Source organism: Hyperolius riggenbachi, chromosome 3, assembly GCF_040937935.1.
Source record: "Hyperolius riggenbachi isolate aHypRig1 chromosome 3, aHypRig1.pri, whole genome shotgun sequence".
NCBI lineage: Eukaryota > Metazoa > Chordata > Amphibia > Anura > Hyperoliidae > Hyperolius > Hyperolius riggenbachi.
Window position 1 is genome coordinate 97,938,453 of NC_090648.1, and position 115,914 is coordinate 98,054,366.

The 115,914-nt window shown below is 44.0% G+C and overlaps 1 protein-coding gene and 1 long non-coding RNA gene across 8 annotated transcripts; one reads left to right on the top strand and one right to left on the bottom strand.

The window, feature by feature from the left end:
• Window positions 1-2,720: 2,720 nt before the first annotated feature.
• LOC137561064 (inositol polyphosphate-5-phosphatase A-like) lies at window positions 2,721-107,670 on the bottom strand. Of its 7 annotated transcripts, XM_068272292.1 has the most exons (19): window positions 107,560-107,668; window positions 92,239-92,318; window positions 91,366-91,409; window positions 79,339-79,410; window positions 58,724-58,765; window positions 55,950-56,050; window positions 53,877-53,964; window positions 30,164-30,227; window positions 26,245-26,348; window positions 22,973-23,025; window positions 19,722-19,841; window positions 16,952-17,030; window positions 16,787-16,858; window positions 11,132-11,206; window positions 9,802-9,875; window positions 9,602-9,713; window positions 9,460-9,528; window positions 8,335-8,391; window positions 2,721-2,891 (listed from the first exon to the last, which is right to left on the bottom strand). In XM_068272292.1, the coding sequence occupies exons 4-18, from the start codon at window positions 79,393-79,395 to the stop codon at window positions 8,338-8,340; spliced, it is 1,164 nt and encodes a 387-aa protein (XP_068128393.1). In that variant the 5' UTR covers window positions 79,396-79,410; window positions 91,366-91,409; window positions 92,239-92,318; window positions 107,560-107,668; the 3' UTR covers window positions 2,721-2,891; window positions 8,335-8,337. The 7 variants fall into 7 exon arrangements, with proteins under 7 accessions (XP_068128393.1, XP_068128392.1, XP_068128394.1 ...); XM_068272291.1 differs by lacking the exon at window positions 79,339-79,410 and having other exon boundaries at window positions 107,570-107,670; XM_068272293.1 differs by lacking the exon at window positions 91,366-91,409 and having other exon boundaries at window positions 107,560-107,669.
• LOC137561063 (uncharacterized) lies at window positions 89,557-90,626 on the top strand. The gene is made up of 2 exons (XR_011029863.1): window positions 89,557-89,738; window positions 89,820-90,626. It is a non-coding gene; the product is annotated as an uncharacterized lncRNA (long non-coding RNA).
• Window positions 107,671-115,914: the final 8,244 nt, after the last annotated feature.

Below are 115,914 nucleotides of genomic sequence, written 5' to 3' on the forward strand. Positions count from 1 at the left end.
CAGTGGCCTAGTGGATAGCACTCACAATAGTGTCTATATCTAGGTGGCACCGTGGCCTAGTGGATAGCACTCACAATAGTGTCTATATCTAGGTGGCACAGTGACCTAGTGGATAGCACTCTTGCTTTGCAGTGCTGGGGTCCCGAGTTAAAGGAAACCTGTATTTTAAAAAAAAGGTGCCTTAAACGGGTACTTACCTATTCCAGCCCTTCATTTCAGCGCTGACACCCCTGCAAGCCTCTACAGAAGAGCTTGCTGACACAGCTCGCCTACGCAGTAACACAGAGCTGATTGGGCTCGGCTTCTTCCACCTATCCCAAGCAGCGGCTTTGAGCTACTGCGAAGACGTGAGCGGTCCTGCACCTGAGTAGTGGCTTCTTTCTACCAAGGTAAGTATCTAAATGTTTTGTTTTTTTCCTCTTAGGTTTATAGTCTCCCTCTGTATCTTGTGTTTCCTTTGGGCACTTTGTTTTTCTTCCAGATCCCCAAAACATACATGTTCAGCAGAGGGAGGGGGGCAGACTAAAGACACATTCCTCAGAAAGTTTCAGCTGGCTGTTATTACATGATGGCGTAGTGGGTAGTGCTCTCGCCTTGCAGCGCTAGGTCTTCGATTCAACTCCCAGCCAGGTCAACATCTGCAAGGAGTTTGTATGGTCTCTACATGTCTTTGTGGGTTTCCTCCGGGCAGTCCGGTTTCCTCCCACATCCCAAAAACAGATAAATTAATTGGCTTCCCCTAAATTGGCCCTAGACTACGATGATACATACACTACGATACATACAGTACATAGACATATGACTATGGTAGGGACTAGATTGTGGGCCCCTCTGAGGGACTGTTAAGGGACAAGACAATATACTCTGTACAGTGCTCTGTAATATGTCGGCGCTATATAAATACTAAATAGATAGATAAAACAAAACATTTGCCTTTGCCAATCACAAGAGTTACGCAAACTTCTCCTGCTCTCTACAGTGAAAATTGAGGTTGTATGGCTGTAACTGAATTGACATTACATATAAGTAAACATACACGTTCAGTGAAAACATTTTTTTTTTAATAACCTGGGGCACCTTCAGTAAATCAGGGCCTATAAGTAGTGATGGATCTTATTTTCTGTTATGACAGGTTCACTTTAGGCAGATGGAACATGTGAGAGCACCACGCTGTAACGGTTACCGTCCTTATTCTCTGGAATTGGCAAGCGGACAAGAGGTTCCCAGAGACACTTAATGATAAGCCTGTGCAGTACACAAGGTCTGTGGTGAGGCCTGTGCAGCACAGCTATATACACCTGGTGTTGACATATGTGCGCAACATGTTCTTGTGTTCTCTTTATCGGGACTCTGTGGAAAGAGGCAAACACTGGTTCTGACAGCTCAGGTTTAAGAAGCATTCAGTCATCCCGAGCTGCCCATCTGTCACCTGTTATAAAAGCTGTCACCGAGCCTGTTCCTTCTCCCAGTGCTGACACAATGGCGATAGCCCAGACTCTGCTTGTCCGTCTACCATGTCCGAGTGTATTTTACACACACTGGGCCAGATTTATCAAAGCATTACCGACAGTTTTTTCTTCTAAAACTGACTGTTCTGCATGATAGTAAGAAACTTCTCAAATCCTACGTAATAGCGGCAGTTAAACATGGATTTCTAGAGCTGCACAACAGTTAAGAAAAAGGCAAAACCATTCCTAAACTGCTGCAGTTTAAAGAAGTGCTTTCATAGCAGTTCTCCAGATAGTGCAGCAGTGCTGGCTAGATGTGATTTGTGAAGGGCTCCTCCCCCCTTACTCAGAGCCTGCTGACAGCAGATGAGTTGGTTACCTCAGCAACAGTAAATTCCCTCACACACTGCACTTTGAGAGACCTTCCTCCTAACTCCTCCTATTCCTAACAGTTTAACCACTTGCCGACCGCACGCTTATACCGTGCGTCGGCAAAGTGGCAGCTGCAGGACCAGCGACGCAGTACTGCGTCGCCAGCTGCAGGCTGATTAATCAGGAAGCAGCCGCTCGTGCGAGCGGCTGCTTCCTGTCAAATCACGGCGGGGGGCTCCGTGAATAGCCTGCGGGCCGCCGATGGCGGCTCGCAAGCTAAATGTAAACACAAGCGGAAATAATCCGCTTTGTTTACATTTGTACGGCGCTGCTGCGCAGCAGCGCCGTAAGGCAGATCGGCGATCCCCGGCCAATCAGCGGCCGGGGATCGCCGCCATGTGACAGGGGACGTCCTGTCACTGGCTGCACAGGACGGATAGCGTCCTGTGCAGCCCAGATCTCCCGGGGGAGAAGGTAGGAGAGGGAGGGGGGAGAATGTCGCCGCGGAGGGGGGCTTTGAGGTGCCCCCCCCCCGCAAAATGCCTGCAAGTAGGAGCGATCAGACCCCCCCTGCACATCATCCCCATAGGGGGGAAAAAAGGGGGGCGATCTGATCGCTCTGTGTGGCCGCGGATCTGTGCTGGGGGCTGCAGAGCCCACCCAGCACAGATCCAAACAAACAGCGCTGGTCCTTAAGGGGGGGTAAAGGGTGGGTCCTCAAGTGGTTAAGAAGGAATCTGCCCTATTTAGTGATTTCTTAGGATGTCTGAGACAGTTCTGCATGGATTTCTAAAAATCTACTAATATTTTGTCTCAGACACTCTTGATAAATGTCCCCCACTGTGTTTTCCTGCATAAGTAACATAGAAAAGGCTAAATAAAATACAAACACACATCATGTACAGTAAGAACACTTTATACAAACTGCATCTTAAATAAAACATGATAATATTAAATAGCTGTAATCGTGAAAGCACCCCTAAACTAACTTATCTGCCAGTAATACAAAAAGACGTCCTCTTATGCAGCAGTCGTCGTGTCATCTGTCAGTAGTGTGATCCAGCGCGATATCTGTTAAACCGATGAAAAGCAAGGTCATTTGTGTGTTTCTTAGCTGAATGGATAACAATAACATAACTACTCTGGCAAATGAAAGACTGGATATGATTGGCTGCTGGGTGTCAGGGCCGGTTTAAGCAACAATGGGGCCCCAGGGCAAAATAAACCTGGGGCCCCCCCCCCCCCAACATATACAGCATTAGGAGACCTTTTTTGCAGCTGGTATAGTCAGGGTGTGAAGTCCCAATCGGTCGGAGCTCCACATTCTGGCTATCCCAGCCTGCATGGGGGACAAGGGGTTAAAAAGTTTCAGGAGGGGGGACCTCACATAATTTTTTTTTTTTTTTTAATTCCAACACTCTAAACATAAAAAAATTGGGAAAATAGGAAAAAATGCCTGGGATCTTCATACAGCCATATTGCGGCTGTATAGCGATCCCTGGCAAAAGTGCTGCGGCTGCGTATAGACCCCCTGGAAACCCCGTCAGGAAATTTATTGCGCTTTCGTTTGATGCATGTAAAATTACACTACCGTTAGGTTTGCTACTAAAAGTGACATTTACCGCATTTAAAAGTATACTTTTTTCCTTCGAAACTTTAAAATCGATTTTCTCAAAAACTAAAAGGTCTTTTTGAAAAATTGTTTTTTCCTCTTATTCCTAATGATCTCCTTAACATATCCTGCAAATTTAGGGTTTCTAGCATTTAAGGTGGATTTGCTATTAACCATTAAAGTCGGCAGGTTTTTAAATGTGTATTTTTTTTCCTTTGAAACTTTGAAGAGAGAGAGAGAGAGAGAGAGAGAGAGAGAGAGAGAGAGAGAGAGAGAGAGAGAGAGAGAGAGAGAGAGAGAGAGTGAGTGTGGTGTGTGTGGTGTGTGTGTGGTGTGTGGGGTGGGGGGGGGTGTAGGGGGAGGAGAGAGAGAGAGTGTGTGTGGTGTGTGTGTGTGTGTGTGGTGTGGTGTGTGTGTGTGTGGGGGAGGGGGTGGGTGGTGTGTGTGTGTGTAGGGGGAGGGAGCGTATGTGTGTGTGGTGTGTGTGTGTGTGTGGGGGGGATTGTATGTGTGTGTGTGGGGGGAGAGTGTATGTGTGTGTGTGTGGGGGGGGGGGGGGGAGTGTATGTGTGTGTGTGGGGGGGAGTGTATGTGTGTGTGTGGGGGGGAGTGTATGTGTGTGTGTGTGTGGGGGGGGGGGGGGGTGTGTGGCAGGGCCGGTGCTACCGTAAAGGCAGTGGAGGCAGCTGCCCCAGGGCCCCAGAGCTTGTAGGGGCCCCCAATGGCTACAAGAGGAAAAAATAATTTCAAATCGGCCTTATAGTTTGAGAAAATCGATTTTAAAGTTTCAAAGGAAAAAAAATACACATTTAAAAACCTGCCGACTTTAATGGTTGATAGCAAATCCACCTTAAATGCTAGAAACCCTAAATTTGCAGGATATGTTAAGGGGATCATTAGGAATAAGAGGAACAAACAATTTTTCAAAAAGACCTTATAGTTTTTGAGAAAATCGATTTAAAAGTTTCGAAGGAAAAAAGTATACTTTTAAATGCGGTAAATGTCACTTTTAGTAGCAAACCTAACAGTAGTGTAGCCTGTAGATGTTGAGCCCAAACATCCAAAGTCATAACAAGCAAAGAAAGTCCAGGTTAGCACACCATTGGAAGATTCAGGTTTCTTCAATTTATTGCTTCATAAGCACATAGATATGACAATTGTTTCGGGGCCAACAACGGGTCCCCTTCTTCAGATAGTGCAAACAAACAATACACCCATTGTGCACATCAAATATATACTCCAGGAGGTGGAGATCCACCTATGACAATCAAAGCAATAGCCCCTCCCATCATTTCTGCTTCAGCATAAGGGGAGGGAAGGGGAAAGAAGAGAAATGGAGAGGGAAGGAGAAGGGGGAAAAAAAGGGGGAAAAAAAGGGGGAAACAAAAGAAAAAAGAAAGAAGAAAAAGATTGCCAATAACAAGTGACAACAATCCCAAAAATAATGTGACATGATTATTGCAGCAAGGGAGATCCCCTTTAGATACTCTGTGAGGTAAGACAGTCCCAGCATCGCTCCCACCATAGGTCAGCTATGTAGGCAATGTCCCATTGACCAAATGGGTCGCATCGAATTAAATTAGAATGTCCCCCAGGTTATCTCTCACTCAAGAAACAGTTCAATGAATTATATTGGTTAAGCCCTCTCGGAGAGACCGTATCCAAAGTGTGTATCCAATACGCCTCCCTCTGCAGTAGTAGTTTGTCCCGGTCACCACCCCTTCGAGGTTTCTTAACACAGTCAATGACCAGCCCTTTCAGATCACTGGCAGCAAACCTAACGGTAGTGTAATTTTACATGCATCAAACAAAAGCGCAATAAATTTCCTGACGGGGTTTCCAGGGGGTCTATACGCAGCCGCAGCACTTTGGCCAGGGATCGCTATACAGCCGCAATATGGCTGTATGAAGATCCCTGGCATTTTTTTCTATTTTCCCAATTTTTTTTTTTATGTTTAGAGTGTGGGAATTTTTTTTTAAATTATGTGGGGTCCTCCCTCCTGAAACTTTTTAACCCCTTGTCCCCCATGCAGGCTGGGATAGTCAGAATGTGGAGCTCCGACCGATTGGGACTTCACACCCTGACTATACCAGCTGCAAAAAAGGTCCCCTAATGCCAATTTTTGTTTCGTGGTATATGTTGGGGGGGCCCTCAGGTTTATTTTGCCCGGGGGCCCCATTGTTGCTTAAACCGGCCCTGGTGTGTGGGGGAGTGTATGTGTGTATGTGTATGTGTGTGGGGAGAGTGTATGTGTGGGTGGGGGGGGAGTGTGTGTGGGGTGTGTGTGTGTGTAGGGGGGGGAGTGTGTGTGTGTGTGTGTGTGTGTGTGTACGTGTGTGTACGTGTGTGTACGTGTAAAGAAAGGATGAAAAGAGTATGTTATGGAGTGTGAAAATAATATATAAGGAATTAGGGCGGAGCCTGGAAGGGAAGCGACCAGCAGCAGGAGGAGACGTCCTCTGAGTGTTTTAATTATACATGCGCTTTTTACTTTGATGTTTGTGAGTATAACTCTTAACTTTTATACAATAAATCGTGGATTTTACACTATTGGAAGCCTTTCAGTTCGTAGATATATGCCCCTACCCTGCTATCAAGTTGTGGAGGTGGACCATAACCCGGAGTATTGAGGCTGAGACTGCACACCCATTGAAACGAATACAGCTGTCTGTGAGTGTGGGCAGCGTGCTAAAAGGGTGAGCAGGACATTGATAGGTGTTGGTGCTCTATGTATCCAGCCGTTGTATAAGCAGGATTGCACTATGATAGTTTCTCACTGTTTTGTTTGAGATTGGATGCATCATAAACCATTGAAAAGAAGTTGGTCAACTCTCTAAAGTGCGGTTGCTGTCTGTAGGGCTGGGCAGCCTTGCAGCATTGTGAGCGTGCCATTTGTTGGTCATTTATCACGGAAGTAGAGGTGACCCCATAGTAGAAGCTGCACAATTGGACCCCATAGGGTGCTGGCCCCCATACGGTTGAACTAACGGATCGTACTATGATCGTGTGTCTTTCTTTCCTTTTTTGCATGTGAACTGTGCCATTAACTGGAGGATTCGCTTGGAGCTTCTGGATTTAAATGGTGGACATTGGAGGATGCACTCAAAGAGAACTGTTTGCAGAAATTGAATTGTTGGGAAAGGGTAGCGCACTCCATAAGCAATAATATATAAGGAATTGTGGGGTTTTTTCTTGTAGAATTATTATAGTTTGTAAATGTATTGTACTGTACTTGGTTCATTTATCTAATTATTAAACAGAAGTCATTGAGTGTTTGTAGCACAATAAAGTGTGGTAAATGTAGGTGTGAGGGCTGGTTCACACTCGGTGCTTCCCCGCGATCGCGTTTGGGGCCGCATTCGCAACTCGGTGGGTAAAATCTCGTGATTTGCGCTTGTGATTCCCGTTCAATAAAACGAAAATCACAGCGCGATCGCCCCCAAAATGCTGCATGTAACGCATTTGCAATTGATCAAAATCGCAAACGCTACAGTGTGAGTGTATCCAAACATTAGCAGCAGTAATTGCCGGCGATCAGAAAAGTGCTGAAAAACCACCTAGTGTGAACTAGTAGTCATGTGGTGTTCAGTGGTAATTGTGACGCTAAACAGCAAATGCTGATCACATGAGAAAGTGATAGATTACGTACTGAATTCGGTAAAGCAGAAAACAGCTGATTTTACAAAACAGTTTATGAAATGTCAATCCACTAAGGCTGTTACCCAGGGCCGCTTTTAGGCATAGGCATTCCAGGCCATTGGTCCTGGGGGGGGCACCATGCCCCTGGATTAAGCCCTGCCCCTGTATGGAACCCTGCCCGGACTAAGCCCCGCCCCATAGGTGTTCTATCACCTGCTTCTGCTGCGTCTGGATAGTGTAAGTAGCAGGCAGCTTCCACTGCGTCCCTCAGTGCCCCATTACCCCACAGTGCATCCATATGTCCCCCTGTGACTCCTCCTGGCCCCTGTGCCTCCCTACAGAGAGGGAAAATGGTGATCAATGTCACAGTGGAAAATGTAGTTGTAGTGAAAATCCAAAATGATGAAAAATAGATTATTGAGTGAAAGGTCGCCATGCAGGAGGGTTTCTAACCTACCAACTTTTTTCGACATTTACAATTTTTTTTTGAGTTGCAGTCAGTTTTGACGTACTGCACATAGGGCTTGATTCACTAACTGGCGCTTAGCGCCGGTGTGAAAAGTCCTTTTCAGCTGCTAGTGTGCGCAAACCTACTGCGCGCGCAGCGAGGGTGCGCCGATATTAGTGCGCAGTGCGACCATAACGTTGCACCCGCTGGCCCTTACAAGTCGCACCCGGTGCGACGGAAATGGCGCATCGGGTGCCCCCGAAGTGGCGCATCATAGCCGGGTGCGACTTTTAAGGGCCAGCAGCGCGCACTGTTACCCTGTGCATGAGCGGGATTGTTTAAAATGTGTGGGCGCAAACCACCTAACGCCGTGATTTGCGCACACTAACGCTTAGCGCCGGTTAGTCCATAGACTTTCATTTTAACATTCACAATACAGCAGTGAGTACAGCCCACATGCGGGAGTGCTTTGTGCATGTGTACTACATATTTGTGACATTGTGCGCAGAACGCTCCCGGCCGCAGGCTGCACGATCAGGGCACGGGTTCACCGGGCAGCGCCTGCGCACTGCTCACCCACCCTTCTGTCCAGGAAGTAGCTTCGGGGCTAAGAAAACATAAGGGAGGGGAGTGGAGGAGAACGCATGGAGCAGTGGGCATGAGGAGGAGAACATCCCACACATGCCTGCTTCCCCCATCAGAGCGCTAAGTTATCCTTGAAGGGCGGGTCTCCCATGACTTAGTGAATTACCCACTGTCACATCTGAGAGCCAGTATTAAACGCTGTACCTTTTTAAACGCTGTAACTTATTACCTGTCAATTTTCAGGCTGGTCTAAAGCAGATTCCATGTCAAAGTAGAGGAACACTGGCTAGAAACAAAAAAAACCCAAACCCATTAGTCAAAATAAAAATACATTTTTATTAAAGTAGAGAATTGAAATACACCTTACTAACGGCACCAAATAGAGGTTAAAATTGATTACGTTGTTCATGAGTTCTGGAAATTGGCACTTTTTGGGAGAGGAAGTACAAATTTTGGTTACAGTGATGCTCTATCACTGCAACTCAAAGGCTCTTTTAAAAATAAAAAACAGACTGGATTTCAGTATGTACCACTTCTGGTAGTGAGCCCTTAGGGCCCTTTTACAATGAAAATCGCACTGTAAATTTACACCAAGCCTGTTTGCTACCATGATTCTCAACAAGCTAAAAAATAAATAAATAATAATAATTATCAAACGGAGAAAAAAATGCAGCATTTTGGCGAACATCAAAAAATTGAGGAGCACCAGTAGAAAAAGGCTACCGCGATTACCATGTTATTGCTGTACCATTGCGATTGGCAAAACACGGCGATCCAAAAACGCAATTGGAAATGCAGCTGGTGTAAAAAGTCCCTTATAGTGCCATTATTATTTATATAGCGCCAACATCTTCTGTAGCGCTATACATAGTGCAAAACAAATATTGGGGAACATATATACATGAGAAGTTCAACACACTGTACAGTCATGACGTCCAGTAATACAAATACATACATAGTTAATGTGTGGTTTGAGATATCACTAAAATTGGTACACAGTGATATGATAAATTACAGCAAAATAATAAACAATAGGAGATGGTCCTTGCCCTTGGATGCTTACAATCTACTAAATTCTCAAATTTGCTGCAACTGGAATGATCACCGTAGTCTCTCTCTTATATCTGCCACCAGGCGGCCTTGACTGAATAATCAGTTTTTATTGATACCCAGAGGTGGCCATTCAGAGGTTCAGAATTCTCCAGACTGAGAGCTACTAGCCAATCAGAGCCTTCCGACCACAGCTGCTCCTTCCTATAAGTTGGGAAGAGGCCAGTCACAGCATAACTCTTGATGTACATTATGATTTTGTTATTGAATTCCTAGTGATTAAAAATGGTTTATCTCTTCTCACCTTGTGGTCACCCATGCAAGAATCTCCTCCAATCCGTCCATACTTAACGTAGCGTTCTCCATCTTGTCCCTGCGGAGGAGAGGAGAGTGAGGTAAGGCAAGAGAGTGATGAGGAGACAGAAGCGTATAGACAAATCCCTGACCTTCTGCAGCAGAGCCCGGGCGGGGTGAGACATGAAGACCCGGTCACACCACGCGGGACATCGTGTACCCATAAACTCCAAGGGTTCCGTCACATTTTCACTAAAAGGATAACTGGGGCAAACACAGGAGAAGGTCAAAGTTCTAATTACATAATTAATTACATATAATATATTAACGGTAATCTGTAAAGACTTCTTACGTGGGTGGGAAGGATATCTGGACCTCGCTGAGCTCATTCAGGAATAGAATTGGCTCGTGGTCAAATCTGAGCAGCTATACATAAAATCATATCAATAGTTCAAGTACAGTACATCTAAAAGTGTACAACACATGCGTAAAGGACACCTGACTCAAGGCAAACTACCTAAGGCAAGCACAGAGGATTGGTCAAGCTGGATCCACATCTGTGCATTCACTGTTTATCTCCTCACATTTTCAGACAGGAAGAGGCTGGCTTGGGGCAATGTTCCCTCTTATCATCCTCCCATTCCCTCCTCTCCCCCACCCCATTTACTCCCAAGCAGGGGGGGGGGGGGTGATAGCAGGAGACATCATTGCAAGCCTACCTCTTCCTATCTGAAAAATAGATTTTAGCCAAAAGTCAGATTTTTTAAGGAGTGATTACAGGGACTGGGGAGACAAAGCAGGAAATCTGGGCGCCTGTTAGCACCAGAAGTTTGGGTGCCGCCATAAGCGCCTACGGACATATCGACATTGAGGGGTAATTTGGGCACCTGATAAATAGCAGGAGCTGGTACAGCATGGGTTTAGGGTTATCATACGTGTGTATCATACTTGATTGTATACTCTACCCAGAGTAATGTGAACTTGTATTATTGACAATCACTCCAGTGTATGATCTGGCATTGTATTACTACCTGTATTGTGTTGTTGCATCTTATTGCTTATTATCTGTACTGTGTTCTTGTATCTTATTGCTTATTACCTGTATTGTTGTATCTATTGTCTATTACCTGTATTGTGCTGTCGGTCACCCTTGTCATCATTGTCTGTAACCTTATTTAGTGTCCAGTGCTGCATAATATGTTGGAGCTATATAAATCCACTAAGTAATAATAATGTCAGGTAGGAAGTTTGTGCGGGGGGGTTCTAGGGTCAGGCTTCAGGTAGGAAGTTTGTGCGGGGATGGAGGATTTAACGTTAGGCGTCAGGTTAGAAGCTGGGAGGGGGTGATTAGGGTTAGGCATCGGGGGGAGAGTTCTTTGAGAAAGTAGGCTTAGGTATAGCCATAGTAAAATATTGGTATTTAATACCGATATGTCACGCTTTAATAGTAAAATATTGCTATTCAATACCAAAATTTTACTATCGGGATTGCTGGGCGCCCAAATTTCCATGCGCCTTTTTTCGATATATGCCTGGGGACAAAGAGGAGAAGAATGAACAGTGCGCACAGAGGTATGTGGATCCAGCATAAACATACCTCAGTGCTTACCTCAGGTAGCCTTGCTCAGGTCAGGTGTCTATGAACAACACACTTTTCTGTAATTGTGTACAATGACTCTCACCATATGTTCACTGTCATCCTGGAAGATCTTCACATTCTGATGTTCAAATCTTTTACACTTCATGGTAAGCTGAACCTGACAGGAGGGCAAGACAGTGACGGGAGCGGTGAATGATGGGAGTGAGAAGGGTGACAACAGTGAGGACAAAGGGGCTTAGTGATCACTAAAGACCTCTGAGAGGAAATAATAGATGGCAACGTGAATAAGGAAATGGTGGATTAGGAAACCTACGGAGTCCAGACATAGTATGATAATCCGTAGTAATGTGACTAGCTCCACCTAAAAACATCTCCCGCATTTCTAACACAGGACACTACCAAACTTCTGGTGCATGCCCTGATCATTTCCCGACTAGACTATTGCAACTCTCTGCTCTGCGGTCTCCCTGACAACCGTTTAGCCCCGCTACACTCTATTATGAACTCTGCTGCACGACTCATCTACCTCTCCTGACGCTTCTCCATCCCAAGCCCCCTCTGTCAGTCCCTTCACTGGCTGCCAGTTACACAAAGGATACAATTTAAAATCCTTACTCTCGCCTACAAAGCTCTCCACAACATAGCTCCTTCCTATCTTAATCAACTTATTTCCAGAGACCATCCTACACGCAATCTCCGCTCTGCTAACGATATCCTTCTGTCTTCTTCACTGATCACGTCTTCCCACTCCCGCTTACAAGACTTCTCTCGGTCCTCTCCCCTCCTCTGGAACACTCTCCCTCAACACATCCGCCACTCACCCACACTTACTATTTTTAGGCGCAATCTGAAAACTCACCTCTTCAGGCAAGCATACTGTCCTACCTAGGACACCGCCCACTGACCACCATCTCTACCTTCTCATACACAGCTTCCCTTTACCTACTGTCCTATACCTTAAATGTTTAGACTGTAAGGCCTTTTGGCCAGGGCCCTCTTCCCTTTCGTCCCACAATGCTGTGTAATGGGTGTACATACCTCCCACCTCTGTGTAAAATATCTTGTTAATTTGTTTACTGTTTTAGCTGTAATACCTTCTTGTCTTGTATCAACTGTTTGCATTGTATGCTTGTATCCTGTAAGCTATTGTACGGCGCTGCGGAAGATGCTGGCGCTATTTAAATCAATAACAATAATAATAATAAGAATAAGAGTTGTGAAAATCAGGCAATGTAAAGTTTAGCATTATACTAACATCAAGTGTTAGTGGTTTCGCTTTTATGGATTGTGCAACTTTTCTAGAAACTCTGTGTGACTGATTAAGGAAGTGATGATTAAACTGTAGTAAGGTCAGATGTAAAACACTTCTCAGTCTAGCTGCAGTTGGTATGACGCAGAGATCAGGATACCAATGAACTTCTGCTGGGGGAGTGGTGGTTGTTAAAGACAGGTATACATTCTGCAGATACTCATATCAATGATAAAGAGGCAGATAACAATTTGTGTCATCAGTTGAGACAAGGCTGGAAAGGCTCAGCAAAGGGAAGATAAGTATAGCATCACTGAAGGAAAAGCTCTCAGTAAAGGGAAGGCAAGTATAGTATCACTGAAGGCATGTACCTCTGAAGACAAAACAAACAAAGCCAGTTACAGTAATAAAAGGAAAATCATAAAGAGGTATTCACAGTGGGCAGTGAATCAATGAAGAGGAGGCGGCCAGTGTATCAATGAAGAGAAGGCAGGCAGTGTATGAGTGAAGAGGAGGCGGGCAAAGTACCAGTGAAGAGGAGGCAGGCAGTGTATCAGTGAAGAAAGGCAGGCAGTGTATCAGTGAAGAAAGGCAGGCAGTATATCAGTGAAGAGCAGGCGGGCAGTGTATAAATAAAGTGTAGGTGGGTAGATTATCAGTAAAGAGCAGGCGGTCAGTGTATCAGTGAAGAGCAGGCGGGCAGTGTATAAATAAAGTGTAGGTGGGTAGATTATCAGTAAAGAGCAGGCGGGCAGTGTATCAGTGAAGAGCAGGCGGGCAGTGTATAAATAAAGTGTAGGTGGGTAGATTATCAGTAAAGAGCAGGCGGACAGTGTATCAGTGAAGAGCAGGCGGGCAGTGTATCAGTGAAGAGCAGGCGGGCAATGTATCAGTGAAGAGCAGGCGGGCAGTGTATCTGTGTAGAGAGGCAGGCAGTGTATCAGTGTAGAGAGGCAGGCAGTGTATAAATAAAGTGTAGGTGGGTAGATTATCAGTAAAGAGGAGGCGGGCAGAGTATCAGTGAAGAGGAAATAGGAAGTGTGTCAGTGAAGGGGAGGCCAGCAGTGTATCAGTGGGGGGAAAATGTTAGCAGTGGTCCCACAAGGGTCAGTACTAAGCCCAATCCTGTTTAATGCATGTATTAATGATCTAACAGATGGAGTACAAAGTAATGTTGCCATATTTGCAGATTTTGTTTTTTTTTTCATTATGCAGAATTATAAACATTAAGCAGGAGGATAGTGATATTTTACAGGCTCATGAGCACAGTTATATGGGCGAACAGATGGCACATCAAATTTAATATACATAAATGTTAAAGAGAGTCTGAAGCCATTTAAATTGCCTCCTTTTATTGCTCAGTTTTCGTAAGCATTGAGATGAAAGCTGATTCACCACATTCCTGCGGCAGAACAAGGTATTTATCACACACCCCAAAATCCTGACCGCAGAATTTTGGATCCTGGAAGAGGCAGAGCTGTGTGCAGTAGCTCTGCCTCTGCTCCAGTCAAGGGGTGTACTGCACACAGCTCTGCCTCCCCCAGGTAGCAAAATCTACAACTTGGAAAGTCGTGGAATTTTGCCCTGAGATTTCGTGGGAGGCGGGGGGTGGAAAACCTTGTTCTGCCACGGGGATGCAGCGAATCAGTTTTGATCTTAATACTTAAGATAACTTGGCAATAAAAATAATTAAATTAAATGGCTTCAGACTTTCTTCAAGTCATGCACCTTGGATGTGCCATATAAAATAAACTGTATGAAGCTGGGAACATGAGACTTCAGACAAATTAAACAACCGTATTCAATGCCAAGCAGCAGCAGCTAAAGCAAATAAAATTCTGGCATACACCACAATATAGAAAGGATATTAACCTTCTAGAACAAGTACAAAGATGGGCAACTAAATTAATCAGATGAATGGAAGGTCTCACTTATCAAAAAAGTTTGGACTAACTGGGTCTAGTTAGTTTGGCATGTATAAATGCATCAAAGAGCAAGGTAAGCTCTGTACTCATTGGCGTAGTTAAAGAGCTAAGGGCCCCAATGCAAGTTTTACATTGGGCCCCTCCTCAAACAATTGGTGTAGAGCAGTGTTTCTCCGCATTCTATTGGTATGTACCCCTTATAAAACCCTGTACTCACCAAGTACCCCCTAGCATAGTAAACATTATCACAAGTACCCCTTGACAAATATATATTTAATTGCAGTACATAATAATTGGTACTAAATATTTTCCAAGCATTTACTATTGCTTTTAATTAGCTAAATACTAGTTTAGTGTGGTTTATATAGGATTTAGCATTTTCTAAAACTATTACATTTGTGATTCTTGGTTAAGTATATCAAGCCTAAGTACCCCCTGGAACCATCAGAAGTAACCCCCGGGGTACATGTACCACACTTTGAGAACCTAGGATGTAAAGCACCAAAACCTGCCAAAGAAGGAGGTGTAGGCAGGAGAAGGACACAGTTTGTTAATAATTACCTCTATTCACAGCAAATATAGAGGTGATCATTACCAGCACAGGACCAATGACGAGCTAATACAGTGGTTGAAGAAAAGCTCCTGATGTGCACCCCCATCCAGGGGCCCTAGTGCCTTTACTCTCTGCATCTCCTATTGCTACACCACTGTCTGTTCTGCATCCATGGTAGAGAGGGAGGAAGCCTGCCAGTAAAATGTAGCCATGTATCAGTGTAGAGAGGAGGCATATAACAAGATAATGAAATAGGGCAAGTACCGTATATCTATTAAAGCAGGCTAGATAAGGTAATAATAGTTAGTAATGGAGACTGGAAAGCAGGTACATGCAGAGGGGGTGCTCTTGATGCCCAGGACCCCCCCCCCCTTTCAAAATCTTCAAAAAGGCCCCTCTGGCCGCGCAAAGGAAGCCCCACCCCCAACTGGGATAAGCCCCGCCCACCCGCAGGAAGCCCACCTCCACCTGGGCCTCTTTGAAATGATGTGTGGCTGTTCTATCAGCTGCACCCACAATGACCTCTACCTCCCCCAAGACCCACAGGGACCTCCCTTTCCTCCAGCACTTATACTGACCTCTACCTTTTACAGAACCCACAGTTACTTCTCCTCCCCCCCCCCCCCCCCGTACCCACAGTGACCTACCCTTCCCCCAGCACCCACACTGACCTCTACCTCCACCTCCCCCAGCAACCACACTGACCTCTACCTCCACTAACAGCAACTATGCCATTCATAACAGCACCCACAGTGACCTCCCACCCCTGCACCCACAGCAATCCCACCAATATCCAGTTTGGAGTAAAGAGGTGCCATAAAGGAATCCTAGTGTAACCAGCCCCACAGCTGTATGGGAGCAGGTAAGATAGTGTCTCTCTGAGAGCAGTGACCTCTCCCTCCCCCAAAATTCACAGTGACCTTTCCCTCCCCCAGCATCTACAGTGACCTCTCCTTCCACCTAGGACTCATACTGACCTCTCCCTCCCCAGCATTAGCACTGCAGTGATCCTGCCTTCCCCAGCACCCACACTGACCCCTCCCTCCCCCAGCACCCACACTGACCCTTCCCTCCCCCAGCACCTACATTGACTCTTCCCTCACCCCAGCAGCACCCTTCATGTCCCCGGCAGTACCCTGCCTGTCCTAAGCAGCACACATAGTGACCTCCTCCAGCACCTAAACTGACCTCTCCCTCCCTCCCCCAGCACCCCCAATGACTTCCCCTTCCTGCAACACCCACACTGACCTCTACTTCTCCCAACATCCACCCCTCTCCCCCCCTCCCCCCATAGCTGGCACCCAGTACTCACACTCACAGGACCTCAAGTACCTGCACCCAGGCCTGACACCCAGTACTCACACCTGCACACAGCCTCCACATGGCACCCACTATCTGCACCAAGCACCCACTTAACCAGTACCAGCACCCACAGTATCTGCATTCAAAACCCATGTGACGACCAAAGCCCACCCATAGCCAGCACCCGGTATAGGCATGGCGGCAAGTATTCGTACACCCATGTCACATCCAGTACCTGCACTCAGCACCCACATGACATCCAGTACCTGCACCCAGATCTCACATGGCACTAAGTATTTGCAATCATCACCCGCATGCCATTAGATATCCACCCATAGCCAGAACCCACATGATACTCGGTACTCACACCCTGAACCCGCATGGCACCCGGGGGGGGGGCGCATTTGCAAGGACCCTTTTTTAAATTTGAGCACCCCACACTTAAGGACCCTCTGCACGGCCCTGCTGGAAAGGGTGATGATAAAATAGGTGAGCAGCTAAATACAAAAAAGAAACAAATAGAATTAGCTACTGAATTAATAAAAGGCCATACAAAAAGGACAAAGCACTGAAGAAAGGCAGCACAATCAGACAACTAAATCAGAACACTCAGTAATTACAGGACAGTATAAGCAGAAAAATGAAAACAAAACTAGGTATAGCTGTTTGCAGAAAGGCTTGATTCAGTATAATGCTGACAGGAATCACCTCTCCATCTTGCTCAAACACCACAGTCTCTCTGTCGCTCTCTCCAGTGGCACTTGGGGACCAGCCCTGGGCCTGCAATGACCAACATAAGATGTGGGAAGTACATTTTCACAGTATGCAGTGCACTAACATACACAGAACACGCCGTATTCATAATCAACACACCTGGACAAGGCTTTTTAAGTCCAAGCGAAAATTAAAATCTCCAAACAGGAAAAATGGAGCATTATAGTCATCTTGTAACCTGAAAAAGACATGAGTTAGAAGAATGCACATAATGAGGCTATCTCTTCTTACACATAAAGAAGAGATAGTGGAGGTATGGAAGAGAAATGAAGCCCAATGCACGAAAAGGTGGTAAATGTGCCCTGCGTAGGCAGCACACAGCAAGTTTCCCGGTACTAGCGTCAGGGCAGCAGTGCCGTTACACTATTAGCGCCATGCATGTAGTTATGGTATTGTTATAACAGCATCCCATGCGTTAGCCCGGTAGCTGCATGGGGCTAACAGTGTAATGGGCGCTGCTCCCCTGTTGTTTGTACCGGTAAATTTGACATGCACTGCCTGCGTATGGCACATTTGCCAGCATTTCATGCTCATGATCACAGGAAAATGGGTCTGCTTACTTCTAATCGGTAACTACATAATTTCAGGCCCATTTCCACTAAGTCCCAATATGCAGCATCTTCCCGCATGCAAGCCAGACGGGGAAATGCTGCCAATTCAGACAGGCCCACTTTAAGTAATGTCCAGAAGATTGCATTACCACTTCCCACAATTCAATAGTGGTTGATTCAGTATGAAGGAAGGTAGTACATCAAAATGACACACAGGTAAAACAGCCAATACTGTACACATTCAATGTGGTGACAGAAACCTACTGATTTTCTTGTGATGGGCACAGTTGTTAATATATAATAACTGTGTTTGCAAGGAGATCCACTTAAACCCATTAGCAGCTTCAATAGAGTTATCTTGTTTGAGATAAATGCACTGCTTTTGACTTCAGTCGGCAGAACTCATTGGGCTTGATTCACTAAGACAAATAACATGCCTTATCAAAGTTAGCATTCCTTATCAAAGTTAACACGCCTTATCAGAGTAGTATAGCAAATTTATGCCTGCTAATTGGCAATGACGAGACCTCCACTCATCCTGCCCTGAGCCCCTGCGGGTTCGTAGCTCTCGCTATGCTACTCTGATAAGGCATGTTAACTTTGATAAGGTGTGCTAACTTTGATAAGGCATGCTATTTGTCTTAGTGAATCAAGCCCCTTGTGCTGTAAATTGTTGGTATGCTTTGATCTCTCTCTACCAGCAGAACAGAAACGGAAAGCAGAAGTCCTCTGTTACTGTCTCACACTGCCCCCTAGTGACAAGTGGCCATAAATACACATTGCAGCAGTACTAATTAGAAGCAATGAAATGTAAGAAAGAAGAAATAAAAACTGTGCTAAAATAAATTGGCTTGGAGCACTTTCAAGCTTCTAAATAAATTGGCTGATAAAGGGTTAAATAAATCCTGGTAGAAGTGTGCAGTGATCTTGTAGCATTTGAGGACAGCAGCTTTGGACACATCATGCATCTTTAAAAAAAAACAACTATGCAAAACAAAATAATTTGTTCTTCTATTCCTCTCAACGTTTTGCATCCCGAGCTCTCTCTCTATACATGCAAGTTCAACAACTTCAACCGTGGGAGTATGCTTCTCCTAGCTCTACACAGCTACCCATACATTGGGGTCACCTGGCCCAAGGCGGTTTTCTCTTTACATCACTACTGGTGCAGCCATGTTGGCCGGGTCAAAAAAGGGATATTAAAGTGAAGCCCTCCCCTTTAGGGTACCTGAAGACTGTCAGCAAATGATGGAAATGGCCAAGCTTCAAAAAGCAGTTTTTGGGTGGACCTATGTATAATTAGCCTCTTTGGGTATTGATAAGCGTTATATATACCAGCTCCATCCCGCACATGGCATGCTCAGAGCGTATGACATCAGACCCTATCTCCATTTCTGCCCTCTTTAGGATGACCAACACAGCAAGCAGCTATAGTGTAATTTGCAAATATATTAACAGTATAAAAACTGTGGCCCTTATTCATTTCACTTTTTCTCATGGTGATTATGTGCTACTGCCACCTTATCAATAAAATGCCTTTTAACCTTGACAGAACTTTTCCACCTACTTTTTGGTACATATTCAATTCCAGAGTGCTAAAAAGTTAGATGAAAATGTATCTTCTAGGCGGAGCAGGATCATCCACCAGGCAACCTAGGCATGTGCTTGGGGCCTAGTGGGTGTCAAGGGGCCCATCTGTCACCTCCTTTGACTTCTCTTCACTTCAGCTTACCAAGAGAACCAAAAGGAGGCCCCAAATCTATTACCTTGCCTAAAGCCCAAATACATCTCAATCCATCTCTGCTTCTAGGATGAATAATGGCCTTTGTGTCTTCTATACTAGGATCCCAACTTTAAATGTTGTCAACATGGGTGCACTTGTCTATCTGGACAGGGCAGGTTAATTATCATAGCCTACATGAACTTTGGGATCTTGTATACTAGGGTATGTACTTAAAGCTATAGGCTTGCTATACACCAGCGGTTCTGGATGCTTGCTTGGCTTACAGGGGCGAAAAGAGGTAATTTGCATATTCAGTAGTGGTGCATTGTGGGTGACCACAAATGTTCACTTATAGCTGAATTATTGAAAGTTTCTTCTGTTTTAAGAAGGCAAATTTCACCAAACATGGCTTATGAGTAGGAGGGCTTTTCAGTCTCTTTTATCCCCCTATAACATTCCTAGTGTTTTGGTTCACCCCGAGCTGCTTGGTTACTAGGGTAGAAACACAAAGATCAGAATCTGACTATCTACTGTAAATAGACAGGCAGAACAGGGCTTTTTTTCAGTTGCTTTTGTTAACTAGACTTGCTGTTACCTAGTGAGCACATGGGTCAAGGCTCTCCTGCGGTTGGAGCTATATATAGAGGGCGAGCAGTCTGATGACACAAGATTTGAGGCATCATGGAAAAGGTGAAGGTTCACAAGGTCAAATATCCTGAAAAAAATAAGCACAGACAATTACAGAGTTGCCTAGCCACCGGCAGAGAAAAAGAAAACATAAGATTACAATTTTCAGGTACAAGGGGACATGATCTGCGTATGGAGGAAAACAGGGTTTTCCATATATTTAGGAAGGGGTTCTTAACAGTAAGAATGGTTAAAATGTGGAACATTTTTAGTAGTTATGGCAAGTTATAGCAAATTCTATATCTGCATTTAAAGGGGGCTTTGTTGCTTTCCTTGCATCGAAAGACACCCACGGCTAGAATTACTAGGTAATTTCCAGTGGCGTTGATCCAGGGATTTTATCTAACTGCCAGTTGGAAAGGATTTTTTCGCCTTTAAAGTGGTCTGAAAGTCAGTATTTCTACTTTGTTCCAAAATATTCCTCACAGCTTAAAAGCTTACTATCCCATAATTTCTTTTTTAGCAGAACATCACTGAAATTTTTAAACAAAAGCACTTTGTCCTCATATTCAGCTTCAATCCACATCCAAACTGTGGATAACAGTATCTTGTTTTACATTTCAATGTTGTTATAATGTGTGTAAACACGGTGTAACAAGTGGAGAGGAGCTCTCTGTGCTTCAAACACACACACACAGTTCAGAATAGCTCATTAGAAGATGTTGATATACAATAAAAAAGCATTTTTAATAAAATGCAATGCCAGCTTTCAGGGTACGATAAACTACACTTTGGAAACTTGTAATTTGTTAACAGTCAATATTACTTATGCACAAAAGCAAATATGATAACTGTATGAGTATTAAAATGTAGGAAAACACATTTTTATTGAATGTTATGTCGGAGTTTCAGACCACTTTAAAGGTTAATTGGCTAAAGCCTTGTAAGGGTTTTTTGCATTCCCCTGGATCAACTAGAGTATGTGACTGTGCAAGACACAAATCTTTTACTGGTTGAACTTTATGGACTTCTTTTTTAAACCAAACTGTGTAACTGTTGACTGCTGAACTGGTGTAACTAAACCTCTCCTGTACATTCCTATAATAAAGGGTAAAAACTGTAAAAATACAGAATCCATGACAGGCTGTGTTACTGTCTCCCTAATAGATTCTCTACAGAAATAAACAGAGAAGTTGAACTAATACTTGAATCCTGATAGCCAATGGGACGACAATGAGAGAAAATCTCTCCAATGGAGAGTCAGAGAGAAATATTAAAGAGGCACTGTAGTGACATATAGTAGAACGCAGTAAATTATTCCGGATACCCACTTTTACAGTTATTATCCTGATTATAGCATCAGAAACACTTCCTGTATCTATATATTGGTATGTAGCCCTGCACTACCAGTGATGCTTAGCCTAAGCTGTATAGCTATGCAGATTTCTCCTCCCAGAGCATTCAGAAAGAAATGAGGTTATTTTCACTGGCTTCGGAGTACTCTAAAACCTAGGTTCTCAACATGCGGTATGCGTACTCCAGGGGGTACTTCTGATGGGTCCAGGGGGTACTCGGGCTTGTTATACTTAACCAAGAATAACAAATTTAGAGATTTTAAAAATTATAATTCTTATTTAAACAACACCAAATTAGTATTTTAGCTAATTAAAAGCAATAATAAATGCTTGCACATTGTTTAGAACCAATTATCATGTACTACGATTAAATATATATTTGTCAAGGGGTACTTGTGATCATGTTTACTATGCTAGGGGGTACTCGATCAGTACAGGGTTTTAAAAGGGGTACACACTTATAAAATGTTGAGAAACACTGCTCTAAAACTCTCTAGTAAGGCCACATCTGGAATATGGAATTCAGTTCTGGGCACCACATTACAGGAAAGATATTGCAGTTTTAGAGCAGGTGCAGAGACGAGCAACAAAATTGATGCGTGGGATGGAAGGTCTCACTTATCAAGAAAGGTTAGATAAACTGGGTTTATTTAGTCTAGAGAAAAGACGCCTTAGAGGGGATCTAATTAACATGTATAAATACATCGGAGGGCAATATAATAGCTTGGCAGATGATCTTTTTGTCCCTAGGCCTTCTCAAAGGACTAGAGGACATGATCTGCGCATGGAGGAAAAACGTTTTAGCCATTTATTTAGGAAAGGGTTCTTTACAGTAAGAGTGATTAAGATGTGGAATGCATTGCCACAGGAAGTCGTTATGGCAAACTCTATACCTGCATTTAAAGGGGGCTTAGATGCTTTCCTTGCGTTGAAAGACATCCATGGCTACAATTACTAGGTAATGCCTAATGATGTTGATCCAGGGATTTTATCTGATTGCCATCTGGAGTCGGGAAGGAATTTTTCCCTTTAGGGGCTAATTGGACCATGCCTTGTAAGGGTTTTTTCGCCTTCCTCTGGATCAACAGGGATATGTGAGGGAGCAGGCTGGTGTTGTACTTTATACTGGTTGAACTCGATGGACGTATGTCTTTTTTCAACCAAAATAACTATGTAACTATGTAAACATTCCGCAGAGATCACCTGACGCCAGTAAAGATGTCTCCACCTGTGATACATTTCAGAATGTAAAGCAAGGTGAGGAAAGATTTCACAAAGGTCAAACATTGCCTAAATAATTTATAAATGAATATTGTATAAAAATTTGCAATTTTATTCAGTATGTTCCTTTCACTACAGTTCCTCTTTAATTACAAAACAACATTTTGCCTGGAGCTCCACTTTAAGTAAATGTGAGCTAAACATATTTCCCTTCAGTGATAATTACTGTCAGTTCCTACAAGCTAGTCATTGATTCAATATTTCCCTCTTGAACCATATATAAATATAAGGGGGAGGGCATCTGGTGAATTTTGGGTCCATATGTGAGGCAGCTCAGATTTAAGCCCCTTATGCAGTAAGCTCAGTGAGAATTCAGGAAAAGCTGCGGGTCACATTGGCCAGAAGAGTCAGGTGTGTAGTGGATCAGGCTCAGGAAAGTATTGGGATCAAGGGTTGCTCATTACTGGAGATACGAGGCAAATACAAACACATTTATCACACAGATTGCTAACACAGGGCAGAAGCACACAGCTCTAAACCTTCTGACACGGAGCACTTGGCTGATATTAGCAGCACGTGCTAAAACCGCATGAACAGGAGCCAGCAACAAAGACCCGCTGCCAGAGGATTCTGCCATACACACCGGTTGTGGATCAGCCAACGTGTCCTCATGAATCCCTTACGAGTCCAGGCAAACTGAAAACAGAAAACAACACAAGACCTGTTAAAGAAATCCAGATAGTACCTACTTCAGGCCCGGATTTACCTCACAGGAGTCTACAGGCACAGATGCCACCTTAGACCTCGCCCTCCATAAACTTACAAACCACCACGAACTGCAGCGCAAATGTGACTTCTCCATTACTTCCCTTGCCCATCACAGGCAGCTACAGGTGCCCCTTAGTATTAGATAGCCAGAAATATCCTCAGTATTAAATACTGTAGCTAGAGGTACCACCAAGTATTAGGTAGCTAGAGGAACCTCAGTATTAAATAGCTAAAGATGCCCCCAAGTAATAGGTAGCCAGAAGTACCCTCAGTATTAAGTACCGTAGTTAGAGGTACCACCAAGTATTAGGAAGATAGAGGAACCTCAGAACTAAGTAACTAGAGGTACCCCCAGTATTAGCTAGCCAGAGGTACCCTCAGTATTAAGTAGCTAGAGGTGCCCCCAGTATTAGGTAGGCAGAGGTACCCTCAATATTAAGTAGCTAGAGGTGCCCCAGTATTAGGTAGCCAGAGGTGCTCTCATTATTAAGTAGCTAGAGGTGCCCCAGCAGTGTTCTCCCCAGGCTCTTTTAGCCGGGTCATCCACCCGGCTAGTTTTGGTGAGCACCCGGCTGTCATCGGCTCACCTCCTCCTATGTTGTGAGCAGAGTTGCACACAGGAGCACTGGCCCTGCATTTTCTCAACTTGCCCCACCCGGCTACTTTTTCATGCCACCCGGCTGAAAAAAATTTCTGGGGAGAACACTGCCCAGTATTAGGTAGCCAGAGGTACCCTCAATATTAAGTAGCTAGAGGTGCCCCAGTATTAGGTAGCCAGAGGTACCCTCAGTATTAAGTAGCTAGAGGTGCCCCCAGTATTAGGTAGGCAGAGGTACCCTCAGTATTAAGTAGCTAGAGGTGCCCCCAGTATTAGGCAGCTAGAGGAACCTCAGTATTAAAGGACCTCTGTCGCGAAAATCATAAAATGTAAAATATATATAAACATATACATATAAGAAGAACGTTTCTTCCAGAGTAAAATGAGCCATAAATTACTTTCCTCCTATGTTGCTGTGACTTAGGCTTTGTTTACATCCAAAATCGCAATCGCTGAGGGCAACGTTTTGCGATTTTGTTTCCCCCTCCCGGCGCTTACCTGCACGCTACATTTTTTTTGTAAAATGCTTTTGCAGAGTGGTTTGATTTGTCACTTCCTGACGCAAGTCAGGATGTGAACTCTTTGACCCGGAAAATAATAAATACAATATATTTATTCTTAAAAGTGCAAATGCAATCGCTGCACAAAGCAATTTTGTGAGCGTTTTGCGTTTTTTTCCTATACCTTTCATGATAGCAAAATCGCCCTAAAAATGGTACATGCAGCTCTTTGCTGAGCGGAAAGCAGACGAAACACTCTGATATGAATTATCCCATAAGGATTCATTGCACAAGCGTTTTTAGGGAGATTTATAAAATTGCCAGCACTTAAAAAATAGGTGTGATTGAGCCCTTACAGTAAGTAGTAAAAATCTGACAAAACCGACAGGTTTTGGACTAGCCCATCTCCTCATGGGGAGGGGGGGGTCTCAGGGTTTTCTTTATTTTCAAAAGCGCTTAATGAATGGCAGTTGCTCTGTCTAAGTGCCAAAAAATGTACGGCAAGCAGGGAGGCTGGCCAGCATCTTTACATAAATCCTTTTCAAGGAGTGTCTTTATAAAGAATAAAGGTCATGCTGATAATCCCTATGGAGAGATGGACTAACCCAAAACCTGTTGGTAATGTCAGATTTCTTCTTCTTACCGTAAGTGACAGCAACATAAGAGAAAATTAATCTATGGCTCATTTTACTCTGGAAGAAACCTTCTCCTTATTTGTATGTGTTTACATATATTTTACATTTTTCGTGACAGTGGTCCTTTAAGTAGCTAGAGGTGCCCCTGAGTGAAGGGTTAGCATCAGTGGAATGACAAGAGCCAGGTGAGTAACCCCTCATTTGCACTCTCATCAGGACTCTGCATAGTGAAGAAGGGAGGCACTCAGAGAGGGGAGTGAGCCGCCTTTCCACCATCAGGCGCCTGTAGGCACGTGTCTACAGTGCCTTATGGTAAATCAGCCCCTAACCAACTTGTATCTAAAATTGCAACTGATTATTGGGCCCACTGTTGCCAAGCTGAGAGATTGCAATTAGTGATCACACCAAGAATCTGCTTTTGGCACACACCCGACACAGTTGTAATGAATGGGGAAGAGTACCTGGCGCATGCACTTTTCCCTGTTCACCATATGGCTTTTAATGGCGGGTTTCACACAAAACCGGGTGTGGGATGTGGTAAAAAAAAATCACCCCTTGCAAAGTCCTCCTGTCTTCAGTGCTAAGGATATGGGGCTCTTCAACCTTTCCATTTGCCCAATAAGGTGCCGACCAATCGGGGGTTGGTGATCCTTACAGGCTGCCAGCCGGACCTCGGAAAGGACCGGAGCTGCGGCAAGGGACCCAAAAAATTCTGGAATCATGCTGGAATAAGCCCCAGGTAAATAAATCTACATTTCTTTTTTAGCCTTGTCAGTCCTGTAGAAGAGACACTGAAGTGAAAAAAAATATGATATAATGATTTGTATGTGTAGTACAGCTAAGAAATAAAGCATTAGGAGCAGAGACATAAGTCTAATGTTGTTTCCAGTACAGGAAGAGTTAAGAAACTTCAGTTGTTATCTATACAAAAAAGCCATTGAGCTCCACGACTTTCAAAGTCACAGAGAGCTCTGTGTTCTGCAGCTTGTTATCTCAACCGTCTGGCACTGTATTTTCTTTTTCTAGGCAGAGAAGGGTTAAAAAGTTCACTGGCCTGCTCTGTAAAATCATTTAGAATGCTGAGTAGTGTGTAGACTGCAAATATTAGAGAATGATGCAATTATAGAAAAAAATATATATAACTGAAAGTAAAAATATGAGAATATTTTATTTGCTACTAATGTTCTAGTAATTATCTATACTACACAACCAATTCATTATACCATTTTTTTTTTTTTGCTTTAGTGCCAGAAATGACTGTTAAAACAGAGATTTTGAGAATTTCTCAATTTTATACTCCATGCTTTATAAATTAAAAAAAAATTTATTTCTCCATTTTGTATGGAAACATTCTTGCAAGCCAGAATTAACAGTATATTGCATTTAAGCTTCAGCATGTTGGCAGTATACCTACCTCAGGCCAGAAGTCCTGTGGAAACCTCTCCTTGTGCACCATGTGGCAGTTTTCCAGGGAGCCCATCCACATGGCTTGTCCAGGCACAGACACAAACTCCCTTTCTACAGAACCAAGAAATACACATGAAACAAAAGGACACACTGGACCTTGCACTGGAAGCTGTCTGTCTGTCGTAATCAAAGCAGCCAATCAGCTTCCTACCTTTCAGACTTCTACAGCAGCTTGAAACATGAAAATATTTGTATACGTAGAGCTCTTTTCCACTGTGAAATGTGATCACAATCACGCTGCAACGGTATTTCAAACTAATTTCCACTAATGCGAATGCGATTGAGCTACTATACTCAGTATAGCTCAATCGCAGCCAAAATGCAGCAGTACATCAACAGCACTCTGGAAAAAATCGTAACGCAATCGGATCACACCAATAAAAATCAGATTGCAAAATGTAGGGTAGTGGAAAAGGGCCCTGAAAGCGAGAGCTTTTTAAACGACATCTGAAACGAGAAGGATATGGAGGCTGTCATGTTTATTTCCTTTTAAGAAAACCAGCTGCCTGGCATCCCTGCTGATCTTCTGCCTCTTCTAAGCATAAACCCCGAACAAGCATGCAGCAGATCAGGTATTTCTGACATTATTGTCAGATCTCAAAACATTAGCCGCATGCTTGTTTCTGGTGTTATTCAGACACTACTGCAGCCAAATCAACCAGCAGGACTGCCAGGTAACTGGTACTGTTTATAAGGAGATAAATATGGCATCCTCCATATACGGAAATTTCTTGCTTCAGGTTCCCTTTAAAGTAAACCTCCAGACTAAAAATCAGCAGCACTGAAAAGGCCTGGTGTTTCTTTAGCAGTTTCACAGCATTAGAACATTGTTTTTCTTACCCAAGCCTCATTTGTAGCTGCACAAAAGAAAACGGCCTGGGCATTTTTCCCCTGATGCTGTGCAAAGCATGATGGGATTTCTGATGTTGTTCTTCTTCTTCTGCTCTTTTGGCGCAAATGCATTTTTATTTATTTTTTATTTGAGATTTGAAGCCTAACGCACAGCTGGGAGGGGTGATCAGGACACAGGACAGTTGTAACTGTGTCTCATGCTCCCTGTCACCTCTTTTCAACCAAAAAGATGGCTGCCCCCATGAAATCACAAACATCTGCCTGTTCTTTTAAAACGGTGTGAAAGAGATTATACTACCTATCTATTTTAATTAACATAACTAATGTAACTTAATGACAGTATGTTTGTTTAGACTGAATTCCCACACACGCGGCAACAGAGTACACCAGAAGTCTGAAGACCACTGTAAAGCGATGTAATCAGTTATCTTTTGAGCAGTGTGGTGTGTCTGTCAGTACTCTCTGATCACTGCATACGCCAGGAAAGGGCTATCATGATCAGTGCTATTGCATATGAGCCTAGATTAACTCTGTTTATACACAGAAGATGACCAGTCAACTATCTGATGTTAGACTACATAGGATATCAGTCAGAGAATGGTCAAGATGATCAGCATTGTGCTGGAATTGCTGTGCATGTGGCTCAATTAATGGTAGCTAAATGTTATACAATGTTTAGTAGTCACTTGATTTAATAAAAACATCAACACTAACTGAAATCTACCAAGAAATGAATGCCCTTCTATTCAAAGTTGGATTGTTTTATTGATGAAATATTGAACAAGAGTGTTAAATGGAACCTGAGGTGAGAGGGATATGGAGGCTGCCATATTTGTTTCCTTGTAAACAATGCAGTTGCCTGGTAGTCCTGTTGATCTTCTGGTTTATGTAGTGTCTGAGTCAAAACCATGGAACAAGCATATAGCTATTCCAGTAAAACCTGAGTCAGAGTACCTGACCTGCTGCATGCTTGTTCAGGGTCTATGGCTAAAAGTAATAGATGCACAGGATCAGGATGACTGCCAGGCAACTGGTATTGTTGAAAAGTAAATAAATATGGCAGCCTTTATATCCCTCTCACTTTGGGTTCCCTTTAAGCTTCAGTGTGCAGAGTGGCAGCCAGTGGCTTATGAAGGAAGTTCCAGCAGCTAAGCACTGTATTGAGCAGTACAAAGCTAGCAGTATCGGCATTCCCCATGATATTGGATCAGATCTCTGCTGAAATCTTATTGATACAAAGCAGTGCACGGTGGTTGTACTACTGATATTACAGCAAAGAAATATTGACATTTACTTGATTGGACAAATTTCAGCTGGCTATGACCACCTTCTAGAATTCAGAGAACTTTTCTGTTGCCACAATTGGATTTGCGTGGCCAATCACTTCTCCGAAACTATCCGGGGCGAACCACTGCTCCTTGCTCATCCTCCTTTATTAGCAATGAGCGCTGATTATTACTGTACCCGAATTTAAAGGCTCCTGTTTATACAAACAGAATCATTTGGAACTGGGCAACTTGAAGATGGTCAGGAGCCCGAAACAGTGGACTGTCTTGCCCTACAGTTCTGTTTTTTTAACCACTTCAGGACTCAGCCTTTACCCCCCCTTAAGGACCAGCACGGATTTTGAAGATCTGTGCTGGGTGGGCTCTACAGCCCCCAGCACAGATCAAACAACAGGCAGAGCGACCAGATCGCCCCCCTTTTTTCCCCACTAGGGGGATGATGTGCTGGGGGGGTCTGATCGCTCCTGCCTGCGTGTGGGTGGTGGGGGGGGGGGACCTCAAAGCCCCCTCCACCGCAGGATTCCCCCTCTCCCTCTCCTCCCTCCCTGCTCCGGAGATCGGAGGCTGCACATGAACGGATCTGTCCTGTGTAGCCTCTAACAGGCTCCTGCCTGTCATGTGACAGCGATCCCCGGCCGCTGATTGGGCGGGGATCGCTGATCCAGTACAACGCTGCTACTGTTAGCAGCGTTGTAAAAATGTAAACAAAGCGGATTATTTCCGCTTGTGTTTACATTTAGCCTGCGAGCCGTGATCGGCGGCCCGCAGGCTATTCACGGAGCCCCCCGCCTTGAATTGACAGAAAGCAGCCGCTCGCACGAGCGGCTGCTTCCTGATTAATTAGCCTGCAGCCGGCGACGCAGATGTGCGTCACTGGTCCTGCAGCTACCACTTTGCTGACGCACGTTATGAGTGCGCGGTCGGCAAGTGGTTAATATGTATGTATTTTGTACTTAATAAATGAAGATACGTTCTTTAAGGTGGTGCGGATCATTAGGTTTACATTGAAGATTTGATCCTGTGGTGTTCAGGATAGGATTTTCCGCACACCTTACCATTCCTGATTAGACGGATAGCCAGTGAATGCGACTTCACCAATAGATATACAGCAAACAGATGCAACAGTTTGACTGTGAACTGGCTCAAAGGACACCACAGGTGAGAGAGATATGGTGTCTGGCAAATGTATTTAATTTTAAACAATACAAATTACCTGGCTGCCATCCTGATCCTCTGCCTCTAATACTTTTAGTCATAGACCCTGCAGCAGATCAGAGGTTTCTGACAAGATTAGCTGCATGCTTGTTTCAGGTGTGCAATTCAGACACTACTGGTGCCATAAAGATCAGCAGGACTGCCAGGCAACTGGTTGTGTTTAAAGGACAACTGAAGTGAGAAGAATATCGAGGCTGCCATATTTATTTCCTTTTAAACAATACCAGTTGCCTGGCATCCCTGCTAATCTATTTGGCTGCAGCAGTGTCTGAATAACACCAGAAACAAGCATGCCGCTAATCTTGTCAGATCGGACAATGTCAGAAACACTTGATCTGCTTCATGCTTGTTCAGGGTGCATGGCTAAAACTACTAGAGACAGTGGATCAGAATGATAGCCAGGTAACTGGTATTTTTAAAAGGAAATCAATATGACAGCCTCCATATCCCTCTCGCTTTGGCTTCCCTTTAAGTCACAATGTCTCCCCGGTAAGTTGTGTTCATCTTTCTTACCTTGGAAGTCATAGATCTGAACGCTGCGCAGAGAGCTGTGTATGAAATAGACCGAGCCCAGAGCCTGTAAGATAAACAGTAAATGTCAGAGCAATACTTAGTACACTGAGTAAGAAGGGTTAATGTAGTGAAGAAGGGGTGTAAGGTAGGATAGAGGGTTAAAGAATTCAGCATTAATAGGTTCCTCATAGTCTATTCTACAAACAAGCGTATAGGTGATCCCGTCAGCCCCCAGCCAACCCTAGGGGGCACACTGGGCCCTCCCATCCTCACTGCTCCACTCGGCTGATTAATTGGGAGCCGGCGATCAATAGGAGGCAGAAAATTAAAACTATTTTTAAGAGATTAAGTCGTTTAACAGCTGTCTGGAGCGGTGTCAGAGAGGGATACCACAGAGACCGGGAGGGGAGAGGAGGAAACAGGGAGGGAGGAGGGGGGAGCAGGAGAGGTACACAGAATGCATTACAGAAGGTAAGTGCAGAACTACAGCCCACCCAATCTACTACTGAAAACCCCATTACATCCTAGGCTACAATTCTACTGTGTCTAGCAGTATATTAGGTGTGCAGCATTTCATAAAACAAGACACTGATTCAAGATGACAGATATAGCCCTTATATACAGTTATGATATAGAGGTATATATATATATATATATATATATATATATATATATATATATATATCGCACACAGAAACTCAAAAAATTATTAGAATATCGTGAAAAACCCATTTATTTCAGCAATTCAACTTAAAATGTGAAACTAATACTGTCCATGAAATAGACTCATTTTATGCGAAGCGAGATATTTCTAGCCGTTATTTGTTATCATTTTGATGATTATGGCTTACAGATTACGAGGACCCCAAAATTAAAATCTCAGACCATTAGAATGTTGTGAACATGTTCAATATTCTAGGCTGTGTAATGTCAGACTCTAATCAGCTAATTCATCCAAAACACCTGCACAGAGTTCCTATTTCATATATTAGTTTCACCTTTTAAGTTGAATTACTGAAATAAATGGACTTTTGCACAATATTCTAACTTACAGTGATTTGCAGTTACATTAGGAAGCTATTGGTTTTCAGAAGCCAGTGTCACCAAGCCACGGAGACATTATTTACTAGCACCCTCATAAAATGTGGTAAATTTATTTTGGTACGATAGTTCAATAAGAAGTTTTCACTCTTATAAAATCAATGTATTTTGCCCAAAAGTGATATAATAAAAAGTAAAAACCTGAGCCTTGTTGAAGCTCATTATCCTAAACCACAGATCAATTTCTAAACCCTAATCTCAACCTAACTCTGATCCTCAACTTAAGTATTAAATACCAGACTAATACTTTAACCAATCCAGGCCTTTATCTTTAATCTTATTCTGGTAAATCTCAATACTACTAATAAAGCATTAACATCATTACAACAGAAAAACACTATGCAGCTGATAGCAGAATTAAACAAACATATATACAATATTAAACAGTATATAACACTGTGTTATATCTGTGCGGAAATTCAATATACTTTATTAAACCAAATGCTGAACATATGGGGTTGAAGAGTTTGTGAATAAAGACAGCAAACTGCAGATACAAGTCCAACAAGGAGTAGAAAGGAGGAGGCGTGAAACAGAGCTGTTGCCCCCGGCAACTAACACGCTCAGGGTACCAGATAAAAGCTCCTCACACCGGAGCTGATTAGTGCAACACCACTGCACTAGCAATGAAGGATGGCCAGAGACCCTGAAGTCTACATTGTCCTGTATATGACGGGACTTGCAGGCCTCAGACAGCTGCTGAGAGACCCTATGCAGGCTGCTGGCAGAGGAAGGGTTAACAGAGTGATGCTGTAACAGTGAAAGGGGGTGCAGAGACTCACAGACATGTTCATAAATCAGAGTCTCGCACGAGAGAGTCGCAAAAATATAGAGTACCAAATAATTGCCTATCAAAAGAGCGTTAATAACGGGGAGTGAGAAGAGAGAGAGACAGCGCTGCCTGGGGAGAGGAAAGGTAAAGCCAGGCAGGGAGAGACAGCTGACCTGCAAAGCAGACTGAGGGGAACACTAGGAATGAGTATGTGAGAGAGACAGAGAAAGAAGCATATAGCTGAACTGAGAGGGAAGGAGAAGCCAGTAAGTAAGAAAAAGTCTCCTGACTGACGGGAGAACGAGAATGCAGTGGTGAGCGAGAGACAAAAGAGAGGACTTATTTCAGTTGCCAGATAGTGAGCAGGCAAAATACATTATACTAGTTGCAGGTTACTACTAAAGGACTGCACAAATGCCAAAATGAAACCCATGGTGAACATTAACTGATGAGATAAAAAATTGTATCTATCCTCTTACTCCTAAAAATTACTTTTTTTTTTTTTTTTAGGATCCTGCAGTTTTATTTTCTGTGTATCAGCTAATCAGGAATACCCGAGACAAAACCTAAAAAAAATTCATACATAACTGGGACTTCCTCCAGCCCTCTCTGGCCTGATCGTTCCCTTGGCACTGTCCTCCACCTCCTGGATCTTCGGTATGGGTCCAGGTATCTTGGCTTACTGCGCATGCGCTATCCGGCCGCACAAGCCCACCCACTCCCATCGCCTACCTATACCTATATGTAATCAGGAACAAGACGTATTCCCAATTCAGGAGGTGATGTAAACATTTTTCCCCCAAAAACCTATAGCTGTGTTGAGAAGTCATGATAAACCCTTTCATATCTTCTACCACTCCTCTAACCTCAGCTTATTCCTCTCCCCATGGGGTGATGTATGTTGATATACACAGATCAGTCACAACATAAAACTCACTGACAGGTCGAGTGAGTAACATTGATTATCTCATTACAGCGGCAGCTGTCAAAGACTGGGATATATAGGGCAGCAAGTGAACCGTCAAGTCTTGGAGGTGATGGTGTTGCAATCAGGATCTGAATGACAAGGCCCAAATTGTTATGGACAAACAACTGTGTCAGAACATCTCCAACGTCACATGCTTTGTGGTTCCTGAACCTACAAAAAATGGTCCAAGGAAGTAAATCCGGTCTGCCAGTGCCCAAGACTCACTAATACATGTAGGGAGCAAAGGCTAACCTTTTCTGGTCAGTTCTACAGAAATACCGCTGTAGCATAGGGTGCTGAAAAATGTACTGTTGGCCATGAGAGAAAGGTATCAAACGCACAGTATATGACAGGCTGCTTTGTATGGGTCTGCGTGGCCACAGACCAGTCAACGAGTCCATACTGCCTATGCTGGTAACATGAGCGTCAGTATTAGACCATGGTGGAGCAATTGAAGAAGGTGGCCTGGTCTGATGAATCGTGCTTTCCTTGGCCTTCAAATTCCCCAGATCTCAATATGATTACTCAGCTCAGGGATGTGCTGGAAAAACAAAAAACAAGCTCAGCCTCACAACTTAAAGGAGTACTGTAGGGGAAAAAGAGTTGAACTTACCCGGGGCTTCAAACGGTCCCCCGCAGGCGTCCTTTGCCCACGCAGCCACTCACCAATACTCTAGTCCCCGCCTTCGGTTCACTTTCGGAATTTGCAACTTTGAAGTCAGAATACCAATGCTCCTGCATAGCCGCGTATTCGCTCCCGCTGACATCACCGGGATCGTACTGCGCAGTCGCAGACTGTACTGTGCCTGCGCAGTACGCTCCCAGTGACATCAGCAGGAGTGAAGACGTGGCCACGCAGGTGCAGTGGTTTTCCGACTTTAAAGTGAACTGGCAGCGGGGGCTGGAGCATCAGTGAGTGGCTGCACGGGCACAGGAGGTCTGCAGGGAACCGTTAGAAGCCCCAGGCAAGTTCAACTCTTTTTTCCCTCTAAAGTACTCATTTAAAGGTTTTAAAGAGAACCAGAGGCCCAATAAAGTTCACAAAAGCAAATACTTACCTAGGGAGAAGTCCCAAAGCTGTCCTTTGGTCCCCCGCTACTTGCCGAGACCCTTATTACCATCGAGACTGCACGTCTCTTCTGGCCATGCTGCACCCACGTGAGCACAGCCACGCAAGACAAGCCTTTCCTTCTTAGTTATTTTTTTCTGTGCCTGAAGTTGGCCTTTAAAGTGAACCCGAGATGAAAATTGACTGATGAGATAAAGTACCTGTATTTATACTCCTACTTATAAAAAGGGCTTTTTTATAGATATCCCATAGCTTTATTTTATGTTTAAATATTTACAAAGTAAATTTGTAAATATTTATAGTAGTTTTATCGTTTTTGCTCAATGAAAGCCTATTAAGTGTCCCAGAGTTAAATACATGAACATTTGACTTTTTTCTCTCTCCCCTCCCCCCATGAGTTGTATTCTGCCAGGAAGACTTTTATAGCTTTAATTTGCTTATCAGTGAGGTTTACAATATTCCCTGACAAAGTACAGACAAGACAGAAGCTGTCACTTGCATGCCTAAAAATTAAAAAAGAGCAAAATAAAAAAAGTAAAAGCGCCTGGTTATTAATATGCATTGCACTGTACATACACATGTTTATCTTATCACGGTCACATGTGGCCTCGGGTACACTTTAACTGTTTCTGCCGCCTGGATGTGAAGCTCACGTCCGGGCGGCTGCTCTGCTGCGGTGCCGCGCTTCAGCACGCTCCGCGCGATCGTGCCCCCGTGGTGTCCCCTGGTAGCCCTGGGATCAGTGAACGGGAACATGGTTCCCGATCACCGATCCGTGTCCCCCGCAGAAAAACCGAAGCGCTCTTACAAGAGACTTCAGTTTTTCTGTCCGGAAAAAATTCCGCATCCCCCTTAGCAAGAAGCACAAGGAGGGGGAAAAAATGAAGGTGGTCATCTTGTGGCCAAATAGTAAAACTACATCTACATATTTTTTACATTACAATTTACACATATAACAACATTAAAAATATTTATTGTTTATTTCCCACACTAAGATATTACCCAAATAAAATTTTTAATGGAAAAAAAAATTACAATTAACAAAAAAAAAAAAAAAAAAAAAAAAAAAAAAAAGACAAATAGTTACCTAAAGGTCTGAACTTTTTAAATATGCATTTGATGCGGGGTATACTATGAACATTTTTTAAATTATAAGCTTGTAAATAGTGATGGATGCAAAACGGAAACAATGCACCTTTATTTCTAAATAAAATATTGGCGCCATACATTGTGATAGGGACAAAATTTAAATGGTATAATAACCAAGACAAACGGTCAAATAAAATATTATGGTAGCATGGATTATTTTAAAGCTATAATGGCCAAAAACTGAGAAATAACGAATTTTTTCCATTTTTTTCCTTATTAATCCTGTTAAAATGCATTTATGAAAAAATAATTCTTAGCAAAATGTACCACCCAAAAAAAGCCTAATTAGTGGTGTAAAAAACAAGATATAGATCAATAAATTGTGATAAGTAGTGATAAAGTTATTAGCGAATGAATGGGAGGTGAAAATTGCTCTGATGCATAAGGTGAAAAATTCCCGCGGGCTGAAATGGTTAAAGGATCTGCCAAATACCATAGGATCTTGTGCAGAACATGATGGTCAGAGCTGTTTTGGTGGCACAGGAGGGATCTGCTTCATGCAGGTGGTTTTAATGTTTTGACTGATCAGTATGATTGTTTCACAGCCCAGTCACCAATGATTCTTTTAGGAAACGATCATCTGATTGGCTAATACAGATAACCACACTTTGCTACTTGCCTTACTGAAAAACCCTGCAGGATTCATGCTTGTCTAATCATATCTGAGGCTGTCCATAAAAAGGGCATATTCCCTGGTTAAAACACTTATTGAACTCGCTCTTCACTAGGCAACCTTCATATAAATTGTCCCTTGCATTGCCACAAACAGATGTGCCGGGTCCTACGAGCAAATATCTCCATTGTGTTTGCACCATAAAACACCTTCATTTGTAGGCAGGTTTGTCCCCCAACACGATGAAATCACTCACTTCTGTACATGAGTTAATCTATATCTTGCATGCAATATTTACACACACACACCTCATACTCCTCACACCTCTCGCCGCTTCCCTCCCTCTGCGTATTTATCACGCTGCTGACACGATCAATACTTTTAATCTAGAGCTAAATTTATTAACTATGGTAGACAGGAGGGGAGATAAATGTGACCCCCGCCTCGCACACACTGCACACTTCATGACTTCACTAACTTCAGGGGGTCACAAAGTTTCTGTGCAGAGGGATGAGCCATCAATTCTCAGACCCTTCTCATGCTCTGCTAGATAGCTAAGGAGTAACTCCACCTCTGTATCAGGCGTTCCACTGAAATGCCAGCCAGCAGAAGAAGGAACTTTATAACTGGTATTCATCTACACATCCTTGTCATTTAAGGTACTAATTGCTATATACTTTGGTTGAAAAAATACATTAGTCCATCAGGTCCAACCAGAAATAAAATAAATACCATATTTTTTGGGAATATAAGACACATGTAAGGTACATATACTGTATACACATACTGTATATAATATAAGGTTTAGAGTACAAAGACCAGGGGAAAAAAATATACTAAACCTGGTGCGTCTATGGTCCAGGGGCATCTTGTAGATGTTCTCCCCCCCCCCCAATTATTGTACCCCTCCCCCCCTTGTACCTTGTGTCCCCATGTGTCCTCCTCTGCCCCCCATACGTCCTCCTGTGTCCCTCTATGCCCCCATGTGTTGTCCTGAGTCCCCCTTGTATCCTCTGTTACCCTTGTGTCTTCCACTCCCCCGTGTATAGATAAAAGCAGTGGCAGCACATCTCTTACCTCATCCATTGGAGCCCACAGAGATCAGAGACCTCTCCTCTCTCTCTTACTGCTCCCCTAGTGCCGGCTTCTGCTGATTGCATCATTACACGTGACCAGCAGTAGGGCAACAGTGAGGGAGAGTAGAGGTCTCTGATCGCGGCAGCTCTGATGAATTAGGTGGGGGAAGCACTGAAGCTACTTTTATCCATACATGGGGGAGCTGGAGGAGAACACAGGGGAGTGAAGGAGACACAGGGAAAATAGAGGGAGGGTCAGAGGTTTGTATCGGCGGGCGTTCGCAAGTCGGGAACTTCCTGTATTTGGAATATAAAACGCAGTGACTTTTTCTCCCATTTTGGGGGAAAAAGTGCGTTGTATACAGTGCAATGCTGAGGTTTGATCAATCTTCAGTTGATTCCGTGCTGGAAATGATTAAAAATTGATGTGCTGTGTATGGTAGGAATTGATTCCTTTCTGAAAGGAACTGATCGCTTTGGAACATTGAGTGGAAATCTATTCGTGTTTGGTCGACTTTATACATTCTGAGTAGTGATGGTCAAGTAGATGCAAATAACTGAGTTTATGCAAATGTATGCAATTTTTAATGCAAATTTATGCAGCTTGAAAATGAACCAATTGAAATTCTGCTGAGGTAAAATTTGACTGGTTCATTTTCAAGCTGCATAAATTTGCATAAATGTGCATCAACTCGAATTTATTTGCATCTACTTGATCATCACTTATTCTGAGTTAATACCCAAACTATGCAGATCAGGAGTTCTCATCCCACTGGTGACATGCTTGTTTGTGCGTGTCTCATATCCACTGAAGACAGATGGCTTTTTAATAAAGGAAATTAAAATGGCAGCCTCCATATTCCATTCAGTTTAGATATCGTTTGATCCGTTCACATATGCAAAAAATGACAAATTTAGATCCTTAGCAAGCTCTTAGCCAAAGATTTGAGTTGGCAGCAGCTGTGATTTCCATAAAGAATTGTGCAGTGTTATGAGCCGTGAGCAAACAAATCACTGATGCTCTACAGATGCAAATCACACCTCTGACTAGGGAAGCTAGACAGGTTTGCCATGAATAAAACATAAAATCCATCTGCGTAATAATTGTGTAGGTCCCCCTTGTGCCTCTAATGCTGGGCATACATGATGTTTCTGCCGCTTGACTCTCCACTTGATCAATTCTCCACTCTTATCTCTTATCTTCCGCTCGTTTTTCTTATCTTTTTCCATTCACTTCTGTGAGAAATCGAGCAGCAAAACGATCGGACATGTCGGAAATTATCTCTCGAACCATCTATCTGCTGCAAAATCGTGTATTCCCAGCATAACACAGCTGTAACCCAACAAAGCATGGACTCCACAAGATCTCTAATGTCTGGTACACACCATTTCCTCATCAGATTTTGGGTCAAAACAATCATTTCCAACAGGTCCGATCTGATTTCCAATCGTTTATCTGATCAATTTTGTACAGAAGTAATCAGAAAAAAAATCGATCAGGAAAGTGATCAGAAATCAGACCTGTTGGAAATTATTGATTCAACCCGAAATCTGCTGGGAAATTGCATGGTGTATACTAGGCATAAGGCATAGGACCCACTTAGGCTTGCAAATTGCTTGAAAAAAAAACAAAAAAAACCAATAGCCCAATAATCAATACTGATTGCACAACGGAATAAATGACTGGGCCACTTTCCAGTGCAACACCAGGTGTGAGTCAAGCAGCAACACAAGCGCCTGTACCACCTGACACCAGCGCATTACTTCAGCCGCTCCCAGTAACCACTCAAAAAGCCGCTGGGTACTAGAGGAGGATTCGCACCGGCATGACCCGCGAGTCTTCAGCTCTTACCATGGACCCGGGAAGGGGGGGACTGGAGAGAAGACGACACACATACAATTGGGGGGACACCGTGGTAGGGAAATTGAGCCCCACTACCACTGTGCACCCGATTGAGCCCTTGCGTTTGAGATTTTCCAGCATCCATTTCTGTATCTGCTAGCAATAATTCAATCGTTATGTATTGGCTCCCTAATAACCAGCTGATTGCAGCCAGATAATTTCCTTGGGTATAAAGCCTGTATACGAGGCATGCACATGCATTTGTCTGAACAGAGAAGGCAAGTATAAGCATCTATACTGTATAAAGGAGTGCATGGGAAGCCACGTATGCAGCCACGCCGCCAGCTTTGTTTATTGATGAGCTGAACTGTGTCTTTCCACGGCAACACATTGATTTCTCTTATAATTCAAACAATGAACCCATTTATTCTCCCGATTATTCCCTCTGCTCCACAATGCCCAGCTCACACATTACAATGATTTTTTGTTTATTCATGATCCATTACAGGCAGCCCGAGCAACGAAACAAACTATTGATTTGCATTTATAATCAAATAGGTCAATTCATTTATCTATTTCTCATTTATTGCATTATGTGATATCAGTTTCTGCTGGTTTGTGTGGCTGAGGGGCGGACAAAATAACACAAAGCCTACAGAAAGAGTGCAGCTCAAACTAAGCAAAAACATTGCTGCAAATAGAAGGTGGACGACCAGCTAACAGTATTTATCAGCTATAAACGAGAAGAGTGGCTCAGCACTCCAGATATGTGGGCTGTAAAAACAACATGAAGTTACGCACACTGGCCATACACTGAGGCCCCTTTCACACTGGGACATTTTCATTGTGTTGAGATACCCTTTTTTACTGCAGGATAACACTAAAGCAATGAAAGTCTATGGGATATTTCATCCCTGATGTACCGGAAACAGCGCATCTAACGCAAAAGTATCAGCACATTATGGGTCAACATCTGCGGCGATGTGCGTTGTCCGGAAGTCGTGTAATCCAATAGCGCCGTAGATATTTTAAACTGTTTCGCATTCATGCTGTAGTGCGCATGCATATTTTTTCAATACACTTGCTTGCTAGAGATGGCCCAAACGGTTCACCGGCGAACGGTTCCCGGCAAACCGCAAACTTTTCCAGAAGTTTGATTCTCTCCCCATAGTGCATCATTAGGGTCAACTTTGACCCTCTACTTCACAGTCAGCAGGCACATTGTAGCCAATCAGGCTACACTCCCTCCTGGAGCCCCCCCCCCCCCCCCCCCTTACAAAAGGCAGGCAGCTTCAGGCTTTTCACTCACTCGTGTGCCTGCAGAAATTAGAGAAGGGAGAGCTGCTGTGCAGAGACCTATAGGGAAAGCTTAGTTAGGCTCTTGTAGGCTTCTTAGCTTGCTCCCAGTGGCGTAGATAAGGAGCTGTGGGCCCTGATGCAAGTTTTACAATGGGGCCCCCCAAGCACTCTATACATAACAATTGATATGGCGCACCAAAACCTGCCAATGGCAACTACAGTGTCAGAGGTGCAAGAAGGGAATGGGGAACAGTTTGTTAATGATACCACTATTCAAAGTATCTATAGAAGTGATTATTATGAGCTCAGGACCAATAGAGAGCTAATACTGTAGTTGAGGAAGAGCCCTTCGGGGCCCCTCTGGCCCAAGGGCCCCGATGCGGTCGCAACCTCTGCACCCTCTATTGCTATGCCCCTGCTTCCCCCCCACCCCCATGGGCATGGGCCACGCAGAGTGTAGGGGCAGCAGAGCTTATACTCACCTGTCCGCCACCGCGTTTTCTCTTCACTGCCATCGTTGGGGCTTCTCCCTGTCTCTTCATTCTCAGGGTGCTGTGTGTTACTTGACTTAGCCCTAGAGGCCAAACACTAGAGGCACTGTGACACCTTCTTTACTTGACCACTAGAGCACCACTAGAGACTCTAGTGTTTGTTATATGACACACAGCTCCCCGGGAGTAAAGAGATTGAGAAGCCCAAGCGGTGAAGAGAAGGCACAGGACAAGTGAGATTAGCTTCGCTGCTGCTTTGGTAACCCCTGAATCGATCTCCGCCAATAACGCTCTCCCAACCCACCGCTGATCTACAGAAATGTTCAGTCTTGTATGAAAAAATCAATATCTGAAAAAAATAGATTGCTCGGGCATCATATTTGTCATCATTTCTAGCAGATTTAATCAAATGATCGAATCAGCCGGATATGGACAAGAAAAAAAAATGGCTCGTGTGTGGCCACCTTAAGAATTATCTAAAGTTCAGTTTGGATAATCTAGAATAACTTTTCACCCTTCCATCATCTTTATAACCACCCTCTAAAAAACTGCTGTCAATTGTATGGCTTCTGCCTTCAGAAAATCAACAGGTCTTTTACCTGCGCCTCATCTCTGAATTATGCCTTTTCCTGTCTGGGGAGTCCAGCTTGCCCTCATATCCTCTCATCTCCACAATTGCAACATTCTTTTATCTGGTGTTTCAATAACAACAACAATCTAGACCATCATAAATGCTGCAGCTTGATTTATCTTGCTCTATTATTAATGGGTTGTGCCATCTATGTCCCCCCTGTGCCACCTCTTGTGCTCCTGTGCCAGGTGTTGGCCCCGTGTCCTGTGCCACCCATCCCCCTCCATGTGCCACAATTTGCCATCCAACTTCTGTCTTGTCCTGCCTCAAGCGTCCTGTCAGAGAGGACCTTCAGCGCAGCTGGAGGCATTGTCACTGAGAAGAGAAGTCGCCTAATGCTGGGCATACACTGTTAGATAGTTCTTATCAATCGAGCCGCTGATGGCTCGATTGATAAGATCCAACCTTTCCGATCACCGCGGCGGATCGATACTCGATTCACGCGGGCGGACAATAGAAAAAAACAAAGCGCTGATAAGAAGCGCCCGTGGGGACGAGCGAGAATCGATCCGCGTGCACGTGCAGACGAGCGGTGACGCGCCTGCATCGAGCCGCTGGCTCGATACCAGCGCATAAACGAAGCATGTATGCCCAGCATAAGTCAAAAAAGTGTTCAGTACCTCACCTTTATCAAAATGAATGAGTAATGGATCCCGGAGGGCTACTGCCCGCCCCAAGACTAAGTCAGTCCCCACACAGCATCTCTGCCTGTAGGCCGCTTGACTGCCTTCTCCGCCACCACCAACACCCTGTTGACTCCAGGCGGATTCCTACATTTTTAAGGCCGCTGCTAGCAGCGGCCGCCATAATAGTTTTCCTGGTGCGTGTACATGCCTGCCTAATTTTTCTGGCTGCACTGCGGCTGCAACAAAACAAAAGGCATGTACATGTGTCAATTCCCCTTCGTGATTGTTACCTTGCCACGGTGAAGAGGTTTGCGTATCACAATGAAGCAATGACCGACGGCTATATGAGTGTCTCGGGGGTGGCACACCAAAGATAATAAGGTCGTTGCTTCATTGTGGACAGACCAAATTCGATCAGCTGGACAATCACTGTTGTTCTGTCATTGAGCTACCTCAGCCTGGCGACCAGATGGGCTTGATAACTGCTATCGCCTGCACTCTTGCTATGGTGCGCACCAGTCCAGCACGGCCGTCACAACACAAACAGCTGTTTGCGGTGCGTTACACAGTGAGTTTGGTCTGTCAGTGTGAAGCAGTACTCTAATTACACTCCCTGATTGATGTATACACATGCAAGATGTTTTAAAGCACTTTAGGCCTCCAATTTAGCATGCAATGTGGTTTCTGCCCTTAAAACGCTGCTTTGCGTCAAATCCAGATTTTTCCCCGGGACTTTTGGCGTGTATCCTCCATGCAAAAACTCAGATGTTAGAGCCATTGAAACATCTTCATCACTTTTCTGGCCAAAATAAGTTTTTCTAGTTTTCAAAGTTCGCCTCCCCATTAAAGTCTACTGCGGTTCGCGGAAGTTCGCGCGAACCAAACTTTTGCGGAAGTTCGCGGACCGAAAATCGGAGGTTCGGGCCATCTCTATTGCTTGAAATTTGTATTTCGGCAACAGGAAGTGAGCGCTGGAGAGCCTCACTTATAGTTTGGTTTGCTGCCAAAAATTACGCTACCACGCATCAACAAGGCTTCTTTTTAGCATTGTCGTGTGACGTGATCATCTGATCGCACCGGAATTAAAACGCAGGCTGCTAATGTGAAACCGGCCTTATAGATTTCCACCCAATGTTCCAAAACGATTGATTCCTTTCGGAAAGGGATCGATTCCTACCCTACAGCACATTGAACTATTGCACAGGTCACAATGAAAACAGAGAAATGCACCATGTGTGTTTTTAGAGAGAAGAGCATGTCTACTTTCCCCTCATCTGGAAGTAGTCACAAATACAATTTGATCTTTCTGCTGTGTCAGCACAGAAATTTGTCAGTCCTCGGCAGACACAGCTAATATGTAAACACAGGATGTTAACCCTCTGTCTGCTTCCATGAAAGTAGGAAGTAGACACACTGCAGTTTTTTCGCTGGAGTTCTGTAAACTAGAACAAAAAATAGTTTTTCTGTAAAGGTTATTATGCTGTTGCTTATCTTTTAGAGCAGAGAGGAAGTTACAAGTTCAGGTCCGCTTTAATAGATTTCAACAGGGAATCTATTGAAAAATGAATTGAAAAACAGCTTTGCACTGTTCAATGCAACGCTATGACCTATCAATCGTCCAGCACAAAATCTATTACAAGTGTATCCGGAGAATTGCACTGTTGAATGCAGAGCAATGCTATGGGCCGTCGGTCTGCCGGCATAATCGATCCAAGGGCAATGCAAACTATGTAACGTAGTTTGCATAACACCTGGTCAAATTTTTGTGCACGTGTTTATCAGTGATGTTTACTATATTCCCAACAAGGCACTGACAAGACTTCTGTGCCTAAAAAGTAACTCTTTTAGGCAGCAAAATACAACAAGTAAAACAGCCTGGTAATTATAAATATATTTTGTACTAGTCTGTACATACATGTTTATCTCATGTCATAAATCGCCTCGGGTACAAGACTGCTGCATGTACTCTGTACATTGCTGCAAAAGATGTTGGCGCTATATAAATACTGTATATACTCGCATATAAGCCGATCAGTGTAAAAGCCAAGATACCCACTTTTCCCTCAGAAACCAGGAAAAAGTGATTGACTCACATTTAAGCCCCCTCCCTAATATAGCCCCCTCCACAGTAGCCAGATGTGCCCCCAGTACAAGTCAGCCCCCCTCCCCATAGCAAGATGTGCCCCCAGTACAAGTCAGCCCCCTTCCCCATAGCCAGATGTGCTCCATGGATGATACAGCTGTGTCTCAAGGCGTCATAGACAAGTACATCCGAATCCCCCCCCAGATCCCATGTGTGCATTTCCTATGCTGGAGCGCATGGCACTTTCACAGCTGACATTTGTAACAGTGCTGGCTTTATGACTGGTGAGCTGTGTAATCTGCGCTATGTACAATTTGTTCATTACAGTGTAGATAAAGGCCAGGAGGCCAGATTCCCTTATCAAAGCTGAAATAATAAAACACGGAGCAGATAATGGCAATGTGAAGGCATGCTGCATGTTATACGTCGTCAGGGCTGGGGACTGTAATTAATGACTCCATTCCATGTCAGAAGATGAGAGAGATTTTACAAGCGACTAGAATGGAAGGACAGTAAATCTTCCCTTATTAATAAGCTATTATTTCATTACTGCTGTGAACAAGGGTGGTCATGGTGCTGTTCCCATCCATAACAAGTAAGAACAAAGGGGAATAGCATAGCTTATTGATTAGTAGTGCAGTCTTGCTCTCTCGCCTTGCAGCGCTGGGTCCCTGGTTCAGATCCCAGCCAGTGCATGGCATTTGTATGTGCTCCCTGCGTCTGTGTGGGTTTCATCTGGGTATTCCAGTTTCCTCCCACATCCCAAAAACATACAGATAAGTCAATTGGCTTCCCTGTAAATTGGCCCTAGACTACAATACATACACTACACGATAGATACATAGGCACATGACTATGGTAGGGATTAGATTGTGAGCAACTCTGAGGGACAGTTAAAGTGAACCAGAGACGAAGCACCCTCATGTATTTTACCATATAGATCAATGGGAACATTAGAGAAACCACCTACCCTGCTTTCGGTTTCATTCTTCACTGCTCAGCCTGCTTGTTATCAGCCCTGATAAAATTCCCGACTGAGCATTCAGTCTGGCTTTGCTCAGGAATCATTATAGCTCAGTCTGTCTTCTCTGGTGTCTTTTCAAGCCCAAACCTGCCCCCCTCTGGCTCTGCAATAATGATTCAGCTATAATGATTCCTGAGCAAAGCCAGACTGAATGCTCAGTCGGGAATTTTATCAGGGCTGATAACAAGCAAGCTGAGCAGTGAAGAATGAAACCGAAAGCAGGGTAGGTGTTTTCTCTAATGTTCCCACAGATATATATGGTAAAATACATGAGGGTGCTTCGTCTCTGATTCACTTTAAGTGACAAGACAATATACTCTGTACATTGCTGCGGAAGATGTAGGCGCTATATAAATACTAAATAATAAAAATGCCTGGTACACACCCTGCAATTTCCCATCAGATAGACGGTTTGAATCGATTATTTCCGACAGGTCCGATCTGACATCCGATTATTTTTCTGATCGATTTTGTATAGAAGTGAACAAATCAGATCTGACCTGTTGGAAATAATCAATTCAATACATCTATCTGACGGGAAATTACATGGTGTGTACCAGGCATTAGAATGTAAGTTCACAAGGGCAGTGCTCTCTCACCCTTTTGTGTCTTGGAATTTGTTATTCATTTTATTCAGCATGTTACATTTGTCAGTGTAATGACTAATTCTGTAGTTTGTACCAATTCTGTATTTTGCATATTGGTGTACACCCTAGTCTGTATTATTATGTACCCCATGTTTGTTTCTCACTTTGTACAGCGCCATGGGACATGTTGCCGCTTTATAAATCAATACTACTACAAGTGCTGTGTTTAACCACTTGCCGACCGCGCACTCATACCGCGCGTCGGCAAAGTGGCAGCTGCAGGACCAGCGACGCAGTATTGCGTCGCCAGCTGCAGGCTGATTAATCAGGAAGCAGCCGCTCGCGCGAGCGGCTGCTTCCTGTCAATTCACGGTGGGGGGCTCCGTGAATAGCCTGCGGGCCGCCGATCGCGGCTCGCAGGCTAAATGTAAACACAAGCGGAAATAATCCGCTTTGTTTACATTGTACGGCGCTGCTACGCAGCAGCGCCGTAAGGCAGATCGGCGATCCCCGGCCAATCAGCGGCCCGGGATCGCCGCCATGTGACAGGGGACAGCCTGTCACTGGCTGCACAGGACGGCTAGCGTCCTGTGCAGCCCCGATCACCGGGGATGAGCAGATAGGAGAGGGAGGGGGGAATTTCGCCGCGGAAAAGGGCTTTGAGGTGCCCCCCCCGCAACATGCCAGACAGGAGGAGCGATCAGACCCCCCCTGCACATCATCCCCATAGGGGGGAAAAAAGGGGGGCGATCTGATCGCTCTGTGTGCCAGCTGATCTGTGCTGGGGGCTGCAGAGCCCACCCAGCACAGATCACTAAAAATAACGCTGGTCCTTAAGGGGGGGTAAAGGGTGGGTCCTCAAGTGGTTAAATCTGACCCGGACTCTGCCTGTTTTACAAATCGCAGCAGCTGATGATTAGTCAGTTACACAGAATGCTTAATAATGCTTTAGTAATAAACAGTATATGAAGTGTGGGCTCACCCTGTATGAACAATATGCTTTTATATATCAGAGGGGTATCTCAAACACAATACTATTATGATACATGGGGGCAGTGGCATAACAAGAGGCATAACTGCAGGGGGGCCCAGAGGTGTGTGTGTTTTCAGTCAGTCAATATAATTAAATCCACTTGTATGTATGCGACCAGTGAAAAATGGCACCGGCTAAATAATGGTGCCCCCTTCTGCCCGATATATGTTTAAAACGATATTTATCATTTTAAAGGTTAAAATAGTGCCGAACTTTTGAACGAAATTTATCGTTTTAAATTTTTTTTTTTAATCCTGCCTGAACGATATTTATCGTTTTAACCCCTGCTTTGTTGCCGTTTGAAAAATATCTGCCCGCCGTATTTAATGTTTAATAGCAAAGCCCCCTTAAACACTAAAAACACCACATTTGCAAAGAATGTTAAGAAAAAAAATGTGAAGAAGAGAACATTTTTTTTTTTCAAAAAGACCTTATAGTCTTTGAGAAAATCGATTTTGAATATTCTCCTTCTGACCGTGGTAAAAATTAAACGCCCGCCGACTTTGGCGGTTAATAGCAAAGCCCCTTTAAATGCCAGAAACACCAAATGTGTAGGGAATGTTAAGAAGAATAGTGGGAACACGAAGAAAAAAAATTGTTCAAAAAGACCTAATAGTTTTTGAGAAAATCGATTTTAAATCTTCAAAGAGGAAAATGTATCTATTTAAATCGCGTAATGACATTTCCGTGGAAACAATTCCCGCCGACTTTAGCAGTTAATAGCAAAGTCCCCTTAAATCCTAGCAACACCATATTTGCAGGATATGTTAAAAAGATACTGGGAAACATTATTTAAAAAAAATTGAAAAATTTTATTTATTTTTTTTTCAAATTTAAATTTTTGGGATATGTTCTGAGTGTGGGAAATTTAAAAAAAAATGATGTGGGGTCCCCCCTCCCGAGCCTCTGTAACCCCTTGTCCCCCATGCAGGCTGGGATAGCCAGAATGCGGAGCCCCGGCCGACTGGGGCTTCGCACCCTGAGCTATACCAGCCCGCATGGTCCATGGTATGGGGGGGCTCCGAGGGGGGGGGAGGGGCGGCCAAGCCTCCCCCTCCCCCCCGGAGCCCCTTCTCCAATCCATGGACAAGGGGCTCTTCCCTGCCTCCCTTGCCCCAGGTGGAGGCGGGGGCGATGACTCCCTGGGGGGGTTCATAGTGGCATCTGGGAGAATACTTCAGTATTTCTGAAGATCGCAAGATGGAGGATACTGTCGTGGGACCTAATTGGCGTGGTAATTTTTTATTAAAGGTACAGGTAAGTATTTCTGGTTAATTTAGAACATTAAAGGACTTTTCTCGTTGTTGCGTTTTTATTTCATTTAACCCTTTGTGCAAATGGGTAAGGGGTACTTTGCATCTAGGTTCCCCTTCTTAAAGGGGACTCCCAGATGCCACCATGAACCCCCTCCCCCCCAGGGAGTTGTCGCCCCCACCTCCTCCTGGGGCACCGGAGGTGGGGAAGAGCCCCTTGTCCATGGATTGGACAAGGGCTCTGGGGGGGAGGGGAAGGCTTGGCCCCTCCCCATACCATGGACCATGCGGGCTGGTATAGCTCAGGGTGCGAAGCCCCAGTCGGCCGGGGCTCCGCATTCTGGCTATCCCAGCCTGCATGGGAGACAAGGGGTTACAGAGGCTCAGGAGGGGGGACCCCACGTCATTTTTTTCAAAAAATTTCCCACACTCAGAACATATCCCAAAAATTTAAATTTAAAAAAAAAAATTTTCAATTTTTTTTTTTTAAAATAATGTTTCCCAGTATCTTTTTAACATATCCTGCAAATATGGTGTTGCTAGGATTTAAGGGGACTTTGCTATTAACTGCTAAAGTCGGTGGGAATTGTTTCCACGGAAATGTCATTACGCGATTTAAATAGATACATTTTCCTCTTTGAAGATTTAAAATCGATTTTCTCAAAAACTATAAGATCTTTTTGAACAATTTTTTTCTTCGTGTTCCCACTATTCTTCTTAACATTCCCTACACATTTGGTGTTTCTGGCATTTTAAGGGGCTTTGCTATTAACCGCTAAAGTCGGCGGGCGTTTAATTTTCCCACGGTCAGAAGGAGAATATTCAAAATCGATTTTCTCAAAAACTATAACGTCTTTTTGAAAAAAAAATGTCTCTTGTTCACAATCTTTTTCTTAACATTCCCTGCAAATTTGGTGTTTTTAGTGTTTAAGCGGGCTTTGCTATTAAACATTAAATCCGGCGGGCAGATATTTTTCAAACGACAGCAAAGCAGAGGTTAAAACGATAAATATCGTTCAGGCAGGACAAAAAAAAAGTTTTAAAACGATAAATTTCGTTCAAAAGGTCGGCGCCATTTTTTAACCTTTTAAAACGATAAATATCGTTTGATAATGTAAGTGAATGGGGCGTCATTTTTAGCTAACGGTGCTGGGCGCCATTTTTCACTGACCCGGTATGTATATACTTGCGCTCCTCCTACTGCAAAATTGTAGAACGACGCTGATAAGCTTGACACAATAAACAAACAGTCAGACCCAATCCCAGACCAACGAATGGAACAAGTATGCCTCTGAGCAAGACCTCAGACCCAGTTTCCAATCATATCTCGATATCCTGGTTAATACCCCCACACACACGTGCCAGATCCAGACATGCAGTCCTGTGGATAGCCGAACAACTTTCATAGCAGCAAGACTGACAATTGTGCACGTTAATACTCGGGGATGCAAAAACCACGGAGGAGTTTTCACAATATGAATTAGTAACACTGAGTGGAGTGTAGCATCATAGACAGTTCAGCTAAGGGAGATCTTACTCAATTAAGTGTCAATGTTGATCATGCGCACATAGGAGCTCAGCAGCAGCATTAGTTAAAAGTGGCAGACGACATTAGAACTGACTAGTTTCGCCGATATCCACCAGTGTCATCAGGGGTTCAGTAGAAATATCCTAATTATGCTTTGCATTGCATCTAATAACAAACAATGTAAATCTTATTTTCCTTTTACTCTCAGTGGAGCATAGGACATCAGTGAAGACCCTCCATTCAGATCTATCTGTTGCTTTTCTCTTGATGTCATGATTCCCCCATGTTTCTATCTTCCCCGATATCTTCCCACTTTGTAACACCCACTTTCCACTGGTCTTCTCCATGTTTTTCGAGGTTGTCCCCTTCTTGATTACTGTGAATTCTATTCTAGAGCTCTTCGTCCTATCCAATGCCACTTCCTTTTCCTTAAAGGGGACCTTAAAAGTGTTCCTGAGACAACGGGAAATAAAAGTTTCATACATACCTGGGTCTACCTCCAGCCTCCTTTGCGCACATCGCTCCCTTGTCCTCGTCCTGGACTCCTCCGTTAGCAGCCCCCTTCTCCGCGGCCGGCTACCGGAGGATCCAGAAGGCTTTGGACGGGGGGCAAGGGAGCGATCTGCGCGGAAGGGGCTGGAGGAAGCCCCAGGTATGTATAAAACTTTAATTTCCCGTCATCTCAGGTACACTAAGTGAAAAGTTGATTTTTACTTCTTCCAGCCCATCGGTCTGTTTGGTCCCTCGCTGTCCTCCCCATCTGCACTGTTCTGCCATTGTCAGCCGTGGTAAAGCCCCCAACTGAGCCAGTCGGACTTCTCCAGGCCATGAGCCTCCTTGATCCCGTAGCAGGAAGCATTCTGCACCTGCACAGTTGCAAGTTTTACGAACTGCGCACAACGCTCCCAGCTAGCGGAGTGCAATCAAGGGTGTGCACGGCTGGGACATCGGACACATCGGGGCGGCCCAGGACAATTTTAATCTCTGTAAAAGTAAGTCTATACCAGAAGAATTTACCATCTACAGTCCCTGCTGCACTAGAATGCAGGCGTGCAGGATGAGATTGGGTGAAATCCAATGAAGCTATGTGTATTAATGAATAAAATGCACCAATGATACACAGTGTGAACTGAAGAAACAGGTGTACAAACTCCATACAGTGATCATCCTAAATGAGGATCAAAACACCAACTGCTGAGCTGCACATGACAGTGCTGAGCTTTCCATTGTGACTATGTTGAGTGACATTCAATGAATACTGTACACTTTTTTCTTTTTTAGCAAATTATTAATGCTTAAATAAATGTTCTTCTTACTACTAGTTTACAATTACATAACTGGCCTGACTGAATTATATTCTGTATTGCATGTCTGGATGAGGCCTTGTGCCTGTGTAAAATCGAACAATCATATGTTGCCCCCTGGTGGCGAAACAAAGCCATGTCACGCTGCTTCATCCATATATATATATATATATATATATATATATATATATATATATATATATATATATATATATATATATATATATATATATATATATATATATATATATATATTTAGGAAGGGGGGTAATCTCAAGAATATAAAACAAAATTGGGGGGATGGGGTTATTATTTGCATCTCATTGACCATCCCTACTACAGCTTTGTAGGCTGTGAACTGATCTTCCTCCTAAAGGTAGCAATGCATCTGTAGACTTGATGGCTGATTGATCATTAGGGATGGCCCTGATTAGGAGAACTCATGGAGAAGTTTAATCAGCTGACAGATTTGTAAGGTTCTGATTTGCTGAGATGACTTCCTGGTTTAACACATGATCAGGACCAGCAAATCATAACCTTATAAATCTATCAGCTGATCAAACTGATCACATGCTTCTCCATGAGTTCTCCTAAGCAGGACCCTCCCTATTCACCATCAGATTGATAATTATTATCAAATCTGCCAAAAATCGTTGCTGCCAAGAGCATGCCCGATTGAAAATCCTACCAATTTCGGTCCAAAATTGGTTGCATGTGTCAATCAGACATGATAGAAAATCTCGGGCCAACATGCTAGAGTGTCCAGAGTCACATTTGGGCACAGCGTGACTACCAGCACATAACAGATGTGTGACGTCACACATGCACCACACATGCTCTGATACCGGTAACCATGAGTGGGCGCAAATGCGGAAGTACTGGCTATACTATCTCTACTGCCCACCTTTATCAAGCGTGCTGATTGGGTTCACCATCTCACCTGCTGTGAATACTTACGAAAATATTGTACCAGTAATGGGCACCTTAAGGAGCCCACTATTGATACAATCTTGATTGTACAATCTTACCACTTATCCTTAATATGAATGACTACATAAAGAGCTTGATTCACAAAGCGGTGCTAACAGTTAGCACGCTGGTGAAAAGCCCTTTATCACGCCTAAACTCAGTTTAGGTGTGATAAGTTTAGGTGTGATAAGTTTAGGTGTGATAAGTTTAGGCGTGATAACTATAGCACCAACTGGGTTAGCACCGCAGTGCACAGCTAATCAAAAGTTTTGCGCTAGCAAAGTCTGGTGCACTTCGCACGAGTTTAATGGCGCTGCTTTGCGTGCGGGACTTTGCGCGCGATCTAAACTTATCACGCCTAAACTTATCGTGCCTAAACTGGCTTCTCACCAGCGTGGTGCAATGGTTATCACACCTAAAGTCTCTAACTGGGTTAGCACCGCTTTGTGAATCAAGCCCAAAGTATCAAAAGTATATTCACTCAGCTTCCCTTCCCATAGATTTGGTAAGATTGTACAATCAAGGTTGTATCATTAGTGGACACCTTTATGCTAGGAATACACCATGAGATTTTTTGGCAGAAAGATGGTTCGATAGATAATTTCCACCATGTCTGATCTGTTTTGCAATCGTTTTTCTGATCGATTTCTCATAGAAGTGAATGGAAGTCGATGAGAAAATCGGAAAATCAATTGGAAAAAACGATCGGACATTAAATCTGGTGAAAAATCTCATTGTGTATTCCCAGCATTAGAAAGACACCAAGATAGCCTCATTAGTTTCCTATTTGGAGGTGTTATTTAAATTTGTCTCCCGAGGGAAACTTCCACATCTGCAATCTCATTTCTGTAACATCCCTTATTGTGAGCTCAAACGTCTAAAGGTGGCCACACATCATACAATTAAAAGATACCATTTTTCACCAATTCAATAAATACGATCGGTTGAACCAGAAAATCTGAAGTTTTTTTTTTCCATTAACTCGATAAATCTGATCGAATTTACAGTTTTTATTAGATAAAAGAAGATCGGGACAGTTGGATTTTTCTGATCAATTTATATGCAAATTGAATGGTGTGTGGTAGATTTCTTGATGTACAAACCTAAGCATTTTTTCTGCGTTTTCAATCATTTTTATCATAATTTGTAAAAAATTTAACATAGGTGTGTGGTACATTGGACAGATTTTTGGAAATGTCACAATCAATCAGAAAAATTATTGCAATTCTTGAATTGAAAAGATATTTAAAAAAAACTGTATGTTGTGTGGCCACCTTAAGTATGAGAATACTTGTGTGACTGAATCAACCAATGACTTAAAGGATACCCGAAGTGACATGATGAGGTAGACATGTGTATGTACAGTGCCTAGCACACAAATATCTATGCTGTGTTCCTTTTTTCTCCCCTCTGCTTGACAGAGTTAAATATCAGGTATGTAAGCGGCTGACTCAGTCCTGACTCAGACAGGAAGCGACTACAGTGTGACCCTCACTGATAAGAAATTCCCCCTTTTATCTCTTTCTTGCTCTTAGAAGCCATTTTCTGCTAGGAAAGTGTTTTATAGTTGGAATTTCTTATCAGTGAGGGTCACACTGCAGTCACTTCCTGTCTGAGTCAGGAGTGAGTCAGCCACTTACATACCTGATATTTAACTCTTTCAGGCATAGAAAGAAAAAAAGGAACACAGCATAGTTATTTGTGTGCTAGCTACTGTACATACAGGTAGAAGCAGGTAGAAAGGCAGTTGGCACTACAGCAGTGTGTAGTCAGCATAGAAGGGGATTAGGCAGGTAAAACACACGTCACCCACAGTGTTGTAACTTGCGTGCTCTGATCCAAGGGAAGTACATACATGGAAGAAGGAGGAGCAGCAGGAATGATCGGCACTGCAATGTATTGTATGCAATGTATATGTAATTCTTCGAAAAGTGAGCCTCCGTAGAAGCGTGCCATAGCGCGAAACGGCCGTCAGGCGAGCAGTGCCCAGCACCCACCGTCACCATCACACCTCTGAGCACCGGTATGTCCATGTATGCTGCACTACTGTTTTGTATTTATGCATTCGGACTGTGCCTCACTTTTCGAAGAATAAATGTACATTGCAGTTCCGATCATTCCTGCTCCTTCTCCTTCTACTGTACATACACATGTCTATCTCATCATGTCACTTCGGGTATCCTTTAATGACGTGAATGAATGTGAACAACAAACAGCATTATTGTTATGTTAATCATTATCATATGTTTGATACAGTGATATAGTAATTACAGATGCTACTGATACAGCACTCACTGTGAAGTTGTCTGGTTGGGTGAAGTCATTGTCTATGAAGGCTCGAGCCCAGTCATATTGTGACAGTTCCTCGCTGTGCACGAGAGTCCTGCGAAGACAAACAAGTCCCAGATCCCATCAAGCAGTGTAATACGCCACACATGCTGTATGAACTGTCCATGTAAAACACGTGTGATTATTTCTGAAACACAGCAATCACTGCAACGGATGCTGGATCTGTGCCATAATTACAATGCAATAATCAGGAAACTATCCTGGAACATATGAGACAGTGTAAAATATACTAGATCCAGTCAGTCAGTGAAACTAATAAGTTATCAATCAGTGTAACATGTACCATATAATGCATCATAGAACCCTATAAGTGACCAGTGATATAAAGCAGAGCATAATCATCCACCAGGCAACCTAGGCAGGGTGTCAATGGGCCCACCAGCCACCTTCTATGACTTCTCTCCACTTCAGCTTGCCAAAAAAACAAACAAGGTGTCGGTGGCCCCAAATCTACTACCTTGCATAGGGCCCCATCTCTGATATAAAGTCCAAACCATATTGTCCAATTGTGGACCCCATATGGAAATCAAATAGAGCGACACCCCCTCTCTGTAGGAAGGATGTATCACCAAGAAGTGAGCAGTAACAATTTCTATGTACCACCGCTATCCTCAAAAAGGATTGAGGAATTTTTGTTAAAGGAAACATCAGGCAATATATAGAAAATTAGATCTACTTACCTGGGTCTTCCTCCAGCCCCTGGCAGCCGATATGTCCCTCGCCACAGCTCCGGTGTCTGGATCCCCTTAGTTGGAGATGGCAACCTCTCCAGGTCGGGATTTACTGCACCTCCGCGAGAGCTGCTCATGGTCCCGCTCACCTGGTTCGGATTGTACTGCTCAGGCGCAAAACTAAAGCACCTGCGCAGTACACTGCAGACCACATGAGTGCAACCATTAGTGGCTCTCGCACATGCATAGTAGATGCCGACCTGGTGAGGCTGGCATCTGCCCTGGTGGGGAGCCGGGGCACCGGCTGAAAGCGGAGCTGCAGTGAGGGCACAGGACAGCTGACAGGGGCTGAAGGAAGACCCAGGTAAGTAGATCTCATTTTCTATATATTGCCTGATGTTTCCTTTAAGTATTGGCAGCTATATGATGGTGACCCCCCCCCCCCCTCCCCCAAGAAAATAATCATAATGCAGCAGTGTTTCACTAGAAAATAATCCTAATGCTGCAATCTTTCACCAGAAAATCATCATAATGCAGCAGCGTTTCACTAGAAAACAATCGTAATGCGGCAGCGTTTCACTAGAAAACAATCGTAATGCGGCAGCGTTTCACTTGAAAATAATCGTAATGCGGCAATCTTTCACCAGAAAATAATCGTAATGCGGCAATCTTTCACCAGAAAATAATCGTAATGCAGCAGCATTTCACTAGAAAACAACTGTAATGCAACAGTGTTTCACCAGAAAATAAATGTAATGTGGGCAGCATTTCACCAGAAAATACACGTAATTAGGCAGTGTTTCACCAGAAAATACACATAGGCAGGGCTCCTCCCCCCCTTCCCATTAGTTCCCCCTTAATAGCCCTGATACCTGCGTGCACCTATAAGAAAAAAAAAATTTACTCACCTGCAGAAGACTCCTCTTTTGGCCTCCCTCTGGCATGCAGTAGCTCCCCCAATGATCTTAGTGCTGTAAAACTCCCACGCTGACAGGCAGAGCAGGGTTACGGGAAAATTGTGCCCTAAGCCCTACACTGGAGACACAAACAATCTCCAGTGCAGGGGTTCAGACGTCATTTTCCTGTAGCCCTGCACTGCCTGCCAGAACCCACAGACTAAGACGCTAAGTAGATGCAGCAGAAGCAAGTAATAGAACACCCACGGGGGCAGAGCTTAGTCTGGAGGCAGGGTTTAATTTGGGGGCGTGGCTTAATCCAGCAACATGGCGCCCCCCAGGACCAATGGCACTCCAGGCAATGGCCTGCCTGACTTACTCTTAAAAAGTGAGCATGGTAAGTGAAAAGTAAGTGAAAGTGAACTTCCTATAATGATAAAGGATGGCATTACCTTATGAAGTTTTCAGCACATCCTGTGTTGGCTTGGTAATTCTTTCCTCCAAACTCCTGTAGATGCAGAGCTATGAATGCAGGCTGGTGTTCCTGAACAGTCTGATAGCAGAAAACAGATACTACATGTTCACTATGTAAAAAAGTTAATTCCATCCATATGTATATAAAAAGTTCCCATACTTCAAACAATTCCATAAAGCATAAAAGAAGAGGGGGAGACCTGTATGCGATGCTCTGTATCTGCGCTAAGGCCCCGTTTCCATCTGTTGGTTTCTGTCCGCTTTTCAGCAACATGTATCAATCTGTACATTGATGTGCAGGGCTCATTCACACCAATGCGCATCTGTCCGCTTCTGTGCGCTTTTTTTCAGCAACATGTGTCAGTTATTAAAGACACACTGAAGCGAAAAAAAAAATGATGATATTATGATTTGTATGTGTAGTACAGCTAAGAAATAAAACATTAAGATCAGATACATCAGTCTAATGGTTTCCAGTACAGGAAGAGTTGAGAAACTCCAGTTGTTATCTCTATGCAAACAAGCCATTAAGCTCTCCGACTAAGTTAGTGGTGGAGAGGGCTGTTATCTGACTTTTATTATCTCAACTGTTCCTGGACTATTTACTTTTCCTCTGCTAGAGGAGAGCTCATTACTTCACAGACTGCTCTGGAAGACTCATTTTGAATGCTGAGTGTTGTGTAATGTGCACATATTATAGAATGATGCAATGTTAGAAAAAACACTATATACCTGAAAATAAAAGTATGAGAATATTTTCTTTGCTGCTAATCTTCTAGTAATTATTCATAGTACACAACCAATTCACTATATCATATTTTTTTTTTGCTTCAGTGTCTCTTTAACATTATGTGCGGAAAAAAAAAGCGGACAGAAGCGCACAAAGTGTGAATGAGGCCTCGTTCTCATCATACAAGCTTCTGTGCGCATTTGGTAGCATGTATGACGTGGTGACACGCAGGAACAGCAGAAGGGCATAGACAGCCCTTTTACCGTTCACATCTACTGCGCTGTGCAGCAGTACGATGCGCTATGATGTGCTTGTGTACTGCTGCCTGCAAGCGCAGAGCTGATCCCATGCATTGACAGTGACAGCGGGTATCGGCGCAGATCGTACGCATTGCGTTCTGATCTCACTGCCATCTGCACTAAGTAGATGTGAACAAGGCCTTACTGGAAATGAGGCCTAACAGTAGTCTCTTGAAGAATTAGCTGTGGTTATTCCCTTAGGCCTAGGACACACATGAGCAATTTTGCCAGCGTTTTTTGGGTTGCTAATGAAAGTGCATGAAGTGGAGCCCATTATAGCAACTGCGATTGCAGGTCCTGCATCATCTTCGGAGTGTTTGCGCTCCAATACAAAAGATACAAGCGCTGGGGGTAAGGCAGCCGGATCCCCAGTGTAGCATGGTGGGCATGGTGTAGCCTGGCATCCCCCGAAATACCAGCAGCCTTTACTACATCTGCCAGGCTTCAGCGATGAGCATCTCTAGCCCCCCTCTGCTCTGGTCGGCATCCCAACTTGTACTGCCGCTAAGTTTCAGGTCGCGGCTTGATAACGTCAAGCTGGGACCCGACACGTCAGAGCAAGTGGGGATGCCGGCCAGAGCGGAGGGGAGCGACGATCGCCGGCAGAACGTCAGGAAGGTGAGTGGATCCTCTATTTCCCCTCCTACTGCCGCTGCTGTAATAGTGATCACTACGTTCCGCTGGCAATCGTAGTGATCACGTGATCAGGAGCCAATCGCGATGGCTCCTGATCACTGAGGAGAAATGTCAGCTGTCATATGACCGCTTAATCTCCCCTCTCGAGTGCGCACGATCGCGCCTGGAGCGAAAATGGCAGGTGGCATAAATCCTACGCCGCATCAGGCATAGACATAGTATAGTCTTAGTATAGCAGCGTATGATTTAATATAGGCGGTTCTGAAAAGGTTCATATACTCATCCGGTGTTCCGATGTCCACCTCACCCACTAGAGCAAGATGTCACAGGCACTTCTTTAACTGGAGCCAGAAAAGCACTTATGCCCTCTTTTGCTAGGGGGCGGGGCTACTGGCCAGAAGCCGGACACCAGAGCCCCTGGTATATTTAGCTACACTGGGCCCTCTGGCTAGTTAAAAATGGTGTGTGTGTGTTATGTTAACCATAGAATCTGAACATGATTTTTTTGATGCTGATTTATTCTCCCACATACATCCCCATCCCCTGCCTGCATTTTATGACTACGTTGGACCCACTAGTCCCACAGGAGAAGACAAGTCCAGCAGACTGAAAGATCTGCCCAGCAACCACAGCATCATCAGGCCACTCCCAAGGACTGCATACATTGCCATAAAATAACTGCAGTACAGACAGAGGGCTATACTGCTGGCCAATACGAGGCTGGCCAACAAGACACAGAGTATATGAAGCATGCATAGTTTTGCTCTTTAAAAAAATGAATTAGGGCACTTTTCCACTAGCAATTGCGCTAAACTCTAGCGATTGCGATTCAGCAAGTCCCTAATTTTTTTCCGCGATTGCGATTTCTCTATGCAATGCATATGCAATAGCAAAATCACTATAAAAATCGCTCCACAGCGCGATTGCGCTTGGGTAAAAATCGAATCCTATGTTATTTAGCAAATGTTAGCGACTTAAAAATCGCTAGCGATTTTGCACTTTGCAATTCAACATCGCAATCGCCGCTAGTGGAAAAGGGCCCTTATACAGGTTGTAACTGCTGTACAACAAAATTAAACCACATTACCTTATAAAATTCCTGACGCCAATGTTCTTCAATTGCTCCCGGCTGTCAAAAGATATGCATTCTAATTAATGAAAGGAAAGTACTATTTTCATACTGTTTGTCATTTGAATGCTCCAAAAGGGGAATGAAAAGTCTGAAAAGACAGAACAGAGGGCTGTACAGTGGGTTTGATCCAAATATCTCTGTGTATTGCCATTTTTTAAAGACGACCTGAACTGAAAATAACAATCATCTATAAATGTACATTGTAAAATATCAGCAATTTTATTCATTAAAGGACCACTATCACAAAAAAATTGCAAAATGTAAAATACATATAAACAAATGCAAATCAGAAGTACACTTATCCCAGAGTAAAATGAGCCATAAATTACCTTTTTCCTATGTTGCTGTCTCTTATGCTGGATACACACCATGAGTTTTCGCGTTCGATGCGTCCGTCGATACACGTCGATTCGATTATTTCCGAGCATTTCCGAGCGCATTTTGATTATTTTTAGGTCGAATGCCATGCAAATCGACCTAACGATCCATCGAACCGGACATGTCGGAAATGATCAAATCGACGCGTATCGACGGACGCATCGAACGCGAAGACTCATGGTGTGTATCCAGCATTACAGTAGGTAGTAGAAATCTGACAGAACCAACAGGTTTTGGACTAGCTTATCTCCTCATGGGGGATTCTCTGGGTTTTCTTTATTTTCAAAAGCACTTAGTGAACGGCAGTTGCTCAGTCCAGCTGCCAGAACAGTATGCAAACAAGTAGGGAGAACTGCCTGCATCTTTGTATAGATCGTTTCAGGGAATATCTTTTGTAAAGAATAAATTAAATACTGAGAATCCCCCCATGAGAAGATGGACTAGTCAAATACCTGTCAGTTCCGTCAGATTTCTACTACTTAATCTAAGTTATGACAACATAGGGCAGCACGGTGGCGTAGTGGTTAGCTCTCTCGCCTTGCAGCGCTGGGTCCCTGGTTTGAATCCCAGCCAGGGCACTATCTGCAAAGAGTTTGTATGTTCTCTCCGTGTCTGTGTGGGTTTCCTCCGGGCACTCCGGTTTCCTCCCACATTCCCAAAACATACGGATAAGTTAATTGGCTCCCCCTAAAAAATTGGCCCTAGACTACAGTACTTACACTACATAATATAGACATATGGCAATGGTAGGGATTAGATTGTGAGCTCCTTTGAGGGACAGTTAGTGACTATATATATATACACTGTACAGCGCTGCGTAATATGTCAGCGCTATATAAAAAAACTTAATAATAATAATAATAATAGGAGAAAAATGATTTATAGCACATTTTTCTTTGGAAGAAACATACTTCTTATTTGTATGTGTTTACATGTACAATGTTTTAAATTGTACACATTTTTTCACGATAGGGGTATCTTAACTACTTTAGGACCGCGGTGATTGAAATCTATGCCCTGTTTTGGTGGGCTCTTAGCTGGTAAGACGTAGATTTCAATCACCATCCGCAGTGCACATTTATCGTTTCCGTCATTCCCCGCCGATCGCGCCGCTCAAACCCGACGTTTCTCGCTGCAGCTCACAGACTCTGCCTGTCTCTATGACAGCAGAGTCATGTGAGCCGGTCAGGAGACGATTTAATTGGCTCCTGGCCGCGTCTATCAATGTAAGCCGCTCCCATTGGCTTACATTGATAGACACGGTCAGGAGCCAATGAAAGCGGCTCCTGACCGGCTCACGTGACTCTGCTGTCATAGAGACGGCAGAGTCTATGTCCTGAGGATCCCGGCGTGCGGCGATGATGGCGGTTGCGGCGGGTATGCGCGGCCATTCATCGGTTTTCCATCGGTATTGTACTTGTGGTCTTTAGTCCTTAAGGGGGCAGAGACCACTGGGACTTAAGTGGTTAAGTAAGTGTTTAATCACCAGTCGTGAAATCTTTACTACTGTCAGGTGCATTACTGCGGAATGTTTACTCTGCGTTCCAAAGTCAGTAGAAATAATAACTTGTCTGCAAGAAATCTCTGGGGGAAGGAGGATTCCGCATAGCTAAACAGCCTAGGCTAAACATCAGTGGGAGGGTGGGACTACATACCAATATATAGATATAGGAAGTGTTTCTGATGCTGAAATAATTAACATAAATGTGGGTATCCTGAATAGTTTATTACAGTATGTCACTACAGTGTCTCTTAAATACTTTCTTTGGGACAGCACAGACCTCTCTAGATTACACTGGGACATGTAGAGCAGATGTCTAGATCAATGTTTTCAAATGGTTGCTCTGAACCAATTTTGCACCAGTTTTTCTTCAATTTTCCTTTCTATCGTTTTAATAACTCTGCTCCACTGAAACATATTCATGAGTCTATTATGCACAGAGAGCTCCCCATCATCATAGGAAACAGTTCTTGACTATACAGTTGTGTTCAAAATTATTCAACACCCACTGAAATTTAGTGTTTTGGCCAGTTTGACATTGATTTTGATCATTTCAGTCATATTGTTTACAATTTAACCAGACGCACTTGTAAGTCAGACAAATATAACATAACATTTATAATGAAATAACCACAAATGTCTTTTCTGTGCTCACATCATTATCAGTTTTATTCAACCCCCAAGTGACATTCATTCTTAGTACAACATCCTTTTCCAGTTATAACAGCTTTTAAAAGTGAAACATAGCTTGACACAAGTGTCTTGCAGCGATCTACGGGTATCTTAGCCCATTCTTCATGGGCAAAAGGCTCCAGTTCAGTCACATTCTTAGGCTTGCGTGCTGCAAGAGAATCTGTACTCTGAAATTCTTACAATAAAAAGCATACCATTCTATTCATTATGTGCTCCTGGTCCCCTCTGTGCTGTTTCTGCCATTCTCTGCTGCAAACCTGGCTTGTAATTGCCAGTTTTAGGCAGTGTTTACAAACAAACTAACCAGCTTCTAATAGGCTCAGCTAAGCAGAGTGTGTTAGTCACACAGAGCCTGCAGGGGGTGTGTACAGCTTCTAGCTAATCACAAGCAGCCCTGCACATTCCAGTCTGACTGCCTCAGCCTGACTGTGCCGACTATAGAGAGAAGATTAGATCATATAACAGAGATAACACAGCTACTGTGCAATTAGGAAAAGCTGCAGTAAGCCAGACCACATTAGAAAAGGCATAGGAACTTATAGCATAGAAGAAATAAAGATAAACAATTTGTTACAGAGTCTCTTTAAGTCCCACCATAGGTTCTCAATCGGATTTAAGTCTGGTGACTGCAATGGCCACTCCAAAATGTTCCAGCCTGTAACCATGCTCTAGTGGACTTGGAGGTATGTTTGGGATCATTGTCCTGTTGAAAGTTCCAACATCTCCCAAGCCTCAGGTTTGTGAAGGACTGCATCACATTTTCATCCAATATCTCCTGGTACTGAAGAGAATTCATGGTACCTTGCACACGCTGAAGCTTCCCTGTACCTGCAGAAGCAAAACAGCCCCAAAGCATGATTGACCCCCCACCAAGCTTCACAGTAGGCAAAGTGTTCTTTTCTTCATAGGCCTTGTTCTTCATCCTCCAAACATAGCGTTGATCCATAGGCCCAAACAGATCTAATTTTGTTTCATCAGTCCACAGAACACTATCCCAAAACTTTTGTGGTTTGTCCACATGACTTTTGGCATACTGCAGTCGACTCTTCTTATTCTTTGGAGACAGCAAGGGGGTTGTCATGGGAGTTCTGTCATGGAGGCCTTCATTACGCAGTGTGCGCCTTATTGTCTGAGCTGAAACTTCAGTACCCGCATCTGACAAATCTTTTTTCAGTTTCTCAGCAATCACATGGGGACTTTTCTCCACTTTGCACTTCAGGTAGCTCACAGCAATCGAAGTCAGCATCTTCTTTCTGCCATGACCAGGTAGCGTTTCAACATTGCCCTTTGCCTTGAATTTGCGAATGATACTTCCTATGGTGTCTCTTGGTATGTTTAACATCTTTGCAATCTTCTTATAGCCACTGCCCTTCCTGTGAAGAGAAATCCCCTCTTTTCTTGTCTTCCTGGACCATTCTCTTGACTTCACCATGTTTGTAAACACACCAGTAAATGTCTAGAAGGAGCTGAGTATCACAGTCATTTTAAATCTGCCTAATTGGTGCTTATTATGCTTTGATTACTGCTCGTTAACATCCATAGGTGTTTTCAATACCTGATCGAAAACACTTGAATGAACCTCTGTTCTTAAAGAGACACTTAAAACAGAAAAAAAAATTAGTTTTACTCACCTGGGGCTTCTACCAGCCCCCTGCAGCAGTCCTGTGCCCTCGCAGCCACTCACTAATCCTCTGGTCCCCTTCTGCCAGCTAGTTTCGTTTTTGCCGACAGGCCCGTCAGGACTGGCCGGCTGTAATTTGCGCTATTGCGGGCCGCAACGCGTCCAAAAATACGCATTGCCGCATTACGAACGCATAGACATGCGGCAACATGTATTTTTGTACGCAATGCAGCCCGCATCAGCGTTAATAGCGGAAAAAGCTACGCATGGCCAGCCCTGACGGGCCTGTCGGCAAAAACGAAACTAGCTGGCAGCGGGGGACCAGAGGATTAGTGAGTGGCTGCGAGGGCACAGGACTGCTGCAGGGGGCTAGTAGAAGCCCCAGGTGAGTAAAACTCATTTTTTTTTCTGGCTTAAGGTTCACTTTAAGAGTGGTAGTCTTTAAGGGGTTGAATAATTGTGTCAATGAAGAAATCACAAAAAAAAACCATTTAATATTGTATTACAAAAACAATTGATGTCATTTTAGTTGCATTTGGTTCTTTAAAAGGTCCTTGTAAGATTTCATTCTGAACACAATTACAAATGTACACTAAATTCCCTAAAACCCTTTACAGCATTGGGAGTTGAATAATTTTGAACACAACTGTAAGTGTTTACAGACGTTCCCTTTCCAGAGGTTTATACAGCATAGCTCCCAACTGTCCCTCTTTTGGAGGGACAGTCCCTCTTTGGTAGCCCAGTCCCCCTGTCCCTCTTTCTCCCTCTTTTGGGACTCATGTATAGATCTATGTAAATAGATATACTGTATGTTTCTACTGAAAAATGTGTTTAACTGACTCTAAACTTTATTCCCATCATTTAAATTGATATATTTCTTATGTTAGAAAGGACCTGTGTGATATGAATGATAGAATTACATCTTTTGATTCTGAATTCTTTCTGATATGCATGATGAAGGGTGTGTCAGGGGGCGTGATTAGGGGTGTGGCAGGGGCATGTCTTAAAGCGTCCCTCTTTCTGATCTCAAAAAGTTTGGAGGTAATACATTCTGCCACCACATGACACATGTATGGTACAAGAAGGGTTAATACTGGCACATGTCTCATGGAAGAATGACACTGGAGAGGCTAATACTGGCACATGACCCATGGGAGTAGATGCCGACCTCGAGGTCATCCTCTACTGCGCCTGTTCATGCGCCGCTGTCAATCAAGTCTATGTTGTCTGCAGTGTACTGCGCAGGTGCAGAACTACTGTGCCTGCGCAGTACACTGCGGACAACGTGGACTTGATTGTAGTAGAGGAGGTCGGCCTCTGCACCGGCAGGGACCCCTGGCCGGCGGCTGCGAGCGGAAATGCTGCGAGGGACATGTCGGCTGCAAGGGGCTAGAGGAAGACCCGGGTAAGAATATCATGGGGAAGCATGATTTGGCTGATGATTCCTTTAACACTGGCACATGACACATGGAAGTATGACACAGGAAAGGTTAATATATTCTGTTTATGTTGTGGTCTGCAAATCAGTATCAACATTTGACTATTTCCAAGGCAGGTGGGGATGCAAATAAATGCGGTGAAGCAGATGGACACAGAGGGGAAATGAGCAGAACAGGCCAGTATGGATTAGAGCTGGCTAGGCAAGGTGCATGCAACCGGCCACAGAGGAACTCCAAAGTCCCAGCACACTGTGATCAGCCCTCTAACCAACTAATAGGCAAAACAGACCCATGTAATTTTATAAAGGTAATCTGTCTTCAAGCTAAACACGTGATTGTACAATCAAGATTGACACCAGGGAATGGTATATATCGTGGAAGGAGGGGGGGCACTAAATAGCAGGGAAGCTAAATGGGGAAGGGGCCACTAGATCACCAGGGAAGAAATATGGGTAGGGAGAGGAGAACCATTAGACACCAGGAAAGGCATATTAGAAAGTGGGGGCTAGGGAGGACCACTAGACACCAGGGAAATGTACAAGTAAGTGGGGACCTCTAAACAGCAGGGAACTTTTTAGGTGTGGGAGGACGGTCCACTAGACACAAGGGAACTTATAGGGTTGGGAGGGGCGCACCGTATGTAAAACTGGGGTGTGGCTAAAGTTGTGGCAGGGTCTTAGGGTCCCTTTTTCCTGGCTCCAAAAGTTGGGAGGTATAAGATTGTACAGTCAAGATTGTATCATTAAAGGGGATCTAAACTGAGAGGGGATGTTTCCTTTTAAACAATACCAGTTGCCTGGCAGTCCTGCTAATCTTTAGCTGCAGAAGTGGCTGAATCACAAACCTGAAACAAGCATGCAGCTAATCCAGTCTGACTTCAGTCAGAGCACCTGATCTGCATCCTTGTTGAGGGACTGTGGCTAAATGTATTAAAGACACAAGATCAGCAGGAGAGTCAGGCAACTGGTATTATTTTAAAAGGAAAAATCCATATCCTTCTCAGTTTAGGTTCCCTTTAATGAGCACCTTTCTCTCCACCTCCCATGCTTTTTTCTGGTCTTTACATTGTTGCAAATATTACTGGTTGCCACATTTGATCTGCACAAACAGGAAATTCTCCCTGTCTGCACTTGTGTGAGGTCACACTAAGCTCATGAATACAGCCAAGTCTTGGAAAATCCTCCTGTGGTTCTCTCATTTTTGTATGTTTGAAGTGCAAAAAGTTAGGTTACACATAGCTCCCAACTGTCCCTTTTTAGGAGGGACAGTCCCTTTTTGGGAGCCCTGTCCCTCTGTCCCTCTTTCCCCCTCATTTGTCCCTCTTTCAGGAGTTTGTCCCTCTTTCTATGTAAATATATATATTTCTATACTAAAAATGTGTTTGATTGACTCTAAACTTTATTCCCAACCTTTAAATTGATATATTACTAATTTTAAATTGTTAATATGAAGGAAAATGAACCAGGATAGAAAGGACCAGTGTGGTTTGAATTATAAAAAAACATGTTTCTTATGAAATCTTTATGGTATGCGTGACTAGAGGTGTGGCCAGGGGTGTGGCAGGGGCGTGGCTTAAGTGTCCCTTTTTCTCATCTCAAAAAGTTGGGAGGTATGGTTACACCCAAACAGGGAAATGGCCCTTTTCCACTAACCGGAATCCGCTTAAAAAAGTGGATCGTCAGCGTTTTGCCGATCACTAGTGCACCGTAATCTCGTACTGCATATGCGCAGGGCGGTGACGGGAGCGTGATAAATTACACGCACAGCCAAGGCCGTGCAGGCGCAATGGTTACAGACTGGCCAGATGCCTGAAACGACACTGGCTCGCTGCAGGGGACCAGAGGATCAGTTTGTCACTGCGCGGGCACAGGGCAGCTGCAAGGGGCTAGGAAAAGCCTCAGATAAGTGAAACTCTTTTTTGGGAGGTCACTTAAGGTTCCCTTTAAAGGGAATGTCCGAGCTCATAAAAAAAAAAAATCTACTTACCCAGGGCTTTGTCCAGCCCCTTGCAGGCGACATGTCCCACGCCCCAGCTCCGCTCTCAGCCGCTGGCCTGGGGTCCCCACCGGTACAGAGGCTGACCTTGCGAGGTTGTCCTCTACTGCGCCTGCATAAGCTCTGCTGTCAATCAAGTCCACGTTGTCCGGAAGTGTACCGCGCAGTACACTCCGGACAGCGTGGTCTTGATTGACAGCGACGCTCTCGCAGGCGCAGTAGAGGACGAGCCCGGGGTAAGTAGATGTTTTTGTTTTTTTTAATGAGCTCGGATATTCCCTTTAAAGGCATGACTTGTGTGATGAATTAAAGGCATGACTAACTTTTCTTATAGTCCCCGAAAATAGGGCAAATTTTGATTGGCAACAATTTTTTGTATTTACAAAATTGATTCCAAAATGTTTACCACTCAGGAGAGGTCTTCCAGGACCCCAATTCCGTTTACTAGCCTAATAATGCAAACAAAATGAAAACTCAAATATGGATTAATATGTGCATCATTATCATTTTCAAAGCTAGCCTTATTATCTTGTCTGTGACTTTGTCAGGCAGCTCTGCACAAGACTGGGGGAGGGGCACTGAGACAACAACTACAAAACTTGTAGCACTGTGAGCACATGGGAGGGCAGGGCAATGCCTGTTGCCTCAAGGTGCCCATTAAAGTGGACCTGAACTCTTGCACAGGACAGAAGGAAAACACATAGAAATACACCCAGTATGTATATAGAGAGTTTAGCCTCTTAGGGTACGTACAGACATACGATAACGATCGTTCGTTCTGAACGACGAACGATGTTAAAGGAGGTATCGGCCGATGATCGTTTGAAGAAAGGCTACTTTGAACATCGTTCGTGTACGAACGATCTTGGAACGAGCGTTGCGTGCGCAACATGATTTATAAACTGATTTCAAACACAAATGTCAAAAAGAACTGTTTGAGCATGTGCAAAGCTTTGAGAACGAACGATCAACGACCGATCGTTGTACAGACATTACTTTTTGAACGATGGTCGTTGGAAAAGATCTGGCAGAATGGATCGTTCTTTACCAACGACATATCTCGTTGGTCGGTCGTTTTAACAATCGTTCGTGCACTTTTTACGAACGATCGTCGGGCAATGCCGTCGGTAACGATCGTTTTAAACGACTATAGTCGCATGTCTGTACGCACCCTTAGTCTAATTCCCCCTCATCTGTGACTAATCACACCTGTAATTTGATCTCTCATCTGTGTCAGCTGGTTGCCTAGGCAGAGCAGCTAATTTGTAAACACATGATGTTAACCCTATGTCTGCTTCCATGAAAGCAGGAAGTAGACACACTGCAGATTTATTGCAGGATTTGTATCAGCCGTAACAAATAGTCCAAAGCACAAAATTGGAGTAGCACTCAAATGACCAGGGTGTTAGAGTGTGCAAGGGTTCACCCGTGTATCAACAGGCCTCCAGACAGTATCCACTTCAAAGTTACATTAAAATGCTGCTCAAGTCGCTACTTGTGCAGCATTTTAATGTAACTTTGTACATATTTTTCTTACAATAAAGTGGATTCTGTCATAAAAGAGCTGTGCTGGATTGGAACTTACTGCATTTCAGAACAAGGCTGTAACATAGCATAACAACAAAATGAGAAAATGTGATGCGCTGTGAATATTTTATGGATGCACTGCATCAATTAAAAATCAAAACGTTTGGAGTCAATTAAAAACATTTTTCAGTAGAAAATGTATATATTTCCAGAGATCTGTACTTCGGTCCTGAAAGAGGGACACATGAGGTAGAAAGAAGGACAGAGGGATTTGATTACCACAGAAGGCAATTGAGGCGGGTGCATGCAGCTTTTGAAAGAGGACAGTGGCTGTATGGAGAAGAGCGGAAAGATAGCAAGGGATCAGGATAACTACAGAGGGCTGGAAGAAGTCCCAGGTAAATAAAACTGGGGACCTTACTATCACTTTATGCTGGGAACACACAATGCAATTTCCCGTCCAATTGACGGGAATTGGACGATTATTTTCGACATGTCGAATCCATTTCTGATCAAGAAAGGGATCGATTTTGCGAAGTTATCATCGGAATATCGATCTCTATATCAATCGGGAGCAGGTTACACATGGTACAACTTCCTGTTCAATCACCCTTCAATTGAACGGGAAATTGCATTGTATGCTCCCAGCATAAAGGTAGCCATACACTGCTCGATTTGACATCAGATCCGACCAACAGATAGATCCCTCTCTGATCGAATCTGATCAGAGAGGGATCGTATGGCTGCCTTTGCTGCAAACAGATTGTGAATCGATTTCAGCCTGAAACCGATTCACCATCTGCTGAGCTGCCGCTGTCGCCTGTCCCCCCCCCCCCCCCCCCCCCCGCATACATTACCTGAAGCCTGGTCCCGGGCATCTTCTCCGCATCACGGCATCCGCATATAACTTTCTGTCACTCCAGTGACAGCGGAAGTTCAAATAGAGCGCCCTCTATTTGTACTTCCGCTGTCACTGCAGTGACACAGGAAGTTATACACGGATGCCGCCGGATACGGAAGGTGATGCGGAGAAGATGCCAGCCGGGATGTGATGCGGAGAAGATGCTGGGAGCCAGCTTCAGGTAATGTATACCTGCGTCGATCGTACGCCGCTAGCGATGCGCTCCCTACCCGCGGGTGATCGACAGTAATTTCCCGCACAGGGAGCGATCAACGGGACCGATCTATTTCGGGACGAAATAAATCGAAATTTAGCGTTTAGCGTGAACAATGTGACAGCAGATTCGATCCCAGTGATCAAATCTGCTGTCGATCGCCGGGTAATCGGCCTAGTGTATGGCCAGCTTAAGGCTCTCTTTAGTCAGAGGTTGAAATGCCAAAGAATTGCCATGCACACAAAGCCTACAGGTTACCTGGAAAAACTGGAACTAGCAGAAAAGCCTTTCTTCTTGTGTTAGGCGCATCACTCTGTAAGCTGCTCTGCATACCAATACATACTGACTTCAACTGATACAAAAACAACATACCTAATAGCTATACCTCAGAAATAAATAACAGGAGAAACACAATACTACTGCAATGAATCTGGTCAGTAATGTCATTTCATAGACTTGTTACTGACAATGGCCCTGCCAGTTCTAAAAGTGTCAAAAGACAAGGCACATATTAGTTCTTCTGGCGGTCTCAAAGCGCTTCAGGGCTGCAGCCACTTAGAGTGCGCTCCACAAGCGACCAGGATCATGAGGTAGCCTTGCCCAAAGACTCCTTACTATTTAACATACTGGCTTGAGCCAGGATTCGAACCCTGGTCAAAGGCTGAACCCTTACATCAAAGGCAACAGCCTTAACCACCAGTACGCCACCAATATAACCTTAACCAGTAGGCTAAAAAGAAGTTACAGGCATTCACAGATAAAGGAAGGACACAGCTAAAAACACTGCCTTTAAAAAATCAGATTGGGAATTTATAGACCTGTAAACTTAAAGAGAACCTGAACTGAAAATAAAAAGTCAAAATAACCATACACAGGTCCTACTTACCTCCCATGTAGTCTGCTCATCAATCTCTTTCTCCTCTCCTGCATCCTGTTTTTTCACTGTGATAGTAGAATTCTCTGTCCTCCATTTTGAAAATGGCCATCACCCCATAACTGCTTCCTGGTCAGCACACCGTTAAACTGTAATATCACCCACTTGAGCCATAGGGAAACATGGACATTACCTTGCACATTCAGTTGTAGCTGATAGCAGCTGATATATAACTGACAGCAACTGCTATATTTCAGTTCTGACAAAATCTTGTCAGAACTGGAAGGGATAACTCTAAGAAGAAAATGGTGAGCTGAGAGGAACTAACGGTGAGGTAAGTATGTAATATTCATTTGCAGCTACGCCATGTGTTTATTTTAAATAATTTTACTCAGTTCAGATTCCCTTTAACATCAGTTTTGTACTATTTGAGGGGTTCCTAAAAGATGCTGTACAAGACTTCATATCAGAGAATAATCTTATTTCTTAGCATCAACATGGGTTTACTAAGGACAGATCTTATTTGACTAACATGCTCAGCTTTTATGAGCTGGTGAACGTTGGTGTGGATATTGGGAATGCTGTAGATGTGATGTACTTGGATTTTGCAAAGGCCTTTGATACTTTTCCCCACAACAATCTGGTGCAAAAGATGAGGATGTAAAAACTGGAGAAGAATCTGTGTGCATGGATGGGGAACTGGATGGGGAAATGGCTAATGGACAGAAAGCAAAGAGGTGTGGCCAATGGATCATATTCAAAATCGGTGACTGTTAGCAGTGGGGTCCCACAGTGAGCGCTGTAATAACAGCGCAGGAGATTTGGGCGTAGCCGGTGCCACCATAGGCCGTAATAGGAATTACGGTTATAGTGGCGCAAAGTCAGTAACTTCAGCGCCAGCAATAGCTGGAAGCCGAATTACATCATTCCCCACTGTCCACGTTGACCTAGAGAGGGAATATTAATTAACGCCGCCGGGAACTTGTGAAGCAGCAGGATAACCTGTATATCGGCTGTATCCTGTGCCCAAGTCTCCCAGCGGCGAGTTCATATGTATGCTCCCATAGGGTTCAGTACTGGAGTCCAGTACTCTTCAATTTATTTATTAGCAAGAAGTTTTGAATCAGGATAAATCATCCTGGATGATACCATTTATTGGCCAACTTAAAAATATATAAGCGAAACTTTCGGGGTACAATATTCTACTGTTACTGCTGAAAGACACCACAATGTACCGCACATTCCTGGATGGCTAACACGGTACAATATTCTACTGCCTACTGCTACTTTATTTATTAATGACCTAGTACAGTGATGGCGAACCTTTTAGAGGCCAAGTGCCCAAAATCGACTTATTTATCACTGAGTGCCGGGGGGGAAGGGGGGTTTGCTGTGAAAAATGGGCGTGGCCATGACATTGTATGGGCGGAGCTAACGAAATGATGTAACAGCGAGGCATAAGAAAGCAGTGTTTCCGCCATGATGTGGTGAAACGAGGATTCGCATGATGTGTGCAGAAACTATGTGATGCTATTTATTAGTATACCGTAACCCCAAACCAGCAAATATAGCCAACTATGACTATTAAATAATAAATGCAGCAACAGTTACCCCAGAGTCATACACCAGAAAATAAGCGCAATGTGGGCAGTATTTCACCAGAAAAACGCAATGTGGGCAACATGTCAGCAACACTAATCCTTGTGTTTCCTTTCCTTTTGTTTCCTCCCCACTACCCTCTAGATTGTAAGCCCGCAAGGGCAGGGACCTCCTCCTAGTGTTTCTCATACTGCTGTTATTTTAACATATGTACATGTACCAACTACATATCAACTATGTATTTATCTATATTTATTCTATTCAATGTCATGACTGTACAGTTTCTTGTATTTCTTATGTATATTTGTTCCCCATTATTTGTTTGCATTATGTACAGCGCTACGGAAGATGCTGGTGCTATATAAATAAAAAAATAATAATAATACTAATAATAATAACGCATTGTGGACAACATGTCAGCAGTAAATAACGCATTGTGGGCAACATGTCAGCAGTAAATAACGCATTGTGGACAACATGTCAGCAGTAAATAACGCACTGTGGACAACATGTCAGCAGTAAATAACGCACTGTGGACAACATGTCAGCAGTAAATAAAGCATTGTGGACAACGTGTCAGCTGCAAAAAAAAAATTTACTCACCTGACAGAAGTCTCCTCTCCCGGCGGCGGCGCTCAGCTCCACGATTCCCTTCTTGGCCTGCAGCCAGCCAAAAGTCCCACGCTAAAAAGACGCGCTGACGTGACCAGAGCGGGGAGGGGGTGGGGGCAGAGCTTCGGCTCTTCTCTCCGCAGGCATCGGCTCATCTCCTTCGCTGAAGAGAATCGGCTCTTAGAGCCGGCTCTTTGCGAACAACTCATCACTGCATGAACCACTCATGCAGTGATGGGTTGTTCGTTAAGAGCTGATTGTCTTCAGCGAAGGAGATGAGCCGATGCCTCCACGGTAGCGGACACCGCACGCGTGCCCATGGAGATGGCCTTGTGTGCCACTTCCAGCACGCGTGCCATAGGCTCGCCAAGACTGACCGATGTAGATGAAGTAGAAAGCAATGTTGCTATTTGTGCAGATGATACAAAATTGTGCAGAATTATCAACTCTCAGGAAGATAGTGTCATATTGCAACAGGATCTGGATAGAATAGCTATATAGCAGAAGGATCTGGATAGGATGGCTATATGGGCACGTAAATGGCAAATTCAATGTTGATAAATGTAAAGTCAAGCATTTTGGTCATACCAATGGTCTAGCACCATACAAAATAAATGGGATACAGATGGGGACATCAAACTTGCAGAAGGAGTTAGGAGTACTCGTTGACAACAATTTAAATCATATTCAATGCCAAGCCGCTACAGCTAAAGCAAATAACATTTTGGGATGCATTAAAGGGGCACTATGGCGAAACTTTGTAAAATTTAAAATATGTGCAAACATATACAAATAAGAAGTACGTTTCTTTCCAGAGTAAAATGAGCCATACATTACTTTTCTCCTATGTTGCTGTCACTTACAGTAGATAGTAAAAATCTGACAGAAGCGACAGGTTTTGGACTAGTCCATCTCTTCATGGGGGTTTCTCAGGGATTTATTTATTTTCAAAAGCACTTAGTGAATGGCAGTTGCTCTGTCCAACTGCCAAAAAACAGTGTAGTGAGCAGGGAGGCTGGCCAGCATCATTGTTTAAATCCTTTTTAGGGAATATCGTTATAAAGAATAAAAGCCTTGCTTAGAATCACCTATGAAGAGATGGGCTAGTCCAAAACCTGTCGGTTCTGTCAGATTTCTACTACCTACTGTAAGTGACAGCAACATAGGAGTAAAGTAATTTATGGCTCATTTTACTCTGACAAATTCTTATCTGTCTGTGTTTGCACATATTTTCAATTTTTTACCATAGTGCCCCTTTAAATGGGGAATACAAACTCGGCATGCTAGCATACTATTGCCCGTTTAACTCTCTAGTAAGGCTGTATCTGGAATATGGGATTCAGTTCTGGGCAAAAAAAATTAATTAGAGGGCTGGAAAGTCCCACTTACCAGGAAAGGTTAAATAAAATGGGCTTATTTAGTCTGGAGAAAAGACGCCTTATGCGGGGAACACACGTTACGTTTTTTCACCCGATTTCCCGTGCGATCGATAGTACGAATCAAATCTCAACCAAAAATTGACAGTAATTTTATCGTCTGCCTGCTACACACGTGTACGTTTTCTGTTCCGTTTTTACTATGTTCTCGACTAATTACGCCCACTATTGATGACACTGAACCCTGAACGCTTCTATATCATACACATAATCGAGCTGCTTCATCGATTGCGCAAACACACGATAAGATAGTAGACATTTCGAACGTTTATTTTCAACATGTCTGATACTATTTCGATCGAGAACATACTCGACTCTGCCCATAAAATTGCTCAAGTGTGCTGAAAAATGCTTCAGATTTTGGTTGAGATTCGATTCGTACTATCGGTCGCACGGCAAATCGGGTGAAAAAAACATAACGTGTCTTCCCAGCATTAGAGAAGATTTAATTAACATGGATAAATACGTCAGGGGGCAATATAAAAGCTTGGCGGATGAGCTTTTTGTCGCTAGGCTTTTCCAAAAGACTAGGGGACAAGGTCTGCGCATGGAGGAAAAACGTTTTAGCCATCTATTTAGGAAAGGGTTCTTTACAGATAAAACTGAAATAACAGATCTATATAGACAGACACTTTATAAGTCGGCCAGTTTAAAGGGGCACTGCAGCGAAAAACTGTAAAATGTAAAATACATGCAAACATATACAAATAAGAAGTACATTTTTTCCAGAGTAAAATGAGCCATAAATTACTTTTCTCCTATGTTGCTGTCACTTACAGTAGTAGAAATCTGACAGAAGTGACAGGTTTTGGACTAGTCAATCTCTTTATAGGGGATTCTCAGCAAGGCTTTTATTCTTTATAAAGATATTCCCTAAGGATTTAAAAAATAATGCTGGCCAGCTTCCCTGCTCCCTACACAGGTTTTTGGCAGTTGGACAGAGCAACTGCCATTCACTAAGTGCTTTTGAAAATAAATAAATCCCTGAGAATCCCCTATGAAGAGATGAACTAGTCCAAAACCTGTCGCTTCTGTCAGATTTCTGCCTGTTCAGTAAGCCAGAACCTATTCAGTAGGAGACCTTGGGCAAGTCTCCCTAATACTGCTACTGCCTATAGAGCGCGTCCTAGTGGCTGCAGCTCTGGCGCTTTGATTCCGCCAGGAGAAAAGCGCGATATAAATGTTCTGTGTCTGTGTACTGTAAGTGACAGCAACATAGGAGAAAAGTAATTTATGGCCAATTTTACTCTGAAAAAAACATACTTTTTATTTGTATAGATGTTTGCACATATTTTAAATTTTACAGTTTTTCGCTGTAGTGCCCCTTTAAGTGGATCACCATTTGTTTTCTTGTGCAATAGTTGACTTAGTAAGTGAAGTAACACAAACATATTCTGTTGGTGCCCCCCCCCCCATGTTGAACTGCACCCCACAATGTTTGGGGCCCATCATGTCCCTATGGGCGACGTAAGGCAAGTCTGCTCTCAGGCTTTTTATCCAATTAGATATGAGTCCAATCATGGATACGCTCATTGTTAGTAGTGAGAAGGAATTTTGCATTGCAAATAGGATGCGAAGTGGTAATGCAAAATTTCAACAAATTTAATTTCATTTATAACCATAATCAGTAATTGTAATTTTACACCGACCTTTGTGGTTAATGGCATACATGCTATCGATAGCAAAATTGCTACATTTGTTAGAGGAAGATGTGGGAACTTGTCAAATAAAAAAAAAAAAAAATGTTCTGACTTGTTCCCACCATTCCCTTTAACATATGTAGCAATTGTGGTGATGATAGCAAGCTTGGGGGCTTCTCTATTTATTGATAAAGTTGGTGCGAGATTACAAATAGATTACATAACATCAACTGAATTTCAAAGCTGTATTTACATGTGGCTTTAACTGGGAAATTTTATGAGAAATTTAGTATAATTGTAATTAGAAGATTACGATCATCAATATTCATTGTATGTGCAGGATAGGCTTGCGATTGTATATGCAGGGTGCGATTGTGCTTCTATGTGCAGGAAGTGATTGTATGTGCAGGATGTGATTGTATGTGCAGGGTGCGATTGTGCTTGTATGTGCAGGAAGTGATTGTATGTGCAGGAAGTGATTGTATGTGCAGGATGTGATTGTGATTGTATGTGCAGGAAGTGATTGTATGTGCAGGATGTGCTTGTATGTGCTTGTATGTGCAGGAAGGGATTGTATGTGCAGGATGTGATTGTATGTGCAGGGTGCGATTGTATGTGCAGGATGTGATTGTGATTGTATGTGCAGGATGTGATTGTATGTGCAGGGTGCGATTGTGCTTGTATGTGCAGGAAGTGATTGTATGTGCAGGATGTGATTGTATGTGCAGGATGTGAATGTATGTGCAGGATGTGATTGTATGTGCAGGGTGCGATTGTGCTTGTATGTGCAGGAAGTGATTGTATGTGCAGGATGTGATTGTATGTGCAGGATGTGATTGTATGTGCAGGAAGGGATTGTATGTGCAGGATGTGATTGTATGTGCAGTGTGCGATTGTATGTGCAGGGTGCGATTGTATGTGCAGGGTGCGATTGTATGTGCAGGGTGCGATTGTATGTGCAGGATGTGATTGTGATTGTATGTGCAGGATGTGATTGTATGTGCAGGGTGCGATTGTGATTGTATGTGCAGGGTGCGATTGTGATTGTATGTGCAGGGTGCGATTGTGATTGTATGTGCAGGAGGCCATTGTGATTGTATGTGCAGGATGTGATTGTATGTGCAGGGTGCGATTGTATGTGCAGGATGTGATTGTGATTGTATGTGCAGGATGTGAGTGTATGTGCAGGGTGCGATTGTGATTGTATGTGCAGGATGTGATTGTATGTGCAGGATGTGATTGTGATTGTATGTGCAGGATGTGATTGTATGTGCAGGGTGCGATTGTATGTGCAGGATGTGATTGTATGTGCAGGGTGCGATTGTGATTGTATGTGCAGGGAGCGATTGTGCTTGTATGTGCAGGATGCCATTGTGATTGTATGTGCAGGATGTGATTGTATGTGCAGGATGTGATTGTATGTGCAGGATGCGATTGTGATTGTATGTGCAGGATGTGATTGTATGTGCAGGATGTGATTGTATGTGCAGGATGTGCTTGTATGTGCAGGAAGGGATTGTATGTGCAGGATGTGATTGTATGTGCAGGGTGCGATTGTATGTGCAGGATGTGATTGTGATTGTATGTGCAGGGTGCGATTGTGATTGTATGTGCAGGGTGCGATTGTGATTGTATGTGCAGGGTGCGATTGTAATTGTATGTGCAGGGTGCGATTGTGATTGTATGTGCAGGGTGCGATTGTGATTGTATGTGCAGGATGTGATTGTATGTGCAGGGTGCGATTGTATGTGCAGGATGTGATTGTGATTGTATGTGCAGGATGTGATTGTATGTGCAGGGTGCGATCGTGATTGTATGTGCAGGATGTGATTGTGATTGTATTTGCAGGATGTGATTGTATGTGCAGGGTGCGATTGTATGTGCAGGATGTGATTGTATGTGCAGGGTGCGATTGTGATTGTATGTGCAGGGTGCGATTGTGCTTGTATGTGCAGGATGCCATTGTGATTGTATGTGCAGGATGTGATTGTATGTGCAGGGTGCGATTGTATTTGCAGGATGTGATTGTATGTGCAGGATGTGATTGTATGTGCAGGATGCGATTGTGATTGTATGTGCAGGATGTGATTGTATGTGCAGGATGTGATTGTGATTGTATGTTCAGGATGTGAGTGTATGTGCAGGGTGCGATTGTATGTGCAGGATGTGATTGTGATTGTATGTGCAGGATGTGATTATATGTGCAGGATGCAATTGTGCTTGTATGTGCAGGATGTGATTGTATGTGCAGGATGTGATTGTGCTTGTATGTGCAGGATGTGATTGTATGTGCAGGATGTGATTGTGCTTGTATGTGCAGGATGTGATTGTATGTGCAGGATGTGATTGTGCTTGTATGTGCAGGATGTGATTGTATGTGCAGGATGTGATTGTATGTGCAGGATGCGATTGTGCTTGTATGTGCAGGATGTGATTGTATGTGCAGGATGTGATTGTATGTGCAGGATGTGATTGTATGTGCAGGATGCGATTGTGCTTGTATGTGCAGGGTGCGATTGTATGTGCAGGATGTGATTGTATGTGCAGGGTGCGATTGTATGTGCAGGATGTGATTGTATGTGCAGGGTTCGATTGTGATTGTATATGCAGGATGTGATTGTATGTGCAGGTGTGCGATTGTATGTGCAGGGTGCAATTGTGATTGTATGTGCAGGATGTGAATGTATGTGCAGGGTGCGATTGTATGTGCAGGATGTGATTGTGATTGTATGTGCAGGATGTGATTGTATGTGCAGGATGTGATTGTATGTGCAGGGTGCGATTGTAATTGTATGTGCAGGATGTGATTGTATGCGCAGGGTGCGATTGTGATTGTATGTGCAGGATGCCGGTGCGATTGTATGTGCAGGATATGATTGTGATTGTATGTGCAGGATGTGATTGTATGTGCAGGGTGCGGTTGTGATTGTATGTGCAGGATGCCATTGTGATTGTATGTGCAGGATGTGATTGTATGTGCAGGATGTGATTGTGATTGTATGTGCAGGATGTGAATGTATGTGCAGGATGTGATTGTGATTGTATGTGCAGGATGTGATTGTATGTGCAGGGTGCAATTGTGATTGTATGTGCAGGATGTGAATGTATGTGCAGGGTGCGATTGTATGTGCAGGATGTGATTGTGATTGTATGTGCAGGATGTGATTGTATGTGCAGGATGTGATTGTATGTGCAGGGTGCGATTGTAATTGTATGTGCAGGATGTGATTGTATGCGCAAGGTGCGATTGTGATTGTATGTGCAGGATGTGATTGTGATTGTATGTGCAGGATGTGATTGTATGTGCAGGGTGCGGTTGTGATTGTATGTGCAGGATGCCATTGTGATTGTATGTGCAGGATGTGATTGTATGTGCAGGATGTGATTGTATGTGCAGGATGTGATTGTGATTGTATGTGCAGGATGTGATTGTATGTGCAGGGTGCGATTGTGATTGTATGTGCAGGGTGCGATTGTGATTGTATGTGCAGAATGTGATTGTATGTGCAGGGTGCGATTGTAATTGTATGTGCAGGGTGCGATTGTATGTGCAGGATGTGATTGTATGTGCAGGGTGCGATTGTGATTGTATGTGCAGGATATGATTGTGATTGTATGTGCAGGATGTGATTGTATGTGCAGGGTGCGATTGTGATTGTATGTGCAGGATGTGATTGTATGTGCAGGATGTGATTGTATGTGCAGGGTGCGATTGTGATTGTATGTGCAGTATGCCATTGTGATTGTATGTGCAGGATGTAATTGTACTGCAGGATGCAATTGTATGTGCATGATGTGATTGTATGTGCAGGATGCGATTGTATGTGCAGCATGTGACTGAGATTGTATGTGCAGGATGTGATTGTATATGCAGGATGCAATTGTGATTGTATGTGCAGGATGTGATTGTATCTACAGCTAGCGTAGGGGGGGGGGGGCTTCTGTGGAATTAACTTTGTGTGAGTTTAGAGCCAAAGCAACTTTCAATTTTGCTCTGTATGCTTCTAGGAGCTTCTATGGAGCTCCCCTTATGTCCATTACCAGCGTGACTGAGAGCACTACCATTTCTTTGGCATAAGTGCTGTCGGATGATGGGAGGTAGCGGAAGCTAATAAGAAATATGTGATGGTTCACACTCACCTCGTCAGCCATGGAGCCAATGTTGGCAGTGATGAGCAGAATTCCCAGGCTCTCCATAACTCAGATCAGTAACTGTGAGGCACAGGAGACACAGGATGAATGGCACCAGATAGCAGAGCACAGGCTACACAAAATGGCAATAAGACTGCACAGTACAGAAATAGTTAGGCACAGGCTACAAGGTAATGATTAAAAAGGAAATTGAGATGTACAGAATACACAGGATGATGGTAAGAAAACTAGTAACGGAACAAAGAATGTTTACCAGGTACGAGACACAGAGCTTAATAAATAATACAGAGACTGCAATGGATAGTCTATACAGGGACTGAGTGATGCACGAATGGCAGGGTTCAGGCAACACAAAATAATGCAAAGACAGAGAGGCACAGGCTACACAGAATGGCACAGAGAGGCACAGGCTACACAGAATGGCACAGAGAGGCACAGGCTACTTAGAATGACATAGACAGAAAGGCACAGGTTACACAAAATGACACAGAGAAGCATAGGCTGTACAGAATGACAGAGAGGCACAGGCTGTACAGAATGACACAGAGAAGCATAGGCTGTACAGAATGACACAGAGAGGCACTAGGTACTTAGAATGACATAGACAGAAAGGCACAGGTTACACAATGACACAGAGAAGCATAGGCTGTACAGAATGACAGAGATGCACAGGCTGTACAGAATGACACAGAGAAGCACAGGCTGTACAGAATGATACAGAGAGGCACAAGGTACTTAGAATGACATAGACAGAAAGGCACAGGTTACACAAAATGAAACATAGAAGCATAGGCTATCCAAAATGACATAGAGAGAGGTACAGGCTACACTGAATGACACAGACACAGAGGTGCACAGGCTACACAGAATGACTCAGAGGCACCAGCTACACCAAATTACACAGAGACAGAGAGGCACAGGCTACACAAAATGACACAGAGAATGAGATGCACAGTTTACACATAATGACACAGAGAGATAGAGAGTCACAGGCTACACATGATGACACAAAGACAGAGGCAAAGGCTACACAGAATGACACAGAGATAGAGAGGCACAGGCTACACAGAATGACACAGAGACAGAGGCACAGGCTACACAGAATGACACAGAGACAGAGAGGCACAGGCTACACAGAATAACAGAGAGACTGAGATGCACAGACTAAACAGAATGACATGGAGACAGAGGTGCATGGGCTATACAGAATGACACTCAGAGACAGAGTGGCACAGGCTACACAGAATTACAGACAGAGATGCACAGGTTACATAGAATGATACAGAGACAGAGGCACAGGTTACACAGAATGACACAGAGACAAAGGCACATGCTGCACAAAAGGAGACAGAGAGGCACAGGCTACATACTGTAGAATGACAGAGAGATAGAGAGGCACAGGCTAGACAACATTACACAGAAATAGACAGCCACCAGCTAACAAAAATACACATAAAGTGAAAGACATGAGTGAAAATGATAAAGAATTACTGATGAAATGACCAGAGAGTGTGAGTCCCAGGATGCACAGGACATCTAACACAAAGGTTATAAGTCACAGTGCTGAGAAAAGCTGCAGACAACCAGGGGAAGAGCTGACAGGATCCAGAATGACAGACTATACTGGAACATTTATAGAGAAAGCACACAGGTAAATAGTATGCAAAGTAACACACAGGAGACACATCTCTGGCTTTAGGCGGTATTAACTTTGCCTGTATTCCAAAGCAGGACTTCCCATTAATCCCAGCTTGGGCAACAACTTGACTGACAGGTATGCAGGAATCCTAGTAATTTTCTTGCTGTTCTTTATCTCTTGCCGCCTCCTTCCATTGCTTAATCTCCCTCCTTCCTGGCTCAGAAGTATTATACGCCCTCTACCCGCCCAGATGAATACCTCAGTTGTCACATACCTGTTAGACCCGCCCTCTCAGTACAGAGCATGTAGCTCGGGTAGCATTTCTTCAGCTGTCACCAACCTGTCCCTCCCTTTCAGTACAGTGCATGTAGCTCAGGTAGCATTTCCTCAGCTCTGTCCTTTTCAACCTCCCATTAGCTCCTCACGCTCTCATGTTTCCTGTCCCCTCGTTACCTTGGGGAATTCTCATTACCTCAGAGTCATGTTGCAAAATAGAAAAGAGTAAAATCCTACTCGTCAGGTCTAACACTAACAGAGTTAGGCTGGAGGAAAAAAAGATAAAAAGAGGACTATCAAGTGAAAAAAAAGTAACATTCGCTAGGCTGACATCATCAATACCGTTTTGACTGATAATGTACAAGTAGTCCCCGGCTTACAAATGACCCACTGATATAAATGGCCCTAAAATGGGAACAAGTCAAAAAAGTTTTTTCACAAAGACTTTGTAATTTTATATATTTTAAAGCAAACCTGTGATCCAGTGGAGGTAGATATGGCACAGAGGCAGACACTGAGGGAACAAGGGTGACACAGTGGGGGGCACTTAAGGCACAGGGGAACAGAAGTGACACAGAGGGAGACGCTGGAGGCACAAGAGGGCACCAAGAAGGTACAGTGGACAGTGTTCCAACTTAAGAACGGATTTAGGTTAAGACGGGACCGACAGTCCCTATCTCGTCAGTTAACTGGGTCTACCTGTATAAGAGACACCGTAGTGCTATCTCAGTGCAGCTGTTTCTTCTCTGCCCCCTCACACATCAGCCACTGCACAAAGCTCCGCCGTATACTTCCTTTCTGGGATTGCTTAAACTAGTCATGTTGCCATGTCACACTGCCCTTATCAGGAGAGCAGAACGCAGGCATGCCACTGTGTGTAGGCTCTGCACTTTTCACACACATACAGCGAATGGCAAAGTAATCACAGACTGTCTGACATACTTTCCAATTTTCTCACAGGAATAAGAGAGACCCTTGAGGGCACCATTTGACAAGACTACATACTCTGTAAAGCGTTGCGGAAGATGTCTGCATTATATAAATAGTAAATAATAATAATGCCTCTTTCAGACAGGGAGGTGACAGGTGGTTAGCTGCTTTCCTGCTTGTTAGCGCTCTGTACTGGCGCTGCACGTGCAGCTCCCCCCATGGAGTCACATTTGAGCTCATTCGCAGCTGTGCAACACAGCTGTAGCGGTTTTCTGCCACCAGGTATCGCCACCGCGTGTCAATCAGTGACGCTTGGTGTTACAAATGCTGCTACTCTTCTGCATTTTAATTGCACCTGAATGCTGCTTGTGGGTGACAGACGTCCTGTATGCCACTCAAGAGCAGCGTTCGGACGCACTGCTGAACTGAACTGCCTGACAAACGCGCAGTTCAGACGTCGGTCTGAAAGAGGCCTAGTTTAAAGAGGAACTTCAACCCATTATTATTATTTATTGTATTTATAAAGCGCCAACATATTGCGCAGCGTTGGACATTAGTTTAGGTTACAGACAATATTTAGGGGTGACATACAGCAAAATGACAATACCTGAATACAAGAAAGACCAGATCATGCAGCACAGCATGAGTACAAGGTAATGCTTAGTCACTGGAGGGGAGCATGGAGATTAGGCAAGTTAGGTTCACTCAGATGCATAGCATCTCAATCTCATCTCATCCCAATGAGTAGCCAATGCTGCCTTACCCACAAGAACTATAACTTTTTCTAGAATAGATCCTCAGGGACGTCTGTATAGCTCTGATATTGTGGTGAAACCCCTCTCACAGTGTGACAACAATGCCATGGCCCTGACAGTCTTCCATTTGTTAACCTTGTTGCATTGTGGGAAATAACTGCTGTTTCCAAATGCCAAGCAAGCAGTATCTTATTCTGTGCATATACAGTATATAATATATACAGTATATATTTTTTCTTCTTTTAAATCAATATTTTCTCCTACCACATTGTTAGTGGGTGTGTTTATAGATTATGGCAGTTGGGGCTTTTTTCCCTTTTAGTAGTAAAGTTGATGACCAGCAAGGTCATGGTGGATCAAACAAATGAAATGGTGAATATCAATCACTTCTTGATCTTTTATTGTTTAACCTCTCACTTTACAATGTATTGATTTAATTATTATAAAAACCACCCTCTCCCACACACACTATTTTTGGTAAAGTTCCTCTTTAAAGGAAGGATACGCTTGCTGTGTCCCCATTGCCACATTACTCAGCACTTTACACTGGTCAATGTCAGCAGAAAAAGACGCTGCACTGCTAAGAGCATGAATTATTTAAAGGATCTGAAGTGAGATGAATACAGAAGCTGACATTCTCTAGTTGCTTTGCTGTCATGATAATCTTGTTTCAGTGGTGTGAAATCACACATCACATGACTGGAACGTGCATGCGGCCCGGAGAGTCACAATATATCATCTACAAATTCAATCAAAAGGCAACCATCAATGATACAATCTTGGTAGTACAACCTTACCATTACCAAATGTATGCAGTAGAAAGGTAAACTGAGCAAATATACTTTGAATAGGTGGTCCATCTTATTATGTAGATGTCGTAAGATTGTATCATTAGTGGGCACCTTTTGTAAAAGATCCAAAAGGGCAGCCTTGGCAGAGAATCACCATATTATATATAGCATTTTTAGTCTTCAACATTTTTTTTTAACCACTTCAGCCTTCAGTCATTTTTCACCTTATGCATCAGAGCAATTTTCATCTCCCATTCATTCACCAATACCTTTATCACTACTTATCAAAATTAATTGATCTATATCTTGTTCTTTCCGCCACTAATTAGGCTTTCTTTGGGTGGTACATTTTGTTAAAAATTATTTTTTTCTAAATGCATTTTAATGGGAATATTAACAAAAATGAAAAAAAAAAAACATTATTTCACAGTTTTCAGCCATTACAGCTTTAAAATAATACATGCTACAATAATTAAAACTCACATATTTTATTTGCCAATTTGTCCCGGTTATTACACCATTTAAATTATGTCTCTATCACAATGTATGGTGCCAATATTTTATTTGGAAATAAAGGTGCATCTTTTCAGTTATGCGTCCATCATTAATTACAAGCTTATAATTTAAAAAATAATAGTAATAGTCCCTCTTCGCATCCATAATAAAAAAAAGTTCAGACCCTTAGGTAACTATTTATGTTTTGTTTTTGTTTTTTATTGTCTTTTTTTTTTTTATTAAAACATTTATTTGGGTATTTTTTTGAGTTTTGGGGGTAAACAGTTAATTTTAAATGTAATAAATTGTATGTATTTAAAAAAAAAAGTATGTAGATGTAGTTTTACTATTTGGCCACAAGATGGCCAAAATAAAAAAAAATGTAGTCCTGTAAGCGAGCTCTCTCGCATCTTGCTTACAGGAAGTGAAGGGAGGACTGAAACTTATTTTTTCTTTAGAAAGCTCAGGGCTTCTGAAAGAAGCCCATTGGTCTTTCTAATGGAGACTTCTATCAATGAATGGGAACTGTGTTCATTGATCTCTAGGCTAATGAGCGGCGGCTCGGGAGCAACACAGCAGCAGCGGCCTTTTGGACGTAATAGCAACGTCCAAAAGGCCAAAGTAGTTAAGGATTGAAATATACAAAACAAAAGTATAAATGAACAAAATGCCATAAACATCTTTAGATCACTATACCCAGCAAGATGGTGGTGAACCAGAACTCCAAGGAGTGTGTAAGGGGTTGAAGAAGACCAAAAAGCTCTCTTACTAAATTGTTATGCAAATCAGAAGTTTGCGTTCTTAAAACGGAAGATATGTGTGATTATTCAGATCAGGGTGAGTATATGAGATGTCCCACAATGCATCACTGCTGAAAATGCAAATCATCCCGTCTTTGTTCCTGTGAGCTAAACACAACTCCAGAACCCCTGGAATACAATGATGAGTCAACAAAGATGATTTGCATATTCAGCAGTGATGCATTGTGGGACACCTCAGAGCTCACTCCAACCTGAATAAGTACAAATACCTTCTGTTTTATGAAGGCAGACTTCTGTTTTGTATATGCAAAACAGTCACATTTCAAAGCTAAAATCAATACATGCAGTAAAGTATATCCTTACACAGTATGCTAGTGTGGAACTACAGTCAGCAAGCAATTCCCAGGTGTAGCTATCTTAAAAAAAAGCCCAAAACAAAACATCTACTACTGTTTTGCTTTTCACTGCATGTGCTTCCTCTGTCTGCTCATTGAATGATGTGCTAAATATAGATTTGCCTTCATAAAACAGAAGCTACAAAAGTAAACACCTAAGAGGAGGGAAGCCTCTGGTTCCTATAGAGGCGTCCCACGCTGTCCTCAATTACCCTGTCACCACATGGCAGCATGACATCACAGCCTAGGGCCTGATGTCATGCTGCCTGTGGTCAGAAACACTTTCCTATATCAATACATTGCTGTATAACCACGCCCTTTTTATTGCTGTATAACTAGGACCTAGGCTAAACAACACAGAAAGGGCGTGGTTATACAGCAATATATTGATATAGGAAAGTGTTTCTGATGCCAAAATAAGCATAATTAAAGTGTACCCAAGACTTCCCATGGCATCCTCCAGTGGAAGCAGGAAATTTGGGCGCATGAGGCAGGTGGACAAAAAGGGCGCCGCCATTCACTCCCATAATAAATATCGTTTAAATCGGCGCCCAACAGGAAAAAAGGGCGCCGGAGAAAAATAACGTTTTAAAAGCGGCGCCCGGAGACTTTTAATGTTTTATAACTGTTTCTCATGATTACACATTATTTAATGATTTATAATTTTTAAAACATTATTTTTAAACGAAAAACAGTACAATATTTTTTAAAACATTACTTTTAAACGAAAAACCGTACAATTTTTTTTTTTTTTTCATTTTTAAACGAAAAACCGCACCATATTTTTTCAAATTGTTATTAATGCTTATCACAGGGGGGTCTTAGGTTTAGGCACCAACAGGGGGGTCTTAGGTTTAGGCACCAACAGGGGGGTCTTAGGGTTAGGCACCAACAGGGGGGTCTTAGGGTTAGGCACCAACAGGGGGGTCTTAGGGTTAGGCACCAACAGGGGGGTCTTAGGGTTAGGCACCAACAGGGGAGTCTTAGGTTTAGGCACCACCAGGGGGGTCTTAGGGTTAGGCACCAACAGGGGGGTCTTAGGGTTAGGCACCAACAGGGGGGTCTAGGGGTTAGGGATAGGTACAGGGAGGGTTCTGTGTGAGAGTAGGGTTAGGTATAGCTTTAGTAAAATTCTTATTAATGTTTTATAAAACGTTATTATAAATTTCAATTTTTAAACAGGGAAGATTAACGTTTTTAAAATTGCCGATTTTATACACATTATTTAATGATTTATAACTTTATAAAACATTATTTTTAAACGAAATATAACACAATTTTTTTTAAACGTTATTAGTGATTATCTTTTAAAACCCTGCGCCCTTTTTTCCCGGCGCCCTTTTTTAACGTACGCTCCTCCAGTCCCTCATTGCCACTCGTGGACCCCCAGAACATTACCGACAAGGGGCCTGATTCACTATTCGGTGCTAACCTAGTTAGCACGCCTAAAGGCTTTGGGGCGTGCTAACTAGGGTGCTGAGTAGTTAGCACGCACCGAGCCGAATAAGATCGCGCACGCATGGGTGCGACGCTTAGGGCGCATCCAATGCGACCTTATAGGCACATAGGGTGCGCAGTTTTCGTCACACCCGATGCAACGTTTTGCGTGCACTGGCCTTTGCGCGCGGCACTTTGCTAATTAGCGTGCACTAAGTTTCTTTAGGCGTGGTAAGGGGCTTTTGGCAAGTGTCCTAACAGTTAGCACCGTTTGTGAATCAAGCCCAAGGGCTTGTGGGTAATCACATCGGGGCCACGCCTCTCTTCAGGCATGAGTGTGGGGGTACTGCATCTGCGTGAGTACAGCGGCACCTGCACAGTAAGCCGGGCCACTCGTGCACACAGCTTCATGCTACTGCACAGCCACCGCTGTACTCCAGCTGGTGCAGCATGGCCGCGATTGTGCCAGAAGAGGAGCGTGAGAACTGGAGGACAGTGTGGGAAGCCTCTGCAGGATCAAGAGGCTTCACTCTCCTTAGGTAAGTATTTTTGCAGTTATTTAGGCCCTTAAGGGAGCAAGAAAGATCTCCCATGATGCTTCACTGCTGAATAAGCAAATTATCTCATAATGCCCCTAAAAGCCAGGCACGCATCCCAAACCGCTGCCGGTGTATAGTGAGCCTATAGCTTGTAAATTGCACACACCAATCCAACATGCATACAGCCTAATTATCACATATCTATTCAACACTCGTACATGCAAGGTGAGAGAGGAAATACTAACACTCAGCATGGGTAGGCCCTTGCTCTACTAGAGGCCTCATGCCGTATGCTATATTGTGAGGTGATCATGCAGTGTTCATACATCTGCCCTGTAGATTTCAGTGTTCTAGCTCTGTACTGGATAAGATGATCTATACTGTGGTCAGGGCTGGATTTAAGGCAAGGCCGCTTAGGCCTTAGGCCATGGCCTAGGACACCGCAGGATCAAGGGCAGGTGGGCAGTTGGTAATAATAGGGGGAAGGGAAGGGTCACCTTGCTACCTATACTGGTGAGAGGGGGGGGGTCATCTGGCTATCTTTACGGAGGAGGGGGGGAAGGGTCACCTGTCTACCTATACTGGAGGTAAGGCTCAATGGGCTACCTATACTGGAGGGAGGGAGAAGGGTCATCTAGCTACCTATACTGGGGGGTCATCTGGCTATCTATACTGAAGGGGGTGGCTGCTGACAGCGGTAAGAGTACAAATCCAGCCCTGACTGTGTTGGGTTGTTGGCTCTGGTCTGCCCTGGCAAGAAGCATGTGGAGAAACTGGATGTGTGTACACAACATTAGTCCGATTTTAGTTAGAGCAGGACTACAAGAAAAAGGCCACCAGAGTCTGCTTTCATGGACTTTGGCTGTCATTTTTCATAGCCCTGCTCTAACTACTATAGCTGCACTGGAAAATAGCGAATGAGGAGGAGCGGAGGGAGAGGTAAACTACGGATAGGATGGTCATTGGTGAGTAAAGGACGTTCACACCCCTTTACTAAAGGTGTGACTTTCTTTGGTAGACATTTTAGAAATGCACCGATAGAAGCATCTTTGCAAATACACACGGGTGGATTAATGTCACCTGCCGGGATCATGAACCAATCCCTCGGGCGACATCGGTGGGCCAACGCTGTACAGATGCAGAGTCAGCAGTACAACTGACGACGCAATCTGTTGCAATGCAGGGGTGGGGGCAGAGGGGTGACGGCACAGATGTGAGATCCTGTGGTGGGCGGGGCTGGCAATGGCACAAAGGTATCGGCCATCACTCGCTCCAGATGATCCAGCTGGCAGATCACATGCAGGGTGGCGCTTGGGGGCTACCGTACACACGCTGGATTATCGGCTGAGGCGGTCATTATCAACCACTTCACCGACTTTAATCAAGCATGTGTACGGGGCTTTAGGCAGCAGCAATCGCTGTGCAAGCAGCAGCAGTCATATTGTCCCTGCATTCCTCCCTATTGTATCAGCAGCAGCAGTCACGTTGTCCCATTGTTTATGGCTTCTTTTACACTGTAAAAATTCCAAAGCGATTCCAGTGTGATTTTCACCAGATGCTAGAAACACAAGGAAAAAAAATGCAGCGTTCAAGAGTTTTTAAAATCACACTGAAATCGCACCGGAATCGCATGTAGCGAAAAAGAGCCCTAAAGAAGCTTAAAGAGAAACCGCGACCAAGAATTGAACTTTATCCCAAACAGTAGCTGATACCCCCTTTTACATGAGAAATCTATTCCTTTTCACAAACAAACCATCAGGGGGGCTGTATGACTGATATTGTGGTGAAACCCTTCCCACAAGAAGCTCTGAGTACCGTGGTACTCCTGGCAGTTTCCTGTCTGTGAACCTTGTTACATTGTGGGAAATAGCAGTTTACAGCTGTTTCCAACTGCCAAAAAAGCAAGCAGCAGCTACATCACCTGCCAACAGTAAAAATGTCACCATGTGATAAATGTCAGAATGTAAATCAGGGATTTAAAAGATTTTACAATGGGCAAACACTGACTAAATCATTTATACATAATTATTGTAAAAACAAAGCACTTTTTTATTACATTATTTTCACTGGAGTTCCTCTTTAAGTAACAAGAGGGTGTTTGTACATCCGGCCTGTAGAGGTCACTGTTCTAGTTATTTACTGCCTGCAAGATCTATGCTGTGGTGGGTTACTGGTTGCAGCATGCAGAGTAGACAGTTGGTGGATCAGTTAAATAAATAAGTCTGGTGTCAGTAACTGCTTCAGTAACACCTAACAATCTGCTAAGATGCCTCAGCCTGAATATTACAACCTGACTCCTCGCCAAATGTCCCTTAGAACTGGGGTTGACCTACCCACAGCGGAGTACATCGTATCCGGTCGCGTCTTAAGGTAAGCGTTAACTACTTCCATCTGTCATGGTCCAAAGTCACACAACAGAAACTAACTCCAGTTATATCACCTATCCTCCAGATCCGCAACCAAACATGCCAACGCCAAAAGAAAAGTGACCTCTACCGTGGATGAACATCCACCAAGCCCAAAGGGTAAAAAGCAGAAAACTACCACAGAGAAGGAGAAACATAAAAGCAGTTGTACCAGCAGCACCTGTATATGTTGTGCAGAATGGAGTGAAAATGTACCCAGCACTAGCAGAATGACCACAGGAGGGCATCAACAAAATAACAACTGGGTCACTGCAGAAAGGAAACCACAGAAGCAGAATATGGACCTTGTTCCAGTGCATACTATGGCCGCAATGGACATCACTGCTGCGAAAAAGCAGACCACTCCAGCAGCAAGCAATACAATGACGCCACACATGCAACTGAGGTCTTCTGGTAAAAGAGATCACGCAACACAGACTACACCGCCAGCTAGCAGCAGAATGTGGAAATCTGACAAAAGCACACAGACTAGACCATCAGTGAGCAGCATAACAACATCTGAGCTAAACGAAGTCGACATCCCTGCCAGAACGGATACTGAAGAGGACACCCCAGAAGGCAGCAGAAGGTCCCCCACAAGGTTTGCGAGTCTTTTCCCATATCTTGTGAGTCTCATCCGAAGCCTGAATGGACTACAGTCTGTTTTAGACCAAAGTTGGACTGTAGCAATATTATACTTCAAACACCTGCCAGAAGATTAAAGCAGATGAGAGACTACAGTCTGTTTTAGACCAAAGTTGGACTGTAGCAATATTATAATTCAAACACCTGCCAGAAGATTAAAGCAGATGAGAGTCTTCTGATGTATCAATAAATAAGTGTGACAAAATTACTGATGGATCAGTGGCTTCCCTGAACCTCCTCTATGCCCCCCTGTGCCTTCGTTGTCCCCCTCTGTGCTACATCTGCCTCCCTGTGTCACCTCTGTCCCCCTGTTCCATCAGTGTCCCCCTCTGTGCCACATCTGCCTCCCTGTCACCTCTGTCCCCCTGTTCCATTAGTGTCCCCCTCTGTGCCGCATCTGCCTCCCTGTGTCACCTCTGTCCCCCTGTTCCATCAGTGTCCCCCTCTGTGCCACATCTGCCTCCCTTTGTCACCTCTGTCCCCCTGTTCCATTAGTGTCCCCCTCTGTGCCACATCTGCCTCCCTGTGTCACCTCTGTCCCCCTGTTCCATTAGTGTCCCCCTCTGTGCCACATCTGCCTCCCTGTGTCACCTCTGTCCCCCTGTTCCATCAGTGTCCCCCTCTGTGTCACATCTGCATCCTTGTGTCACCTCTGTCCCCCTGTTCCATCAGTGTCCCCCCTCTGTGCCACATCTGCATCCTTGTGTCACCTGTCCCCCCTGTGCCCCCAGTGTAATGTAATGTAATTTTACCTGTTTAAAAATGTTTTTTTCTTGCAGGCTTCCCTTCCATTCACCTCTTTATTTACAAAAAAACAACTAACAAAGCTTTTTTTTTTATATAATTATAAATCTATTTCCTCAAAAACTACAAGGTCTTTTTGGGGAAAAAAATGTTTTTCCTTTGTTCTCACAGAATAAAATTTCACATTTTTAGGCTGTTCATACCTGCTGGTCGTTCGCAAGTCGGGTGTTCATAAGTCGAAGACTACCTGCAATAATAATATACACAGACAATCAATGAAGAAGAAGAAACCTAAAATAATTGAGTGAAATTAGGACAGTAATGGATCCCATCATATCACGGTTATGATAGTGACGTCACCAATGTTATGCTACATGTGGAAAGGCCACTACAGTTAACAAATGACTGGGCTGTCTAGATGTTTGAGCTGAACTATTTGCCTTCCCTTGTTCCATCATATTCAGGGGCGTAACTAAAGAGTAGCCCCTGTAACTACTACCAATTCACTCCCTCCAATAAAGGGTTCCATCCTTCACATCAGGTATTTTTGTGGCAACACTTGTCATGGGTCTGAAGATTACGATGCCCACACTTGTTTTATGACCATTACAAGATTGGCCACCAGCCTGTGAAGGTCACAAGGGGTAGGCAGGGAAAAGGTGTGAACATTGGGGGGATAACCATCAAAGTTTTGGGTGGCCCCATAAGTTACCCCCATGATCATATCCTTTTCCTATTGCAAAAAGCAGCTGTGTACAATAACGTTATTTTAAAAAGAGCACTTAGCATAGTTATTTGTCACTACACCACCCCCAGCATGTAGAGCCTTAGGAAGCTGCCTATGCCAAAAACAAGGGCAGCACAAAAGGGACATTTTAACGGCATTCGGCTGGGAGCGGCACTTTGCAGAAGAGCTTTAAAAAATACTAAACACTTGGAATTCTGGATATTTTGTGTCTCCTGGTGAAATTCAGCTAATTTCTGTTCATGTGCTTTTATAAGACAACCATGTGGCCTTTCTACAGCACAGAAAAAAAAAATGTATGAATTTTACACCGCTTGCATTATATACTTACCTGCAAATTGCATGGAGGGTATAATTAGTAATGGCAGTGCTGTCTGGGACTTGCTTGCTTGCATTTTGTTTTAAAACTTGCTGTCAAAAAGAAAAATAAATAAAATACATACATTCAGGAATGTGAATCCTGACCAACAAAGAAACATCAAAGCATCACACACAATATAACAACTGGCCACTAGGTGGCACTGTGATTCTGCTCAACCAAAAAGTGGCAACAACATACAATTATTTAAATTTCTTTTAAATTTAAGATTTACAATCAATTTTTCTGATTGATTGTAACATTTGAAAAATCTGACCAATGTACCACACGTCTTTAATTTTTCCCCAATTATGAAATAAAAGTGAAAAAGTGAAAACTGGAAAAGTTGCTTGTGTCACTATGTTACAAAATTGTCAATCTATCACACACCATACAATCATGCAAAAAATTGAGCAAAAATTTCGGTCACTCCCATTCGATAAAAATAGAAACAAAACAGGAAATCCAATCGTAATTTTCACTCGAATAAAAAAAAAACAAAAAAACAAAAAACCTTTACATTTTTCTGTAGAAACGATCATTTTTTATCAAATTGCTATCAAGTCGGTTCATTTTATTCATGTGTGGCCACCTTAAAGTGAACCCCAGGTGAAAATAAACTGATAAGATAAACAATTCTATTTATCCTCCAACTCCTAGAAGTATCCCAGGGTTTTCTCTTATGTTTAAACATTTACAAAGTAGGCTGAATGTTTTACTGTCTCTAATAAATGGCAGCCTATTAAGTGTCCCAGAGTAAGAAAAAGGTCAATAGTTCTTGTATTTTATCTCTCCCTGCCCTCAGAAGTTGCATTCTGTCAGGAAAACGTTTATGGCTGTACTTTGCTTATCAGTGATGTTTACTATATTCCCGACAAGGTACCGACAAGACAGAAGCGGTCACTTCCATGCCTAGAAATTAACTCTTTCCGGTAGCAAAATAACGCAAGTAAAACAGCCTGGTTATTAATATGTTTTGTACCGTACAAACATGTTAATCTCATCATGTCACATGTTGCCTCGGTTGCACTCCTACTCACGTTTAAAAGGTTCACACATGGGTAGTCCTGTGGCTCTGCTAAAATCTGGCAAACATTAGTAAGGTAATTGTTCGGTTATGAGATTGCTTGATGAGGCATTAAGCAGTTTTGAAATCACCCAAGGCAACCTGGGAACTGCAAATGAAAGAAGAAAGCCACCCTATAAATGTGACCCAGCAGTTGGGGACTGACCACCACTTGGAGGGGCGCTCACTAAACTGTGTTAAGTGGAATAACATGTGTTAAGTGTTACCTCACAATGAGTAGAGCATGCAATGCATTACAGTCTACTCATCGTGCGTAAGACTTTACGCGCGTTATTCCGCTTACTGCTGTTTAGTGCATACACCCCTCGGTTGCTTATAAGCAGCGAAATGGAGTCATTAGGATTATCACGGAATTATCTACTGCGAATACACAAGTTTAACCACTTGAGGACCACAGTGTTAAACCCCCCTAAAGACCAGGCCATTTTTTAACAAATAGGCCACTGTAGCTTTAAGGCCTCACTGCAGGGCCGTCCAACTCGGCACACAAGTGATTCTCCCCCCCCCCCCCCCCCTTCCCTTTTCTCCACACCAACAGAGCTCTCTGTTAGTGGGGTCTGATCGCTCCACCAATGTTTATTTTTATTTATTTTTTTGTAGATATTTTTATTATTTTTTTAAAATAAATTAATGTATTTCTTTAAGAATTTTCCCTCCCTCTCCAGTCAGCCTATCACTGCGATCGGCTGTGATGGGCTTCAGCCTATCACGGCTGATAGCTTGTGTCCCCCAGGGACACAGCCATGTGACACGGCTGTCCCCAGTACAGTGCTGCCTTAGATCACAGCGCTGTAAAGGTATATTAGACGACGGTTTCGCCGTCTAACAGTCTCGAAGCAGCGATCGCCTACCAAGCGGAGATGTGCACGCTCTATCTCCTGCAAAAGCCAGCCCCAGGGCTTAATGCCAGTTGGCATTAGGCGGCCCTGGGGCTGCTGCCGCGGTCACACCCATTGGCGTACTTTAGGTAGTTAAAGTACGCCTGACCTGAGGCAAAGCTACCCCCAGAATTACTTGGGAAAAGTCACATTTTTAGACAGGGAGAGGCAGGCTTGAAGCTCCCATCACAAATTGTTCCCATCTGAAAATGACCAAAAGCAGGATTTTTGAAGTAATGATTATGAGGTCCAGTGGGAATGAGGAGAGGAATGGACAAGACACAGAAGTATGTGGTTCCAGCATGAACATACCTATGTGCTTACCTTAGGTAGCTTTGTATGGGGGTTAGCTGTGCTTTAAACAAGTGTTTCTCAACATTTTATTGGTATGTACCCCTTTTAAAACCCTGTACTCACCAAGTACTAAACAACTGACCACAATGCGGGATATCACCATTAATTTTAGTCCTGTCTCACCTATATACTCACTAATTAATTACCAAAAATTCATAGGGAGCCTGGACTTACCAATATATAAATTCAATTTTATTCATCAGTTACAAAAAACCACAAAAACGATTATTAAAATCAATTAAAAATCTCGCTAGCGCCAGCCTAGGGATCAAGTAGGACCTAAATGGGTGCACCCCAATTACCGGTATTGTATCTTCAGGCCTCTTAAACAAGTCCCTTGTGCTAGCACAGACACCATCCAGCAGGCAATCCAACCCGTGTGCTTTTCCTTATGCACGCCTCTTTCACAGAGAAATACGCTCTCATTACTTGCACATACAATGCAAAACACTTTCAGGCCGAGCAAGTACCCCCTAGCATAGTAAAAATTATCACAAGTACCTCTTGACAAATATATATTGAATAGTAGTAGTAGTAATAGTAAATAAATAAATAGTACAGTACATGATAATTGGTTCTAAACAATGTCCAAGCATTTACAATTGCTTTTAATTAATTAAAACACTAAGGCCCGGTTCACATTAGCGGTCGCTGTCCGGAATCGCCGTGCCGGAGCCGGACCGCATGCAGAACGGAAGGAACGGACGCACGGCATAGCAATGAAAGCCTATGCGTCCGTTCACATGCGTCCGTTTCGTCCGGACCGGATCCGGACTCCGGCATAAGACCCAACATGCGCTAATTTTTGGTCCGGCTCCTCCGGCAGCCGTATCCGGAGCGGAGCCGGACTGCACCATCCGGCCAATACAAACCAATGAGAACCGGAGAGCGCACAACACACTGGCTAAAAATCCGGATGTTCTACCCCACTTCCTATGCGTATTGAAGCAGCGATTTTGGATGGGGACACATGGGCAAGTATTTTGGAGTGGAGCAGCAGTGATTTTAAACGTGCTGGAAATGTTGGCAGTATGTCGGAGGTGGAGGTGAGTGCTAAACAGCAGAGGGCCTGATTCCACAGGTCCACCTTCTGCTGACCTCCCAGACCCCAACATTTTTATTCTATTTCTACTATCTTTTGCCAAACGGATCCGGATCGCATCCTGATGAACACCTGATGCAACCTGACCGGATCCGGATCCGTACGGTTCCGATCCGGATCCGGTCAGGTCATTCGGTCCGTTTGGCAGAGAACCGTGTTATAATTTAAGTAGGCCTCAGTTACTTGGCCTGAGTTTTATGTAAAAGGCTTGTCCGCAGTGTATGCCTTTAAAATAGACAGAGGCATCTCAGGGTCTGCGTGTAGCAGAAGATACACGCAGATACTGAGAACATGTTCCTAAGAGAAGGCCATCGGTTTACTCTGACCTCCACTTACAGGACAGGAACAGTAAACATTGGCCATATTTACTAAACATTCACATTCCCGCATCTGGGTCAAGTGCCTCATCGATTATTAATCGAGTAGGTGTGTATGATGACACCACAAGTGAGTCCACCAATAGACTTATTTAGGGGGTGGCGAAGATGATGTCATATTTAACTCTTTCCTAGCCGGTATTAAATCTGGAGCGAGCAATGGAGAACTCACTTCTGCTTCTTCCTTCTGCACTAGCTCGCAAGGCCGACTGGGACCTAAGCATGTTCGTCCTTTCTGTAATCTGATATAATGGATGCTGTACATATGTAGTTTAGTGTAACGTAGTTAGGAAGAAGGTACCTGATTGACTTCAAGAGGGAGTCTAATCATGAGCTTATAACGCAACATGAAGATTGGCATGGCTAGGATATGATGAATGTATCTATCTGTATTCCTGTGACTTGAATAAATAACGGAAACATTGAAAGAAGCCTGAGCAAGTCTATATCCTGTTTGCTGTGTGGAGAGTCAAGTGATCTCACAGTCTGTGAGACGATGGTGTCGAAGCCAGGTGATAAGAACAGTTTATAACAGTGGTGCCGTTAAACCCTTCCCTGTTTAGCAAAACAGGTGGACGGGCCGGGGCCGAAAAAGAAGTTTTCAGGATATTCCACAGCAAGACAAGCGGAATAGACGGACGCAGACGGTAAAGCTTATCAAGCTGATACTGATAAGTGGTGTGGGATGTGTGCGGGAGTCAAGCACACGGCAGCGATTCGAAAAATCAGCGGCGAAACTCTTACGTTACACTGTAACTGCATGTGCACACAGTTACAAGCCTAAAAAACCTGGGTCAGAAGGAACTCTCCGAGGCTACGGCTGCTCGCAACTGCCGCTGGAGATTGATCCGCTGTGGGGGAAGGTGGATGCCCCCCACTGACGTTTCGGTGTCCACAGAGGTTTCGTGGGAAAAGTTGCGGAATGCTGGTGAATTGCGAAGAATCTGCTGCTCAGGCAAGTTTGTTTACGTTGTTGTATGGCCTTATCTGTGTTGTATTTGGGTATTATAACAAGGAGAGGTTAATGTGTTAATGTGTACATTCTGTGTTAAGTGCAGCATGGTGGCTGCGGGCTTCTCATCTCTCCCATGCATGGTGGGAGGGGGGAGTCTGGTTTATGTGCTTGGTTTTTTTTTTCTTCAGTTTCAAGCTTCCTGTGTTGTATATTTACGGAGTGGTTATCTCTGCATTTGTCTCAAGCATGTTTGTGCTGGAAAGCAGTTTTTTTTCTCTCTTCTCTTCTCTTCCCGTCTCTACAGAGGCTGGGAAAAAGGGGGGGGGGGGTCCCCCGCAGCAGGAGATAAGCCAGCAGTGCTTCAGTCTGTTGGGGCTGGATGGGGGGGAGAGAGGGGAGAGAGGAGGAAAGCGAGTGTCTTTCTGTTTGTGAGATGTTCTGCACGTTTCTCGCATTTCCAGTCGGGCGGTTCTTAGTTATGTCTGTGATAGAGTGAGAAAGATTCCTACGTCTCTGGGGATCCGTATGTCTGATTGCAGTTCGGATTACAGCTGAGACGTGAAGGAATGCTGAGGCTGATTTTTGTGCACTGTGGATAGATGCTGTGTGTGACTAGGCATAAAAAAAAATAAAAAAAAAATGTTTGTTTGTATTTTGTTCTCTCTCCTAGGTCTATAGGAACGAGAGGCTGCTATGGGAGCAGCCATCTTGGTTGGCAGTCCAGGACTCAAAATGGCGGCAGTGGAGAGAGCCCGCCCCCGTGAGTCATGGCCCCCACACGTCATGGCAGGGGGGAGGAGGGGCTGGGGGATCCACGTCACGTCAGGCTGTGCTCGCGGCTCCGGGCAGAGCAGCTGAAAGGAAGGGGGGTAGAAATACAGAGACGTTCTCCTGTGTGTCTCGGTTCTCAAAGTATTTCCCCAGAGTTTTTCCCAGAGTCCATGGACAGGAATGCCAGAATAGGAAGTGTTTCCCAGCTCGGTGCAGGGACACACGGAGCAGTACAGATCGGAAATGGGTCTGTACTGTGTTGCTTATGGGATTATTCCTGTAAGTGAGGCACCTTAATGGGTGGTGCAGCATGAGTTCCCAATAGAAGGAAAGGGGGACAGCGCATCAAAGGGGGTGCCGGAGTTGGAAAAAAGGGAGTTGACCAATTCGGGTTTCCGTCGCCGCTTCTGCAGAGCGGTAACGTTTTTTCCGGTTTTGTCGTGAATAGGGCCAGAGCTGGACTGAGAGGTCTATGCTGGGCTGCAGCTGTTTTGTGTGCGTTTTTTTTCGTCCACTGATTGGTCATTGCCGTTTACAGAGTGACAGTGTATCAGTACGCTGTTTGCCATGTGACTACCTTCCATGTGGGCATTCAGGGATCTGCATACAGGCATGTGACGCTGGTATGCTTAGCCCTGCACCCTGTGTAGTTTAAGTGCAAAGTGCTCCTTCCTACAGGGAGGCAGCCAGTTTTTTTTGGTAGTTTAGGTGGTGGCACGGCAAACATTGGTCAGAGGGTACAACACACAGAACTTCTAGCAGAGCTGGTATCGCGATGAAGTTCTAGACAAGTAAATGCGATAATGAGTAAGAGCATTGCAGGCTCACCTGCAAAGCAGCATCAGGTGTGGCATCCGTAATCTGTGCATGCGACGGCCGCGCATGGACAGATAAGGGGGGATGTGGAGTGAGCTGCAATGGGGGAGAGCTTCCAAAGGTGAAGCGAGCTTCCATAGGTGAAGTCCGCGGGAGCATATTTTAAACAGGTAAGTACTGAAGATAGTACTGAGGTAGGGGGGTGAAGTTTAACTCCAATCTACCAATAAGAGTAAACAGAGTTCATGAGAACCATAAAGCAACGAGATCAATTACGGTATATATTGATCAATTTAAAGTGTAAAGAGTACAAGCCGCAGGGCGAATCCCAAATCATTAATAAGAATTGATTTGTTTGTATTTCGATTTCAGGTGTTTGGCAATATGGATTTGAGACAGATGCCGTGCTGGCAGCAAAGCTGGAGATGTCAGTCGGATAAGCGAAAGGTTCCAGATGCCAATCTAAGCTTGGAGGAACACGAGATTCCTGAAATCGGAAAGAGACTAAAACACGAGATTCCTGAAATTGGAAAGAGACTAAACCACGAGATTCCTGAAATCGGAAAGAGACTAACAAAAATGTCGGAGCTAAGCATAATGCAAAGTGCTAATGTTTTTCTTTCCCAGGGTGGTGCTTTTATAATGAAGTGTACCATGCTGATGGTGATCCTAGGTTGCCATTCCGTCCTAGGAGAACGAAGAGAGGACATTCTCATGTATAATAAGGGGTTAATGAGAATGCAAGGCCCAAGCATGTTAATGTTGGGTGACAAAGGTACTGATCCTTTCACACCTCCCTCCGCTTGGCACAGATGGACCATGCAGGAACGGAGGAAAGGAGCACTTGTGCCAGGAGAAAGCAAATTTCATGGCACAATGTGGGTGAAAGGTCTGAAGGGTCAAGTGTGCGGGCAGTGGGAATTTAATGGCAGTGTAAATCTGCTATTGAATGCCACACTCCCAGAATCAATGCACCGATCCAAAGGTTTGTTAAAAGGTACATTGCAGTACAATGGGCACATGCAAAAGGTGGAGTGTGTGATTCAGGGGTACCTTGTCTTGGTTATGCAGAGTGAGATGGGTCCAGATTGGAGAGGAACGAGCAGGAGGCGTCAATTCTCTTACCAGAGAGACGCAGGGGACCACATCACACTCTGGAGCTACCAACAGAGAGTGCCTCTGAAACAACTATACACACGTAAAGGCTGGAAAGCCAAGGGTGGGAGGTTCTCGAAACAAGAAGTAAAAATCGAGATCAAGCCACATTTCCAGGTGACAAAGAGGGTGGGGAGAGCGGTCCCGGGGGAGGGAAAGCCCACACAGGGAACCCCATTCACACCACACGGGTCACAACAGGGGACGATATTACACAGTCCATATGCAACAGCTTATCCTCATGAGAGTTGGGTAAGTGAAGAGGTACTCTTAATCGAAAGATTGCAGAGAGTACAGTCTTCCCGACCTCAGGTACATATTGTGCCTCAGGACGTAAGGGGGGGAAGAGGTCCAATCAGGACAGCTGGGGACATATTTTGTCAGCGAAAGATTGGACAAGGGGAGGTATATTAATTTTTCTGGAGAAGGATCTTTTGCATGGCAGCTTCGAGATGTTTGGGTGAACAAATGGAAACGGTGCAACATTCCTTTAGGCACCGCCACTTCCTTAGTTCCCACCTCAACCCATGTCTTACACCAGGACCTGAGAGGTCAACCTTTTTTGGTGCTAGACAGGGAGGTGAAACAAGTAGAGTTGTCCTCATGTGGGCAATTCTTGCAGAAGTACCTGCGTTGGCCGGGGCAAGTCAAATTTAGTGAAGATGCCTGCAGGCTCAATAACGCAGAGTGCGAGGCTACCATTCAAAAGATCCACCCTGAAGCCCAACCGATAGTTCCGTTGGCGGAAGGAAAGGTTTGGTTTTTTAACATAAGGTCTAATGATACATTCAAGGTATATTCTCATAATTGTTCCGATAAGGGGGAGTTTCCAAGGGGAACATATTGTGTGAGTGGAGATCCCATATGGATCCTGTCATCCAGGTTTGATGACGTTGTTTCTCAAATTGTTAAGAGAACTCTAAAGGTCAAAGTTTCACGGGTAGTTCCCGTCCTGAAAGAGAACACGACATGGGACAAAGGGGAACAGGGTTTGATCCAAGACGGCCACATGTTGTTACAAAGGTTAAACAAACAGTACACTAAGTTAGAGGTAAGATTTCACCATGATACAGGTGATCTTAACGAGGTAGAACACAAAAATGAGCAGGTGAGTTCCAGTCTGCCCTGGTGGACAAAGGTTCCGGTGATGTTCCAGGGACACTCGGACGGGGCATCTGCAGTTCCAAAGTTCTTTCTACACCCACTGGTCGTCTGGATGGGGATGACAACTTTAGGCATCGTTATCCAGGTGAGGTTGCGGGTTAAAATTACGTAAAATAAATTAACCGGTCCAGAGATTGGTGCCTCATAAACAATCTCCGGAACCAATAGTTTAAATTAAGGGATATACAGGGTTACGGGTATAGGTTTAGTAGTACCTAGGAGCTGATTGTATAAAGGCGCTCTTTTAGAAGGCACCTGGCACTGCTCCGTTTTGTAACAACCAAACGAGTTTCACTTTTCTGTGGTCATGCAAGTTTGTGAGTGATACGCAAGTGACGCAAATGCTGAGCATGTGGTATTGAGAGACTTAGAAGTAGGGCCTCCCCAGAGAGCCTGGTTACAGGAAGACCAAGAGGTCTTGCTCTCTCTCTTCCAGGGGTAACCGCCTAGAGCAGAGAAGTTGTGTGAGCACGAACATCGAAAAGTGAAACATACAAGAAAGAAACCAGGTACTGGGAGGTTCAGACGCTGGGATCTGCGGGTCAAGCCGTTTTAGGGGGGATTGTTATAATTTAAGTAGGCCTCAGTTACTTGGCCTGAGTTTTATGTAAAAGGCTTGTCCGCAGTGTATGCCTTTAAAATAGACAGAGGCATCTCAGGGTCTGCGTGTAGCAGAAGATACACGCAGATACTGAGAACATGTTCCTAAGAGAAGGCCATCGGTTTACTCTGACCTCCACTTACAGGACAGGAACAGTAAACATTGGCCATATTTACTAAACATTCACATTCCCGCATCTGGGTCAAGTGCCTCATCGATTATTAATCGAGTAGGTGTGTATGATGACACCACAAGTGAGTCCACCAATAGACTTATTTAGGGGGTGGCGAAGATGATGTCATATTTAACTTAACTCTTTCCTAGCCGGTATTAAATCTGGAGCGAGCAATGGAGAACTCACTTCTGCTTCTTCCTTCTGCACTAGCTCGCAAGGCCGACTGGGACCTAAGCATGTTCGTCCTTTCTGTAATCTGATATAATGGATGCTGTACATATGTAGTTTAGTGTAACGTAGTTAGGAAGAAGGTACCTGATTGACTTCAAGAGGGAGTCTAATCATGAGCTTATAACGCAACATGAAGATTGGCATGGCTAGGATATGATGAATGTATCTATCTGTATTCCTGTGACTTGAATAAATAACGGAAACATTGAAAGAAGCCTGAGCAAGTCTATATCCTGTTTGCTGTGTGGAGAGTCAAGTGATCTCACAGTCTGTGAGACGATGGTGTCGAAGCCAGGTGATAAGAACAGTTTATAACAAACCGCAAGTGTGAACCGGGCCTAATTTGGTGTTATTTAAATAAGATTTATCATTTTCTAAAACGCTAAATTTGTTATTCTTTGTTAAAGTAAACATCCGGACTAAAAATCGACTCAGCAGCACTGAAAAGGCTTGGGCCTGTTCATACTTGCTGCATTTGTAGAACGCGTATAAATTTAAAGAAACGCAAGTTGAAAAACGCATGCGTTTTTCTTGCGTTTGAATGCGTTTTCTATTGCGTTTTGCACAAACACGTGACCCAGGGGGAAAAAAAGAATTATGGGAACCGCAGAGGAAAACGGACGCTAAAAACGCAATAGTACGCGTTTTTGATACGCGTCCATAGACTTTCATTGCGTCCGTTTCTATGCGTATCGCACAGAACTGCGTGCAGCAATGCGGATGAGAAACGTATGCGTCTCATACGCATACATGTGAACTACCCCATTAAAAAGCATTACGAGCCGTTTCTATGCGTTTTTGGTACCAGTACGCGTTCCCTGAAAACGGCTAGGAACGCATATAGTCTGAACAGGCCAGTTTCACAGCATCAGCACTTTGTTTCTCTTATACAAACCTCATTTTTAGCTGCACAGAAGAAAACTGCCCGGGCTTTTTTCCCCTGATGCTGTGCAAAGCATGATGGGATTTCTGATTTTATTGTTCTCTTTCTGCTGTTTTGGTGCATTTTTTTTTTTTAACATTTTGAATTTGACATTTGAAGCCTAGTGTGTGCAGCTGGGAGGGGTAATCAGGACACAGGATAGTTGGAACTGTGTCTCCTGCTCCTTGTCACCTCCTTTCAACCAAAAAGATGGCTGCCCCCATGACAAAGATGGCAGCCCCCATGAATCACAAACATTTGCCTGTTCTTTTAAAACAGGGTGGGTAAGAGATTATATTACCTATCTATTCTAATTAACATAACTACTGTAACTTGATGACAGTACGTTTGTTTAGGCCGAAGTTCCCCTTTAAGTATTTCAAGCCTGAGTACCCCTGGAACCATCAGAAGTACCCCCCCCCCCTGGGGTACGCGTACCACACGTTGAGACCCTAGGCTTTAAGCATATGAAAAGATATACAGTTAATTGGCTTGCCCCTAAAAAGTGGCCTAATTATGGACACATGACTAGAGATTAGATTGTGAGCTCCTCTGAGGGACAGTTACTGACAAGACTATGTACTCGCAGTATTAAAAAAATTGAAGTTTATACAGGCACCGAAAGGACTTCCAAGGTGAGGGGGATTAAATTTGTTTACTCACCTGGGGCTTCTTCCAGCAACTAGCAGCCGTATTAGTCCCTCGCCGCAGCCCCGGTCCTCCGTGTTGTCCCACTGGCTGCCCGTAATAATCGCAGCCCCGCTGGCAGATCTGCTCTTCTGCGCCTGCGCGGGCACTCAAACTCACGTGTCCACGTCATCTGGCACGTACTGCGCCTGCCCAGTAGTTGTGCACAGGCATAGTATGCACCAAATGACGTAGACGCACAGGCGCAGAAGAGTCAATATGCGGGCGGGGTCGCGTTCATTAGGGGAGGCCAGCGGGACACTCAGGTGTACTCAGGTGAGTATATAAATTTTACTCCCCCTTGCCTGGGAAGTCCTTTAAAGCTTAAGTGATGCAACATGATGAGACAGACTTGTATACACAGTGCCATGGACACAAATAAATACGCTTTTTTTTATTGCTTTCTCTGTCTGAAAGAGTTAATATTCAGCTATGTAGCTGTGAGACAGGCAAAAACGACGCAGGAAATTTGGTCACACCATTCTCCGCCATAGGCCATATGCTGAATTTGACAGCGCACAAAATTACTATAAAAATTTAACGCGTAATTACGTCTCACCCTGCGTCCACGGCGGCCTGGAGGGGTAATAGTAATTAACCCCACTGCGACTTTTGTAGGAGCAGGGTGAGACTTTTTCGGCTTTGCCCTATGGCCAAATTTTCCAGCGCCTTAATTACAGGTGAAACTCAAAAATGTGAATATTGTGCAAAAGCCCATTTATTTCAGTACAGGTAGTCCTCGGGTTACGTATGCCCGCTTTACGAACGGCCCGCTGGTAGCTCCGCCCCGTCGATGATGTCACCGCGAGCGCCGGATTTTTGTGATTTACGAGTTATTAAGTACTTTAACATTGCTCTAAAGACGCCATGTGTGTGTGGGGAGGTGAGCAGCTACATACCGCACACCTCCCGTGCCCTGGCGTCACCCTCTGCCTCTGAAAACCACCTCTGTATCACTAAACAGATCGGCGTCCTCTGATGCAGGCCAGGAGGCTACTCAGCATACTGCGCATGTGCAGCCAGTATAGTATCTGGGTCAGAGGGCGCGGATCTGTTTAGTGATACGGAGGTGGTCGGCCTCCTGGCCGCAATAGCAGCATAGGGGGTAGGGCTGCACGATTTTAGGAAAAAAATCAAAATTGCGATTTTCCTCTCAGAAATTGCAATTTCGATTTTTCCCCCGATTTTTTTAAAATGCTGGGGGGGGGGGGGGGGTTCTGCACTGCCCGGTCCACTGTCTGTAATACTTTGCTTCTGGCCCCGCTGTGCGCGGATTGGCCAGTAGCAGTGAATATGTATGAGTGTTAATGAGAGGGGGGGGGGGGGATCCACTCCAGCGAGCGGCCGGGCAAATATAGCAGCATTACCAATCACTGGCTAGTGATGGAATGACGGCAGCGGTAGGCGGAGCTGTATGCTCTGTACAGCTCCGCCTACCACTGCCGTCATTCCATCGCTAGCCAGTGATTGGTAATGCTGCTATATGTGCCCGGCCGCTCACTCGAGTGGATCCGCCCCCCGCTCATTAACACTCATACATATTCACTGCTTCTGGCCAATCCGCGCACAGCGGGGCCAGAAGCAAAGTATTACAGAGTGCGGACCGGATTGGCCAGAAGCAGTGAATATGCATAAGCGTTAATTAGCGGGGGGCGGATCCACTCGAGCGAGCGGCCGGGCACATACAGCATTACCAATCACTGGCTAGCGATGGAATGACGGCAGTGGTAGGCGGAGCTGTACAGAGCATACAGCTCCGCCTACCGCTGCCGTCATTCCACCGCTAGCCAGTGATTGGTAATGCTGTATGATGTGCCCGGACGCTCGCTGGAGTGGATCCGCCCCCCTCCCCCCCCGCTCATTAACACTCATACATATTCACTGCTTCTGGCCAATCCGCGCACAGCGGGGCCAGAAGCAAATTATTAAACAGGACCGAAAAACCGAAGGTAGTGACGATCAGCAGATCGTCTTGCCACGAACCGCGGTTTCGGTTTTAAACCGAAAAACCGTGCAGCCCTAATAGAGGGCGATATACAGGCTGGGAACGCGAACAATCACTCACGTTCCCATGCCTGTCGGCCGGTGACGGCAAACCGGAAGTGTTCGCCGGCAGGTCCTGGACCATCGGAGCGGAGCTGCGAGGGCACCGATCAGCTGCAGGGGGCTGAGGGAAGCCCCAGGTGAGTTAATCTCATTTTTTTGGCCAGACTTTAGGTTCACTTTAAGGACAGATTCAGGTTAAGAACGAGATGACAGTCCCTATCTCGTTCGTTAACCGAGGACTACCTGTAATTCAACTCAAAAGGTGAAACTAATAAATAAAATAGACTCATTACATGCAAAGCGAGATATTTCAAGCCTTTATCCTACATAATAATTAGCAAGTGTCCCTGCATCTGTCCCTGTCTCAGTGCTTTTTTGCACTGCGCATGTGCAGGGACAAGACCCAGAGACACTCCTGAGAGCCAAAAGACGGGGCCAGATGTGGCGGGCTTGTGTGTTTGCGCACGGCGGATTAGTGACAGACCTAGCCCCTTTTAAAACGGTCACACAGTGTGTTATAATTTTGATGATTATGGCTTACAGCTTATGAAAGCCCCAAAATCGAAATCTCAGACTATTAAAATATCGTGAAAATGTTCAATATTCTAGGCTTAAAGTGTCAGACTCTAATCAACTAATTCATCCAAAACACCTGGAAAGGGTTTCTTTTTCATATACCATATATACTCGCATATAAGCCGAGATACCCACTTTTCCCTCAGAAACCAGGAAAAAAATGATTGACTCGTGTGTAAGCCCCCTCCCCAGTAGCCAGATATGCTCCCAGTACAAGTCATTCCCTCTCCCCATAGCCAGATGTGCCCCAAGGATTTTACAGCTGTGTCTCAAGATGCCACTAGATGGCGTCATAGATATGAGAGAAGAATCCCCATCGTTACACCACTGACACGTTGCTTGCACGCTTTACTCCACAAGCCAGGAGATACAGGTAGTCTTAAGCAGCACACTCTGCACACCATGTTGCAAGGGATGGGGGGTACAGACACGGCAGGAAGCCAGCTGGTAAGAGCAGGATCACAAGTCCTTACACTCCTCTGCCAGTAACAAAACCTCTTCCACCATCTGTTCTGCTCCACTGACTCGCATATAAGCCAAGGAGGTAACTTTTCAGCACATTTTTTGTGCTGCAAAAATTAGGCTTATACGCGGGTATATAAGGTATTTGTTTCACAGTTTCATTACTGAAATAAATGGACTTTTGCACAATATAATTTGTACATGCATGCAGTTTTTCTCCAGTTGGGACCTGGTCGGACTATAGCATCCCTCACTGATAAGATCATAGGATAGATAAAAAAAAAAAAAAAGTTTATACATTTTAGCTCTCTGAAACATGGGACAGACTGTTTCATTGAGCTAAGACAAAACAATAAATCTACTTTTTTAAGTTTTTAAAACTGAAAATAAAACTGTGGGATATCTAAAAGTAATGTTTAGGACTAGGATGATAAAATTGTTTATCTAATTAGTTTATTTTCACTGAATTTCCCTTCAAACATGAAAGCGTCCTAAAACCAAGCTGAATGTAACCCTTGATTACTTATTTTAACATTTTATTCTCAGTTTTCATAACACAACTGAATCAACAATTGTACTTACTACTGTATTATCTAGTGGGAGACGTTTGCTATCATACCTGGTACTCACTGCCTGAGAAAGTGTCTCAACACAGATGATAAAGTAAATCCACATTCCTCCTGAATGAGTCACCGTTAGTTAAAAAAGAAAAAATGTAAGCCCTTTTCAGTGAAAAAGTAATCTCGAAAACACATGAAATGAGACAGTCATTGCAGTGTTGACAGGAAAGGCCTCCCCTGCCTTACTAGCAGATACTACAGTGCAAAAAGTTTCCTACAAGATTACCCCACATCTCACACGCAAGACCTGGCAAGAGATACAAACAGAGTAGCATTTGATGTTGTATTATATACACACCATTTTCTATAACACACCTCTGCTTACATTGCTCTGGATCCCAAGCTGCTTTCTCCATCACAGAAACTTCCCAAACTCAAAAGTTCTGAGGACTAGGAAGAGTTATGTGTAGAAGCAAAACTGAACTTCCTGTCCTGGGAACAGCAGGGAGGAGTTAACCCGACAGTGCCCGCTGCTTCTGTGTCTGTAGAGTAGAGGACAGAAAGCAGAAATGATTACAGAAGGCACATCAGAATACGTGCTTAGCAGAAACACTCAACATTATATGACAGGAAGTCAATGTGTAGCTCAGTGTTGCCAACCTCGGAAAAATTATTTTACTGACCAAGCTCAAAAAATTTACTGACAGATTTTTTTTTATTTTTTTTTTTACACAGACAGTCCACAAATGGGAAGAAGAGTGCAGAGACAGCAGCGAACAGTTTAAGTATTAGGCCTTGTTCCTATCATGACACGTTTCCATGCACATTTGGAAGTGCGTATGATGTGCGACACGCAAGAACGGCAGAAGGGCATAGACAGCCCTTCTGACGTTCACATGATAGCTATGATGTGCTATCGTACTGCTGCATGTGTATGTGAATGGGATCAGTAGTGAATGGGATCAGCAGCGCAGATGGCGTGCGATCGTATGCGTTCTGATCGCACAGCCATCTGCGTGTCATGATGTGACAAGGCCTAAATGCACGGGCACTGGGGGGGTACATCTACATTTGGGTGGACATGACTGGGAGATTCCGTATCATGCATCCTTCGTGATATCGTACAGTGATCAATGGAGCATGTCCACCCGAGATTTACAGCATGTCTGATCAATACATGCAACGGATTTCAACCCGACATTGGTCATTTGTCAATTGGGCATGTTCTTGGTGGCACCGATTTTCACCAGATTCAATAATTACTGAATCTGATGGTCAATCGGCCAAAGGCAGCCATACACTGGTCAATTCCCATCAGATTGACCAACAGCTAGATCCCTTTCTGATCAGAAAGGGATCTAATGGCTGCCCATACACTGCACACAGTTTTTGAATCGATTTTAGCATGAAATCGATTCACAATCTGTGGAGTTGGTGCTGCCGCCTTCTTCAGGTCACTCTGCTCCCCTCGGCCAGCAGCAATACATTACCTGTTCTACAAGCATGAGTCCCAGGTCTGTGCTGTTCCTTTCTCCGGCTGGCCTTCTTCATCGTCTCTTAACTTCCTGTCCCATCCTGTGAGACGGGGAAGTTCAAACAGTAGAGCGCCCTTCTACTGTTGGAACTTCCGCTGGTCACAGGACGGGACAGGAAGTGAAGATGTGGAAGACCAGCCGGAGAAAGGGACAGCACAGACCTGGGTACTCGCGCCGGAGGAACAGGTGAGAATATTGCTGCGTCGGTCGTCGCCGAATCGAACTCCACTAATGGCGCGCTCCCGGCCCGCCGGCGATTGAGCAAGATTTTCCGCCTGGACAGATCAACGGAACTGATCGATTTCAGATGGAAAGTGATCGGTCCATGTTTGTGTTATCAATTTCACAGCAGATTCGATCACAGTGATTGAATCTGCTATCAGCGGGAAATTGAGTTAGTATATGGGCACCTCAAGTCTAGAGCAGTGTACATTCCAGAGTGACACATGAACTGATAAGCAGTAAGTGCTGTAATCTACTAGGGAAGAGAGTTTTTGCTTTACTGACACCACAAAGTTATCACAGACCTTACTGGCAGCCCAGATTTGGTTATTTTTTATTGACTGTCAGCAAATTTACTGACGTTTGGCAACACTGATGTAGCTGTACTTCTGTCATTCTTATGCGCAAAAAAGAAAATCTGAACCTATACGTACCAACAGAAATTTATAAAATAAAGGTTGCTCAAAGAGGAACTTTACTGAATATAGCTTAACCACTTCACCCCAAAGCGGTTTTCACCCTAACAGACGAGCGATTTACACCTTTCAGTGCTCATCCCTTTCATTTGCCAATAGCTTAATCACTACTAATCACAATGAAATGATCTATACCAGTGATGGCTAACCTTGGCACTCCAGTTGTGGTGGAACTACACGTCCCATGAGGCATTGCAATACTCTGACAGCTCTAAGCATAAATCAGGGAGGCAGAGGCATGATGGGATTTGTAGTTTTGTCACAGTTGGAGTGCCAAGGTTAGCCATCACTGATCTATACCTTGTTTTTTTCACCACTAATTGGGCTTTTTGGGGTTCATATTTGTTTTCAGTAATTATTTTCTATGCATTTTACCCATGGAGAGGGAGGCTTCCGGACCCCCAGAGGCTTCACACGCTGTCCTCCGCCACTTGCTGGGCCTGGGACCATCTTTAATATTGGGGCCACGCTCCCCTTCTGGCACAAGCTGCTCATACACAAGCGGCTCTAGCTTGCTGCACAGGTCTCTATGGGATTATTGACAGGGGGTCCGCGCTCGGTAACGGGATGGGAGGATGGCGTGGGAAGACTCAATAGGATCCACAGGCTTCTCTTTTAAGGAATTTACTTTTTTTTTAAAAAAACTTTCTTATGCCTCAAGTATGCTTAAGGCTGCTTTCACAGTGGGACGTTACAGGCTCTCTTTAAAAGGAAATAAATATGACAGCCTCCTTATTCTTCTCATTACAGTTGTCCTTTAAAAACATTTAGCAAAAAAAGCTGCCATGCTTCAATGCTAATACAATGTATTCTCTTTGTAATGGTGCTCTCTGTTGCTGCTTAATAATAGGACACAAGCTGTCATCAATTACCAAAGCAGGAAGCTGGTGTAATAATATCAGCAGTGTGTCGTTGTACTGGTAACAGATTGTGATTATCTTCCAAACAGCAGCGCACCATATGCTGCTCTTAGGTCACTAAATCCAGAATCTCTCTAATTGGGGGCACATTTGTAGATCCTTTAAAATTAGTATTTTAGCATCTAAATAAGAGCTCATGCAAATTAAAGGGAAAAAAAGTCACTTACCTTTTTCCTCCCAGTTGTCGCATTGACACTCGTGTTGCATTCTCTCTTCAGACAACTATGAAAGGGCTAGCAAAGCAAACAAATCTCTCTTTCATAAGAAAGTCATGACAGGTCGTCATTGTGTTTAGAAAAAAGAATGCTCAGAATCATCCCACCCATGTACTACACAAGTACAAATCTTAAGGTGGCAATACACTCATCAATTTTCTTATTCGATTCCTTGCAGATGCGATTCATCTGCTGGGAATAGATTCCACAAAATGTCAGATTGATTGATTTTTGATTCATTTAAAACAAAAATCGAAATGAAATGAAAGATTCCATTGGACAGGATGGAAACTGTAAAACAATCGGGATCGGGGTAAGAGCCTAAGCAGGTCGCTAGCGTATAGCTTTGCACTGCATCGAACAGTACAACTCTGCAGTTTGATCGACACATTTTCCCACATTTTTGGTCCGGGGAACGGAACGTATCTGTACCAACAGACACATGTGAACGATCCAATAGGTTAACATTGGATCCTTTCACATCCGCTCCGTTTGTACAGTATACGTTCCGTAAAAAAACGCAGATGTGAACTGGACCTTAATGTATGGGAAATGTAGATTACTGTTCACGTATATATGTTGAATTATGGTTCATGTGTAAAATATTATACCTGGTTCAGGATGTGTCATTACCGTTCATCACAGCAACTGGAGAAGTTGCTATAGTTCATAAAAACATGTTCTTGAATTGCTGTGCAATAAATTACATTTTGATACATTTCTTACATTTTCTTATATTCCTTGTCCCGGCAGCAACATGTTCTTTCTGCTCTTGTGCAGAATAAAGAGCATGTTCTGATCACGCACGGAAATGGCAACATGTGTTCTTTCTGCACTTGCGCAGAATAGGAACATATTCTGATCAGCTGCTTATGCGCTTGCGCTGCTATGAGGATTCTGTCTGTTTAAAGAGAACCAGAGATGAAGAATAAATAGATTTATACATACCTGGGGCGGGGGGCTTCCTCCAGCCCCATAAGCCTGGATCGCTCCCACGCCGCCATCCTCCGCTGCCTCTGCTCGCCGGTACCGGGTCCCGTCATTTCAGCCAGTTGACGCAAGCGCAGTGCGCTCCCTCCGTACTGCGCAGGCGTATGTGTGCAAAGCCGGAGGGAGCCCCTGTACATGCGTACAACTGGTCGCGTCCAGCGGAAGTGCCGGGACCCGGTACCGGCGATAGAGGCAGCGGAGGATGGCGGCGTGGGAGCGATCCAGGCTTATGGGGCTGGAGGAAGCCCCAGGTATGTATAAACTCTTTTTTAATTTTTAAGGATCCCCTCTTCTCTGGTTCCCTTTAAGGCAGGGGAAAACACTTTGATTTTGGGACTTTCCAGAAGACCAGCAGACGTGCGGTTTGTGTGTTCCAGGTGTTTTACCCTCCAAGATCCCCCGATTCTCCCTGGGTGATGCTACAACATCTGGAATAGCGTTGATGCATACTTCTAATTACTCTACGATTCTGCAGGCTTAGATAATATTGTAACAGGATTCTAGGACTAAATAAATCATTCATTTGAATTGAATATACATGTTTTGCAGCAATTTTGTTTATTCCCATCTTTGAGTGGTGAGCGAAGTTAGAGGGTTTAAAAACCCTATTTGCTGGGGCAAAACACCGCCGCATCTAGTGTCCCTCTATGGGAAAGAAAACCGCTGACCACTACAGGAAGCCACCGAAAGCCGCCGGAAGCCCAAATGCCACGCTGCCGAAAGCTGGGCGGACGTCCGTGGATTGACAAACCACAGAAGGAAATTAGGTGATTTGCAAGGAACTAAACTGGGCATGTGCAGAAAGTCGGTATGATAACTTAAGCAGTGGATTATTTTAACACCACAGGAATAGGGTTTTAAGAAATACTTTTATAAGGGATATACCTGGGAGATTTCAGTCTTGCTTGGGGCCTGATTCACAAAGCGGTGCAAAGTGTTTGCAAGCGAGTGAAAGCCCCTTTATCACGCCTAAACTCAGGTTAGGCATGATAAGAAGAAACTCGCGCACCTGGCGCTTCGCGCGAAGCTCCCATTAAGCCCTATGGGACTTTGCGTACGCGCGGTAGCTTCGCGCAAGTTAGAGCACAAAGCGGTGATAACTTTGCTAGTGCAAAGGTTATCACGCCTAAAGTCTTTTAGGCGTGATAACTGAGTTATCACCGCTTTGTGAATCGAGCCCTTGGTGTTTCATGAACAAACAAGCTTGAAAATGTGAATGGACATTGGTATATAGCAACACCTACCTGCATAAAACTAACATATATGGAAACATCTAGCTTATAACAAAATGCCTAAGATTAGAAGAATCATTTCTTTATTGGACTTAAACAGTGATGTTTAAATTTACAAATTTTAAAGTGCACCTGAAGTGACGTGAATCCTACTTACAGATTGTTTGTTGCCTTTTTCTTTCACTGTAAGGGCTAATAAACCAGGGCTACAAATCAGTCTCTTGAAGTCGCACTGCGATGAAAGTCTATGTGGATAAGAGGTCAAAAAATGTTGTTCCTGACAGCAGCGAAGAAATAAGAAATTGAACAGATTACCATTACTCTGTATGAGAGCGGATTACACATAAAGAGCAGAAGCAGATGCCAATGAGAATACTTGGAACTGACATTTTTAACGATTAAAACCGAAATTAAATTATAACACAAGATTTGAGAAAACCCTATTGGGGATTCATGTTTATAAATATAATCCATCAGTTTTTAGTTCAGGCTCACTTTAAACTGAAAGGAACACTCAAGTAGTGTATTAATGAATGGAAAAGTGGTCATTTATTAAAAAAGAAAAGTAATCAATACAGTTATCCTATTGTTTACATTTTTATTATTTTTTTTATCTTGTATACCTTCTGGTGTGTTGGATTTTGGACGAGACCATCTGGGTGAACAGAACAACCTATCTGCATATGTAAAAAAAAGCTTAGCTAAACATTTTAAAGCAGGATTAAACTCATTCAATTTTGTACTGTTAAAAAAGTTATGCCTTTTGTGATGATTGGTATTATTTTTATTGTCCCTATAGTAAGGCTAATAGCACTGTATGCAGTGAACTCTCACCTCCTCGGTGCTAGTGAGGTCAGCATATCCTGGGGAGCTGATTTTGTCAAATGGTGTGTGTGTTGGGGGGAAGGAAGGGGGGAGAAGGGGAATAAAAGAGCCTATCGAAAGGAGGATGAAAGCAGGACGACGAGGCAAGTGTGTCCAAACCGGAGTTACTGGTTTGGACTAAACAAAAAAAAATCAAAACAAAAAAAAAAAACAACGCCTGAGGTAAGGTATATTGAGACATCGCAAGGGATTTTGTGTGGTTTACTTCTGCTTTAAGGATCTAAAACCAATCTATGCATGATTTAATAGAACACAGCATCCTGTGTCCTTAAAGAGAACCCGAGGTGGGATTTAATTATGTTACTGGGGCACAGAGGCTGGTTGTGCCCACTAAGACCAGCCTCCGTTGCCCCATGGTGTGCCTCCATGTCCCCCCTGCGCGACGCTATACCCCCCCCCCCCCCCCGCCGCAGTGCTGGCGACACGCAGCGCGTCGCCAGCACAATATTTACCTATGCGCTGTCAGTCAGCACCGCTCCCCCGCCTCCTCCTCATCGGCGCTAACCGCCCACGTCACTTCCCTCCTATCAGCGGGAGGGAAGGGACACGGGCGGGTAGCGCCGATGCGGAGGAGCGGCGCTGACTGACAGCGCATAGGTAAACATTGTGCTGGCGACACGCTGCATGTCGCCAGCACTGCCGGGGTATAGCGGCGCGCAGGGGGGACATGGAGGCACACCATGGGGCAACGGAGGCTGGTCTTAGTGTGCAAAACCAGCCTCTGTGCCTCAGTAACATAATTAAATCCCACCTCGGGTTCTCTTTAAGACCCTGGTTCCTGTCTTCTTTCCACGTCCAAGATAACTAATTGTCAGATAGGAGATGCCAATGTTTAACTTATAAGTTGCATATTAGTTTTTCAAATGACTTGGAAGCAGCACTAGCAGAATATTTGTAGCATGGAGACTGACTGCAGAATACGCAGTGCTACAAAAGGGGATTCCAAAAACAGGGTTCCAGTGAGCCGCAGGTCCCATTATCCTCTTTCTGGCAGTAGAAACAGACACACACTGCACTCCATATAATTCTGTTACCTTGGAGAGTAAAGCATGGAAACATGGGATTGCAAGGCATGCCAGCAGTAGCACTGGATTTATTTTATAAGGTCACATTGGGCCTTGCTGTAGTCCTGGTTAAAGAACCTCCAGACTAAAAATCGACTCAGCAGCACTGAAAAGGCCTGGTGTTTCTTTAACAATTTCACAGCATCAGAACTTTGTTTCTCTTATACAAGCCTCATTTTTAGCTGCACAGAAGAAAACTGCCCGGGCATTTTTCCCCTGATGTTGTGCAAAGCATGCTGGGATTTCTGATGTTGTTGTTCTTGTTCTGCTGTTTTGGTGCAATTTTTTTTTTTTACATTTTGAATTTGACATTTTGAAGCCTAGCACATGCAGCTGGGAGGGGTTATCAGGACACAGGACATTTGGATTTGTGTCTTATGCTCCCTGTCACCTCCTTTCAACCAAAAAGATGGCTGCCCCCATGACAAAGATGGCAGCCCCCATGAATCACAAACATTTGCCTGTTATTTTAAAACAGGGTGGGTAAAAAATGATATTGCCTATCTATTCTAATTAACATAGCTAATGTAACTTAATGACAGTATGTTTGTTTAGGCTGAAGTTCCCCTTTAAGAAAAAAAGTGGTGCAGATTTGTAAGGCTACTGTAAGTGAACCCGAGCAGGCTTGGCTGTTTCTGCCTGAGCCCACTGTAAAGCCGCTACTGCGCTGGATCGCGGTAGGTAAATATTTACCTCGCTGTTCTTCGAGGGGTCCCAGCTCTGGATTGCCAGGACGGGGGAAGCCTCATTAGGATCAAGAGGTTTCCTGCTCCCGAGGTAAGTGTCTAATTTTCAGCTTTGCCCAATACCTGAACATCTTATAGTACCAGACGGAGACCGGGAGAAGCCTAAAACCCACAATGTCTTGAACCAACTGTAAAATATGATGGAAGGTCAGTGATGATTTGGGGTGCTGCAGCAAGGCTGAAATCAGTCTTTGTGAAGGACACATGAAACAAGCCGCATACAAGGTTATCCTAAAGAAAGCATTTGCCTCCTTCTGCTAAGACTATGCTCCCCAACCAAGAGGATTGGCATTTCCTGCAGGACAATACTTCATGCCACACAGCCAAGAAAATCGAGGTCTGGATGGATAATCACTAAATCAAGAGATTGTCTTGGCCAGCCCAGTCTGCAGACAGGAACCCTATTGAAAACCTCTGGAATGACATCTGGAGGAAAATGGATGGT

Bases quoted from the DNA above. Each gene is read 5' to 3' on its own strand.
- LOC137561064 (XM_068272291.1), bottom strand. From the start codon at position 92,302: ATGCAAGCAAGCAAGTCCCAGACAGCACTGCCATTACTAATTATACCC. The intron at 91,410-92,238 runs GTAAGTATATAA...TTATTATTGCAG, and splicing joins ACCCTCCATGCAATTTGCAG to GTAGTCTTCGACTTATGAAC. The intron at 9,714-9,801 runs GTAAGAAGTCTT...TGTTTGCCCCAG, and splicing joins CAGATATCCTTCCCACCCAC to TTATCCTTTTAGTGAAAATG.